General features: G+C 34.5%; 5 protein-coding genes and 1 non-coding gene across 21 annotated transcripts; 4 read left to right on the top strand and 2 right to left on the bottom strand.

The window, feature by feature from the left end:
* The first annotated feature begins 5,749 nt into the window (after nt 1-5,749).
* LOC105062212 (killer cell lectin-like receptor subfamily I member 1) lies at nt 5,750-16,712 on the top strand. 6 transcript variants are annotated; one of them, XM_074357538.1, is made up of 7 exons: nt 5,750-7,368; nt 10,520-10,809; nt 13,652-13,744; nt 13,864-13,962; nt 15,419-15,570; nt 15,910-16,013; nt 16,544-16,712. In XM_074357538.1, exons 2-7 carry the CDS (start codon nt 10,593-10,595, stop codon nt 16,653-16,655), a joined length of 777 nt encoding a protein of 258 aa, XP_074213639.1. In that variant the 5' UTR covers nt 5,750-7,368; nt 10,520-10,592; the 3' UTR covers nt 16,656-16,712. The 6 variants fall into 6 exon arrangements, 5 of the variants coding, with proteins under 5 accessions (XP_074213639.1, XP_074213640.1, XP_074213638.1 ...); XM_074357537.1 differs by lacking the exon at nt 5,750-7,368 and adding an exon at nt 7,426-8,155; XR_012504017.1 differs by lacking the exon at nt 5,750-7,368 and adding an exon at nt 7,431-8,155 and having other exon boundaries at nt 15,907-16,013.
* A 7,806-nt stretch (nt 16,713-24,518) lies between these two features.
* LOC105062210 (NKG2-A/NKG2-B type II integral membrane protein-like) lies at nt 24,519-54,608 on the top strand. The gene is given in 14 exon segments (XM_074357255.1): nt 24,519-26,434; nt 26,801-26,898; nt 26,900-26,921; nt 27,392-27,445; nt 27,974-28,125; nt 29,810-29,910; nt 30,209-30,313; nt 37,420-37,562; nt 38,000-38,098; nt 38,611-38,664; nt 39,234-39,385; nt 41,075-41,175; nt 41,474-50,751; nt 54,452-54,608. Coding segments are annotated over 13 exon segments (1,386 nt in total). The 5' UTR covers nt 24,519-26,247; the 3' UTR covers nt 41,592-50,751; nt 54,452-54,608.
* Nucleotides 54,472-64,784, top strand: KLRK1 (killer cell lectin like receptor K1). 4 transcript variants are annotated; one of them, XM_010946410.3, is made up of 8 exons: nt 54,472-54,608; nt 55,624-55,770; nt 57,446-57,544; nt 60,440-60,532; nt 60,761-60,796; nt 61,165-61,316; nt 61,795-61,898; nt 64,485-64,784. In XM_010946410.3, exons 2-8 carry the CDS (start codon nt 55,728-55,730, stop codon nt 64,600-64,602), a joined length of 645 nt encoding a protein of 214 aa, XP_010944712.1. In that variant the 5' UTR covers nt 54,472-54,608; nt 55,624-55,727; the 3' UTR covers nt 64,603-64,784. The 4 variants fall into 4 exon arrangements, with proteins under 4 accessions (XP_010944712.1, XP_074213960.1, XP_010944713.1 ...); XM_010946411.3 differs by having other exon boundaries at nt 54,473-54,608; nt 55,665-55,770; XM_074357859.1 differs by lacking the exon at nt 57,446-57,544.
* A 4,787-nt stretch (nt 64,785-69,571) lies between these two features.
* LOC123614441 (killer cell lectin-like receptor subfamily B member 1B allele A) lies at nt 69,572-81,517 on the bottom strand. 5 transcript variants are annotated; one of them, XM_045510244.2, is made up of 7 exons: nt 81,380-81,517; nt 79,758-79,859; nt 75,727-75,825; nt 75,157-75,228; nt 74,186-74,337; nt 73,149-73,276; nt 69,572-69,927 (listed from the first exon to the last, which is right to left on the bottom strand). In XM_045510244.2, the coding sequence occupies exons 2-7, from the start codon at nt 79,855-79,857 to the stop codon at nt 69,801-69,803; spliced, it is 678 nt and encodes a 225-aa protein (XP_045366200.1). In that variant the 5' UTR covers nt 79,858-79,859; nt 81,380-81,517; the 3' UTR covers nt 69,572-69,800. The 5 variants fall into 5 exon arrangements, with proteins under 5 accessions (XP_045366200.1, XP_074213957.1, XP_074213956.1 ...); XM_074357856.1 differs by having other exon boundaries at nt 74,186-74,223; XM_074357855.1 differs by having other exon boundaries at nt 79,764-79,859.
* Nucleotides 78,971-79,042, top strand: TRNAA-GGC (transfer RNA alanine (anticodon GGC)). The gene has a single exon. It is a non-coding gene; the product is annotated as a tRNA-Ala (tRNA).
* Nucleotides 81,518-89,319: 7,802 nt separating the features above from the next.
* LOC105062207 (natural killer cells antigen CD94) lies at nt 89,320-93,767 on the bottom strand. 4 transcript variants are annotated; one of them, XR_006721827.2, is made up of 7 exons: nt 93,542-93,767; nt 92,130-92,222; nt 91,922-91,984; nt 91,591-91,742; nt 90,712-90,818; nt 90,432-90,632; nt 89,765-89,903 (listed from the first exon to the last, which is right to left on the bottom strand). XR_006721827.2 is itself a non-coding variant. In XM_045510241.2 (6 exons), the coding sequence occupies exons 1-6, from the start codon at nt 93,546-93,548 to the stop codon at nt 89,783-89,785; spliced, it is 543 nt and encodes a 180-aa protein (XP_045366197.1). In that variant the 5' UTR covers nt 93,549-93,763; the 3' UTR covers nt 89,320-89,782. The 4 variants fall into 4 exon arrangements, 3 of the variants coding, with proteins under 3 accessions (XP_045366197.1, XP_010944711.1, XP_045366198.1); XM_045510241.2 differs by lacking the exon at nt 90,432-90,632 and having other exon boundaries at nt 89,320-89,903; nt 93,542-93,763; XM_010946409.3 differs by lacking the exon at nt 90,432-90,632 and having other exon boundaries at nt 89,320-89,903; nt 90,712-90,815; nt 93,542-93,759.
* Between the last annotated feature and the right edge of the window lie 9,292 nt (nt 93,768-103,059).

The following is a 103,059-nucleotide window of genomic DNA, read 5'->3' as shown; positions in this document are numbered from 1 at the left end:
TCTTCTATTTCTCAAGTTGCTTACAAAAGTCTTCCTGGCAGATTTTCAATATATCAGTTTCACTTACATCTTTAATTCCTTGTTTCTTGTCTTTTGCAGTTTTGCAGTAGAACTGCAGTGATAGTTAAAGAACATCTTCTTTGGGGAACTTGTAAGGAACACAACTTAGATTTAAGGGCGAATCGGGAGAGGACCCCTAGTGGATTTTATATCTAGAAATATATCTCGATATATAGCAAAAGTCTCCATTTTTAAATACATGTTGTAAGTCAGGCTCCTAGGGAAATTGAATCTGAGACAGAGGTTATTATGTCAAAAGTGCTCTTGGGATCAACACTTTGTGGGAAAGAAGAAAAATTGCACTGAACAGAATGAGCTGTGATAAAGTCACAACTGAGATTCAGCCAGCTGCTTGGGGATTTCTGATGCTGGGAAGGTCATTCAGAATAATCCCCCATGAGGGTGAGGACTGGGCCTTTATACCTCTGGTATCACCCAGATACGGGATGCAGGTGGCCCATAGGAAGGGCAGTGATCTTGGGTGAAGCTGATGTCTTTACTGAGGGCAGGGTCTCTGGGCTGAGACCGAAGAACTGTCATGTGTCAGCATTCTTGGCATTTGTGGAAATTAGTACTGTAGTCCTAAAGGGGGAATCAAGCCCAGCACAGCATTCACAAGAGAATAAAGAACTTGAACCTGAAAGGTTGAGTTGGAATTAGGTGGAAATCGATGTCATGGATAAGGACTTTCTGTAGAGAGAAAAGCATCTATAAATGACTAGAAGGAAGAAATTGAATCCAATTCAGCTGAACAGCAGGTAAGCAAAGACTAAAACACATTTAAGAACCATTCGTGACTGCATACTGTTTAGTTATGGTAAGGAGTTTAAATTTTACTGAGTGGGAATCTACCCAAGTGTTTTAAGCAGAAGAATAATTTAATCATATTTGTGTTGTACAAAGATTTCAGAGGCTGTGCCATTGGCCGTGAATGTACTGGCCTTAGTGCTGAAGGCAGTGAGACTAGCAAAAAAAAAACATATTATAGTAATCAAAAAGGGGGAATTTGGGTACATGGTAGCAAATAGAGACATAGTTATGAATTAAATTGGGAGGAACCAAGGTGTAGTCTAGGGTGCCTAGACACTGCCCATTGCATAGAAAGGAATGCTCAGTAACCATTCAATTTCTGAATGAAAGGAGGTGAAAGAAATGGGATTTTTTTCATCCATTTGAATCATGTGTTTAGAATCACAGTCCAGTGACATGGTTGAACAGCCAGCTGGCTGACGGATCCACTCAGGGGAGGACACAGAGAAAGGGAAGATTTGAGGAAGCTCAAAATGGTAAATTTTAGATATAATAATTTTGATATATCTGTGAACTCTCCAGCTGATTATATGCTCTGAAAACAGGACCCAGCTGGTTTATTGAGAAGAGAATGCCCAGATCTTTCTATTTTGTAAACTTCTACCGGTCAGTGCGACATATGTTAATCAACATAGAGCAAATGTAGCTGGAACAAAAATTCTCACAATAAAATTAGTTTAGCAATTAAACTTTATTTTTTACCATCAAGAGAGCATTAAAAATATTTAAAAATGAAATAGAAGCAAATGAGAAAAAAGGCACTTTTGTAAAGTTCTTTCCTCTGGCATATTTAGAATTACGTTGTACCCCAGTGCCTCTCAGTCTGTCTATGGACTAAAGAGAAAGCAAATAAATACACAATCAATTACCAGCATAGGAATTAAGGGCAGTTTTCCCTGTGTCCTGCCAAGGTGTTTCACTGTTTCAGAAACGTCTACGGAAAAGGCAGAAAAAGGAAAGTTGAGAAAGTGTGAGGGACTTACACTGATTTATAGATCAGTAGCGTTAAATCAAAAGACATTCTCTCTTCCATATTTATTTTCTCTAGTCCCAGCCAATGTTATATTAAGCTTTTTATTAAAGAAAATCATAATCGATTCCCCTTAGCACCTTCAAAAATCACTCAGCAGCAATTTACTAAAACAAGAAATGGCACAAAGTAGGAGAGAGCAGTTTCAAATACGTCGTGAGCATATAGACCTCATTTCGTTCGTTTGCACATTTGGAAAGAAGGAGGAAAAAACAACCAATCAGTTGGAAACCAAAAGAAAGACACTATAATCACAATATATCCCTTTCATTTCTTTATGACAAGATGTCAAGATTACACCCAGATATCTGATTTTGCAAGCTACCTGGTAACTGTTTTGCTGACATGGTGCGGAAGTATAATACAATTTATATACAATATAATATAAAAAAAACAAAGTCAGCCAAATATAGCTTACAATTTCCCTTCATTAGTAAAGATTAGTAGAGTAAGACAGTGGCTGAAGAAGGAGATCGATCCCAAAATCTGAACGGCCACCAATACTGAAATTACGTACATAGGTTAGTGGAGACACAGGAGGATGTGTGGTTATACTGCTCTGTGAAAGAAGAAAAGTGAGCAAAAATGTTGTCTTAGAGACCAATGGAATAAATATTTCAAGAATGATGGAGTGATAAATACGGTTAATGCTAAAGAACGTCCATTAAATTTAGCTACAAGAATATTGCTTGTGATCTCGATTTTAGCAGTTTTAATGGGTGGTAGAGAAATAAAAGTTTGATTGCAGTGACTTATAAAGTAAGTAGGCAGTGAGAAAATGGAGAAAGGAAGTCTAAATAACTGTTTTTTTCAAGATGTTCTTCTGAAAGGAGAGATTGGGGCAATAATTTGAGAATGAGATGAGTTTGAGAGAGAGTTGATCTAATAGTCATTCAACATCCCTTCTAGTCAGTAGACTTCCAAACCAATAGGGTCACAGTGGTGTCTTTATTTTTCTACTCGGTAGGTAGTTCAAGATTTAAATAGTTTTAATGCTTTGGTAAGGAGATAAAATCACTGAGGTTGTAAAGTGTATAAACAAACATGGTTATTTTAACTGGAAATAGTAGCTGGCAAGCTAATGTAGATGAGTAAATAAATAAACCTGTAGGCAGATTGGCCAAAGGGAAAAAAAAATCAGAAGTGAAAGAGAAGACATAGCTACATACCCAAATTAAAAAGAGCTAACTTCTGTCCAAAGATAGTTGGCCATAAGTCTAGGATTTTTGTTTTTGTTTTTGTTTTTGTTTTTTTGCACTCTGTATTCTCTTTCAGTAATGGATTATCTACCTTTATGCTGATTCCACACCATCTGTAATGATGTTTCTTCCATTTCTGATGTTAGTAATTTGTGTCTTCTCTTTTTCTTGGTTAGCCCAACTAGAATTTTAGAAATTTTACTGATTTTTTTAAAAAATCAGCTTTTGGTTTCATTGGTTTTTCTCTTTTGCTTTCTGTTTTCAAAAGCTAAAATATTTCTAGGCTTTCAGGTGCTATGAAGAATTGAAAAAAAGAGGAGGTGTGACTTCTACGCTCAGGAAGCACTTAGCAGTGAAATATGACCAATAAAATTGAAAGCGTATAAAAACCGAGTATTTGTATCTCGGAAGAGGAAACAGAAGAACGGCTGTGCGTGTGCGAGCGGCTGCGGGAGTGCGGCGGGGGTGCTGCAGGGGTCCGCGCACGCCGGGGAGGCCCAGCCGGCGCCCGCGCTGCCACGCCCGCGATGGGGATGGACGTGCGGCTCCGCCCCTGACGTCAACAGGGTTGCAGGTGTTCGCCACCATTTGGATGAAACTATGGCCTTTTTGCTCTTAACATATTTCTTGAGAACAGAAATAATACAAAGAAGGTGAGATGAGGAGCTTTTCAGGGGAAGAGAGTGCATAAGAGCCTAGCAGAGAAAGCGAGATTGATTTAAAGATGTTCACAGCGGGCGAGGGTAGGGCTCAGAGGTAAAGTACGTGCTCAGCACGCAGGAGTTCCTGCGCTCCTCTCCCAGTACCTTCATTTAAACAAACAAAACCAAACAAACCTAATTAGCCCCTCCCAAATAAAGATATTCACAAATACGGTTAAAAAGAAGACTACCCTTTCATATGTAACAGCATGCAAAATCTATCCATTTATACATTTGTGCAGGGAAATCTAAAGTTTAAGGATTATGTTGATATGGTCTGTCAAAATTCAATCCACTTTTTATCAGAAATAACATTAATATCCACGAATTAATGCATTTCCATTGATTATACTTACAAGGACAGTAAGACAAATGTAAAATGTGGTGTGATGAAATGGATATGCCAGTTAAAATTTTGAATCTGTGACTGTGAGTTAATGATTAAAAGTGAGTTTACAAATCTTGCAAATATTGAATATCTTATTCCACTGAGGAATAATGTTTTCTTAAAAACTATTTGATTGTTTAATTAAACATGCAAGGTCAACAGGTACTCACATTATGATTATCCCCCTCCTCCCTTTTGTTTTTTCTGGTTGAAGGTGATGTGTTTTAAAAATAACTTGTCTAAATTAACATTTCAATTAAGGAACCAAAGAAGCATACTTTATAAACTTGAAATTTCTATACATAAGGATACAGTTTATGGGAGATTAATATATACACATATATATGCTACTTTACTGAATATTTGTATTTAATTCTATGTTTAATGTTTAGCTCTATTGTTTTGCTTTCTGTTTTTGGGAAGTAGATTTGTCAAAATTCCTTTAGCTTAACATAAGTGAGTGTTACAAAATGAACTACAGATTCTTTGAGAAAGAAAGAAAAAATAGAAGTCTAAATTCCTGAAAATTCTGGCTGGCAAAGTTGTTAAAAAAAAATATGTAGTTTAAAAATCTAGCTAAATTCTAGAAAAATCCTGTGACCCAAGATTGTGAAGATTGATATTTCAATTCTTAGGTGCATGTGAACTTGGGAAGTCTGGGGAAAGTCTAGAATTTTAAAGGACTAATAAAAAAAGTGCAAAAATATAAAAGAATAGAATATGCCATTATAAGTTGAGAATAAAATTGCAAAACATCCTAGTCGCTCATAAATGAGTAGATTTTTGCATACCTTTGAATTATTACATTAGAATCTAGTAATTGGGAGATTTAATTCCTTGAAATAGGTCCAGTTTGAGCTGTATTGATGTCAATAGGATGTAGACTTATTACTGAGAAATACATTTACTTGGTGATGTTTATTTGAAAAAGAAAATCTTAATTATTGGAATATATTTTGTTACAGGACAGAATTTGTAGAACTAAAAATACATATTATATTAATCTAAATGCACAGATTTCAAGTAGCTTTTGCTGGAATTTTCTGTTTGCTGGGTTTTTTTTCCAAGAAATATTTCAGGGATTTTAGCAAGATTTAAATTAGGGTACACAGTTGTCCCTCAGTATCCATGGGGGATTGGTTCTAGGACCCCCCATGGATGCCAAAATCTGTGGATGCACAACTCCCTTATATAAAATGATATCATATTTGCATATAATCTATGCACATCCCCCCTATGCTTTAAATCATCTCTAGATTACTTCTGATACCTGATACACTATAAATGCTATGCAAATAGCTTAAAATACAATGTACACGTTGTGTAAATATTTGCCAGTGTGCACTGCAGCATATTCAAGTTTTGCTTATTGGAACCTTCTGGAATTTTTTTCTCAAATATTTTCTATCTGTGTCTGGTTGAATTTATGGATGTGGAACCTGCAGATGCAGAGGGCCAATTGTATATGAAAATAATGTGAGCACTGATATATTTAATTAGCTTAATTTATACTAATGTATTTAGCAAAGATTCTAACTTAGAGCCTTTATTTTGTTTCGAGGCAGACTCAGGAAACAAGAAGAAACACAGGTTTGTCTTCCATTTTCAAAAGCAGATCTTCTGAACAGAAAAGATGCCAACCTGGAGTCAAAAAGATTTTCAAATCTTTATCTAGAGATTCAAGAACAAAATCAAAGCTTTTGTCAGAGGCTGCCCCCACTTACTTGTTTTCTACATGGCAGGATGGGCCTGCTCTAGTCGTGTGAAGCCTGTTCTTCAGTATTTTAAACTCCATGTTTGAGGAGGATGAATTCCCAAACTCTCAGGATGGGCACCTCAGACTAAACATGTCCACCTGTTAACTACTCTGTACCTCCAGTGCCAACTCAGTTCCCAAGTAAGTGCCAGGATTGTCCTCGACTTTCCCTCCCCTCTCTCCTGTTTCTTCTCCTGAAGTTCATTCATTCATCAGGCCTTGAGAGCTGGTGGGAAGGATACTCCGGAAAGAACATTGAATATTCAGAAGGAAAGAGACGGGTTGAATAGTATCCGGTTCTTGGGCGGCAGGAGTGGGTAGCTTCAAATAGAGTTGTACTTGGCCTTATTGAAGAGGAAGAAAAGCACCTCCGCTGAACATGTGAGCAGATAAGAGGCTTGCATATATAGGGAGAAAGCTGAGAGATGATCAGTCTGATAATCTGGCAGCTTTTATTTTCCTGTAATGTAGGTCATCTTCTGAGAAGAAGAGGGGATGTGGAAGAGTCAGAGATTTGCTAAGTATGGAGAAAGAGTGAGAAAATTAGTTTCAGCGAATGTGAAAGAGGAGTGCTCTGAAACGAGTACCAGGACTCCTAGCTGCATTAAAGCATTTTCAGATTAGAGACAATGAATTTATAATCCAGCAAATCTGACCTGTTGTAAACACACTTGGCTTCTCAGATATTGACAGGGAGAAACAGGTAATTAATACCAAACACAGGAAAATGATTTTGTTGAACAAGTGAGACAAAAAAAAAAATTTCAAGGGAGTTAGTGTTTTGGCAGAAGTGAAACATTACGGAATCAAGGTGGGCATGAAGAAAAGTGAAGGAAGACGCAGTTTGATAGGTTAGATTGAAGACAGGACTGGGGATACCGATAAGATAAAAGCATTTTCATGTTGGAAGAAGACAAACGAGCAAACTAGAAATGTAAGGGTGTTTGTAGAGGTCAGGAAGTCTTACTAAGACATTTTCTGGGGCGAGTGCCTTCTAGGGGGAAGTAATTTGATTGATTGATTGATTGATTTAATGGAGGTACTGAGGTTGAACCCAGAACCTCGTGCATGCTAAGCACGCAGTTTACCACTGAGCTATATCCTCCCCTCTAACAAGACATTTTCAGATGAAACATTTAAGGTATGACAAGGACAAAAGTGTTCCGATGGGAGGGGTTGGCTGAGGCAGAGTGCAACAGTCACTTAGAGATGGCGAGGCAGAGAAATCGAGTGGCCAGCATGTAAGAGGATGGTGCATGTGGACGCTGATGGATCGGAGGGCTGTGGTTCATCGCTGCGAATTATGAGGTACCTGGGAGGACATCAGCGACAATGAGAAGAGGGAAAATGAACTTTAGTGAGACTCAAACACGCGGGAGAGGCTTGAGGAAGATGATAGAAGTACCATGATTCTCAGTTATCAGGTACAAACTAACAACAGAGACAAATTTGAAAATTTATTGTAAGATATTTTCTTTTTCACCCACAAGCTGGTGACCCCTGAAGTCGTTCAAATTGTGCCCCTATTTATTATAATGCACTGGACTGTGTGATACCATGCTACATGCTACAGTAAACAAAGTGTAAACTCCATGCTATGGGTGGTAATGTCAGCTACCACTGAGTAGTTACCAACTACTTAGCTACTATAATTTAACCAGTAAAGTCAAAAATGTAATTTTTTTCCAAAAATGTAAATTTTATTCTGACAAATCTGTATACTTTTCTCTGTATCCCATGGTGTTCTTGTCCCGTGAAACCTGTAATAAATATGAAATCTGGTTCGTTTTTCTTTCCCTTTAAGTCCTCAGACTTGATACAGGGATATTCTTATCAAGCAGTCATTAAATTTAGTATTTTTCTCATACATTTTAAAATTGAGAAGTCTGTAATTTATGAAATGGTTTTCAAAATACCAAAGTTCATGGCATAGTAAAGCAACGTTTTCACTTCCTAGTGGGTATTTTGTGGGGGAGGTAACCTACAAATTAGCAGTCACATGAAAACTTCCTTTGTAGTTTTTCACACATGCTTTGAATAACAAAAGATTATAAGTCATTAAAGTATTAGAGTATTTTTCAACCTAGAATCTTCTCTGATGGTTTATATACCAGATTATATATTCTATGACTTCAATCCCAGCCTACAGCAATTTTATATTGTTTCATAGCTATGATTTTCCCACCAAGTTTATTTTTATTCTTCGTGTCGGTGAGTATGCTTGCTTCTATTTATTTCCTTCTCCCAAGAAGTTAAAAATTATGTGCTTTTTAAAAAGTTAATTTCAACTATCAATTCACAATGTATTGAATGATAGTTTAGGAAAAATAATTTTTGTATAATTCTGGTACATGCTCATTTTGTAAGCAATGGCATGAAGTGTGAACCCATCTATTCCTTTTGTTTTTCCTTTGTCTCAGAAGTTTCCTGTTGTTTTATTTTTCCAACTATGTAGCCTCTTTTTATTAAATAATCTATCATTTTTTCATCATTTTGAAATGTTGGACCCGTAGATGTGTTCATTATTTAATTCTGATGCATTCTGACAAATTACTTTCCTGAAGGGAAAGGTTTAGATTAACTAGAAGTACTTACAAGTAAATGAATGCCTATTTCCCTGCACATCGTCCAACTCAGCGTGGTTGCATTTGGCTTGTCAATGTTTACTGATTCTACAGGTGAAAATGTATATCATTAATACGTTAGTTTGTATTTCTTTGGTTAGTGACAAAATAAAAGTCTTTTAATATGATTGTGATAAAAAATCTTTACATTAGCAATAAAAATGATATTTCTATAGTTCAACCTCTCTCCCTTGTCTGTGTGTGATGAGAAAGTTATAATTATTTACTTATACTTTCTCTTCATCTTTTATTAATTTTGTTTTCTCATGGCTTACAATTAACATTTTGGATTATTTGACATTTGTTCAAGTATATGTTATGAAATTGGTGATCTAAGTCTATGTAATGCTTCAGTTTGAACTAATATTCCATCAGATTCCACCACTCTCAAACTTTTCTTAGAACATACTTATTCAACTATTTATTCTCAAAAACAACAGCCATTTTTCTTCCTCCTCGGGTACAAAGAATAGTTCAATTGTGCCAAATATTTAAACAGCAACATTCTTATGGTACCGATATACACTTAAATTAAATATTTTTGCTGGTGAATAAATGAATAGGTCAAAACCTTCAGAAAACAATTTGAGGACATATAAAAACTTCTTAATTTGAAGATAATTTTATCCCAGTTTTTTGGACATTTACTTTCAGGAAGTAATTATAGACATAGAAAAGTTCCAATGTATAAAAAGTATTTGTTATTCAATATTTTTAAATACTCAAAATTTCACAATTAAGGTAGCTTTTCACACATGGTCTTTAACTTTCGATAAAAATAGGAAGCAATATAAACCTGCCAAATCTGCACCTACGAGGAACCACTGAAATTATACCATATTACAAATCTATTATTTTGCTTTATGTATCAATATTATTTGTTACATTAAACAGTTAATGATGTACTAGGGTACTGATGTATCCTACTTTATTTAACAACTCCCTTAACTGTAAACACTTCTGTTGATAACTTATTCCTTGTTTTTTGTTTTTCTAATTTAACTCCGCAAATAAAGATAAAAAACCAGTGCTGCATAAATTTGAATATTTTAAAAATATTTTGAAAGATAAATTGCTTAAAATAGAATTGATGGCAAAACTCCTGCATATTTTGCATTTTAATAAATGTTGATAATTTGTATTCACAGTCATTTGCCAGTTCAAAAAGTGTCAGTTGTCATCTAGTGTTCTCACAGGTAGAAGTTTTTGTCTTTTAATTTTCATGTCCTTATTAATGACATTGAAGATTTGATAAATGTTTTGAATTTTATACCTTTTTATTTCTTTTGTTCATTTTTGGTGGTTCATTGGCATTGTCATTAATTTAGGTGTCTGTGTGTTTACCTCTGCATGTGTGAGTTTGTGCATGTAAGCAAATGTGATCTGCTTGAGTAGAAGAAGGATGGTAGACTGACAGATTGAAAGATACATGGTTATTTTACAAATGTAGAATTTACCCAGTTCCTGAGAGAGATGAGTTTTTCCACTATTACTAAAGAATCTACAGAATAATGGATTATTTCAGTGATACAATAAACTTTATGTCAACCTGACCTGAAATAAAAATTTTAATGTCAAATTTAAATACTTAATTCTTTGCTTTTGTAAAAAAAAATTCTTTGCTATTGTAGTTATGCTTTAACCATAGTCTACACATTGTCGACATTATTCACCATACAGAGAATGCTAAGAAGGAAAAAAGGATATAGTTCTTAATCTACTCCTTTCAAAAACTGATTCAGAGAGGGAATGAAATATATAATCTTACTAAAGGAGAATAAAATTCTTCTTCTGAATAAGGACTGCAACTTTGGGAGAGAGATTCAGTCTTTCATTTCCTCCCTTTTTTACCCTTTTACTATTGTACCTAAATGTTTACTTGTACATTAAAATGAATGTGTTATTCATTGATCTGATGCAATGATCCCTTAACTCTTTTTCACATTTCTAGTACATTGATATTACACAGAAACACGGAAAGATATCAAGGTTGAGCTGAAGCAATCCAAGTCTTTTCAGGAAAAATGCTAAAGAATAAGCAAAACAAAGGTACTGCAAACAAACAAGAGGTCATCTACACAGAACCGAAATTTTCCAGATCTCCACAGAAGCGAAAAACACCTGAGACAAACCAGAGCAATGTAATATCGGGTGAACAGCAAGTAAACTACATGGAACTGAAATTTCCCAGATCTTCTCACCATCAGCACAGAGAAAGGTTGTTTAGGAAAAAAAGAAAAGGTACAGTATTATATATATTTTTGCTAGATCTTGATTCTTGAGTTTAGAAGATTATTTCTCTCAAAATCATTGTAAAACTGCCAAATGGAGCTCGTTATCTGTCTTCAGACCCCATTTAATTATTTTAGAATATTATTGGGAAATAGTTTGTCTCTTACATAATCCTTTACTATGTTCATTTCCTCTAAAATAGCATTGATCCAAATTCCAACAGCATTGCATACTTGTAGGAACTATTACATAAATTCTGTTTCTTCTTTTGTGTGTTATTTTAAAATTATTAAAAAAATAATTATTGATGTTAGTCTTCAATTCAGTTCAGTCTAACTCAATCCCACAGATATTTTTTTGAATTTGTACTGTGGGCCTGCTCTGGAGATAGTATCTACAAAAATGAAGAAGCAATTACCACCTAGCTTCAAAAAACTAACAGAATTTCTTGGAAAGACAGATGATGGGGGAAAAAAAGAATAATTTGGAGGTAAAGCTTAAAAGACTTCATGATTAATTGGATATTGGAGGTAAAGCTGAGAAATGAGTAGAATATGATAATAAGGCTCTTAGCTTAAGTGGCTGAGTAATTAATCATCGTATCTACCATTAAGAAGCGTCACATTTAATCCTGTAAAAGTCAGATCATACATGGCATTTGAATTGTCCCTTGATTAGTTCTGAGGACAATGTCCATAATGAAATTAGATTTAAAAGGCTGGTCTCCAGGGAGAGGATGGAAAAGGGTGGAAAGACTTAAGTGAGTAGGTAAGATTGCAAATAGAGACGTGTGGGTGAAAAGTCTATCACAGACAAAAGCCATATATGAGACTTGAGTAGAGGAAGACTGAGGAAGGTATGTGTGAATACATGTCCAGAGAGAAGGAGAAAATAAACTATGTCAAATTAAGACCAGTGGTCTCATAAATTATACGTGGAAATGATTTCCTTGGGTTTAGCAGTTGGGGTTTTTGCTTGATTATGGGGCAAGGCATCTGAACTACAACTAGGAGTTAGGGCATTGGAAGGAATTTAGTAATGGGGATAAAATGAGTCCAGAAAACATGTTTACAGTTTTCTCCGAAAAAGTAAATGTCAATAAAAAGTGAAACACTTGAACCAAGAAAGACAGAGAATTATATTAGATCTTGAGAGATCATGTACAGACTAATCTGACAAAGTCTATAAAAAGAAATGATGAAGAAATTGGCAAAAAACAGAAACTTCCCCTTAGTGAATAAATGTTCTAGGGGAGACTGGGTGGCATGGAGGGAATAGGACACGTGAAAGGTTTTGCCTGAGCCATAGAGAAATGCTCATCCTCTGAAGCTAAAAGAAGACAAGGACAATAAGGTAGGAACATATGACTATATATATATACTATATATATATATACTATATATATACACACACAGGTGTGGGGATGGGCAAGTTAAGGAAATTCATGGCCTCAACTTCCTTGGTAAAATAAGAGAAAATTCTTGGGTTTGGATAGATGTTCAGAGAGGCTTGTTTTGTTTTGTTTTGTTTTTTTATTTAAGTATAGTCAATTTACAATGTTGTGTCAATTTCTGCTGTACAGCATAGAGATTCAATTATAATTGATATAATATCCAAAAATTTTGATAATTTTTTAATAATCAAAAAAGGACTTTGGGCAGAAGTTGGACAAAACTCAGAAGAGTGGACGTGTTCATACTTAGCCCCCTCATTGCTTAATCTCTAAACCTGGAAGGAAAGTTTGACTCCTCACTCTCCTCTTGGACACATACATGTCATCATGAAGTGTAATGTGTTCAGTCCAACCTGCTTCTCCTCTCTAGGGTTGCAGTCCATCTGTTTTTGCCAAGATTACTGAAACAGACTCCCCAGATTATCTCATCTTTCACTCTAGGCATCATTCGATTCTTTCTTTATCTTTCAAGCAAAATAATCATGACTTTTTAAAACAAGTTCTTACAAAGATGTCTGCTTGTTCATAAAGTTAAAAAAATAATAATAACCCTATAGTCCCACAGGCGCTCTCTCTATAACCACTCCCTCCTTTGCTCTATAATTCTATGGAGTTAGAGTTCTAGTCTGTGATTTCAGTTCCGTGAATGCACCAAGCTTCCTGACACCTAAGAGCATTTTGAGATGCTGCCTCTCTGAAAGGAAAACATTCTCCCACCAATGCCCCTTTTACTGAAAGACGTTATTAACTCTTACTTTCCTCCAACCTTCAGTACAACCTCATTTTTGGATAGAAGCATGTTCCATTCTCATGTGTAGGGTAAAACTTGATGAACATTCTCCTATTTCGTTATAAAATTTATCACAATTATTTTTTACTATCAACAAAAAGAAAAAATGTATTTTGTTCTTTCCCCCTTGACTAATATATTGCTTGTTTAACTGGCTAACAAATGAATGTTAGTGTTCACATGGAATTTAGGAATTAATATTTTTATTTGCATGATAATACTATTTTCTCTAGGTATATTTCACTTCTAAGTTTACTAGCAGTGAGAATATTTTCTGATTGCTCAGAGTTGATAATTTGTAGAATACTAGGCAAAGGATGCTTAAAGATGCTGGTGACGTTGGTTCAGGTGACATACCCTGGGCCTCAGCAGGATAAGAAAGAAGAGAGGTCAAGAAGGATCTAATAGGAAGGGAATTTGGATACCAGTAAATTAGGGTTCTCAATGATGTGGCTGAGAAACAGTTTTGTTCAGGATAAACACATTCAAGAATTAGAAAATGAATGTTTGCTCTCTAAGAGTGAAACGTAATGGTCTTAAATTTTATATTTGGTGACTTGTGGGAAATGATAACACTTAATCATTATTTCTGTTTTCTTTAATGTTAGACCACCAATCTAGAGCATGGCAAGTGACAGCTGGGAGTCTAGGGGTCTTGTGTGTGGTCTTGATGGCGACATTTGGGATCCTGCTTGCAAATAGTAAGTAATTAAGCAAATAATCTGTTATTACAATCAGTATGTCAGCAACAGAATACATTTCAATGTTTTGCTATCAAGACTGAATTTTTACATTGTTTTAATTATTTTATCCTAAACAGAACTAATTACTACCATGATTTTTGCCGTAGAATTTTTTCACAGAGAAGACGAAAATGGGAAAATCTCACCTATTCCCACTCTATCTTCTCCAAATGGTGGTGAGTATTTACTCTGTTCAGGCCATTTCTAACATTGATTTTTGGGTCTAAGTGTTTGCTTTCCTGACATCCAAAAAGTCTGAGTGAATCATGAAAGACGAATGCCATGTCATTGCATGTTCAGTGTTTTATGAAGGAAATACTCATACTGGGAAAAATAAGAAAGATGATGTAGGAGAATGTGAAAAGTCCTGAAGTCTTAAGCACATAAGTAGGGCTTGTGTTTTAATTATTATTAAGAGAAAAATGTAAATTATATTGAGGAAGGAGCGAGAGAGAGAGGTGAAGGGGGTCAAAAGAATAGAGAAAACAAGCGACAAGCAAGGGAGTTGTGTCTCATCAACCATGCCTTCCCTCCAGCTTTCTCTGCTGGGGTGATTCCTCTAGCATTTATGAAATTACAAGCATATAAATTTTACATTAATTTTTATTATACATCCAGGTGCAACGGCCATAGTATAGAAAATTGTTTGTTTTTAATTCTTTTTTTCACTTATTGCAAGTTTATACGAATCTCCATCATTAATTGAGCACTAAAATAGAGAGAGAGAGAGAGAGGCAGAGAAAAAGGTAGAGTTTCTGCTCTAATTTTTATCTAACGGATGGTACTCCCAGCTCAGGCATCTCTCTTTATGTGTTAATGAAGCCAGTTTACATTTTCCTTCTGCCCAGCTCCAAATGTCTAGAAGGATACAATTTTTTTTCTAATTAAAATTTTAGTTTAACATCTAGGTTTCCAATAAAACAGAGGAAGTCATAAGGGGCCAAAAATGGAGAGAAAGCTTGAAACCAGAGTGGTATCCTGACTGTGAAGTGACCACTATTTGGGGTTATTTTCAATCTTAATAACAATATAGTCTGGACTGAACAGCTGCAAGAGAAATAGAGAATGAGGCCTTTGCTTAACTTGAGCAAGAGAGTTAAAAGTTAGTTTCTTGTGTAAAGCTGGAGGATATCAAGAAAATAATCTCTCTATTAGCTCAAGTTCTAGCTGAGTATAAAGACCTTTCTGTAAAATCTTAGGCAGACACACTTGGAATTTAAGTTACTTTCCCTGTGTGATCTGGGTTGGTATGTTTAAAATCATAATAAAAATTTTAGACAAAGTTGGAATAGTTCATTAATTTTTTTTGTGCTCATAAGATTATCTGTTTTTTAGCCTTTTAAATATGCAAATATAAGTTTAATCATGTCAAAAATGATAATAATCTTATTTGAAATGGATTTTCCTTATAGCAAAATTTTATATTAAATTTTAAGTAGAAAAATATAAAATAGGAGCTAAACATTAAGTATTATTAACTATGATTTGTGTAAAAATTGCCCAGAAGTATTATTAAAAAGTGCATGAAGTTTTGCTTTATATCAAATATCAGTCTGCATAAAAAACTCAAAGATATAGTAATTAATAATAGATATTCATGGTACAAAGTACAAATTTGTTTACATTTTCTAGAATGTTCCTGTGATCTTTGTTCAACCCACTGGATTGGATTTGGAAACAGTTTTTATCATCTTTACAATACACCCAAAAGCTGGGCAGACAGCCATGCTGCCTGTGCAGAGCTGAATGCCCACCTTCTAAAGATAGATACCGATGAAGAGCTGGTAAGGCAGACACGTCTGCTTTTGTGTTATACTATATGTTTGGTTGGAAAGCAGTGGGAGGTAGCGCTGTAATTTGGGAAATCTGAAGGTTCTTAGAAGTGTATGTTTCCTTACTTTGACTCAATTTTCTTAGGGAGAAATTAGAGAACCTTCACTATCTGAACGTTTAATGCTAGAAGAAAACCACATCAACAAATGAGACAATGTCTTGAGAAAAATCTAATGAATACTAAATGAATGTACGCAAGTCCTTGGGAGACCTGCTATCAGTAACCCTTGAGCCAGGAAGAAGTGGATTATAATAGGCCCACAGTTCTAATTTATGATTTTTCCCAGTAGGAAATTCTGTCAATGTTTCAAATGAGAGGATGGGTAGGTCTCAAAATCAATAAAACTGATATGTCCTGGTTATGGGAAGATGGCACCAAAGTAGTCGAAAGCCTGTAAGTACAGTGATTTGATAACTGAACTTTTCTGAGTGTATAAGGAAATGTGTGTGTGTGTGTGTGTGTGTTACTTGTGTGAGGCACATGAAGTGAAACCAAGAAAAAAGAAAGCATTATGTTTTTTGAGGAACAGCCTGTGGGCTATAACAGAGAACGATGCCAGCTCTTTCTAAATAACCTCACCATTAGGATCTTCACATTTTTAACTTTACTGGACTCTTAGGAGAAATTTGTGCATAGTTTTAGGCAACTTTATAAACCTATGATCTTCTATCATATTCTTACCATTTGTCAGTGGATTTATAATTCTGCTTAAACAGTATAGGATTAGGTACTGTCCAATATTTTCTGTTAAATTTAATGTTTTATAATTAAAGACGATCAATCTTCAGGGTGTTTTGTTCTTGTTTTGACTAGTTTTTTGTTGTTGTTGTTGTTATTTCTTATTTTTTTTGTTCTTGCTAATTTTAAGGTTGAGTTAATCTGCATTTGGAACCACACTTGGTTTCTTAATTTTTTTCTTACAGATTAAAATTTCTGAAAATGGAGAACCATAGTTGTGCATATGCAGAAGGAAATTATGTTTTTAGTAATAACTGTTCATCTGAGAAGAGTTATATCTGTGAGTTTAATACATAGGAGCTGTTTTATTAATACATGTTTTTATTGATTCCTAATTAATAAAAATTTACAAAATACTTTGTTTATTTGTTGCTTTTATAAAAGTGTTATAAATTATTATTATTATTATTTTTACTGCTCTCAGAATACTTTAAATTTTGAATTTAAACTGTATTGGGAGGGAGGAAAGTTTACCACCCACAAATTTCTTGCGAGTTTTCTTCTCTCTATCACAGTTCATATTAATATTGATTCATTAAGTAAAGTTAGCAAACATCTTTTATGAACTAAAGTATTTTGCAAAATCATAGTGATACAAAGATAAGAAGATTTTCTGTATTAGTTAGGATTCTGGCATGAAACAAGCATTATGTCAGATGGTTCAAGAGATTTACAGTGGTGAAGACAGGTTTAAGAGAAAAACAAGAAATAAATAAAATTCAAGAAAAGAATGATTAAGAAACTAAAGACTAGCAACAGCGGGAAGCCATTTTCACTGCTTGGAGGTGGAGCATGGAAGCTAGCCAGCAGTGGCTCTGAGCCAGTTTTGCACGTTTCTTCCGAACTCAGCCTTTATTGACTTCTTGTTGGTAATCTGAAATGGACTAAGGTGGCTTTGCATTATGAGAATATGCAAATGCTCTGGCACTTGCCTTCCTTTTTTGTATGCTGCCCATTGACCGATCCACCGGGTAGACAGCAGAAGAGGGAAGCCTGGGGAGCAGAGTAGGAAGAGATGAAAAAGAGATTGGGTGGGAGGGATCACAAATCAAGAATAACCTACAGGTTTTACTTTTTTATTTCCGCAGGTAGCATGCATTGTTGCCTTTCACACTGATAAACATTGTCTCATGTCTAACAAAGGAAAGGCACAAAGATCCTTCAGCCTACATGGAGTGATGGAGTAAGCCCCCGTTTGGAACTTTGTAATACTCCTTATACAAACAGTCCTCCTTACACAAGGGAACTGTGAAATGTAGGGAGGAAGGAGACGATATGCAGAGTCGCTGTCTGTGTAGCTGTAGCTGATTATGAGGCCAAACTTGATCATTATAACGTCCTTCTTAATTACTTACTCCATGTCTATTTTTGCTATTTGGGTTTGTTAACTGGTAACATGACCCAAAGCTTTATTGCCCCTGTATCCAAAACCCTATCTCCATAGTATTACAGGTGTTACTCATTGAATATTATCACTGAAGACGTGGATCCTGGAAAGCTCCTGAATGAATCACCAGTGTTCCAAGCATAGCTCTCTTTATCCTCAACAACCTAATATTACCATGAAAACTGCTATCAGTAACTCTACCCTCTATAGCAAGTCTCTGCTTCCTTGTCCAGTGGAATGGGGTTCAAAAGGCTAGAGAAAAGCCACAAGATGATCATCTTGTCCATTTGTTTATTGAGAATTTCATTTGCAGTAGATTCACTCTATTGCTAATTGGGGCAGTATGCAAATATCTTCACATTCTTTTCTTACTCTAATTAATTTGTGTCATTCTGCCAAGACTCTGATCAACTTGAAATCCACTCGTCACAGTGAAAAACAGATGGACGGTGTGGAGTATTGACCACTGGATTGTCCTTGTTTCACCATTTTCTTACAAGGAAAATGCTAAGTGGAATTTTAATACAGCAGCTGTCCATTTGGAGCTAGTATCTTGGGCACACCTCTCTATAAAGTATTTTTTCTATTCTTTCAAGTAAGTAAGCCAATCTTGTGTCTGACAAGTCATTCCATGATCTTTGACACACTGATTATATAATGAAATCCAGAATTTCCATGATATATCATCTACAAGGTCCAAAATACAAGTAGATATTGTTAGATAGGCTTGTTTATACACTAGAAAACATGACTGTACAGGCACAACTCATTTTATTGTGCTTTGCTCTATTGCACTTTGCAGATACTTCATTTTTTTTTTTTTCAAATTGAAGCTTTGTCACAACATTGCATCGAGCAAGCCTCTTGGCACTGTTTTTCCAACAGCATTTGCTCACTTCATCAGTTTTTGGCAATTCTTGCAATATTTTAAACTTTTTCATTTTTATTATATTTGTTATGATGATCTATGATCAGTGGGATAAAGAGAGAATTCTAAAGGCAGCAAGAGAAAAACAGAGTCATATACAAGTTAAACCCGATGAAGCTATCAGCTAATTTCTCTGAATAATAAAACAAGAGCCTACAATATGGTGCCTACAAGAGACCCACATAGTTTGAAAGTGAGGAAATGGAAAAAGAAATGACAAACTGATGACATGAAAATTTAAATGAAAAGAAAGTGGAATAGCAATACTCATATCAGACAAAAAGGACTTTAAAGTGAAAGCCATAAAGAAAGATAAAAAGGACACTACTTAATGATAAAGGATCATTACAAGAAGAGAATATTACACTCATTAACATATATGCATTCAATATAAAAGCACTTAAATACATAAGTAAAGACTAACAGGTAGAAAGGGAGAAATTGATGGGAATATAATAATAGTAGGAGATTTTCACACCCCACTAATTTCAATGTACAGATCTTCCATACAGAAAATCAATAAGGCAACAAAGATCCTAAATGACACAATAGAACAGCTAAACTTAATTTATATTTTTATGACATCACATCCACCCCCCCCCCCAGAATATACATTCTTTTCAAGTGCATATGGAACATTCTCTAGGATAGGCCACATACTCAGATGCAAAACAAGCCTCAACAAATTTTAGAGGATAGAAATTATTTCAGGCATCTTTTCTGGCCACAATGGGAATAAAACTAGACATCAACCACAGAAAAACAAATGAGAAAACTAATGATTCCATGGAGACTAAACAACATGCTACTAAAAAAAAAAAAAAAAAAAGGATCAATGACAATATCAAAGATGGAATTAAAAAACACCTTGAGACAAAAGACAATGAAAACACAGCCGCATAAAATCTATGGGATGCAGCAAAAGCAGTAACAGAAGGGAAATTCATATCACTACAGATCTTCCTCAAAAAACAAGAACAATCTCAAATAAACAGCCCAGTCTATCACTTAAAAACTTAAAAAAGAAACCAAACAAAACCTAAAGTCAACAGAAGGGAAGAAATAATAAACATCAGGGAGAAAATAAACAAAACAAATTAAAAAATGAAAAAAAATCAATCAACCAAGAGTTGTGTTTTTGAAAGAGTAAACAAAATTGGCAAACCTCTGGCCAGGCTCACCAAGAAGAAAAGAGAGAGGGCACAAATAAACTCAGAAATGAAAGAGGAGAAATTACAACTGATACTACAAAAATACAAAAACCATAAAAGAATACTATAACACAACTAAAAAATTGGACAACCTAGAAGAAATGGAGAAGTTTTAGAAAAATACAGTCCACCAAAACTGAATCAAGAAGAAATAGATAATTTGAACAGACCAATCACTAGAAGTGAAATCGAATCTGTAATAAAGTCCCTGCAAACAAAAGTCCAGGACTGGATGCCTTTACTGGGGAATTCTACCAAACATACAAAGAGCTTATACCAATCCTCAGACTCTTCCAAAAAAATTAAAGAGGAGGAAACACCCTCAGACTCATTCTGTGAAGCCACCATCACCCTGATACCAAAACCAGGCTAAGACACTCCCCAAAAAGAAAATTACAGGCCAGTATCTTTGACGAATATAAATGCAAAAATTCTCAACAAAATGTTAGTAAGCCAAATCCAACACACAAAAAAAGGTCATACACTACAATCAACTCAGATTCATCCCAGGGACACAAGGATGGTTAAACATATACAAATCAATCAATGTGAGACACGACATCAACAAAAGAAAGGCCAAAAACCAAATGATCATCTCAATAGATGCAGAAAAAGCATCAGATAAAATTCAACGTCCATTTACATAAAAACTCTCACCAAAGTGAGTACAGGGAGAACATGTTTCAACATAATAAAAACTATTTATGACACACCCATAGCCAGCATAATACTTGATGGTGAAAAGTGGAAAGCCTTCCACTAAAATCTGTAATGCCTACTCTCACCAATTCTATTCAGCATAGTATTGTAAGTCTTAGTCATAGAAATCAAACAAGAAAAAGAAATAAAAAGGATCCAAATTGGAAGGAAAGAGGTAAAACTGTCATTATATACAGATGACATAATACTATATCTAAAGACTGCACAAAAACTACTAGAGCTGATAAATAAATTGACAAGGTAGCAGATACAAGATTAACATACAGAAATCTGTTGCATTTCTTTACACTAACAAATGGTTCATCACATTAATTAATTTGCATATGTTGAACCCTCCTTGTGTCACATATTTCATGTGACATTTTCATTAGTATTGTGAACATGTTCTCAAATTTTTCAATATTCTTTGAAAAAAAAGTGGGAAAAAATAAACAACCATAGAAGAAAATTAGGTAGAGAATGAACAATTTACAGAGCAGAAAATAAAAGGGGCCAACTCACATACACATATAATTTTATCTGCTCTGTAATCAAAAGAACTACAAATATTCAAAATATTTTGTTTATTTCGGTTCTCATTCTTTTCTTCTTGGTAAGCCTGGCCAGAGGTTTTTGATTTTGTTTATGGTTTCAAACAACCAGTTCTTGGTTTCATTGATCTGCTATTTTTCATCTCTATTTTGTTTGTTTCCCTTCTGATCTTTATTACTTCCTTCCTTCTGCTGACTTTGGGTCCTGTTTGTTTTTCTTCTAATTCTTTTAGGTAGGTTAGCTTGTTTACTTGAGATTTTTCCCTTTTTTTTGAGAAAGGCTTGTATCACTAAGAATTTCCCTCTCAGAACTGCTTTTACTGTGTCCCATAGATTTTATAAGGTTGTCTTTTCATTGTCATTTGTCTTGAGGTATTTTCTGATTTCCTGTTTGATTTCATTGTTGACCCATTGATTTTTTAGTAGCATGTTGTTTAGTCTCCATGTGAACTTTTTTTCTCATTTTTCTTTCTGTGGTTGATTTCTAGTTACATACTGTTTTGGTCAGAAAAGATGCTTGAAATAATTTTTATCCTTTTAAATTTGAGGCTTGTTTTGTGTCCTAGTATGTGGTCTATCCTAGAGAATGTTCCTTATGTGCTTTTAAAAAATGTGTATTCTATGCATGTAGAATGTAGTGTCCTGTAGATATCAGTTGAGTCCAACGAGTCTATCATATTATTATGGATCTCTGTTATCTTATTGATTTTCTGTCTGGAAGATCTGTCCACTGATGTCAGTGAGGTGTTAAAGTCTTCTATTATTATTGTATCCCTGTTAATTTCTCCCTTTATGCCTATTAGTATTGTTTTATATATTTAGGTAATCCTGTATTGGGTGCATATAATTTAACAAGTGTATATTCTCTTCTTGTATTGAGCCCTTTATCATTATATAGTATCCTTCTTTGTCTTTCTTTATGGACTTTGTTTTAAAGTCTATTTTGTCTCATATGAGTATTGTTACCCCTGCTTTCTTGTCATTTCCATTTGTATGAAATATCTTTCTCCATCTCCTCACTTTCAATCTATGTGTCTTTGACCCTAAAGTGGGGCTGTTGCAGGCAGCATATTGTACGTTCTTGTTTATCCAATCTGCCACTCTGTGTCTTTTGATCAGAGCATTTAGTCCACTGAGATTTAAATTATTGATAAGTATATAATCATTGACATTTTAAACCTTGTTTTCTAGTTGATTTTGTTCTTCTTTGCTATTTTCTTCTTCTTGTTTTTAATTTTTCCTTTGTGGTTTGATGGTTTTTTTGTTGTATTATGCTTGAGTTTCTTTCTTTTTGATTTTTGTGAATCTGTGATATGTTTGGATTTGTGGTTACCCTAGTTTTCAAGTATGTTAACCCATAACGATACCTACTTATGATAATCATATAAATTCAAACACATTCTAAAAGACCTACATTTTTTACTCCCCTCCCCCAAATTTTATGATTTTACACCCTATTTTACACCTTCTTGTTTATGCATTTGCTGTTAATTGTAGTTAAAATCACTTTTATAAAATTTTTTTATTGTTTTTCAATCTATATACTGGCTTATTTGAGTGATCTTCTATTTTTCATATATTTGCCTTTCCTATTGTGTTTTACCATCTCCTAAAGATTTTTGCTTCTTCTCTATTTTCAAGAAAAGAAAATTCTTTCTTCTCCTTTGGGAACCTCTATTATGTGTAAGTTGGCGTGTTTTGTATTATCCCATATGTTGCTCATATGTTTTTTTTATTAGTCTTTCTGTCTGCTGTTCTGATTGAGTAATTTTCATTATTCTATCCTCCAGATCATTTATTTGTTCTTCTGCATTATTTAGTCTGCTATTCATTGCCTTTAGCTAGGTTTTTGGCAATTGAGTTGTCTAATTTTGGTTGGTCCTCTTTATAGTTCCTACTTCCTCATTTCAGTGAACTGCATTTCCATTGATAGTTTTTTCTTTTTATGAATTGACATTTTATTTATATTTTGAAAAAATAGTTTCCAAAATTTTAAAATCAAAAGGCCCCACAAACCAGAAGATCTGGATACATATGTTGATTTGCTCACTTCTTTCCCTGGAACCCTAGGACAGGGGCAGCAAAACAACAAAGGCTATGGTGTGCAGAGACACCAGGAACTCTGGGTCACATAAGCCACATCCTAGGTCTATCAGACCTTCTTTCTCTTAGTCCAGGGTGATGGCCATGAGATGCACATGCCCAGAAAGGCTATGAGAATTCAGAAAACCTGTGGATTATTTGCTGGCAATGACCCAGGCCACAGGTAACAGGTTTGCAATTCCTGAGAAATTCTGCATTCCTCACCCTGTAAAACCATGGTTCCTGAACATTTGTGGATGCCTCTTTAGAACCAGCTCAAACTCTTCTTTTTATGAGACTCCCCATTCAACATCAGTTCACTCAGTGTTTCTGTGCCAACTTACTCTTTCCAACAGGCCCCTGACAACTAGACATAATTGGAAGATGTACTCATGAATGATATAGTGAGTAGTTATTAATATTTCAACCTTTGTCATGGTGATATAGTTCAATATTGTTTATGCTTTTTCTTTTCAAGAGATATCATTTTTATTAGAAGAAATCTGCAGATTAAATTTCTTTGAAAAGAATAAAACTGAATGTAAGAAGCAGGGCAGACAAATAGAGATGGTATTTTGAAAATGGTGGACTTTGTGCCAGGTACAGTATGGTTGGGAATATATTAATTCCTAAGAATAATTAGTGACAAATATTCTTAAATACATGTTTAAAAGGAATATAACTTTTAGAACTTTTTCCATGACAATAGAAATGAAATAATATGGATATAAGAAAAAGATGTATGAAATGCCAAGATTTAGCAACCTAGTTTTAAAAGTAAAATGAGATATTCTAAATCTGCATTGTTTGTTATTGAGATGGAAACAAGTTAACTGCCTGAGTGGTTAAATCTCTGTCTCTCCATATCTTGTAGAATATGAAAACAATTTCTCAGAGGCATTTGAGAATGGAAAATCTAAATGACATACTTAGCGGTCCATTTGTCCTTTCAGTTGGAGCCCAGAGTCTCCTATATTCTGGAGGTGTGTGATGAGATAAACTGACTTTAAAATAGCCTAGGTGTTAGAATTTCCTGTTCAAACCTTAAGTGACACATTGATGAGAAATCTACTTTTTCCACTCTTGCTTCACTCTTAGCCATCACAAGGCAGTCTGTGAAGGTCACAGACATTGCTTATTCTTGTCCTAGATTTATGTTTTTAAATTTCTCCTTTTATTACCCAGCTATAGCAGACCTCTTTTATGAAAGTAACCTGAACTCCCCACTAAAGGATGCACGACTTTCTGGCCAACAGAAGGTATGTGTCCCTCTTTTCCTGTCTCTCTACTAGCCCACCTCACTTGGTGGGAAATAACAATTATTAGGTGTGATGCAACTGAGGAACAATTATTATACAACAAAATCAAAGTATAACATTGGTGTTTTTATTTGAATAATTCAGGTCATAAAGCAACCATAAAATATGAAATATGTTGGAAGATTTATTAAAGTATTCAAATTATTGTCTATAGAAAGTCAAGTGCATCTGCACATGCATATTTGGGTTTGTAAATCAATATAATTTTAAGTGAAACCCACAAACATCATGACAAGGAACAGTTTGGGATTTTATAATCACTAGAATGTGGGGTTTTTGTGTAATAATGTGTTAATTTATGTTTTGTTCAATCTTTATAAATAGATTCTTAGAAAGGAGTTCATTGCATAGCGTAGGCCAAATGTAGTTCTTCACACATATACTTAGATTGAGTAAGAGCAGCTTGATTTTTAATAAAAATCAGGATGAGGTAGCTTTCTAAATGCTAATTTAGATTTAATTATAAATAATCAAAGGATTAAAAAAAATTGCAAAAAAAAGTACCATACTAATTAAAGACACTCCTGCTTAATAAGTTATTTCACAGACTCTAACAGATATAAATAAGAAATAGTAACATGGAAGTTGTGAATAAAATAATAATAAAACTAATATTTATTGAGAACTTGTAAGTGTGAGGTTGAATGCTCAGTGTTACATGCATTATACTTACATAATATTACTTCCATTTTAGTAGTAAAATAGATTACTAGATACTAAATAATTTTTTGAAAGGTCACAATTATGTAAGTTTCAAAGCTGGAATTAATTTCCAGATATTTCTGACTACTGAGCCATTGACTGAATTATTTAATTATGTTCTCTGGATTTTTACAAGTAATTTTTAAATAAGTAATTACCATCACTTATACAACTAAAATGACCTTTATGAACTTTGACATCCACAGGATCTTTCTGGAAGTTTGAAACAACAGTGTTCTTCCACAAATGACCTATACTTGTTTATCACTTTATGGGTTCACATCTTAGTCACTGAATCGATTACTTTTTTAAAATAAGTGTTTTTAATCTTTTTGTGTTGTTTTATTTTCAATATTGTTAGGCTATATATAAGTTTAGTGTGTCATGTAACATTTTCCAATATATATAATATTTCTTTAATTTTTAATGTTTTCTCAGAACTCCTCAATCACTGAAAATAAAAGACAATTTGGTAACCCCTTTAATAAGTAAATGTAAGTCACCAAATAGTGTAATTTAGTGCAGGAAATTGCTATATATGCCAACATTACAATTTCCCTACCTTTAGAGTACTCAGTCTTTAACCATTACTGGATTTCAAAATTTTCGTAGATATATTGAGTCTCTTTTTTTCTAATACAGCATTTTAATTTTTAAGACAGGCTTTCTAATGGTATTAAAATATTTCTGTGAAATCTGACTTTAAATTAATGAGGGCATTATTATTCACGAACTCATTTATTCCTCCCTAATTTATTGCTGTTCATTATTCCAACCAATAATATGCTATCAAATGCAAAATTAAAAAGAAAAAGTATTCTACTATGAGACATTTGTTTAAAGCTCTAAGGAATTTAGAACCAGACCTTATGATTCTTCAACTGCAAAGTGAGGACTAATCCTCTTCACCCCACCCATTTTACTGTGCTAGGCACCTCCTCCAACATAAACCATTTAAGGTAAGTACACTTGTCTTAGAGCGCAGTCCTTGACATCACTCAGATGCAGAGATGAATAACCAAGGAGTAACCTATGCAGAACTGAATGTAGCCAAATCCTCAAAGAGGCAGCAAATAAAACATACAGGCACTAAAAGTGCCATTTCAATAACCGAGCAGGAAATAATCTACGCAGAACTAAACCTTCAGAATGCTTCTCAGAATCTCCGAGGGAATGAAAAGAACTACCACCACAAAGGTAAAACATTTCATAGTCGCACAATGGAACTATTCTAGAATATGCAGGTGGGGTGCAGAGGTGTGGAGAAAGAGTGGGGGATAAATTCACATATTTTCTGTTTTGAGGAACAGAACTTGAAGTTGGATAATGTATTCTACAGTGAAATGGGAGGACTGATTTTGTTCTGACATTATAGTAATTTGTAGTCTTTTATCGACAACTCATATAGGGCTGTATTTGCTGGGAATGCAATGGCAGATAGGGATTTGGGGGTCCCAGTTTATATATATGACTCCTTGTGCATGTGGGTTCTCTTGTAAGTAAACTTTCTAAACAACTGTCTCCATCACTCCTTTCTTGGTGTTTCCATTTCTCTCCCTGCAGATTCCCCATCGCACCCAGCGAAGGTCATTTCTGGAATCCTTGGAAGCATCTGCCTTGTCTTGATGGTCACAGTGGTAACAATGATAGTTGTTACTCCTTGTGAGTGAGATTTTGAAAAATTGTAAGGGCACTTTTCACTTTAATGACCATCAGTGCCTCTAAACACTTCATAATATCATGGAATAGACCTCTCATTAAAATGTATGCATTTAGGTTAAATGTGGAATGATTATTCTGAATTTGTCAAAAGTATACAACACAGAATAATTATAAAGAGTACATATACATATATTCTGATTTCATAACTTAAAGACATGCTTTAGGAGAGTGAAAGACCTTACTGAGAAATACAGATTAATTCTTGAGATTGGTTAAAGCAAATACTGGAAGAGATGATGAAGTCTGTTATTTAGGCTTTTGAAATATTTTTTTCCAGCAAATCTTCATTGCTTAATTAATTTTCCTTGGTAAAATCAAATTTATTCCAGGTTTTTCTAATCCTAAACAATAAGCCAAATTTCAAGCTAAGAAACTAAAATTATTATAATTTATTTAGATCAGTATTAATTTGTATCATAATTAATTTTGTAGCTACTGTAACACCAGAGCAGAATAACTCCTCTCCAATAACAAGGCTCCGGAAAGGTACATAATGATATTCAAAGTTCTGATATAAGTACAGTTTCTATTTTGTCTCTATCTTAGGCTGATGAAAATAAGTATAGATTTTGGGGGAGAACATAAATTATAAAATAAGGCAACAAATATTCATAAATAATGATTATAGGAGAGTTGTTTCTCCCTATGTAACAGTGTGATCACGATACTATTGTTGCCAATTGGCTCAATTTCTTCCTGCTGTAACACACAAGTAATTGTGCTTTTCTAAAAAAGTGGTTGCACTTCTTGATTTTTTCAGGACATGTAAAAAACGGGTATTTTTTAAATGGATATTTTTGTGTTTTCTTTATATGGAGACATAAATTAGGGGATGAGAGACTGACTCTTCTCTGTGAGTGTTTGTATGAGTGCGGTTTGTTTTATATGTACCAGCCTTGAGGGTGCATAGCTATGTTATATACATATATGTTTATACCTATGCAAAATGTTAATTAGTTTTTAATTTTTAAAAATTTAAATTGTTTTGAATACTAATTCATAATCTTTATTCAGAATGTTACTGTGGTCTTTGTCCAAAAGAAGGATTTACATATTCCAACAATTGCTATTACATTAGTACTGAAAAAAAACCATGGAAAGAAAGTTTGATGGCCTGTGCATCTAAGAACTCTACCCTGCTTTATATAGATAATGAGGAAGAAATGGTAAGATATTAAATGTTTCAAACACTTTATTTGAGGCTTGATTCAGTCAGTATCATATTGGTAGTATTCATTCACATTTTTGTACGTATTTGTAGTTTTTTAAAGTCTGTTAATATTCCATTGTTTGACTTTATAATATATTCTATGTTTACAACTTTAATGCACATTTAATAATTTCCATTTCTTGCTTTTCATAGGAAATCTTATGCCTCAATAAATGCCTTTTTTCCCTAAAATAAACTTTGCTATTAAATTTTACCATACATCAAGGAAAGTAAATATATGATTGTTTAGACTGATCACAAAATGAATAGAACCATGTAATTACACATCAGATCATGAAAAAGAAGTTTCCTGTCCCCAGCACTCAGCGTCTGTGTATTCTCTCATCACTTCTCCTCCCTCCTTTTTAACCACTGTCCTGACGTTTAGTATTACAGAATCTCTGCTTGTTTGTGAATTTCATATACATGGAATCATACAATATGCATTTTTGTTCCTGTCTCTTCTCACACACACACTATATTTTTGCAGTTCCTCCGTATTATTGCATGTATGTGTAGTTTGTTAATTTCCACTGCTCATTATGTAAACATAACGTTTTAAAATCCGTTCAATCCAGTGTCTCTGGTTGGGGATGGAGCCTCATGCCCTCTGGGATAAAGAGGCTTCTTGGGCTCAGCCCTTTTAGTCATGGGATCCCCTTTGCTGGTCCCGTCTCCACCCCCACCCCCAGCTCTGGTGTCTCTTGGTGGGAGCAGGGGAAGCACTTCCTCTGGCTGCTGCTTCTTAGCAGGTGTCCTGATGGGCCACCTGGTCAGGCTCGCCTGCTGTTGCTGGACAGGGTTTCCCTCAGCACAGAGGAGGAAGGGTCACCTCTGCCTCCTCCGGCAGCTGGGGGAGGGGGCGGGGTGTTGGGAAAAGTTAGTCTAGGTCACTTTCTTCTGTTGGGTGGGGATTATAAAACGCCCCTAATCGTTGTTCCCTCGTTCTGGGTTCCCAAATCATTTCACCTTCTCTTTCCTCCTTTCAGAATTCCCCTTCACTTGGGTCCCTCATTAGTTCCAGTGCTTACAGTTGTACTTAGCAGGGAGTAGCAGAGAGAAATGAGTCGCTGACCTCTTGTTCGGAACACTGGGTTCCACCGGTACAGAAACAGGTCAATTTGGGGTTTATCAAGTCACAGAATATGGTGTGGGACCCAGAAAACCAAACCTTTGGCTTTCATGTCATTTATTATCCTCAATTTCAGTCCCTTAAAATTTCCTTCTAAAACCCAAACTCTGAGAACCATAGTAGAAAAATTTAATGATCTGATCACAGTATCCAAAGAAATGACTGTCACAGTATCTAAAAATTTATTTAAAGCTTTGCTATATTAGTTTTGTCAGCATGGGTAACGAGTAAGTTGTATGAGTCAGCATTTTCCTTATTAACATAAGAAAAACAATGAATCTACTAAGCATAAATGTTTGAGTTAATTTTAAATCAAAAGTATAGAGACTGGTTATTGTTTTTGGTGATATTAAAACTTTCAACTTTAATATATCTTTAGTATTAGGCTGGAATCTAACACTCATTTTATTCAGAAAACAGGATCCTATGAAAGAATATACTACTTGCATTTTAAAAAACAATAAAAGCTTTTATAATAATTATGTGACAATTCTTTATTTTGGCATAGAAATTTTTGAAATCTCTATCAATTATGTCATGGATTGGAGTCTTCCGTCGAGGCCGTGATCATCCGTGGATGTGGACAAATGGTTCAACTTACAAACTAAAGTAAGTTGTTAAAAATAATGCTATCTCATGGAGGAAAAATATTAAAAGAAAAATGTGAAGAATAATATTAAAACATTTGTTTTAGTTGCATTGTAGAAAGAAGAAAGATGTTGAAAGTTAATGAAATGTTGATACAAACATTAAAGAATGGACTACCACAAACTCTTACTAAAATTGTATAGAAAACATCATTACCCATTTTCAAAATATTTTTTATTATAGTTACATGAAAAATATTATTGTTTCATGGAATGCCCTCATATGATATAACAGAATTATGCATTTTTATCCATTACAGGATAACAGACTCATCACCTGATGAACGTAACTGTGCTATGCTAAACCCAAGTGGCGTTAGATCAGACAGCTGTGAATTTCTACATATATATAACTGTAAGCATAAGCTAGAGAATTAACACATGTGAGTTAGGATTTTGCTGGGTAACTGTATCTTTCATGAAATGGAAATAATATTATGTTTGCATAAATTTTAAAAGGAGTTACATGATTTGTTCTCATAATGAAACACTGTTCAAAAAGTATTGGAATATTATATACACTCCAAAAAGTACAGCTATCATTACTTTTATGTTTGGCTTTTTTTGCTCAACAATATGTTTATGGCATTCAACCTTTCTAAAAGATCATTTGTTCTATGAGCTCATTTGCATGAAATACGAAAAACAGGCAAACATGGAGACAGAAAGTAGATTAGTGGTTACCAAGGCTAAGGGGAGGTGAGAAAAGGAAGTGACTATTAATGGGTGAAGTGTTTCTTTTTGTGGTTGATGAATACTTTCTAGATTTTGATAGTGGTGATTGTTGTAAACTGTAAATATATTTAAAATCATTGATTTATACACTTTAAATGGATGGATTTTATGCTATATAAATTACACCTCAATAAAGCTGTTTATAAAAAAAGCTCCTAGAATTATGATTGGGACAGCATTTACTTTTTAAAGTAATTTGTAAAGATGGTCATCTTTATCATATTGACTCTTCTAATCAATAGTATACTTTATCCTTCCTTGAATTAAGTTTGCTTTAATTACTCTCTATTGTGTTTTGTATTTTTCAATATTGAAGTCTTATAGAAATATGGGTATTTCATAGTCGTGCTTTTGTAAATAGCATCTTTTAAAAAAGTTTTAATAATTTTTGCTGCTGTAAACAGAAATACAGTTGAGGTTTCAAGGTTGAGCTTATTTCTAATGGCTTCTCTGATTTTATGTATTAATTCTGTCGTTTCAAATACGTATTCTTCTGGATTTTTTAATATAAATATCTACTGCATCTATAAATAGTTACACATTATGTCTTCTCTCCTGATGCAATTGCTTTCTTTCTTGACTTATTTTTACAGATTAGGGTTTTATTTCCAACATTGAATAGAAGGTACAGTAAAGGTTCTATGTGTATCCTTTCCTATTTCGGGGGAAAATATTTCAGTATTTCATCCTTATGTATGAGGTTTGTTTTAAGGTTTTTTTTCGTCATAACTTTCTCATATGAATCCAATTCTATAGTATTCATATTTTTCTAATAGACTTTATAGCCGGTCAATGATGTTACGTTTTTATTATTTTTCTTTCAATGGGATGAGAAATGTTTTAAATAATGTTTATGAAGTAACTGTTTCTTTCAAATGTAAACCAATCTTGTATTTATGAAATAAATCCACAATAATCATTCTGTATTTTCCTTCTATTAAAAATCGGTGCATATTTCATATTTCAATTAAGATGTTTTCCTTCATCCATGTTTACAAAGAGATTAGACTGAGTTCATTAATATTATGTGACCTGACAGTTTTTGTTATCAAGGCTCTATTGGGAAGCATTCAGCTTTTCCTTCTACTTGGAGAATCTGTGTACAAGTCCTGCTGTATTTTAAAGTGTTATTTTTTACTACTGATGCCATTAAGAGCTTCTGGAACTTTTTTTGGAGGGAGGTTTATACAATGATCCCAGTATCTTTAACACATGTTAGGTTTATTCAGATTTCTAGTTGTACTGCATTTGGTAGTCCGTATTTCCTAGGGATTCTCTGTTTCATGTAGGTATTAAAATATATTCATGTGGCTTTATTCTCTGTTTAACATCTGTGAAAACCATAATGGTATTGTCATGTTTATTATAGATAGAAAAGATTCGTGTCTTCTCAGTTTTTTCTTCAGCCATCATTTATCAATTTTATTAAGTCTTTCAAATGAAAATACATTTGGCCTTTGTCCTCTCTACTGTCATTTTGTTCTTTGTCATCATCTTGTACTGTTTTTCATTTTCTTCCTTCTACTTCATCCAGATCATTTTGATTTAATTTCACCTCAACTGCTTTTTCATTTTTAGTGTCTTATGATGCATACTCAGATTTCTTCTTTCTTTCATTCTTCTTTTTGTTTGTAATATATGCATTTAAGGCAATTAATCTTCCACAAGACAGATTTTTGCTATTCTATTTTCCTTTTAATTCACATAAAAATTGTGAACTTTCATTGTGATTATTTTCTTGGCCCATATATTATTTAGAAATTTATTACTGAATTTAAATTCAGATAAAGATCTTCAAATTTGGGGTTATTGACCTCTATTTGAGATAAAGTATAGTTAGAGAATTTCTGTGAAGCTGGAAATGCTCTAAATCTCTGTTGAATATGGCTAGTGTGAATGAAGAACCAATCTTCATTTTTTATTTCTCTGTAATTAATTACAATTTAAATTTGAATATCCACATTTTAAGTGCTCATGTGCCAAACTTGGCTGGAAGTGAACCACAGTTCAGTGATGCCACAGTTCTATGTATTTTATATTAATATAATTGACCATATGAGTATATAGAGTATTTTTGGAAATTTTGTCTGTGCACCTAAAGATATAATGTGTATTCTATATGAGTACGTGTGGGTGTGTGAGTGTATGTGTGGGTGTGTGAGTGTATGTGTGGGTGTGTGTTGGAGGTGGGTATGTATATATTGATTAATTGCCTAGTTTAAATCTTTCTATAGCTTACTTCCATATCTGCTTGCTTGATAAGCAGTGAGGGAGATTTAAGTCTCCATTTATGATTATTTACTTAGGCACTTTTCTCAAGCCCATGTTGAAATTATTAAGTACATATAAATTAAAAAAAAATTGCTAGTGGTTTGGGTACTCAGTATATCGCTGTGAAACATGCTTATCACTTCTGTTGTGGTCGTTGCCTTACACAGTGATGGTGCCTAACTGTAACAGTGCTCCTGATTTGGGCTGCATAGTATCTTTTTTCATCTTTTTACTTTCCTCTTTATGCTTTTGTTTAAAAAGTGTCTCATCAAAACAGTAGTTATTAATATAACTGTTTTATGTACATAACTTATTAACTAAAATATTTAAAAGCAAAAACGTTCTTAGAATTTAAATGGAAAGTTATTCCATATATATTTAACATAATTTTAAAGTAATTATATGCTTTATATATTTCATTTATATGTAAGTATATATATTTAAATTTAAAGTATAATATAGCTATCATTAATTTGGAATGAATACTACCATTTCTTTGAATTTAAGGTTTTCCTTGTTTCTTGTCCTTCACAATAAATATTTTTAACTTTCCTTTATAAGAAGTTGTTCACTTAATATGCTTTAAATAGTCTTATTAGTGCCCTACATTTTCAGCATAACTTAGACTCAATAAAGTCTAATAAGTTAGTACTTCCATCCCCTTCTCAAACAGTGAAAAGACTTAACGACTCTCTACTTTTTATTTACTGCTTATGTCATATTTGCTCCCTTGAATTCAAATACAAATACATGTATTTAAAATTTGAAACTTTATCATTCGTATTTACCCCTCAATATCTATTTGGATATATCCACATAATTTCTTTTCTTCAACTCTTCTTTCCTTTCTGCACATCCAAGTTTTCACCTAGAATGAGGGTTTCCTGTTTAGAAGATCCTTAAATATTTCCTTTAGTTAGAGTCAGTTGGTAATTAATTTTCTCCATTTAAAAAGATTCCTTGAAAATGAAATCTTTCTACCATCATATTAAAGGGACATTTTCCCTTGTTACTGATTTCCAACGTATCTCTCTCTCACGTCACCAGGTATTGTCATTATTAGACATACTCACAAATACATATATTCATACCATAAATAGTAAATTCAAACTGCTCATTATTTTGAGCTTTCATTGCTTTGAATCATCCGAACATAGATTTTATTCAAGTTAAATGCCAGAAGGGTGAACTCATACTTTTGCATGTAACAAAGGACATGATATATATGTCTTTATTTAATTGAAAACAGCAAAGCGTATGACTATAGAGATAGTAGGTATAAGTACCTCAAGTTTAAAAAGGCAACATTAGTGAATTTTACTTTGTTTGGCATCACTAGTGAACGCTTCACCTGCTCTAATTGTATTATGTGAGCAATAGAGGAGAGTAGATTATTTATTTAATCTATGAAAATATAATAAAATATAATTAATAGGAATAACCACATAGCTAGCCATTAGCTATTGTTATAGAAAGTTCAGATATTAACCTATATTACAAGGACATAACTATGAATTTAAATTCCATTTTTCTAGATTTTAGAAAACTAAAAATTAAGAGTTTGTCTAAATTCAATGTCCTAGATTCCATTACACTGAGATTATACTGAAAGTGAATATTCTTAGGTACAATAGATAAACATTCCCCCTTTTCTTGATACAGATGAGGACTGCTGAAAAAAATGTTAATCTGAGGCAAATTTGATAATTTATTTAATGTTTTATGTCTTGATATTCATGTGTTATTTAACTTGTTTTAAAAGTCTAATTTTTCTGCCCTCCCCATTTTTTTGTGAAGTGCAATTTTTAAAAATTACCATTGTTTTCCCACTACATAAACTTGGGCCGTGTTCTTTACAACAAATATTCCTATTAAAATACAGACAGCAAGTTATGATTGGAGGATCATCAATGAATAATATAAATAGTAGATATTCAATATTTCAATCTCTGCCCTGGTGATATAGTTTGATATTATTTAATGTTTTATCCTTTCCAGAGATATTTATTTTTATCAAGGGAACTCTAAATAACTTCTTTATGAATAAGAAAATTAAAGGTATTTTAAGAAGTAGGGCAGAGAAAGTGAGAAGTACGTTTGGTCATTGATGTCTTTATGGCAGTTACAATAAAGTTAAAAATGTAGCAAGTCTTCAGAATTAGTGACAAGTATCCTTAAATACCTATTGTTAATGGAATTATATCTTAATTTTCCCCAATTTTTTCCTTTATAACAGAAATGACATAATGAGAATATAAGGAAAAGAAATATGTAAAGCAAAAATTTAGCAATCTTGTCTAAAAGTAGAACTTAAACATTGAAGATACTCTTCACAAGCCTTAAGCTTCAGCATTTGTGATTGAGATGGAAGGAGGTTAACAGCACGGTGGTCAAGTCTTTTGTCCCTCGGTGTCTTTTATCTATGGAAACAATTTTTCAGAGGCACTTGCCAAAGGACAAACTAAATGATACAGTACAAGCCGAAAGTCTCCTATGTTCTGGAGACATGTGATGAGGTAGACTGTCTTCAAAACACCCCAGTGTAAGAATTTCCTGTTGAAGTGACACAGAGATGAGAAATCGACTTGTTTCCACTATTGCCTCCCTCCGGGCCTTCACAGGGCAGTCTGTGAAGACCACAGAGATTGTTTGTTTACAAGGGTAACCTGGTCTCCCCCTTGACGATGCAGGACTCCAGACTACGGAAGGTATGTGCTGTTTCTCTCCTTTCTATTCACATGTCTCCTTTAGTGGGAAATAACAAATGCTAGATGTGGTACAACTTAGGGACAATGATCTACAATCAAATCAAAGAGACACTGGTGTCTTTATTTGAATAATTCAATGTAAAAAGTAACAATAAAATATGAAATACATTGGAGGGTTTCTGAAAATATTCAAATTCTTGCCTGGGGAGATTATTCAGGTGCATACACACATACCGTAACTGGGTTTGTAAATCAATGCCATTTAAAGTGAAGTCTCATAAGCATCATGACAAGGAACAGTTAATTTTGGACTTTGTAATCAATATAGATATAATTATATTTATATTTATTTAGCCCAGTCTTTAAAAACAGATTCTTAAAATGGATTCATCAAATTGTGAAGGGCAAATGTAACTCTTCATTCACCTAGATTAAATAAAAGCAGTTGATTTTTAATAAAAATCAGGATGTGGTAGCTTCTGTAAAATGCTCATTTAAATTGAGTTGTAAACAATCAAATGCTTTTGAAAAGCTTGAACAAAAGATTTCCAAAAAAAAACCACACAGATACAGACTCCTAAAAAATTATGTGTTTGTCCAACTGATATGAGTCAGAAATAATAACACGGCAATTATATTAAAATAATAAAATAAGATGGCAAATTTAATATTATATTTTACATGTTTTATATCACATATTTTTATTCTCATTCCAAATTAGTAATCCAGGTTGCTAGACACTAAGTAACTTTTTAAAGATGACGCATTATTAATGTCAAAGCCAGAATTAACCTAGATCTCACTGACTGCAGACCCCATAGACTGAATTCTCTGATTTATTACAGTTGCTTACACAACTAAAGCTACCCTCATGGACTTTGGCAGCCATAGGATCTTTCTAGAAGTTTGCACCAACATTGTTCTTCTATAAATGTTTGACACTGTTAGTTATTATTTTATGGTTTCCTATCTAAGCCATTATTAATTGACAATTACTTGTGTAAAATAAGAATTTTATAATTGTTTGGTTTTTATTAATTGTTAAGTTTGGATAGTTTAATGTGTCATGTAATATTTTAATATATAAAATAGTTGTTTAAAATTTTAATGATTTCTCAGAACTCCAGAATCATCCAAATAAAATGAAAAAATCATTTGATAGCACTTTATTCTCTTTTAATAAATGAATGTAAGTCACTAATAAAAGCAATTTAGTACAAGAAATCACTATGTATGCCAAATCTACTCTTCCCTCATCTTTAGAACACTCACTCTTTAACTATTAATGAATTTTAAAGTTGTCATAAAAATTGATACATCTTTTTTTTTTCTAGTATGGCATTTTCATTTTTTTAACATCTTTATTATGATTGGTTCCTGTACAGTAAACTATACATATTTCAAGTGTACAGTTTGTTGAATTTTGATAGATTAATTTTGATAGATGTTTGATGAATTTTCATTTTAACACAGTTATTTTAACAGTTCTAAAATGTTTCTGTGCAATTTGAGTTTAAATTAATATGGCTATCACTATTCGTGAACTTTATTCCTCACTAATTTTTTAATTTTCATTGTTCCAACTGATAAGTTTGTATCAAACACAATATTATTTTAAAAACTACTTATTCTGTCATGAAACACATTTGAAGTTTAAGGAAATTAAAACCAGACTTTTACATTGTTCAACTGCAAAATGAGTGCTATTACTTACCTCACACAGCACCCAGTTTGACTACACTAGGGTTCTTGTGATTCTATACATCATTTATTAACCACTTAAATACAGTTTTCATAGAACAGCGTCCTCGACATCACACAGCTGCAGAGATGGATAACCAAAGAGAAAACGACTTGGCACCGAATCTGGTGAAGGACTTAAGGAGACAGTGAATGAAAGGTGAAAGCATGAAAATTTCCAGTTCATAGCTGAACAGGAGAATACCTACATGGAATTAAACTTCCAAAATGCTTCCCAGGATCCTCAAGGGAATGACAGTAACTGCCACCACAAACATAAAGCATTTAACTGCTCATATACTTTTTATTTGCGAGGATCGGAGCTTGAGTTTGAAATACAGTATTCCAGTACGAAATTTGAGGACTTATTTTATTCTGGCATTGTTGTAATTTGTAGTCTTTGATCAACAATTCATGAAACATTATCTTGCTGAAAAATGCAATGGTATATTCCTAAAGATGCCAATGGTAGATACGAGTTGGGGGTCCAAGTTTATGTATATGACTCCCTGTGCATGTGGGTTCTCTTGTAGGTAAACTTTCTAAACTACTGCCTCCATCACGTCTATCTCAGTGTTTCCATTTCTCTCCCAGCAGAGTCACCGTCACCTCCAGAGAAGCTCATTGCTGAGATCCTGGGAATCCTCTGCTGTGTCTTGATGTATATCATAGTAAAAATGATAGCTGTTACTCCATGCAAGTACATTTTTGAAAGATTATAATGGAACTTCTCATTTCAATGATAGTCAGTGCCTCTAAAATTTCATTCTATTATGGACTAGAACTCTCATTTTAATATATGCATTTAGGCTAAATGTGGAATGGTTATTCTGAAACTATTCAAAGTATAAATACTTTGTAGAGAATATTTTTTATATATATATACATATACATATATATATATTCTTATTTCATAACTCAAAGACATGCTTTAGGAAACTGAAAAACCTTACTGAGAAATATAAATTAATTCTTGAGATTGGTTAAACCAAATACTGTAAGAAGTGGTGAAGCCTGTTCCTTTAAGATTTTGGGATTATTCCTCCCCTCTAATGTTCATTACTTTATTTATTTTTCTTGGTAAAATTAATTTCATTCTAGATCATTCTAATCCTAAACAACACCACTTTTTAAACTAAGAAATTAAAATAATTATGATTTATTTTGATCAATATTAATTTTTAAAAGATTACTTCAATTTTTTCTAGGCATTATAACACCAGAGCAGAATAATTCCTCTCCAGTAACAAGGCTCCAGAAAGGTACATAATCATAGTCAAAGTTCTGATATTAGCACAATTTGTATTTTTGTCTCTATCTTTGGCTGGACAAAAATAACAATAGATTTTGGAGGGGAATATCATAAATTATAAATTCAGGGAATAAATGTTCATAAATTACAGGAGAGTGTTCTTCATATGCAACAATATGCAGGAATATTCATTAAAAAATGAGTGAATTCATTTAACATACTAATTTAAAAAAGAATTCACCATACCCATTGTCCCCAATTGGTTCAAATTTCCTCCTGCGATAATGTAAGTTATAAATTATTTTACTATTCCAAAAAAAGTGGTGTCCTTTATTGACTTTCAGGATATGTAGAGAATGGATACTTTTGTTTGTAGGTTTGCTTTCTATGGGCACATAAATTAGGGAATGAGAGGCTGACCTTCTCTGTGTGTGTGTATGAGTGTGGTTTGTTTTATATATCCAGCCTTGAGGGTGCATAGCTATGTTGTTTACTTGTATGTTTATACCTGTGCAATGTAAATTAATTTTTAATTTTAAAAATTCAAATTTTGGATAATATTTTATAATTTTTCTTCAGCATATCATTGTGGTCATTGTCCAAAAGAGGGGTTTACGTATTCCAACAATTGCTATTACATTAGTACTGAAAAAAAACCATGGAAAGAAAGTTTGATGGCCTGTGCGTCTAAGAACTCTACCCTGCTTTATATAGATAATGAGGAAGAAATGGTAAGATATTAAATGTTTCAAACACTTTATTTGAGGCTTGATTCAGTCAGTATCATATTGGTAGAATTCATTCATGGTTTTGTACGTATTTGTAGTTTTTTAAAGTCTGTTAATATTCCATTGTTTGACTTTATAATATATTAATTCTATGTTTACAACTTTAATGCACATTTAATAATTTCCATTTCTTGCTTTTCATAGGAAATCTTATGCCTCAATAAATGCCTTTTTTCCCTAAAATAAACTTTGCTATTAAATTTTACCATACATCAAGGAAAGTAAATATATGATTGTTTAGACTGATCACAAAATGAATAGAACCATGTAATTACACATCAGATCATGAAAAAGAAGTTTCCTGTCCCCAGCACCCAGCGTCTGTGTATTCTCTCATCACTTCTCCTCCCTCCTTTTTAACCACTGTCCTGACGTTTAGTATTACAGAATCTCTGCTTGTTTGTGAATTTCATATACATGGAATCATACAATATGCATTTTTGTTCCTGTCTCTTCTCACACACACACTATATTTTTGCAGTTCCTCCGTATTATTGCATGTATGTGTAGTTTGTTAATTTCCACTGCTCATTATGTAAACATAACGTTTTAAAATCCGTTCAATCCAGTGTCTCTGGTTGGGGATGGAGCCTCATGCCCTCTGGGATAAAGAGGCTTCTTGGGCTCAGCCCTTTTAGTCATGGGATCCCCTTTGCTGGTCCCGTCTCCACCCCCACCCCCAGCTCTGGTGTCTCTTGGTGGGAGCAGGGGAAGCACTTCCTCTGGCTGCTGCTTCTTAGCAGGTGTCCTGATGGGCCACCTGGTCAGGCTCGCCTGCTGTTGCTGGACAGGGTTTCCCTCAGCACAGAGGAGGAAGGGTCACCTCTGCCTCCTCCGGCAGCTGGGGGAGGGGGCGGGGTGTTGGGAAAAGTTAGTCTAGGTCACTTTCTTCTGTTGGGTGGGGATTATAAAACGCCCCTAATCGTTGTTCCCTCGTTCTGGGTTCCCAAATCATTTCACCTTCTCTTTCCTCCTTTCAGAATTCCCCTTCACTTGGGTCCCTCATTAGTTCCAGTGCTTACAGTTGTACTTAGCAGGGAGTAGCAGAGAGAAATGAGTCGCTGACCTCTTGTTCGGAACACTGGGTTCCACCGGTACAGAAACAGGTCAATTTGGGGTTTATCAAGTCACAGAATATGGTGTGGGACCCAGAAAACCAAACCTTTGGCTTTCATGTCACTTATTATCCTCAATTTCAATCCTTTAATTTCTTTCTAAAACTTAAATCCTGAGAAATACAGTAGAAAAATTCAATGATTTAATCACAGTATCCGAAGAAATGACTGTCACATTACCAAAAAATTATTTAAAGCTTTGCTATATTAGTTTTGTCAACATGAGTAACAATTAAATTACATGAGTCAGAATTTTTCTTATTAACATAAGAAAAACAATGAAACTGCTAAGCATAGATGTTTGAGTTAATTTTAAATCAAAAGTACAGACATTGGCTAATATTTTTGGTAATATAAAATTTTCAACTTTAATGTATCTTTAGTGTTAGACTAGAATGTAACAGTCTCCATTTTATTCAGAAAACTAAGGATCCTATGAAAGAATATACTACTTGCGTTTTAAAAAACAATAAAAGCTTTTATAATAATTATGTGACAATTCTTTATTTTGGGATAGAAATTTCTGAAATCTCTATCAATTATGTCATGGATTGGAGTCTTCCGTCGAGGCCATGATCATCCGTGGATGTGGACAAATGGTTCAACTTACAAACTAAAGTAAGTTGTTAAAAATAATGCTATCTCATGGAGGAAAAATATTAAAAGAAAAATGTGAAGAATAATATTAAAACATTTGTTTTAGTTGCATTGTAGAAAGAAGAAAGATGTTGAAAGTTAATGAAATGTTGATACAAACATTAAAGAATGGACTACCACAAACTCTTACTAAAATTGTATAGAAAACATCATTACCCATTTTCAAAATATTTTTTATTATAGTTACATGAAAAATATTATTGTTTCATGGAATGCCCTCATATGATATAACAGAATTATGCATTTTTATCCATTACAGGATAACAGACTCATCACCTGATGAACGTAACTGTGCTATGCTAAACCCAAGTGGCGTTAGATCAGACAGCTGTGAATTTCTACATATATATAACTGTAAGCATAAGCTAGAGAATTAACACATGTGAGTTAGGATTTTGCTGGGTAACTGTATCTTTCATGAAATGGAAATAATGTTATGACTGCAGAAATCTTAAAATGAATTGTACTATTTGCTCCAGTGATGAATATTTTTTCGAAACTGTTATTGAAATATGATATACACACACAAAACAGTACAGCTATCATTACTTTTGGTGTCTGGCTTTTTTTGTTCCATGTTATTTTTATGGTATTCAGCCTTTCTGAAAGATCACATGTTGTGTGAGTCCATTTATTTAAAATATCCAGTTGGCAAACCCATGAAGGCAGAAAGTGGTTAATGGTAACCAATGGCCAAGGAGAGGTGTGATTAGAAAATTACTGCTAACTGGTACAAAGTCTCTTTTTGGGGTGATGAAAACTTCTAGAGTTTGTTAGTGTTGGTGGTTCTAAACTCAATGACTATTAAAAAATCACTGAATTTTATACTTTAAGTGGATAAATTTTATGCTGTGTTAATCATACCTCAATAACACTGTCTCAAAGAAAACAACTCCTGGAATTACGTTTGGGACTACATTTAAGTTTTAAAGAAATCTTCAAAGATAGTCATCTGCACAATATTGACTCTTCTAAACAATATTATATTTTTTCCTTCCATGTATTAGGTTTTCTTTAATTTCTCCTTGATACATTTTGTAGTTTTCTATATTCTTAAAGACACATGGGTATTTCACACTCATACTTCTGTAAATGGGGTCCTTCTTTTAAAATTTTTAGTAATTTTTGCTGGTATAGACAATAATACAGTGATGTTTACATGTTGGTCTTATAGACAATGATTTCTGTGATTTTAGGTATTAATTTATCATTTCAAATGTGTATTTTTCTAGATTTTTTATACAAAAAGTTACTGCATATGTAAATAATCACACTTTATTTCTTTCCACGTGCAATCATTTTTTTTTCCTTGACTTACTTTTACTGGTTAGGGTTTCATTTCCAACAATGAATAGAAGGTAAAGTAAGGGTCCTACATGTATCCTTTCCCATTTTAGGGGAAAATATTTCATCCTTAAATAAGAGGGTTGTCTTAAGTTTTTTTTTAATCATATTTTTCTCACATGAAAGCAATCCCATCATACTCTCATTTTTCAGATGAATTTTTAATCAATAGATGTTACATTTGTATTATTTTCCCATCAATTGGAATGATAAATATTTTCTCTCTATAATGATTACAAAGTAAATTACCTTTGTTTCTTTCATATGTTAAATTGATCTTGCATTTCTGAAATAAAATTACAATGATCCTTCTGTATCATCCTTCTTAAAAAAATCAGTGCATACATCATATCTAGATTAAGCTTTTGTTCTTCATCCATGTTCACAAAGCTTTGACTGAGTTTTTATTTATGTTACTTGCTTGATAGGTTGTTATCAAGGCTGTGTTAGGAAGCATTTTTCTTTTTTCCTTTTACCCAGAAACCTTTGTGTAACAGCACTGCTACATTTTTAAGTGTTATTATCCACTACCAATGCCATTTGAGCTTCTAGAACTTCGTTGTAGGAAGATTTACATAATGAACTTAATTTCTTTGCATAGGTGTTAGGTTTACTTAAGTTTCTATTTGTTGTGCAAAGTGTTCATTTTAGGACTTTTTCTATTTTATATAGGTATTAAAATGTATTCATCAATACTGCTTTTTATCTATTTAATATCTGTAAAAACTGTAATGGTATCTCTCTATTTATTTAGACATAAAAGATTTGTTTATTTTCAAGTTTTCCAGCAGGTTTTATCAATTTTATTAAAGGTTTTCAGTGAGAGTACCTTTGGCCCAGCTGTTGCTCTCTGTTGTAATTCCGTTCTTTGTCCTGATTTTGTGTGTTTTCTTCCTTCTACTTCATTTGGATTCAATTTCACTTAACTTTAGCTTTTCTATTTTTAGTTCCTTACAATGCATGCTTGGATTTCTGCTTTGTTTTGTTTGTAAGATATGTATTTAGGGTGGTCAGTACTTCCCAAGACAGACTTTTGGTACTTTAACCATCCCATTTTCTCTTGGCTTGTAACGTTTTGCTTGGAAAACCCCTGACAGCCCTCTGGGGCTTCCCCTGTGAGTTTCTAGCTTCTTTTTCTCCCACTGTTTTTAAGAGTTTTTCCCTTTGTCCTTGATTTTGTTTTTGTTTTTATTTTTGTTTTTTTACAGTTTGATGATAATGTGTCTCGGAGAGGATCTCTTTGATTTTGGTTCATGACATATTAGCTTCATGAATGTGGATATCCAAATCTCTCACCAGACTTGGGCGGCTCTCAGACATGATTTTTAAAAAGTAAGCTCTCTTTCCCCTTCTCTCTCTTCTCCTGGAACCCCAATAATCTGCAAGTTGGTACTTCTGATGACAGCCCGTGTGTCACGCGGGCTTTGTTCACTTTTTTGTTGCTGTCCTTTCTTTTTTCTCCTCTGAATAGATAATTTCAAAGGTCCTGTCTTCTCCTTCACAGATTCTTTCTTCTGCTTGATCCATTCTGGTGTTGATGCCTTCTGTTGTATTTTAATTTATTGTATGCTTCAATTCTGTTTGGCTCTTTTTATGATTTCTATCACTTTGTTAACTTTATTATTTTGTTTATATTGTCTTCCTTACACTGTGGAATTATCTTTCTTTTTTTCGTGTAGCTCACTGAGCTTCCTAAAACAGCTATTTTTAATTTTTTATTGGTTAATTCATAGATTTCCATACCTTTGGGGTTGGTTGCTGGAAAATTATTGTGAGCCTTTGGTGGTGACATTTTTTCATGCTCCTTGAAGTTATATGTTTCTGTCTTTGCATTTCAAGTAGCAGTCACCTTCTCCCTTCTACTAGCTGACAACAGGAGAGAATTACCTTCCACCAAAACTGCTAGTGATTCTGAGGCTTTCTAGGACCTTCTATGGTTGCACCTGCTCCACACTTTGTGCTCCCTCTTGTGGCAGAATTTTAACGTTTGTACACCTTATCTCAGTCTTGCAACGCACCAGGCTGGGTGCTGAAAGCTTTTTCTTTTGTTTTCACAAACATGATGCTAAAGTTCATGTTTGTGGTCTCTTGTTGGCCTTCAGATTCAGACTGGGTTTCTGCATGTGCTCATGAGCCATCTGCCAAAGCTCACCCTCTCTGCTGCAGTTGAGAGTGCCCACAGCAAGACAACCACTGGGTGTGGGTGTTTTGCAGGTGAAGTGTGGTTATTTCTAAGGGTGTCTGTGGACCAGTTGTGACTAAGCGGTTCATGAGCAGACTTCTTGATAGAGTCTTTGGTGCAGTTAATAGGATCTGCGTCCCTTTAATGCCCTTTGAGAGTCCTATTTGCTGCTATCTCACCCTCTTCTCACTCCCAGTTATGCACATAATGATTTAGTCATTTGGATGAGGCAAGAGAGAAATGAGCCTCTTTGGGAGCATCCCATAGAATTGAGAAAGCTAGGTGCTCACTCATATTCTTTTACTTTTCCTCATGAAAGATATCATGGGCTGAGAAGGTCTCTCTTGGCCCTAAGCTGTGTTACCTTGGAGGAAGGGCAATGTAGGTAAAATCAGGTTGCTCCTCTTATCTTCTCTAGTACATCCAATCTTATATTCTTTTGCTCCAGTGCTGTGGTGAAATAATCATATTTCCAAAAAGCCAAATCATAGATACAAATGACAATATAAAGGACTAATTAAATAGGTAACTTTATTTTTCTGGGCAATAAAAGATCATTAGAATTGGAAAGTTACACCCAGACTAGCACAAATCATACAATCAGTGAATGGTGTGCTGGACCAGGCTCACAGCTGATCAAAAGAGATTAGCGTTAAATCTCAGGAATTTTGAGACCAAGTTGTTAAACACAATCATTATTAAAATTCAATTACATAAACAAAATATTGTAAATCATAGTAACAATAAAAATGATAAATACTCAAAATGTTACCTTGTAGTTATTTTGCTACATTCACTATGTGCTTATGAAGTTATGTGCATCCATGATGTCTGAGTTGTGGAAATGCTACACGATAGTGTTCTACGATAAATCTCTTCCCTTTCCAATTCTCCATTCAGTGATATTAGGTTCGTAGATTTAAATTGATTACAGTCAGTGTACTCCCAGAACTCAAATTGGCAAACACTACAAACGAGGTCTTCCCCTCCACCAGAGCACTGGTTAGGAAACATTTACTAACTTACACTGGATACATGTTACACTAGATTCCTACCTGGAACATATAAAGAACTTATGTAAGTTCATAAAATGGCAGCAATGAACTAGGAAAATATGTGAAGAGACAATTCACAGAGAAGTAGACCCAAATAACGGATATTATTATGAAAGTTAAATATAAATAACTCTTATGGAAAGGAAAACTAAAACCTCCTGAGAAAATTTTGCATCCATGATGTTAGAGAAATTGAAAGATTGTAGACTTCAACTTGTGGATATGGTGTGGAAAAATGGAAGCTGTCATGTACTTCTGCTTGGAGTGAAAATAATACAAAAGCTTTGGACAGCAATTTGTCAATACTTGTGAAGTTTTATCCAGTACTCAACAGCTGGTAAGTACATACTCGAGAAGAAACACTCCTGTAAATGTGGTTAAGGAAAGATATTGAAGAATATTTGAGACAGAATTTTGAGTGATAATGAAAAGGAAAAAAATAGGAAGAACCAAAATACTTTTAGAAAAGAAAATAGGTAAAAATATTGTACTATATTCACAGAATAGACTATATTTTATGAGAAAAGTGAATAAAATTGCACAATATTAAATATATCAATATCGAGGAATGTCAAAAATATAAATTTGAGCCAATATAAATAATTCCAAAAATGCGCACTACACATTGTTTTTCTGCTTTTAAAATACATGCAAGACATAGCCATATCTATTAGATATAAATATATAGGTAATAGGGATCCTCTATAGGGAAAAGAGAGAATTAAATTAAGAATGAGCACATAAAAACTTTCCATCTATTCACAATATATTTTATAAGCTTGATAGTGGGTACACTAGTGTTTGTCATATTATTCTTTAAACAAAAATTATATGAATAAGGCAATTTAGACATGTTACAGAATATTTGTATAAACTTAGAGCAAGAGAAGACTTTGTAAGCAACCTGGTAAACGCCTGAGCCAATAAATGAAAGACTAGAAACATTTATCTACATAACATATAACAGTAACACTTCTGTCAAATAAATGCAAATAAATGATGGAAAAACACATAAAACTCATTCCTAATGTTTCATGAGCACTTACAATGTATCATACATTATTTTATGTGCCAAAGATACATCAATGAACAAGACAAACTTCCTGTCATTTCATAGTTTATATTCTGCTAAGAAATATAAAAAGCAAAATAAACAAAGTGGAATTAATGATACGAGTAAAAATAGACGAAAATAAGAAATAAAACATATTAATAGCGTGTAGAGGAAAACAACTCTAGAGGATAACATTTGACAAAATTTGAAAAAAAAAATCCCTCTATTTGGGCAAATAAGATTCATGTCTGTGGGAGAAGAAAGGCCAAAGTTCCTAAATTAGAAATAAATGGGGTTAGTGAGGAAGATTAAAAAGAACTAGAAAGCTAAAGAGACAGGAAGGAAATGAACAATAGGTCAGAGAGAAGAAAAACTGATACGGACTTTTATTGACCAGCACTTGATCACTTCCGAGTGTTAAAAAAACAGAAATAATGTACATATTTTGAACGTGTTTTTCAGATGGTTTGCATTCTTTTGACTGCATCACTGCACTGAGACTAAAAGATACAAACACATGTGTCTTTAATAATCTAAAACTATAGCATCTAATTGCACAGAAATATTTTGCTTTCTGCTTTTTAACCATATTTGGGGGGCTACTACTTGAACACTGTTTCAGTGAAATAATGATTATTTATGTTAACCTTGAGAACACGCCACTTTTTAAAATTTCTTTTTTAACTCATCTTGATATTTCTTATTAAGAGAAAATTCTGTAAACCACAGAGTATTTTTCAAACAATCTGTCTAAAACTAAAGATACTTAGAAAGTGAGCTTTTGTGTTTTGAATCATAAAACAAAGTCCCATAAGGTCTATTTGTATTTTCAATTAGAAATCAATTAAAAGTACCCCCTGGACTTAAACCTCGTTCTGTCTGTATATTAGGGTCATCACCCCTTTCCCTAAGCTGCTTACTCTAGTGTCCTCTGTATAAATGGCACCATTATCATTTCATTCAGTAAAATCTAGAAGGATATACATCTTTCTTAGCCCTTCCCTCTTACCGCTGTCATCTTCACCTCCTGTCAGATTTAATGGCATCATCTATGTCAGTAACCTCCCTAATTAGTGTCATCTTCACCATTCCTAACATCACAGTTTTGGGTAAAAATAAGACTGACTTCTCCTGCCCCTAACTATTGTTCTTGTTCTTTATCCCCATTAATACCAAATTGACTGTCCTCTGAACAGGTGAAATTGTCTGCCCAAAGCATGGAAATATGACCTTGTCAATCCTTGCTTGAAACTCCTCAAAGGGTTTTTTAATTGACTACCTGGTAGTATTCAAGCAACACAGCTTAGATTATGAGCATTTTCTTCTCACTCACACCCACTTTTTGTCATCTCAGTCTGTTCCAGCTTCCATCCATCTCCAGATATTCATAACCTCACCTAATAAATCAACATTATAGGACTGCATACTGGTCTCTTTATTCATTTTATTGACTCTTTCTTCTGTGTCTGTCATTTCCATCTTCAGTTCTTGGTATGTTTTAGCCCCATTCAACTTGATATCTAACACTCCCCCCAAAATCACCCAAACCAGGACATCTTTCCTAACGCGATTTCCTCGTAGCTGATACTGGCAATCCATTGTGAAATTGTCATTTATAGTCCAGTCTTCAAGTATACCCAGTAATCCTATCTTCTATAAATTACATATTAATTTAGAACCATGTGCTTGTATCTATGCCTTAAATAGACTATGGACAATTACATGGTAGGGACCGTGCATTATGCTTTACTGAACTATGTGTATCCATTACCAAACAATATGCTTGATGCACAGAAGTCCTTAACTGATACTAGCTCAAGCAATAAGTAAGAAACAGTCTTCATGGAAATACAATTACTTTACTAGTTTTATATTTATTTGTAATTATTATTTACTAATTATTTATTTATTATATTCTGTTGTGCTTTGTTGTTTTAATCCTGTGAAAATAGTGGAGAAAAAAATTAACGCAGTTTAAAAGGGTCCTGGGAGATTAACTAACTCCATCGAAGGAACATTGTAAACTTATAGTGGTTATTTTCAAACTCTCCAAGAAGGTAATGTAAGAATTGCAGAGTTTAAACTGAATGCATTTTTTTTTCCTATATACACAAATGAATCTACTGGGAATAAATGAAGAAACAATAAATCAATTAGAATTTGACCAACTGATAAGAGGTGCGTTAAAAAAAAATGTGACCTGGGAGACTGGTTCTACCTAGATCTGCAACTAATGAGTCTTTTTCCTTGGAAAAAGTACTATCTTATTCTTAGGTCTATTTCCTTGGGTGCCTGGGATAAGCAATGTCCAAATCTCATGATATCTACAAAATTCTAGTATTCTTTGGTATTTAAAATACTGGAGTGAACACAAAATCCATTTGGATGCAAGATGCAGAAGTTGTAAATAGCATCCTTCTTTTTTTGATGGATGTGGAGATTACTACTGTGGCAGGAAGTGTAACGTTAAACGGCAAACAAGCAACCAAACAAAGAAAAATAGCTCAGATGCTAAGCGAAATCTGAAGTCATCTAACTTGTAAGTCATGCATGTGATTTACTTGGGAGCCGTTTTGAAAAGAGCTACCATTTATGTGGCTGTTTATTCACAGACTCTAAGATAATACCACAAGAGGGGAAAACACTTATGTTTCATTGTATCACATAGATTGATATTAAACAAACAAATGAAAAATGACATCTCCTAGCATGGGCTAAGTTAATCCAATAAAAATATTTCTTTGGGAAAGAAATGATATCTTGGTAGAATTGCTCATTTTTTTTAGAATTACAGAACGTTTCAACTGAGATAGGGTCCAAGAATTATTTATCCATTCACAGCTCAGGAAACTGTGCCAAACAATACTGGTTAGTTGCCAAGACGGTCATCTGTTCCTTTTCCCTTCCACCTGAAATATACACTCAGGATTTATGAAATCTCTGTCTTGTGTTCATTCTATTCCAATATACTGGTTGGCATTATATGTTCCTTGCCCAGTGTGTAATACCTAGCTGAATGTTTTGAATATTTAGGTTCTGAATAAATATTTCTTCAAGTACATTTGAAGATTTTTCCCTCTTTTGTTGATCAGCCTTCCACTTCTGCCTCAACATGCTCGTGTATATCCAGACTCAGCTCTGTTTCTCCCTGTCCCGTTTACTTACATCATTGCTCATGAGAGTTGTAGAGTCCTTTTGTCATGTCTTTTATCAATTCAGACACATTTACAGAAAAGTCAAGACTACAAAGTGTTCACTTGGTCATAGCCAGACATCTTGTGCTTTCGTTTCTAGGCACCAGTCTGGTAAACACCCTCAACCACATTCAGTTTTAGGGTCACAGCTTGAAGCAAATATCCTGCCCAGAGGACGGTTTCTCACCACCAAGTTACACTGTGGCCTCATCACCTCCTCCCCTTATGGTACACAGGAAGAACTTAACACATGCTCAGCCATGTAAGCCAGACTGTATCCTACTGGCCAAGAAGGCCAGTTGATTCAGCCTTGGTGGTTATTCTCACTTAACGAATATAATTTCTAAGTAGTTTGTTGAGGTGCTGGTGGTTATTCTCAAGTACTTGAGCCCAGGCTGTTTGCAAAGCATTGTAAATTTCTTTTTCCAATAGTTTTAGGAGGTCAGATAAATATGTCTATATGAAACGTACTTGGAATCAAATGACTGTTTCTGCATAAATTCATTATATTGGTTTTATACCATTTATTAGAAAGTATGTTTTCTGAAAGCTATTTCATGTCCTTTTGCAATTTCTCATGTGACAGAAGCATTACTACTGTTCAGCAAATCCTCAATAAATGCTCCACCGTGACAGATGCGGTGAGAATATACGCTCAGCATTGAGAAAGAAATTGGAATTTCTTGTACATACTACCTCTTTATACAAGTAAGTTTTTTAAGCTCACCATCCTGACTCATCTTAGAATATACCTCTTTAAGAATCCTTAAAGACGGATGTAAACTTGACTTTTGTGGTGATCGTTTTGTGATATATACAAGTATCAAATCCTTAGGTTACACATTTGAGACTAATATAATATTACATGGCAGTTACACCTCAATTAATTAATTAACTAATTAATTAAAAACTCTTTGCTCCCCCCATTTTCAAAAAAAAAAAAAAGAGAATCCTTTCCACACTCCATCAATTTATTTAGGGAGAGCTTTACATATGACACCATAGCTCCCCATTCTTAACTTCATCATGGTAGCTGTTTCCAGAAACTGTACTTTTAAGTAGATATTTGTGACTTTCCTACAGGACTGTAAGTTCCTCTTAGAACTAAATGAAATGAGCAGAATATTCAGATATTCTGTTTCTACCATATTCACTTCTCTTTTTCTTGGTCTTTTACTTGAGGCACCTAACTGCAGCGAAAACTAAAGCTACTAACATAAAAGTAACTCTTTAAGCAAGTGTGATTTAGATTTCCCCATAGAAAGCCCACATTCATTTCCTTTTATAAACCAAATATTTTTTTAAAAATGTGGTTGCAAGAAAATGTCAGCTTACATTTCATACGTAGAGATCTAATTTTACTATGTAAAATGGACAATGGAAAATGTTGATTATCTGGAAAGAACATTGGTATAAAAATGTAAGAAGATAACGTTATTCTTTTTTTCCTTCAACTTGTTTTGTATTCAGTTATCTCGTTTGCTCTTGAACTTGATTCACACTTTCTTGTCCATTTTCTATCACCTACACTAAAATGTAAACTTCATGATGGTGAGAAATCTTGTCTAGATTGTTTAACATTCTCAAGGTCTAGAAAAGCACCCAGCAGATAGTTGTTACTACAAAAACTGTGTTGAATAAACTTGTTTATTGTTCAAGTTGAAACATATCACTGAATTTGCTTTCCTTCCTTCCTTGATATATCTTTAAGAATTTTGAGTTTGATAACCTTATTTTTCCTTAAAATTGTATGAAGTTTTCCTTTTTTTTTAAATATTATTTTTTGGGGGGAGTAGATTTATTTATTTATTTATTTTTATTTAATGGAGATCCTGGGGATTGAACCCAGGACCTCATGCATGCTAGGCATGTGCTCTACCACTGAGCTTTACCCTCCTCTGCTGATTTTTTTTTTTTATCTTACTTTATATTTTATCTCAATGTAGTGAATAAATGAAAATAAATAAAATGTATACTGAATCAATCTTCTAAATTACACCAATATTTACTTATTTTTTATGCACACTGGGATTGTGTGTTTAAGTTCCTAATTCTTCTGCATAGGGTGTATATATAGTTGAAATCCAAGTTTATGTTTTTAAATTGGCATAAAAATTTCACAGCAGAAATTGCCTAATAATAACTCATTTCCTACTTTTTCTGCAGTGCTGCCTCATTTATTTTTTCATCTATGCATATGACTTTCTTGTCTGTATCTTTTCTCTCTTTCAATTTGCCTGATTTCTCTATGTTACCATGTTATTTTGTTGTAATGAACATAGCTTTAGCAAAGGTCTTAATTCTGGTAGGACAAGCCCCTTACCTTTTCTTCTTTAAAAGTGATAGTTCTACTCTTGGATTTTGCATTAATGAACATAGCATAAGCTGGGATATTAATCAGAATTGAATCTCTAAAATATTGTAGGATAATTGATATCTTTATTAGATCCAATGGTCCTATCAAAATTTAGTTGTTTTTGAAAATATTTCCATAAAATTATACAGTAAGTTCCACATAGATCTTGTCTATTTCTGTTAGATTTATACGTAAATACCTTACAGTGTTTCTGTTGTGGTTGTTAAGTTAGTGGTATATTAAAAATAAATTGTTTCTGTTTATAATTGACCTTAAACATAATAGTTTGTGCAAATTAATGCTACATTCAGTCATATAGTATTACTCCTGTTAACTGGTCATGAAATATTTTTTATCTTTGTAGATAAATATACCATCAGCAAAAAAAATTAAGTCCTTATATTTTTAGTCTTCTATGATGGTCTTAAATGTGCTGCAGAATCTCCACAATAACATCAAAAAGAAGTGGTATTAGTGATCACTTTGCTTTCACGATTTTCTAAAAGACTACTAATGCCTTGATGTTAAAAGTGACGTTTATATAGATACTGGTAAATATGCTGAAGATTGTTTTTATCATTCAAAGCTGTTGAATTCAAAGCTGTTGAAGTAAATATGCATTCCATCTTGGTGCAATCATTTTCTTTTCTATTTCTTTATTGTTTGGAGCAAATTGCCTTTAACAATTTTTCCTCCAAAGGAACATTACTATTACAATCCTCAAATAAATTCAATTTGGTCTTCTATACACTATATAGATGTAGTTCGATTTGGTTTGGTACTGCTGTAGGATTTTGGAATAATTTTCATAAGTAAGATTGACTTTTCCTTTTCTTATCTTAACACATTCTCATCTAATTTAGACATCAAGGTAATTCTCATTGTAGAGAAAAAAATAGCAACTCTTCTTTTTTTCCCTATAGTTTAGAAAAGTTTGTGTAATTTATAATGATTTCTTTCTTAAAATTTACTATTTCTCTGCTGTAAAACTATTTGACTTTTGTGTTACCCATACAGGAAGATTTAAAATAACCTACTGATTTCATTATAATTATTATAGCTTTATCAAACTTCGCAGAATCAACTTTTGCCTATGTTAATTTTATCTCACACATATTGTAAATAGTAAATAGATAGTGTCTATAGAATCGTCCTACTAACTAAAAATTATTGCCTAATTATTGCCTAAGAACATCCTTTATTCAGATTTCTTTACTTTTTTCCTAATGTTCTTTTTCTGTTCCTTTATCCCATCCAGGATAGCATGTTACATTTTGTCACTCTGTCTCTTTAAACTCTTTTTGGCTGTGACAGTTTCCTTATCATTTTTAAATGTAATGGAAATTAGACGCAGCTAAAAATCAGAACATTAGGGCATTAGTTGATTATGTTGCTATTCTGGCAAGAGATTTGGTGCTATTGTTCTGAGCAATAAAGAGAAATCCAAAAAGTAATGTCCCCAAGGAAGAAGGAGGAAAGAGTCCTATTGAAGAGCAGAGACAGATCTGAGGCGCCCATATACACCATAGACACAATCTTATTGGCCATAAATTAATAATGAATTAAAGTAGGCATATGATGATTTATCATGGAATTTTAGTTTTGTATACACTTAATATTTTCATTATTAAAATGTCATGTATGTACACATATATGTATTTATGTGAGCATATACATGTATGTCAAAGTATATATATATGAAAACTCTCTCTCTGTGGTTTCAACTTTTATGACAAAGCATACTTAATTCCACTCAAGCTTACAAAAGCCTATGCATAGGATGACCAAGAAGTTTTTAAATTTTTTTCTGTCTTTTTTCACACAGTACTTACAACCATATTTTATAACAAAATTTTCACTTCTGAAAAAAATTTAGAAAGAGGTTATATAATTCCACCATTTGTTCCTTAAAACTTTGGAGATTTCCGATCACTGATTTCACCATTTTTAAGTGATAAAATGATGTTAGGACCTAACATTTATTCCACTAAAAAAGGAAATTTTCTGTGTAGTGAGAAGGCGGAAGCAGTGTGGTTTGTGCTTTTTCAACAGAAAGAAGAGATAAGAATGACATTTTTTGCTGCACCTTTCTCAGGGATCCAAACTGGTTAGATATCTCTCGTTCAGTTCTAAACTGGGAACTCAGGACATGTCTAATTATCCAGAAGGCTCTTATCCACAAGAATCAGGACCGTCCTTTTCCAATCAGGTGTGTGTCTGTGTGTGTTGGTGTGTATGTGAGTATGTGTTTCTAACCACTATTATTCAAGAAATAAACTCTTGAGGTTTTTAACCTCAGGAAAGTATCTAAAAATATTTACACCATAAAGTGATTCTAATTGTTTAAGTGTTTGAATTCACATTGCAGGCAAAGAATTTTTATTACTTCTAACGTGTACTCTTTTTCACTTTACTCAATGGTAGGTAAATAAGATGTATTTGTTGAAGAATCAAAAATTAGGATGTTGCTGTAGGATGGAACCTTGTCTCTAAACAAAACTAGAAGAACGAATCTTTACATTGAGGATTCGAGAACTGAATTTCAATTTAAATTCTCACACTTAATGAGTTTTCTACTCTTGTGCGAAAGCTTACGTTCTGTAACACACAACCTTACTTGCAAAATAAAACAATTTATTTTCATTGTTTCCAACGATCATGATCAAATATAAAACAGCTTTAACTTTTTAAAAAAATCTATGCACTGTGCATATTTATTAAATAGATTCTTTTCCTGGGAGCTTTGCTAGACAACATTAAGATGTTACTATATAAGCAAATGTGGGATTAATTTTGTTAATTATGATGGTGATGATAACTTATAGTAAATTATGACAATGATATGGACAGAACTTGAATGAAAACATACTAGGAAGAACCATTCAACAAAATTTCATATATCTTACTCAGATTTACCTTGCAAAGAAAGCAATTACCACCAAATAAAATAAGACTTAAAAAAAACCCATATGTGTTAATATTCAATATGAGTGATGGAAAACATTTTTGATTAAATATCTTAAAGTAGGTAAATTAAAAACAACTATTATTTTTTTTTAACATTTTGAAATAATTGTTCACTATTTTACAGCAAGAGAAAGTTTAAAAGTTGATTTTTAACTTTATATGAATTATCATTTCTATTCTTTCCTTTTTTATATATGCATGAGTGAAAATTTTCTGGATTCTCACTTTTCTAATCTAAATTTATCAATTCACCACAGAAGAGGAAACAGAAAAAAAATCCCAGTTTTATTTTATTCAGAAATTCTTTCTAAAAAATGAAGACTTTGGATTCATCTCTGCGGTGGATGAGCAGTCATAATATATGATGGAGTCTATCCGAGATCGCTGGGCTCATCACGGCATCGGTAGGTCCTTGCCGCGGGAATGTAGTTTCGCCTGTTTGCTTAATTTCAAGATACCTAGAATTTGAGACAAGCATATAAGTTATAGTAAAGCAGCTTACTCTGATTCACTCATGTCTGTTTTATGTTAATTCATAGTATATTCATGTTATATTTGAACAAGTTAAATTTAATAATACTGTATCAAGTCGTCAAAAATTTGAAACGTTTCCTCCCTGTTCATTCCATTAACCACCCAAAGTCATGTATCTCACAGCTTGAGGCAGCCTAGAATAATAGCAGCATTAAGATTTGGAGGTAGAATTGAATTTTAATCAAACTTTACCAGTCTCTAGCTTTGAGCCTCTCTGGACTTAAGTTTCCTTTTCTATTAAATAGAGATGTAAAACATGCCACAATTACCTTAGTGGATTTCTGTGACATTCAAATCAAGTGACATATATTTGACAGTGATTCTTAAACTAAAATATTATATATTACTCAGCTGGTAGCATTATATTACATAACCAATATGACTTTGGCCATCTCTAAGATTCAGTTACTTCACCCACAGAATAATACCTACCCTTTTCACACATTTGATGATGAAATTTAAATTAAATTACATATTGTATGTACAAACTAAAACAATGTTTTGGCTTAATTTTAGGTATAAAAGGTATAATTTGTATTAGCTTTTCATTTATAAGAAGCTCTTACATATTCAGTAATGATTATACTATTTCAAAAAGAGAAAAAATGATTTTTCACTTGTTTGTTCAGAGGCAAGATTCTTTACTTGCCTTTATCCTAAAATTTTAGAGCTTACTATTTTATTCTTTATAAATACTTCACTCTAAAGAAAGTTAGACACAGTGGTATTTACTGTTAACCATGTGATTGACATTATTAACACTATATGCATATTATTATCTTTCAGTTTTTAAAATAGCCATACCAGGTTGAGTTAATACTCTGTCTTCCATCCTCCCTCCCCTTCACTCCCCACCTTCCTTCCTTCCTTTCTTTCTTCTTTTCTTTTCTTTTCTTTCTTCTTTTCTTTTCTTTTTCTTTCTTTCTTTCTTTCTTTCTTTCTTTCTTTTCTTTCTTTCTTTCTTTCTTTCTTTCTCTCTCTCTCTCTCTCTCTCTTTCTTTCTTTCTTTCTCTCTCTCTCTCTCTCTCTTTCTTTCTTTCTTTCTTTCTTTCTTTCTTTCTCTCTCTCTCTCTCTCTTTCTTTCTTTCTTTCTTTCTTTCTTTCTTTCTTTCTTTCTTTCTTTCTTCCTTCCTTCCTTCCTTCCTTCCTTCCTTCCATCCTTTCTTCCTTTCTTTCTTTCCTTTCTTCTTCTTTCATTTTGTGAAGTTATTAACTTAGTAAACGTGGCTCTATGAATTAAACATGTGTCTAACTCCCTAGACCCCTGAGAGTTTCTCATGATACAGTGTCTTTATTTCATTGCACATTAAGAATTGACTCATTTTAATCGTACGTAGGATCTTGCTGAAGATATTTTGCCATAGAATAAATATAATTTTATTTATACTACAAAGTATGAAAGTCAAAATAACAAAGTAATAGAAAAATAATTTGATGTTATACTTTAAAAAGGCTATGAATGGAAATGGCTACTTAAGTTTTAAACATTAATGACTCAAGTGGCAGAAAGACCATGACATATTGGCCTGAACTGTTTTTCTCCAGAGATGAGTAAATCTGATAATTATGACCCTGAACTGGTGAAGCATGGTGCTTCTGCCAGGCAGAAAAAGGGAAGACACACAAGCAAACATGGAGAAAACTGTGAGTCCTGTATTCTGCTTGTCTCCTCTCAGTATGCCGAGGTGAATCTTAGAAACTGTGATCAACTTGGTGATAAGCACGCAGTTTCCTTTACCTTCATGAGGAGAGCAGTGTTGAGGTTAACTCTGATATGCTCTTGGAAGATATAATAAAATTTAGCAGAAACTGTTGAGTTTAGGATCTTTTCATGCCCTAAAAATGATGAAATGATCATGACGATGACAGTTGAGACACGCAGTTTCTAAGGGATTGCTCAGCAACTAACCTCAGGGACGAGTAAATAGAAATGGAAAACAGAAGCAAAAAGAAACACAAAATACCCTTCAGCTATGTTCTTAAACAGTCTGAAAGAGATGCCTTGATTGCTATTCACAGAAATGTTTCTGAGTGGTGAACGAGATACGTTCTCTGTCCTTTATCAAGCCTGAATATCATGAAAAATAAAGCCTGAAATAGTTTACACAGAAGGAAAAACAACAGGCTTCTCCCACCTATAAACTTTGATTAAATGTTAAAAAGCAAATTATTAAATAGCATCACTTTACAATGATTAATTATGGGAATGAAAATGTGCCATATGTAATAATCAAAGGGGAAATATTTTATGATCACATGCATAGTGTTGAAAAGGTGTCAGGTCAAAATCAGTATGAATTCCTAATTAAAAAGAGCTTAATTTTAAAAACTTCTAAAATATAAATACTGCCTTTGATATATATATATTTTCAAAAGCTGTCATTATGCTTATTGGTAAATGCTAGCAGCATTTTCATTGTATTTAGGAAAGGACAAGAACTTTTACTGTCGTTACTGTTGGGTCATATTGACTGTTCTGCTGCTGTTAACCAACATGAATAACCAAGAAAAGGAAAAAAATAAATGATATGAAATTAGAATTAAAAGGCAAAATTAATATTATTTGAAAAAATATGGGATTTAAAATATTTTTAAAAATCTTCAAAAGCCTCACCCCCAAATACTATGAACAATAAGGAAATCTAATAATGTGGACTTGATTGAAATCAGATATAAAAATCAATGTCATACTAAATACAAAAACAAGGAAAATGTGACAAAGGAAAAATGCCATATTTATAAAACCAAATATCAGAAAAAATAAACTTTTCAATTGAAAACTCTAGAAATAAATTATTAACTTAAAGTGGTACTGATGAACATAAAGTAAGACATGCATAATGGAAATAGAAATTATTCAAGGATAAAAGCCAACATTTTCAAGATATAAATTATCTCTCTACATATACCTTTACTGTGATTCTATTGAAAAACCAATGTACCATATTTTTTAAGTGACAGGTTCCTGGAGAGCTGAGTTTAAAGTTCTTTAGGCACATATGAAATGTAATGATGGGGAAAATAGTCTGAAAAAGAAATGTAAGACAATATGTGGGCACTATCAAAGACTCCAGTGTATTATAAAACTAAGAAAATTTTACATCTAGTTTACATGGAGGGATGAATTAAATAATATAGGAATAAATGTAAATATAAATTATAATGTATTATTTGCTAAAGGTAGGATTTCATATCAATGAGAACACACTGATTTATTCAGCAAATATGTCAGAAAAATTCAGTGCCCACTTGGGAAGAATTTTTTTTATAAATTTAAGTTCCTACATCATTTATTACACACACAAACACACACACCAAATAAACCAAAGAAAGAAGGAAATCATATAATATTATGAAGGAGCATGGGCATAACTTAAGTTTATAAACTCAGAATAATGAAGGCATTTTTATTCAGATCACAAGCCATAAGCCATAAGAACCATATGCCGTAAAGGAAAGTTTGATCAAGTCAACCATTATCCATTTTAGCACCCCAAAATTACCATAAATAAAATTAAAACAGAAATAGTACCTGAGACATGTATTTGCAAAACATATGGAAAGAAATGAACTAATATTCTTAACCTGAAAAGTAAGAAACAAATCAGCTATTTAATATAAACAGGAGTCTCAGAGAAGTAAAATAAAAACAGTATTTAACCACAATGAAAGATGTTTAATCTTATTCATAACAGGAAAAACAAAGTTCAAATTTTTAAAACAATATTTCTTATCAGATTTACACATTTAAAAAATGTGAGTAATATGTAGTGTGGATGAAGTTGTGAGAAAACAGGCTTTTAAATTTATTTTTGGTTCTATATAAATGGGTAGAGCTTCCTTGGACTAGAACTTTCAATCATTTCAAAAATTTAAAACGCAAATGCCAGCTGGCCCAGCAGCTGCCCTTTAGGAAATTTCCCCTAGGGAGGTACTAAAAATTATGCACAATTGTGTATGAAATGTTAGTCATACCATTGTACCTAATAACAAAAATTAAGAAACAATTTAAATACGTATTGTAAAAATTAAAAATCTGCCAAGAATTAGTTTTTGCCTATTTACCAGTGAAACACAGTGTAAACAGATATTCATAAAAATTTGATAATTTTGTAAGACATGATATGGAATAATCACTAGCATATTTTCTTAAATGGAAATATTACCGAATATTTTGTTTGTTTCTTAAATATGTGTTTTAAAAAGGGAGTTGGAGGGAACTGTCCATATTTCTTATTGTACCTTTATGGAAAATTTTAAGTTTTAAAAATGAGAACTGTGATTTATTCTAAGGGAGGACTAGGGAATTTAAAGAGAGGAGTAGAAAGGGATATTACATTTTTATACTCTTATTTTTTAATAACTTACAAAGTACTTTTTTTACCTTTCCTGAGAAAAATAATTAAGGAGAAGCACGAATATCACGCTTCCCTCCCATAAACAAACACTTCTAGCTTTTGTATTAAACATGAAGCTACCAGAACCCTTTATCTTTTTTCCTCATCTTTCTCATTCCTTTTTTTTTTTTTTCTTTGACAGCATCTCCATTTTCCCTTGCCAGATCCGTTGCTGTAGCCATGGTGATCCGTTTCCTTGTAACGGTAATGCTAGGCAGTGCCATGATCATAAATTGTAAGTGGTAACAGAAAAGTAAATAGCAGCATTGTTCATCTAACAATCGTAATGCATTACTTTGATTCGTATTCAGAAGCGCAGAAATATAAGCCAGCAATATTGAATTTATTTTTCATTGAGCTTACATTTTTGCTATTAGTTTAGAAATTTGTCAGCCCACTTTTGCGTGGACTTACCACTTACGAACAACACAAACCCTGTAAATAACTATGATTATTTTAACAGCATTATTCAACCAAGGAACTCCGGATTCTCTGACAGGTAAGTGAAAATTTTCTAATATTTTGAAGCACAAACTACTGCATTGGTACATGCTGGGTACAGGCATGTATACAACGGCATTAACAAAAGACTGAAGGTGATTAGTTGTTATCCATAATTCATTGTAGATTTATTGACTTATTTATAAAGAGGAAGTACTTGTGGAAAGCAAAGGACACAGTTTTGGCATCTCTCTCTCTATATACATATACTTATATATAAATGTGTAGAGATATGTCATTGGGAATGGTCATGAGTTAGTTATCTGGAATTTTGGGGTTGGAATAAAAAAAATATTTAACCTGTCTAGATAAAATCTTCTATAATGTTGAGACATGCAGAATTAATGATATAGTCTATCTTTCTAGGAAGTTACTGTGGTCCATGTCCAAAAAACTGGATATGTTACAGAAATAACTGCTACCAATTTTCTAATGAGAGCAAAAGCTGGTACCAGAGCCAAGCTTCTTGTATGAATCAAAATTCCAGTCTCTTGAAGATATATAGCAGAGAGGACCAGGTTGAGTATTTGATTTTTTTTTAATTTAAAAAAAGATTAAAAATTTTTTTTATTGAAGTGTAGTTGATTTACAATGTGTTAGTTTCTGGTGTACAGAAGGGTGATTCAGTTATACATATATTATTTTTCATATTCTTTTATGTTATGGTTTATTACAAGACATTAATACAGTTCCCTGTGTTATAATGTAGGACCTTTTTGTTTATCTGTTTTATACATAGTAGTTTTTATCTGCTAATTCTAAACTCCCAATGTATCCCTCCCCCACCCATTTCTCCTTTGGTAACCATAAATTTGTTTTCCATCGATGAGTTTGTTTCTGTTCTGTAGATAAGCTCATTTGTGTCACTTTTTAGATGCCACAAGTAAGTCATATCACAAGTTATTTGTCTTTCTCTTTCTGACTTAGAATGAGAATTTCTAGGTCCATCCATGTTGCTGCAAAGTAAACATTGATTTTATTTGTGGTTTCAAACAGGACTTCTTTAAATTGGTGAAGTCGTATCATTGGCTGGGACTAGTACAAATTCCAGCGAATGGTTCCTGGCAGTGGGAAGATGGTTCCATTCTCTCGGCTAATCAGTAAGTTTCTGTGCCAGGAGGTCTCTGTTTGTGGATTTGTCCCTCAGTTGCCCCTATGATCACTCAACTATCACATTTTCCTTCATGCAATGCCAGGACATCCCCATATTCTAACAGATTCAACAAAAAACCTCTTAAGGCCTAAATTTAGGAACTAGTGGAGCGGAGCAGCCAATATCAATAATAATGAGTAACATTATGTTGATGGATGTTTGGATAGTTCCCAGTTGTTGACTATTATTACAAATAAAGCTACTTGCAATGAGCACTTATATGGAAGTCTTTGTAGGAACACAGGCTTTCCTTTCTCTTACATAAATATCTAGGAGTGGAATGGTTGAACCATATGACGGATGTATGTTAAGCTTTTTAAGAAACTCTCAAACTGTTATCCAAAGAGGTTGTGCAGTTTTACATTCCTATTAGCAGTGTGGGAGCGTTCCAGTGGCTCTACATCCTAGTCAACACTTGTTATAGTCAGTCTCTTAAATATTAGTCATTATCATAGGTGTGTAGTGGTATCTCCTTGTGGTTTTAACTTGTGTTTTTCTAGTGGCTAATGATACTGGACATCTTTTTTTGTGCCTATTTACCATTTATTTAAAATTTTCTGTTTATTGATTTCATTTTTATTTTTATTTACTATCTCCTTACTCAGGGTGGACTTTTCTTTTCCTAGTCTCTTCTGGTGAAAGCTGACATAGTGATTTGAGACCTTTCCTTTTTTCTAACAGAAGCATCCATGCTATTAATATTTGAAATGATTTGGCAACATCCCCACGTATTTTGAGATACTGTGTTTTCATTTTAATTTAGTTCAAAATAGTTTCTAAATTCCTTTTTGCATTAGTTTGAACTATCAATTACTCAGAACTGTGTTATTTAGTTTCTAACATTTGGGGATTTTCCAGAGATCTTCCTGTTACTAATTCTAATTTCATTCCATTTTGATCACAAAACATATTTATTATGAATTGGCTCCTTTTAAATTTATTTAGATAAGTTTTATGGACAAGACTTGGTCTATCTTTGGAAATATTCTATGTGCACTTGAACAGAATGTGTATTACATCATTTTGAGGTAGAGTGTTCTATAATTTCAATTAAGTCAAGTTGGTTGAGAGTGTTGCTTAAGTCATGTATCTCCTTTCTGATTTTCTGTTTTATCCATTATTGAGAGAGTTATTGAAATCTTAGATTATAATTATGGATTTATGTATTCTGCTTCCAGTTTAAATAGTTTTTGCCTAATGTATCTTGAAGTTCTATTATTAGGTGCATAAATATTTAGGATTGATAAATTTATGGCTCTGTCATTAGGCAATGAGTTCTGTCTCCCTAATGATATTTTGTGCTATGAAATCCTACTTTGTTTAATATATATATTACTACTCCAGTTGATTAGTGTTAATATGGCACATAATTTTGCATTCTCTTATTTTTAACCTATGTGTATCTTTATACTATATCTTTATATGTTTTGTAGACAGAATATAGTTGGACTGATTTTTCATAATCTGACAGTCTCTGCACTTTTAAATTGGAAGTTTAAAACATTTACATTTAGTGTGATTATATGGTTAAGTTTAAGTGTATTTTCTTGCTATTTATCTTTTATTTGTCTAATTTGCTATTAATTCTTATTTTCCTTTTTTGGACTTTTAAGAATATTTTAATTTATTGTAAAATGTTATCTATTTTCTTGGCTTACTAGGTATTACTATTTGTTTCATTTCAAAGTTTGCTCTGAATTTTATTACACATATCTTTAACTGATCAATTGCTATTATGTCACTCATGTATAGTATAGGATTCCTGTAAAAGTATTCTCTCATTTCTCTCTTCCCACACTTTGTACTATTTTTTCCAGCTTTATCAAGATGTGACTGACATATAACATTGTGTACATTTAAGGTGTATAATGGATGATTTGATATACATATATATTATGTAATGATTACCACAAAAAAAGGTTATTTAACACAACCATCACCTCACATGACTACAGATTTTTTTCTTGAGAATGTTTAGGATTTACTCTCTTAGCAACTTTCAGGTACATATATTGTTAACTATAGTCACCATGCTGTTTATTAGATATATTATTAGATAATATAGACAATATTAGATATATATTATTAACTCTCTTGTATATATATTTGTTTATTTTAGAACTTTCCTCTTAATATCTGTATTTATTGCTATAAACCTCCCTCTTAAAACTGCTGCTGCATGCTCTAAATTTTCGTATGTTCTGTTTTTATTTTCATTTGTCTCAAGACACTTTTGATGTTCTTTTTCATTTCTTCTTTGACTTCATATATGAAGAGATTCCAGACTTTCTAAATCAACAAATTTCCAATCTATAAAAAAATAGCAACACATAATTTATAATAGAATGCATTTTTTACTTTTATTAGCTGACTTGGCTATATTTTGCATACCTATGAATTAAGAAAGGGCAGGCATGGTCTTAGAATCTCCTGAAATGGTATTACTTCAGTACCTCTATTTAAATATTGTTTCATTTTTATATGTATGCATTAGTAAAGTTGTGAATATAATCTGTCCTTCTCTCCAATCTAGGCTAACAATGGTTAAAATGCAGAACGGAACATGTGCAGTCTATGGCTCAAATTTTAAAGCTTATACAGAAAATTGCCTAAATCCAAACACATACATCTGCATGCAGAGGAGTGTATAAAAGCTTATAATTTATAAAATATAAAGAATCAAAAGAAATTCTCTGAGTGTTCTCCTCGAAGAAAACTTGGAAGAAAATGCCTCCAATAGTTATGTTAATTTTCATATACATTTAATAAATTATTGTTGAATTAAGTTTTAAATTGTAATTTTATTAAATATGCACAACTATTAAACTAACAAGGCTTTTAGATTTTTTTCAAACTTGAAACTTTTGAAAATAATATAAAATTAAAGCTTGGAGAAGGGTATATGGTGGTTCATTAAATTTGATGTATTTGAGAATTTTCAAAGTAAAAGTTGAAAGATCAACAAAGACACCCTCAACATCTCAAAACGCCACTACTAATTTAATATCGCACATGACGTGTTCGGCAGAAATGGAATTACTCTGTGTAATAAGACTATGGCCCTGACTACTACAAAGCACAGGAAACAAAAAGTCAAATTTGTAGAGGACCTATAAGGCTTCTAGGAAGAAAAAAAGGCATCTAAGTTGAAACGTGTAGAATGACTAAAATGTCTGGGCACAACATTAGGGTAACAGAATTCTTGGCAAGGGAAATAATATTTGCAAATGTGGAGAAGTTGGAAGAGTCTGTGACTCTAAAGAAAGCAGGTTTGGGGGAAACAGAATGATGGAGAAGATGAGGAGGATAAGAAATGGTGGAGAGAGGAGCAGAGGCTAAATGATGTGGGGCTTTCTCCACTCTATTAATAATTTTGGATTTTATTTTAAGTGCAGTTGCCTTCTGTGTTTTGGGGAAAGGCATGAAGAAGTGGCTTGAACAGCATTGTAGATGGAAATTAGTATCAAATGCCATGAAGAATATTATTTCTTTTTTACATAGTCAATCAAGGGCTAAGGAATGTGTTGGTCCATATTAGATTTTAAATTATTGTGTAAATACATAGTATGCACTGACCCACCCCCCAAGAATGAACAAAATTTAACATTTTGTTACATTTGCTTGAAGATTTTATTATTAAATGTTTAAGTCATAAAAAATATACAAAAAATCCTGTACATTTGCTTTGGGGAAAAAAAGCAATTTAAACTGGGCTATGCTTCTGTTTCTGGAACTAAAGGGAAGATACTAGGTCCACTGAAAGTAACAAAAAAAGTTTTATAATTTTGTTCTATAAAATATTATGGCTTAGAGAAAACATTGTTAAACCAACAATGGTAAAAACTCTGTAGAATCTCAGAATTCAGTGAAAATGAAAATCCTAAGAGAAAAGCAGCCACAGAAACTAGCTTTCATCCTGAAGGTTTGTAATAAACTTGGGGAACCTTAGCTTCTGCTGGTTGTCATGGAGTCCTGGAAACAGTCCTGGACCAGAGGTCACCTAACCTAAAAGTTCTCTAAAACTGGGAACTTCAAAGGCTACAATCTCATATAAGGAAAAATAAATAAATCCTACACTTCAGGAAATGTAATAAGGACCCTTGCTAGTGAAACAAACCAGAATATGTCACCCCAAAAGAGGCCTCTTTGACATAAAAACTATTCTAAGCTAAAGATAATTAAGAAGAAGCTTGAAGCCATTATTTCAAATATATCTGCACCCCCTGTTCATTGCATCATTATTCACAAAACCAAGACATGGATACAATCTAAGTGTCCATCAACCATCAGCAGATAAATAGATAAAGAAAATGTTATATGTAAACCATGGAATATTATTCAGCTATAAAAAAGGAAATAAATCTTGCCATTTGCAACAACATGAATGAACCTGGAGGGCATTATGCTAAGGGAAATAAGCCAGACACAGACAAAACTATATGATCTCTATTATATGTGACATCTGAAAAAGATGAATTCATAGAAACAGAGAATAGAATCATGGTTGCCAAGGGCCAAGGGGAGGGGAGATGGGAAGATGTTGGTCACAAGGTGCAAACTTCCAATTATAAGGTGAATAAATTCTGGAGACTTACTGTACAGCGTAGTGACTGTAGCAGTTAACAATACTGGACGGTATATTTGAAAGCTGCTGAGAAAGTAAATCTGAAATGTTCTCACCATCACAACAAACAAGTGGAGATTATGTGAGGTGACGGATGTGTTCACTAACCTTATCGTGGTATGCTAATTTCATAAATATATGTGTATAAATCATCATATTATACACTTTAATTTACACACTGTTATATGTCAACCATATCTCAATAAACCTGTTGGGGGAAAACCTATAGGTGGTTTCCTTTTGTCACCTAAAACAAAAAACACAGAAACAGCAAACACAGGAAAAGATCACACCACCTCCTTCTGCCTAAAGGCAAGATATAAACTCTCCTTTACTATAGACGGACCCTTATCAGCCCAGCGACAGCACCAGAGGAATCTGCAAACCTTACTCCATTACTTTCCTCCCATATATTTCCCTTCCCACACTTTGCTACCCTGGGAAGCTTAGAACTGTTTTTAACCCTGTCAGTTCTCTACAAATGTATTGTTTTTTGTGAAGATGCTATATAACCTGGACTTCAAAGTCCCCACTTCCTTTCAGGTTTCTCCCACGTGATGTGCACCATATGTGTTAATAAACTTTCTCTCCTTATTAATCTTTTCATTAGAATGAACCCACCTGAAAAACCTAAGATGAACAGAGGTCAAGTTTTGGCTCTGCTGCACTAGTCTTGACCTCTGATCAGAAGGAGGAGAAAGTAAAAACTCCACACTGAGCATTTGTAATTATATATGAGCTCTCTTCTTCGTTCATAGTCCAAAGTCTGCCTGACAGCAAAGTCCAAAAGTATTGCATTCAAAATTTATTTAAAGTAGTTCAAGGTGAATACAAGCCTGCCCATTAACAATACAAATATTTCACCCCTCAAAAAAGTAGCTTCACTTTTTAATAGAATGTTGACAAATAGCCTTCCAAATTTCTTAGACATAAAGACATATATCGAGGAGAAAGGATGGGGAAGGATGTGAGAGAGAGAGGGCAAATACAATATTTTAACATTCAGTTAGTCTGGATAAAGGATATAGAGTAATATTTTGTACTATTTTTCCAGGCTTTTTGTAAATGTGACATTATGTCAGAATAAAAAGCTAAAATAAGCAAACAAAAAATCCTGGAGCCATCCTTAAATACTCTCTTTCTCTTCCACGCTGCATCTAATACATCAGTAAATCTGACCAGTATACGTAGACACATATGTCAGAGGCATCATTTCTTATTACCTCCACTACTGTCAGACCTGCTGCTGTCAACAAATTGCCGAAGTTTGATTTTCCTTAAATACTTTCATTTTACCTTATTCCTTGACAGATATTTCCTACTGGATAGAGCCTATTATTTTGGTAGTTCTTTTTGTTTGTCGTTTCGAAGTGAGACACCGTCAAGGTCTGCCTTCCATGATTTCTAGGAAGCTAACTGCTTGGGGTCTCGCTTCTCTGTGTCTCTCTCTCTGACTACTGTTGCTATTTTCTCTTCGTCTTTGTTGTCAGCGTTTTGACTATGACATGCTTTGGGAAAAGTGATGGTGTGAAGACCTTCACATCTCCAGGATTGTCACTGTAGTCCACGTGACCACTAAAGGCTTTTCAGTTTCTCTTTCTCCAGCCACAGGCTCTCTGTCTTGGCCAAGCTTTGATCCAAAAAAACAGTAACAAAGTGGCAGGGCACTGACTTGGGCTCCCAGCTCTGGAATTTAAGCTGGGTTCGTGATCATTCCGTAAATCTCTGATGCCTTAAACATGCATGTTGAAAACTTCTTAAAGAATCCTTTTTTGTTTGTTTGCTTTGACTTTTTTTATTCACTGCATTTTATCTGGAAGCAGAAACTGCCTGCTGAGTCTCTGCTTTATGTTACCAACATTTTATCTCCATGAAGATTTCTTAGAACGACTACTTTAATTTTTGTTAAATCTGTGCTATTATTTTTTGTATGAACTAGAAATTTTATTTTGCTGTATTTCTTTCAGAGGGGCTGTGCTCCTGAGGTAGCTCATACTTCTTGTCTGTGGCCCCATGTCATCTGGTAGTTTTATCTACCCTGTTTGTGATTGTGTACGGATTTGAATTCCCTGTTCAAGTCTATCTTATAATAGATATAAACCTTGGGTGAGTTTAAAGATTGAGAATACCCTGAAGAAGTCAAAATCTTTCTCACAATTCTCAAAGCTCTGTGTTTTCCAGTTTCTTTTTCCCCCTTTAAGATTGTATTAGATCATTTTCCTATTCCAGCTCAGGGATCCAACCACCCTGACCTTCCTTCTACCTGCTGTTTGTTTTTCTCTCTGAGGCACTCTTTTCTCATGGATCCCTTCCCTCTTTTGTTGATAAAATTATTCATTTGTCCATAAATGTATCAGGAAGGTCTTCCCTAACTTCTCAGGCTAGATCAAATTCTTTGTCACAATTAGGTAACTATCTTTCCCCCGTTTCTAAGAACATATTTTATTTGTATTATGTCTTCATCAGTGTGATTACTTTATTAATGTCTGTCTTCCCCTTTAGTGTGAAAGTTCCTTGAAAGCAGACAACAGCTCTTTGATTTGTACAACTGGGTGTCTCCAGCACTGAAAGCTCAGTGCCTGGCCAATGGCAGGAAATTCATCCTTGTTTTTGAATGAAGTAAATTCTGTTTACTCCCCTCCAGTGAAGATTATCCCTTTTCACACTCTGTACCTTTTGTGACTAACAAAGTTTTAACATCTCTTATCTATCTCCACTTGAAAACCATTGTTTTCTATCTTATCAAAAATGTAATTTTTCTTCAAAATTCATTTTATCAGGTGGTTTTATCTTCTTACCCTAACCATCCATTCCTCTCATAAATGACCATTATGAGGCAAAGAAATACTGGTGTTTTTTATAAACCTAAACAGAAGCTTGAAACTAATAACAAAATTTATTTTGAAAGTACTGGAAGACCTGAACTTCTGAAAACTTGATTTATTTAATACCACTCTCCCAGTAATGGAAGGATTTACTTAATACTCCCATCTCAATAATGCTCCATCACATTCTTTATTTTCTTTGTATTATCCAATGTAACTAGTATGTTATTAATCATATTTATCCTGTTACATATTATGAATTAAAGTTAAAGAATAACATATGGACTTCAATGTTTAATGACATCTACTTTTAGCTAAATAAATATTTCATGTAGTTGAAGTCGTCACACTAGGAAATTCCAGGTGTTCTTTTTCTTTTTTTCTTTCTGATGTATTTTGCCTAGCCTGGATACATGGTCTTCTTACAGATACAATAGCCACGACTTTGGCAATCTTCAGTAATTATCTGGCCATATTTTATGTGTACACATTTATTATGAGCATTCTCATATCCAGGAACTGGAAGCCTAAAAGAGAAAATACTTTCCATTAAATGTTGAAATTGCTTTATTGTATTTTTAAACTCCATCATATTTTGACATACTTATAAAAAAGCACAAGTGTTGTTTTCTTAGTTCTCTAACAATCAGTGAATATGTAAGTGTTATCTAAAATCGAATATCAAATCTAGAATTGTGATGCTAATGATGCCTTTAATTCTGGCTCTCATCTTTGTGGACTCAGGCAATTTCAGAGTATCTTGCGTCTTCACTGTATTGCCTTTATATATTGATGTTTTGATAAGCGCATTCTACTGTACATACAGTACAAAAATTATTGTTAATCATTAATAACAATTCATTGTCTTGTGGAAAATCTTACTTTGCTCCAGTGTAAGGATCAGACTCCTGTATACTAGTAAGTCTAGGAAATCATGTCAGAAGAGCAAAATATCTGACTATGTCGATGAGTAATGAGAGCAACTTGAAAAGATCTAATGAAATATGTGACATAATTCCTGAAGAAGAGCATGCCTTTAATATATGAAGTGCTGAAATTAGAAGTGAATATTCTAGAACTTAAAATTCTAGGTAAATCTGAAGTTTTCATCTGAACAAAAATCATGTTAGAAAATCACGTCTGTTAAGTGTGGGTATACTGGGAGAAATCTTGCCTGTTTTCTTCATAAGATTTCACAGTAGAAATCATATTTTTAAATTAGGTTCTTCTATTTAAATTTTTATTTGACATTAATTTACTGTTAAGATTTGGAGTAGGAAGCAACAGAAGAAGAGGGATGTAAGAGAATGCCTTTTTTGAGTTCTTATGTGCCACCCACTTTCCACGTGCTTAAATTCATCAGTTCGTGTATTTTTCACAACCTCCCTATGAAGTGGGTTCTATCACTCATCACATTTTATAGATGAAGGAACAGAAACCGAAACATAGAATGTTTGAATAACAAGACTAAGATGATCCAGGCGGCAGAACCAAGACATAAATCCAAGAGGTTTAGCTTCAGAATCTGTGCTGTCAGTTACTCACTGTATTAACCTGTGGAACTTAAAACTGGGAAACCATCGGCGTTAAACCGGCTTTCACATACAGAGTGATCCACCCGATCACACTGGGACTCATACGGAATCAGAGAGGGATGTGCTTGTAGGAGATGAAGTGAAATACAATGAAAAGGCCAACAAATAGCAATTTGGGTTAGAAGAAGAAAATATCAACAAAGCACAGACATAAGTGAGAAACATGGACCTGAATGATAAATGGTAAACACGGTGAATCAAGCACCTTGTAAATAACAGAATGGGACGTTTCACCTGTTTTATACACTACGAACACTTTTTGTAATATTTTTGGGTGTGTGTATGTGTGCGTTATATATACAGGTGTTCGAAATGAATGTTTAAATTGGAATGGGAGATTGAAAAGACATGATCTTGAAAAACAGCGCGTCAAGGCGGCATCTTAAAATTTCCATTTCAAAATCCATTCTATTCTGCTGTACAATTATCACTAAGTTTCATAAGTGTGTTCACTGCACAACAAAGTACAGAACGGAGTAGATATGTGGGCACCTGATACAGGGATATTTGTTGTATGGTGCATCAGAATTATTGCGTTGTTTTAAATCTTCCACCATCACTGCATCTATATAATCTGATGATAAGATAGTTAACTGCATATAAAAGTAATGGTAGATAATTATCACATTTCCAGGGGAACTTTAGAAGAATGTTTGGCTTTTTCAAACTTACTAGTAGAAGAATTTTATTGTTAATATTTGAACCACTTATTTTGGCAAATTTTATCACTAACAGTCAGAAGCTTTTTCTTTTCCCCACTTCATTCGATTGTTTGATCATTCGATTTCATGATGTATGAGGAAGTCCAGAGAATAAATTTCTATGCCACGGTCAAAATATTAGTGACACTGAGTTGAGGTGTATCATCCTAGCGCAGTGGATTTAATACTATGCTATATATTATAATTTCATGGAATTTGTTTCTAGAATGCCATCTTATACCTCCCACTTCCAGATAGTCTAGTAAAATCATCTGAATTGAAGCTTAGAAATCTTTTTTGAAAGTTATGTAGTAGGTTGAGCAGAGTCTCCCTAAAATTCATGTCCACCGAGAACCTTAAAATGTGACCTCATTTGGAAATAGATTCTTTGTAGATGTAATTAAGGTTAGAATCATGATGAAACCATATTGGACTGTGCCCTGAATCCAATGAGAATATCCTTATAAGACAGCAATGGGCACACAGAAATGCAGAGAAGTAGTGGAATTTGGAGGTATATACAATCATCCTTTTGTACCCGGAGTAACAGGTGGGAGAAGCAAGGAGGACCCTGAGGATATCAAGATCCGCAGATGCTCAAATCTCTTATGTAAAATGGCCTCGGACAGCCAGCCCTCCACGTCTGCATGGTTGCTTGAATCTGAGGATTCAGGACCTGCAGACACGCAAGGCTGACCATCTTTGAATGATGCCAGGGACTGCCGGCTCGCATCTCTGTGGCCTCTGGCACGTTAAGAGTATCTTGTATTTTCACAGTGGCTTACCGTATTTCCTTTATACATTAGCATTTTGATAAACAAGTGCTACAGTATACACAGCGCAAGAAAATTGCTTTTAATCATCAGTAACAATTAATTTTCTCCCTGGAAACATTAAGCTTGCTCCTTCAAGAGAAAGGATCTTCCAGAAAGAACCAACTCTACCTGGATCTTAATTTCAAACTTCTGCTCTCCTGAACTGCGAGAAAATAAATTTCCGGAGTTTTAAGCCACCCTGTTTGCGGAGGTTTGTTAATGACAGTAAACTAACGCGAAGTCCACTGGGCGAGTCCAAGAGAAGTAGTACACTTGAAGAAAATTTCATTATGTGCACATCTTGGAGTCAAACTATATTGAAATTAAAATGACAGACCTGATATGTATCACTTCATAATCTTCTGCAAGTTTACGTATTCAATCACCTTTTAACAACATGCAGAATGATAATGTCTCAATAAGCAATCTGAGTGAGTCATCAAAGTAAAACTTTTAGTTTAGTACAGTAACTATTTTACTCCCTTCTTTCTGTCTTTTTCCTGTCTTTTCCTGGTATGAGCTATTATGGATACACTTGTTACCAAATCTAACACCTGTCCACCTCCTCACTAAATATTTAGATTTGGAAGAAAATAATAATATTCTTACTGAAATTTTAAAACAGCAAGAGACTTACTTGTCCAGGGTAAGATCTGTGCCATCTCGCCAAACCCATTTCAGTTTTTGGTTGTCGTAGTATAAACTGATGAAAAACTTATCTTTCTGCAGATCACATTGCATCTTTGACAGTTTTATTATGAAATTCTGCAGAGAGTGAGAGGAAAATAAGTCAGAAAGTAGAACTTCCCCTGAAAAAGAGGAATATAATGGTTTAAATTTGCACATTTCATTTATAAACTTCCCTTTGGACTCTCTGTTCCATTGTATTGAGACTCTGGAGAGATTAATCCTAAATTCTTCAGCCACAGGCTGGATGTCCATAGCTAATGACTCATTTATTCACTGAGCAATTATTTTTTAGTACTCATTAAATTCGAGGGACTTTCTTAGGTTTTGGATTGTCAAAGTGAGTGAAAGGTATTCAAGCTGTAGTCACTCAGGTTAGGCACTGCAGAAACAGAACAGTATTCACTGAGCTTATGTAGTAAGTAGTGACACGTGCTACGGGAGAAGAAATACAGTGTCAGAGGAGCAGAATTAGCAGGGGATTCTTAACAGATTTTAGTATACCAAGAATGTTTCCCAAGGGCATCATCTACTCAGATAAAATCTTAAAAATGAGGATGTATTAGCCGAGAGAATATAGTTTGTGGTGAGAGGTGAAGGAGATAGAATTTGTCATGGGTAAATGGCATCAGGGCATAAAAGAGCATGGGGGACCGTGATGAATTTAAGAGCTTCAACACCGCTGGAGACCACGGCACACTTTCTCTAGAACAGTGTGATGGAGAGTGCTTAACAGCAAAGGAGGCCAGAGAAATAGGTAGAAACCAGATTGCAAGTGACCTTGTCTACATGTTATTTGTACTTGACCCCAAGTGCTGAGGAAAGCCACCCAGGTGTTATGAGGTACACAATCAAATTTAGAAAATTGCAAAGATTTCTGTGGCTGCAGTAGAGAAGAGAGTTGAGGAGAATGTAAAACTTGAGTGATTTCTGTCGTTCTTAACATTTTCCGATACTGAAATTTACAAAACAAAATCTTGTCTTTACCAGCTCTTCTTCAGTATTCAATTTAACAAATCTTGACCCTGAAAGGAAGCAATGATGGTGACATTGTTTCCAAGGAAGCAGAGTTCTTGAGAAATGGTAGCAGTTTTCTCCATACTGGTGCCAGTTGTTGGGACAAGTAGGATATTTGCAAACTATCAAAAAATTAGAATATAACTGAATGACTTCCATCAGTGCAAATCACATCCCTAGGTTCACATAGCAAATCTGCTGTCCATAAACAAGAACATCATTTGATTTTTACATTATAGACTATGTGCACTCAAATGTAGTGTTAGATTTCTTTTATTTTTTTCTTTTCCTTGCAACATTGTATTTATTTTTTAACATTTTTTATTGATTTATAATCATTTTACAATGTTGTGTCAAATTCCAGTGTAGAGCACAATTTTTCAGTTATACATGAACATATATATATTCATTGTCACATTTTTTTCTCTGTTAGATTTATCTTAAATCAAGAACTCACCTCATTGAAAACATTTTAGTCTTCAAGACTCATATGTTGCATACTGGGAAACAGTTTCTTTTAAATTGCAAAGTTAGAAATGTATCAGGAACCATATCCAATATATCTACCTATTAAAATTGTCAATACAATGTTCTTGTTTTCACAATGAAAACTAAATATGTATATATATATATTTTTTAAGTTGTATACTTTAAAAATTAGACAATAATAAATTTTTAAATGAAACGTAATAGATATCCAAAAAAGGATGATGCTTTTTGTCAAAATACTTCATTTAACCTTAGGTCATCATTTTATAGTACCGTCATTTTAAGTATATAAGTAATACATATAAGACTATAAGAAAAATAGTCTTTGACATACAAGGAGATTTGATGTATATATACTTAAATGTATCCAGTTATATGTATCAAGGAAAATAGTTAATTATCTCTTCTCTCTTGCAAATCAAATTATGACTTAGTGACTCGTCCAAAATTACCTGATTTATTTGCTTCCTGGTTGGAGGAGATATTTCCTGGACATCCTTCTAGTTGAAATGGCTTCTTATTCACTGAAGAGAATTCAGAAAGGTTTTAAGCTCAAAAAGAAAAAAATAATTGAACACATTCCTACATGTAAGACACTGTACTGAATTTGCAAATACAGAAATGATTAATGAAACATCAGTTGCTTCAAAGAACTCAAATGTAATAGAGTTATAATCATAAAAATCAAATTACAATACATGAACAATAAATTTGTATGGCAATTGATCGTAGAAGGAGATATTGTTCTGATAACAAGGTAAGAAAGTTTTTCATAGAAAATAAATTTTAAAGGCATTTCTGGTAAAGAAAATGAGAACGAATAGTAAGGCATTAAATAAGATTCATGATATGCTTAAAAATGAACAATATTTTGATGTGTCTCCAACAAATTATCTTCAGTTCTGTGCAGAGAATGTTACACTTTGTAAGGAATTGAATTGATCAGAACAATGTATTCTCTTCAACAGATTTCACTAAGTGAGTAAAAGAAAAGCAGACTTCTCTTTTACATTGTGACTTACTCTCAATGGCTAAGTATCCAACAGAAAAAAGAAGTCCCAGGCAGATGATCCACAGAAACACTGCAACGAATTTCCATGAAGAAGATGGAGCAGGATGATCTATAGAAAGAGATGAAAAACCCGTGGCGTCAGCTTCTAAATGCTTATTCAGAGTTCTCCTTCTGTTTCAGGTGTAGCAAACTATGCAACAATACAGCTCGCATCCTAAAAACAGAGAAAGGGAAGGTAATCTACAAAATCATAGCTCATTTTGAGGGAACGAGGCAGCTGAATTCAACGAGCGATCAGGTGCAGGGAGGGCACAGCTTAGTGGCAGGGTCCATGCTTAGCATGCACAAGGTCCTGGGTTCAATTCCTAGAACCTCTGTTTAAATAAGCAAGTAAATAAGCCTAATTACCACCCCCATTAAAAAAAAAAACATTAAAAAGCGATCAGGCAAAGTGAATTGTAAAGAGCTGGTAAGCCCTGCTTTGCTGGAAAGACAGAACACAAACTCTACCTCACCTTTGGCAAAGCGTTGGAGGAAAAGTAGCGGTCGTAAAGCAGTGAAGAATTTCAGCAGATCTTCAAGGCTAAGAGCAGGCCATCGCGAGACTTTAGAATCTCCTGTAGCCCTAGTCCAATGGTAGTTCACTCTCGATTGCCAGTTATTCCCTGTTGGCCCCCCCGGAAGCCTGAGAGACCGCCTTTCTGCGGTGTGAAGCGGGGCCGCAGTTTGCGCAGGCGCAGAGCTAGATCTGCTGGGGGCCGCCCCTGCCCTGAGCCCTGTCTAAGCGCAAGGAGATAAGTGCGGTCCTTGAGGGACAAACATAGAGCCTGTCTGATGCGGCGGGTGTCCTGACCTCAGGACCCCAATAAAAACAAGCTACCGTTGGGGCAGGAAGTACGAAATGCTCCACCATTACCACCACCTGCCGCCTCACCCATTCCAGGGAGAGTTCAGCTGTTACTGGGGGGAAATGAAGAAATCTAGCCTGGTACACCACGTGCTGAGAATAGGTAGAAGCCACCTGCTTCTAGAGAAGGAGCAGAAAACCAGCTTCTGCCCAGGGTCCCGAAATGTTCCAAGGACCTACCCTGGGGGAGAGAGGAGAGGAAGCTGCCTTACACACAAGATCCACCAGTACCGGGCAGATGCCACAGAGGAGGGGACAGAAAATCTGCCCCCCTGAGCAATAGACTCTACACTGAGCAAGATACATTTGAAAAAGATAAAACACTGAAAATGGGATCAGGAAATGGATCAGCTGACATGTATAGGCAGGGAATTTGAAGTAACAATGACTGATAGGTTAAAGCATGTAGTGGGGAGGATGGACATGGGATAAATGTATGGGGCGCTTCAGCAGAGATGCGGAATTTATAAGAAGCACAAAATGGAAAGAACATAGTATGAATGAAAAACGTGGAATCAGAGATGAGTAACTCCCTCCATGGACTTGTCAGTACAGCCGATGCAGCAGATAAAAGACTGTCACTACGATCATACAGATGATTTTTAACTCTCAATCCTTCCACACCTCTATTTCAAAGTTTGTCAGTACATATAAATCTTTTTAAACTCCTTAAACTTGAATTTCTTGAGTTTGCATTCTTCTGAGTCTTCAACATTACCCAAATCTACGTGTCAAAGTGGAATCAGTGAAAAAGAGTGGTCTTGTGGCCAACCTGTGTTCCTCTCGTTGAGTTCCACATCTTTCATGTCAGCCATCAGATCTGTGCCAAACATTTAGGTAATCATGATGGAGAGTGTCAGAGAGCGCAGCATCAGGAGCTCAGTGTGGGCTTCAGGTTTAAGATTCCAGTTGACATCTCAGACACAATTTAGACGAGGATACTGTGTAGTTAGTGTGGGATTCAAGGGACAGATCCAAGAAGGATATACATTTTGAGTCATTAGCATGGATATTCACAGCCAAAAGACTGGGTAAGTCACTAGGGAGTAAATGTAAAAATGAAAGATAAGAGGATAGGCTGAATCTCCTACCGTCTACAGTCACTCCAATATGTGAAGAATAAGGAAAGGAAACATTTTTTATCATGTAAAAACAAGAGCTACAGAGTAAACCTGCACTTTGTTTAAAAAACTGGAAGTTTATTTAAATAATACATGATACTATTTTAACGTCTTTCTGTATGCACTCAAATAATTATGTGTCTGTAACCATGATTTAAAAGACACAAGTCCAAATTTTACTTATGTTTGGGAAAATTAATATCTCATGTTTTTTTCTTCTTTTTGGTAAAGTATAATTTTGGGTATTAATTATGTAGCAGTTTAGAATAATAATACCTTTAAGAATCTACTCTTTCCCAGTTTTTTTATGGACATGAACACATCACCACATATCGAATAACTGTTGGCCTTTACCTGATAAGCAGTGAAAGCTACAGGCCAGAACTGCCTTCAACTAATGCTTAAAGAAACACTTATTTTCACAATGTGAAGGGAAACATTTGCCATCACATATGTTAATCCCTAGGTATAAGTGCCTGAGTGAGATCTATATCAAGGAATGTATTTTAAGAAATTTAGTTAAAATTAGAAAAAGCAGAAAAACATCGAGCTCCTTATTGAAAAGTTAGTTGAGAGTCTTCTGAAGAGAAAAGGCCTTGGGCTTCTCAGCTGAAGACTGATCTCCAGTAATTACAGACTTTGCGTCTGGAAGATGCCAGTTAACCACCACGACCCTCTGTTTATGTTTGTATACTTGGCATAAAACCAAAACTCACCCTGTGGAGTTCTTTTGTTACTGATTTCCGTGTATGAAACCACTTTATAAACAGTAAAAAACCAAGAAGTATTGTCAGGTAAAACATAAATTTAAAAGACAGGATGATGACTAAGTCATTCTGTTCTGACATACGGGAAAACAAGAACAGTGGTGAGCTATGTTACTTTACACACACATGCACACACACACACATAATAATATCGTACATAACGTCTTCCCATACAAATCGAGTGGAAACTACATTGGTAAGATGCACATACGCAGGTAAGATGAATTGTTCATCAGAAATAAAAAAGGAAAACTATTTCTGAACACATAAAAGGCAGAGTGTGTAAGGTGTAAAACGGCTTTTTAAAAACTGTTAAAACATATTCAGCAAAATTTAAAGATACTTCTTCATGAATCACACATAGTAAATGTGTATATTATAAATAACATTATAATAATTAACAATCTGAAAAACTGGGAAGTTACCAATTGAGGTCTTAGTTAAAAATACATCTGGGGTGGGGGTATAGCTCAGTGGTAGAGCACATGCTTGGCATGCATGAGGTCCTGGGTTCAATCCCCAGGACCTCCAATTTAAAAAAGAAAAAAAAAAGAAAAAAACAGTAATACATTTTAGCCAAAGTCATGAATATCCATTTCATATAAGACAAAATAGAACTAATAAATTAATACATAGCACACTTCTAGGCATTCCACGTATTGATTTAAAACATCCAAGGAATGCAAATTAGCAACAGTGAAAATACAAAGAAAAGAAAATTTCAAACAACAGGAAGAAAGTCAAACTCCACATAATCAAATATACCAGAGAAGTGAGGTCACTGGAGTGTGTATGTCAGGACAGAAACATGACACTTGAAAAAGATACATTTTGAACACACTGTGCTAGCAAATATATAAATCAAGAAAAAATCATCCCCACGTCATGGCGACTGTGTTAGAATAATGAAATGATCTGTACATTTTCTCACTCCCCTATTTCCCAAGTATTCTATTGTATAGTATTGGTATCTTAAAATGACAGAAAATGGTAAACAACATATTTCGATCCCCAAATACTTCACTCATTCTAAAAACATTGATTTAATGTTTACAGCATAGTTAAACTTATGCACCCACATAGGGAAAAAAGTCAGTCTTCCCGCAAAAATGCTTATTCTCCATGTTTAGTAAAAAGATACACATTTAAATTACATGTGTGCACCTGTGTGCCTGTGAGCATGATAATGCATACTTTCACATATTTTTAAGTACAATTTAAGGTAAGACGTAGAAAGCTTAGATACCTTGACCTTTTTTTTTAGACGTTTCAAGTCTTCGCCTTCTCTGTGGCTGAGATGAATCTTGAAGCCGTAATTCAGAATAGGTTACACCTACTTCACTCATTACTGAGGGGCAGAGACACACACACACACAAATGAATAGAAAAATATGTTTTTGATTCATGTAAATCGTGGAATCAATAAGTCAAATTGGTGTTGAATAAAATAGTGCTGCGAATGAACTTGAATAACTAGTGATTAGAATGTAATTACAAACACAAAAATATTTTTAAAATAAAAAATACGATTTTTTTAAACATTACTTAATGAGTTGGTATGGTGTATGACTTTTGGTCACTTTAATACTGTCTATTCACAATTGCAAATCTATAAATATCATTTACTGTGGAAAAAAAATGCCAAAGATGATCTGATGACTTTACTGAATTCTGTGGACTGAAATTTATCTTTACAGCCTGGCATTCACATTCCTCCACAACTTCACCTGCTCCTGCTCTCTTTTCAGTCTATTTCCATTTCCTTTACATCTATTTCCATTTCCCCCATAATCCCATTGATACACCTGTTCTTTTTCAACATAACTTAAGCACTTCTCCAACCTCAATGTTTCGCTCGAGTTCTTCCTTGTCTGGTATATTTTTCCTACTATATTTGCTGTCATAATTTTAGTTTATTCAATCTGTAAATCAGATTCCACCACCTTTGATGATACTTCCAGGTTTTTCAATAATAATTCACTTCTTCTAATTTTTCTCATTATTCTTTATTTGTCACCGTTCTGTATCTATTTCCTCTTATCTTGCTTTCATTAATGTCGTCCCACTATATTATAAGATTCTTGATATGTCTTATTAATTTCTGTTACTGCTGTCATAGTTTATTAGATTTCTATATGAAGCATAAAACAGTTAAATGTACCTTCAAAACTAATGTTTTGTGTACTAAATAAATGTAAATTTGGGAAAAATTTGGAAGAAGATTTTTCCTGATTAAAACATTTAAAAAAATTAGAGAGGAATCCAAGTAAGTTTTTTTTTTTTTCACTCTCTTGCGTGAAGATAATATACCCAAGTTATTCATAGTCACAAAACACATCCTATGAAAAGGTTAATTATGCTTTATCACGGTTGAAGTTTTTTCCTCATTTTTTCTTTAAACCTCTATTTTACACCACTTAACAGTTTCTAGGTATCATAAAGTGTCATATCACATAATAACAGTGATGATAATGAAATTACTTACACTAAATAATAATAATTAGAATAGCTTCTTTAAGACTATAGCCTCTCATCTGAGTTTCCTCCCATCATCTCTCCATTATTCAATCCCTTCTCCCTTCTTTTCCTCTCTGTCCTCTTTCCCCTCTCTGTCACCCATACTTTTATTCCCTTTTCTACCAAATGATGTACATAGACGTGTAAATATGTTGACACAGTGACTGAAAATTATATATATAATTATATAAAATTATATGTATTTAATTTGGAAGAAAATAAATATACCTGCCTGTGGATATATCATTTTGTCTTTGGATCTGTAACTTTAGATTCCTTCAATCTAAATTTCCTCAAAATTCTAAAAAACACATGTTGAGAAGTAGAAGAAGTCTGGGAAATTACAAATACCTGATTTTTAGAAGAAAACGTCTGAACTTGCGCAGAGTACGTACGTGTGTCCCGGGAGGAAGAAGATCTTAATGCTTATCGCCAGAGCTTGAATTTAAGAATTTTGAGGGTCCTTCGTGTGGACCAAGAGCCCTGAAAATAAGCCAAGAAAAGAAATACACAGGCTGAATACACTTGTCTGTCCTATAAAAGACTCTGATAGGTGAGTGCAAATGTCAAGATTAAGAGTGGATGCAACCACACAGGAAACTCTTTTACTGATGCTCCGCTTAGCTCTGTATCATCTCCAGATTCGGCATTTCATCAGTCTTACTTCAGTTACGCAAGGTACCAATTTGCACTAATGGCCAGTTGTACCCAAGCCTTGCATTGGCACAGACGTAATTGAATACCTCATTGATTATTAAGAAAGTAGCTTCAGATATTTTAAATTATTTCCAATGTGCTTTATTGCATTGCACATTTAATGGCTTTTCTTTAGAGACACTTCTGAGATGCCGCTTATGAACTCGTCCAGCTCTAGACGAGGGAGCCAATTCATGGGTTAGGATATTCCCAATGTGCAGATGAAAAATGGAGGTTCTGATAATAAAATTATTTACTCAAAGCCTCAAATATACTCAAGACTCAGGCAAGAATTCAAATTCAGCTTTGTCTAAGCTTCTAGACCTTAAAATCTCCACTACTTTACCACTGTCACCAATAACATTACTTTTTGGAGACATGCCTTCTCTTAATATTAGTAAGTGTTGTATTCCAGTGATTTCTAGCTGCGTATTTATCTAATTTCAACCTTTTAGATGCTCCACATCACTAATTATTTGACAAATGCAAATCAAAGCTACAATGAGGTATCACCTCACACCGGTCAGAATGGCCATCATCAAAAAGTCCACAATAATATATATTTCTATGTATAACTAAATCACGGTGCGGTATACCAGGAACTAATACAATATTGTAAGTCAACTACACTTCAGCATCTATTAAAAAGCCCCTGATTTGAGAACACCACCTTTATCAGAATCTAAATTCCTATATTTGTTGAGACTATTTCTGGCCTTTTTATTCTCTTCTAGCTTGCCCACTACACTGTTTTAACTGGAGGCTTTGGAAGTGTGTGTTAGTAATTAGTAGGTCTAAGATTTCTTCATAGCTATACTTTTGCAGTCACATTCTATGCATTTATTTTTCCATACGACCTTCGGTGTCAACTTGCTCAGATCCAGGAGTTACTGGATTTTTATTGATACCACTTCAAATTTATAAATTAACTTAAGAAAAGGACCTAACCCAAATCAGGAGGCAGCTTTACATTTTTAAAGTCTATTTTTTGTCTTTCAGAAGTGTTTTACATTTTTTCATAGGATTTTGAATATTCCTTAAATTTATTCCCAAATATTTCATCTAATTGATCGTTATTATAAACAGGGTCATCCTTTGGGTCTTTAACTAGTTTTATTCATGTAAATGAGTGCTATTTATTTTTGTGTATTGATTTCACAACTTGCTTACTTACTGAACTTATTACTGAGTTAGGTTTAACATTGATTCTCTCATTCAGGTATATCCTATCAGGTCATGTGCAAATACAGAGCTTTTTAAATCTTCCTATTCATTGTTTTTCTAGCTTAGTTATATGGCTAACACCACCGGAACAACGTTAATGAAGAGTGTAAATAATTGGCATCTGTGCCACTTTCCTGACTTCAAGGGAATGCCTCAAGGATTTTTCTACAAAATAAAGTGCTGGCTTTAGAATGCGTGTGTGCACGCGCACGCACACACACACACACACACACACACACGTATATGTATGTACTTTATCCCATTAAGAAAGTATCCTTGCATTTTTGCTTTTTTCAAGAGTTTTATGTATTCAATTTTTATAGATGTTTCAGGTGCATTTGGAAGGAACATATATTTTTCCAGTATCAGTGTATAGTGGTCAATATGTATACAAAACATCTACCATACTGACTATATTATTTATATCATCTACAATATAACTTATTTTTGTCCAAACTTGCTGTCTTATACTGAAAATTGCCTGTTAGAGTCACCTTTTATTACTGTGCGGTCATGTATTTCTTCCTGCGCCCCCTATAATTTTTATATTATATAGTCACTGTTATTTACTGGATAGATGCAGAACTATTCAATCTTCATGGTAGTATTTGGCTTTTAACATTGTAAAGTATCTTTCTTTGTCTCACTTAATTCTCTTTAAGCATATATCTTCTTCACGTAGTATCAGAATCGTCCTCCTCACTTAGAATCCCTGTTTTTTGTTTTTGTTTTTGTTTTTTGCTTGCTTTTGCCTTGAAAATCTTTGTGCATCACTTTACTTTCAGCATTCTGTGACTTTCCTGAGTTCAATCAACCTCTGCTTTACTTCAATCTTTTCTTTCCATTTCTGTCTTTTTATGACGGTGTGAGGGCCTCTAATTTAATTTGCAGCATCATATTACAGTTTCCTTCAGCTTTATGGCTATTTCCCATTTGAGGTGGATGAATTTTTGTAGGTAGAAAACATTTTATTCACATTCTTGACTTGTTAAAGCAGTCTTGCATAGACGTGATCTGTTTCTTTCTATTCCTATTTATGTATTTAATGGGCAAGGTCCCTGGATAGAGAGCTCCCTCTTCTGTCAGCTCTGCCCTCTGCTTTGCAGTTTTCCTTTCATGGACGGTATTGATATAGAAATGGGGAGAGCAAAGGCGTGACTGTTTCCTCTTTCATTTCTCCAGAATCCGCAAACCCTCCAAATTATTCCTTTGCTTTCACACTTACATCTCAAAGAGGTACCGCCCTATTTTTGTTATCTGCTTCTCCAAAGGAAGAAAGATGCTCTCCCAAGTTTCTCACATCTTGTCTTACATTTCAAAACCATTTTCAGAGATAGGAACTACCAAGTCCCAACCTATGTTATGTATTTTGGAATTTATTGTTTCAGTCTTATCTTTGTAGGTTGATAATCTTGGTACTTCATCTGTGTTCTCTTTTTGATTTTTTATAGAATATTTTAAGGACTAATTTCACTAGCCTAACCATAGGCTTCAGTAGCAGCTGGAGCAAAAGCTCTGTTAAGAGTTTTTTTCTCTGCTTATAGATAATTTGAAGGTGTGGCGCTCTGTGTCTCTGGAGATACCGAAGGGGCATGGATCTTTGTGGTTTCATTTGTTTTCCTTATAGATTCTATGGATTTGGGGGAGGGTTGGGGGGACATTTGGAATCAAGCAACCATCTCTGCAGTATGAAACAGGGTGTTTATTTATTAAAGTACTCTTTCTTTTAGATACTTAACTCTAAAATCTATTTCCTACCCTTCACCAGTAAAAGCCTGTATATTTCATTAAGTTTTCAATGAAAAAGCATTCTAAAATGTTAACCTGAGGTTACTGTGTTCTCCATGTGTACTTTTGCTTTCTTGAAGCCACATGGTTATTTATTTAGTGTTTTAACAAACAGCCGTAACTTACAGTAGCTGAAAAAAGTGCTGGACCAAGTAAAAATTTTACTGGATCAAGAAAAAACCAAGAGCATCACATTAGATTTTACAACATAGTTTCATATTTCTAGAGTAGCTAGAAGCTTCTCTAAAGCAATGGTTCAGAAAGCCTGGGCAGGTAATCGGAAAACGTTGGAAGTCCCAGTTAGTACCACGTGGAGATGTTTTATGGCATTGCTTACAATGGCAAGTACTCTCAATCCTGAGATGGATCCAGTCCCAATTTCTTCCACTAACGCATGGTAACATTTTGTACATTTACAACCCAGTGAAATTGCATTTGATGGCAATCCAAATCTAATTTAGATAGACATTATCAACAGAATTAGTATTTCTGTGTTGTATCACTGAAGGCTGGAAATATAAATGATAAATATATAAATGATTATTTAATTTATACTTCTAAGAAAACAAATGAGCAGAATAATGGCAGCAAGCTGCCAAAATAAGAAGCCCTTGATCCTACTTTCAGCTGTAAACATGCCGATTCGACAACAATTCGTGGATAAATTCCCTTTGTGAGAAATTCAGAGACTAGTTGAGGAATACTGCATCCTAGATGAGTGCAAAACTATCCACTTTGAAGCCAGTGGGGAAAATTGAGACACTGTTTTGCTATAATTTCTAGCACCAGCACAGTGTCAAAAATCAAGGGAAAGCTCCCAGCTCTCAGCTTTCTCTAGGGATGGAAGAGGAGGACTTACTGGAAATGCCCCACCTTCTCCAGGGCTACCCAGAGGACTGGCTTCTCTCTAGCCTGTTTCAGAGCGCTAATAGCATAATTTAGCCACTTGGGCCAATGAGATCAGTGACAGTGGGGCAGGCTGGCAGTCACCATAGCCCACAGCCCTTCCCCTCAGCTTAGCACAGAGTAAGTAAACAAAAATCTCCAACTCCCAGCTTCTCCCTAGGAAAGAGAAAAGGTGGGCTTCCTGTCCCCTGCCCCAACTTTTCCAGGAGCTACCCAGAGGGCCTGCTTCTGTCTAGCCTGTCTTGGACCCAGTAGTCTGACTGCAAAGATGGTCGTGTAGGATTAAATCTTGCCATTTGCAACAACACGGGTAAACCTTGAGGGCATTAAGCTTAGTGAAATAAGCCAGTCACAGAAGCATAAATGCTGCGTGAGTCCATGTATATGAGGTGTCTAAAGCAGTCACATGCACAGAAGCAGAGAATAGAATGTTGGTTGCCAAGTCTGGGTTGGGGGTGGTTACGGAGTTGCTAATCAGTGGGCACAAAGTCTCAACCGTGCAAGACAAATAAACCCTAGAGTTCCGTTGTAGAATTATATAAGTATTTACATCTATTGTCCTGAATTTTTCACTCAGTGTAATTGTTTCCAACAGAGGTAGAAAAAAAGCATTTGATAAAAACACACCTACTCTTGATGGTTTTCCGCAAGCTACATTAAGTATAACATTTTTTAAAATGAACATTATGCTCTAAGATTAAGATCAAGACATGGGTGTCTACTCTGACCACGTGTACTCAACTTTATATTGAATGGATCTTGCCACTGTGATCAGGCAGGACAAAGAAATAAAGGCATTTTGCTTTGAAAAGAAACAATAAAGGTATGGCAAAATCACCTACACCGAAAATCTAATGGAATGGATACAAATGCTGCTAGAATCAACAATTTCATACAAAATCAGTTGTATGTATATTCTTGCAATGAAAAACCAAAAATTGAAATTAAAAATATAATTTATAATAGAATGAAAAACAGTGGAATACTTGGGGGGAAATCTCATAAAAATATTTTAAAAATCTGCATATTAAAAACTATAAACATTACTGAGAAAAACTTAAGAATAATGAATACAAAACATATACTTTGTTCAAGGGCTGGAAGATTCTCAGCAATAAAATCATGTGACTCATGTAACAACATAAATGAATATGAAAACAATTACACTGACTGAAAGATTCAGGACAACAGATGTAGATACTAATAATTCTATTTATATAAAACTGTAGAAAACATAAATCTATAATAACAGAATGCCATACAGCAGTCACCTTTGGGGGAAGGGGCAGAGGAAGGTATTCTAAAGGCGCAAAAGGAAACTTTTTGGGTGATATATGCGCTTCATACTAATTGAGATGATGGTCTTACAAAGTACATATAGCAATTCATCTAGGAAGCTGACTATGAGAGTCCAGACTTTGGCCCCAAGTGGTTTATGCCCCTCCCACGTGCAAAATATACTCCTTCAAAACCTCATTCCATCACACCATCAGCTCAAAGTCTAGAAGTCTGTCAGGTCCAGGAACGGATGCGGATGATACTTGCCAGGTCTAGCTTCTTAAACTTAGCTTCGTGAGCACATCTATTCTCAATTTGAAGACATGTGAAACTAACAATACTAGAGTTTCTCCCCTTAGGCACCCAGCATCCAAAGGAAGATAAACTTTGTAGACATTCTTGTTCAAAATATTTGTGTGGGGTATGAGGGAATGAGAGACACAAAAGAGGAGTCACTGGTTTATAGTAATTCTGAAATTAAGCTGAGCAAATGTTGGGACTTACTTGATTGGGACTCAGTGCTGCTCTTACCGAATAGTGATTCTCCATAATTCTTGGATCCACTCTCCAGGATCTTGGTTCTCTCCTCTGAATAATCCTTTCTTTTTAATGAAAGGTAGCACTTGTTTGTGACTTCATAATTTTTTTAGCATGCTTCCTACTTGCAAATAATTGAGGGAGCCAAAATTCTCATCTACGCACGTTTGTATGTATATATGTGTGTATGTATGTATGCATACATGCATTTTTACTGTCGCTACCATTTTCAATTCTAGTTGGCCTTGGTTCTACTGATATAATTATTTTAAAAATGTTTTGGGGTCCCCTATGAATCTTACCATGGTTCACTCCATTCACAAACCCCACAACTCATAAATCTCTTTGAGCTTTTCTACATAAAGCTTCTGTGAGATGGCAAAGCAAAAATGCCTTTAAGCTTCCTAGAAGCCTTATTGTTTAACCAAGATAATCTATAAAGTATACTCTTTATAGATTCTTGGTTTAACTGAATAGAGGCTCTACTTGTTTAAATTTTCTAAATTTAGCACAATTTGCTATGCACCGAAACACAACATGTATTACATACATTCAAGGTAACAGATAACACAAAGTAACAAGATGAAATTAAGAGAGAACAAACTGACTTTTAGCAATATCATTTTGTCTTTTTTGTGTGTTTTTTGCACATTTCTTCACCTTCTTCTCTTTGTTCCGTATCTAACATTGAGATAGTCCCTCAGCTAACTCCTTCCATATACATCAGCCCATTTCATACCAAAAAAAAAAAAAAAAAATGAGAGCAAAAGAAAAATAAGAACCTCTTCCCAGAGAATATATCGGGAATTTCATGTCAGAGGGGAAAAATATTTTGTGTGAAACCTTTATATAAAAAAATCTTTCCTATGCCAAGGGCTACAAAGATATTCTCAGGATGAAAGAAAGCAGCATGCAGGTAAGGGTGGGAGGAAGAATAATAAAAATGAAATGGATCAGATGGTCCTGGGTTGAATTTGACTAATATGATGGGGCCAGTTGTGAGAAGGACACTCTGCCATGGGTAACCAGTGTCCCTCATTCAGGCCAGCATTTTCCATCATAAATACCCTGAAATGATATGGGAGCCAAAAAAAAAAAAAATCTGAGCTATAATTGGGGGGCAACAGGAATTTTCTTCCCTCAGTGACGACAATTTTGACATAGATTACTCTCTGAAATTAAGCATCATCTGTCATATTTAACACCTTCTGTTTCCTCATTGCTTTTGAAATCTGTGAGGTTGGGAAAGTCCCATCCAGGTCACAGGTATCAGAACTCATTGTGTTCCCACCCCTTCTTTGACCCACTCAGAAAACCACCAATAAAATGGGCTGCTCCCTAAGTCCCCCATTCTGGCCTAAAAAAGGGTAATTGTTTAGTATTTGATGCATACATTTTAGGAAAAGACTTTTTGGGACTGATTAGAGATTAAACACTTTAAAGCACATGGAACAGCAGCTTTTTTTTCTTTCCTTCCCCTACTGGATAAGCATAAGGCAAGACAGATCTGTGCAGTGAAGAAATAAGTATTGTAAGTTTGTGTGATCAGGGCTTAGATTCCCTTTCCCCTCCCACAATATGAAAGCAATCATTTGAGAATCACATACTGGGCCAAAGACTTCAAATTTTTCTGCAGAACTCCGTAGCAGCAAGAGAAGACCCACTAATGTGTTCCCCTCTGAAGTCAAGTGATGCATATGAGGATGCTGATTTAGGGTCCTTACAGCTCTACGTTCAAACACATGGAGATATCCAGAAAGAATTAACAAAGAACATTAAACTGATTTTCACTTCCAGAAAAAAAATGAGGATAGGACTTCCCAATTTAGTATGCCATACAAAGGATTGAAATGGTGTTGATATGCATTATTTGGCATGAATTAAGTTTTATTTAAATTTTTAAGAGATTTTACAAGAACCTATTCATAAAACTATAACATTCAATATTTAACATATACATTAAACATTTATGAAATTCTTTATCTTGACTCTTTACAATTTCAGGGATAGGCACACAAGTTTCATCAATTTTAAAACACATAGTAAAACCAAAAATTCTAACTATGTATGGTGATGGATGTCAATGAGACAGTGTCTAGTTATTGTTAAGTTGTACACCTGAAACTAATATAATGTTGTGTGTCAATTACATCTTGATAAAAAAAAACTTTTTAAACAAGTGTTTTCAAATATGTGAAAAATGTATGAAAAGACACAGTTTTGAAACACTTTACAGATTCCAGAAGTAGGTAAGTAGTAATAATATGTTACTTATCTAAGTAATACTGGATCTTTATTGCCAACCCCATCTGTCCCATGAAACAACTAAATAAGCCATTGCTTACAGATGTAACGATATTTACTTCTGCAGTTTTCATCCAAAACACTGTAGCTTGGGTTATAGATTATGCAGCTTTTTGGATTTACAGGGTGGGATAATAGAAATCTGTAATGAAGAAGAAATTTTTAATGTATGGGAAAAGGAAATGAGAATGTTCTAGAATGATTTTTTGTTGTTGTTAAATGATAGAACTTTTAAAAGCATTTGAATGAGATTACCATATTCAGTCATTATCTTTTTTTTCCCATTCAAGTTAGTTTTCACGATTTCAGAGTATAATGTTACACTCAGTTATTGCCTCAGTAATCAGTAGCATTGAGGTTGCAGGTTTTTTTTGTTTTTGCTGTGGTTTCTAATGGTTTTGATATTTTATAGACTTTGATTTTGTTTAAAGGTGTATTAGCTAGGCTAGGAAAAATATCAGAGCATAAAATGTGTCATTGTATGATGCTGTCAATTCCATGTTTATGAATGAGAATTAGATTGGACGGTTACAAATATACATAAAATAAGCCCAGAATATTTGAAACATGGGAGGATGCTGAGAATATTGGGCTCCACCGAATTAAGAAAAATAATGGATATGTTGTTTTTTCCTGGGCTGCTTCTGTATGTGTGAGAATGTGTACTTACATGTACATGTCCAAGTGCTGGTAGCCGGGCAGGAAAAAAGGCATATATCAAAATCTCTTCTAGAGTCACAAGTACACTAACTTCACATTCCTTGGGCGTACACTTGGGTGTTATGGATGGGGCTAAAGTTGTTATTCGGTTTCATCAATTCTCTTTTCTGTATTTTCATGCCTTGAGCAGGGTATCTTAGTCATAGTGTTCCTGGATATTAATATTCTCTGGTCAGATCTAGGATAAACTCAGAAAGAACAGAGAAAAGGTTTGACTGCCAGAAACTTACAGATCTTTGGAGAGGGTGGAATTATCCTCCCACAGCCAGGCACGATGTTCTTCACTGTAAGAGAGTCCGATCCAGTAAAGGTACGAACTGGGGCTCAGAAAGTGCTGCTTGGAAACAGAGACAAACACATTAATCTACTTTAAATCCACTCTAGGGATAATGTCGTTTTAAGAAGCTCTGTGCCCAGTATCAGATTCAGCTTTTCAATTATACAAACTAAAATCGGTTTTAACTTCTAATTTAAAAGGTGTTGTCAGTCACATGCCTCATATTTCTCATTCATTGAACCCATTCATTTATGGAGGAAAAAAATACCACAAAATCTCACTACTTGAAGGAATGAAAAATGCTACCAAGAGAGGTAGAGTTCATAGTTCACTTCCTTCACAGGGAATCGACAATCAAATCTGATCCCAAATCAACAGTATCTTGAGAGATAAATCTTAGTGCAACATCTGCAGGCAACTAGAGAAAATGTTCACTTTTTCTTAAGAATTGAGTAATTGTTTTATAATACTTTTCACATTCATTCCACATTATAACCAAGAATAACAACAGCTATATAATTACAAATGAATTATAAATTCAGTTAAAGAACTAAAAATTCAAAGTTCTTTGAATAAAAATAATGACCTATTATTGCTTCCTTGAATTCTCCCTGAAAAGTTTCTTGTGCTTTATCTATCACATCCCTGTAATTTAAATCTTGGAGAAATGTTGTGTCGATTTTGTGACTACTTTTAAGTATAAGAACTTTAGTTCAAATATAACCATTCATTTACTATCTGATTAAAGACTTGAATCAAAGTATTCAGCTTACTTAGATAATATATGTTCCTAGGTCAAAGAAAATGTAGAAAATCAGAATTAAATACATGCCAGTTCATTTCTGCTTTGCATCTGAAGTAGGCTGGAATTATGAGAAGCACAAAAATTGCTACTGTCTTTCCATGTTTTTAATTCATTAGAAATGAAGTAACAGTTGCACTGGTACCCAACCCACTTTTCTTGGCAAGAACAGCAGTCAGATCCTAAGGAAAAAAAAAAATAAAACATGACTTATGCATTGGAGATTCATTTTTTTTTTCAGTGTTATTTACTCATTAAAAAAACATTTGTTATTTATTTATTTATTTTTCTACAAATATTCTTTGAGAATTTAGTACACACATCACATTTCAGGGGATATTAATGTCAGATATGACCCTACCTTCCTGGAGATCTATGGAGGGTCCTGGAGAGAATGTTGGCTGATCATTTTGTTTAGCAAATGCTGTAAGAAATGAGTAGAAATTGATCTCATCAAACAAAAGTTTATGAAATAACAAAACACTATACATTAGTAAAATAAAAGCATTATTATAAAGTAGTTTCATCATAGTTTCTATCTTTATATAGCCTTGCCCAGAAAAACTTACAATGTTTCAACAAAACTCCCAAAGCAGCCATCAACAAAAGGCATAGTACTCCTAAGATCCCTGAAATCAACCTCCATGGAGTGGTCTGAAAAGCTGTAAAGAAAGGAAGATGGGTAATAATTTGAATAACAAACCCAGGAGCTGAAGTTCTTAAAAGCAGAAACCAGTAAGAGAATCCAAAAAGTTCTTTGGTTGGATGACCCTCTCACTTTGCCCATGAAACGTGGGGAAATGAAGACATCCCACTCAGAAGTCCACCGAATACCAACATTTTTATATGATGTATTTTGTTCTTCAGTGAGATTATCCACACCTTTTCTCCTCCATCAGCTCCGTCTCAATAAAATATATTTACCATTTATTCTCTAGTTTGACGGAGAAGCTTAGATATCTGTAGTAAGAAGAGCTTCACGGGCACTAAGTTCTATTTTATCAGCTTATATAGCAAATTCTTACTTTCACAACAACAACAAAATCACAAGATGGAGAGTATGATTCCCATGAGGTAGAGGAGAAAATTTAGGATCCATTGATAATGCTGCTTTCTCAAGGTATGAAAGCTATTAAGTGTCCAGGTCAGAAATCAAATGAAAGTTTGTCCAGTTGTTCAGAGTATCTCATTCAACATATTCTGTCATTGTCACAATAATACTACGTGGGACTGTGCCCTTCTGCTAATCTCAATGTATTCACTGCTTTGAGAAATACCAGGCTTTGTAGAAGCTGTACCCAGAGCAGAAGACACAGGCATACGCCGGTCCTGGTAGGATGAGACATTTCCCAACCAACGTACGGGACCTTGGGGACCTGGGTTCATGTCACAGCACGCTGAATTATGATACATAAGCAACCATTATTTACAGAAACCATTTTTTACATTTATTACATTTTCTCATACCAAACATTACTTGCTTATAGGCATTTCTGCCCAAACAATTTAATATCAGAAGATTCTGCATTAACATTACCACACTCCCAAAGAGTGCTGTCATTAACAACAGTCCACTGTGTCAAACTGTGAATCTGGGTGGTTTAGAGATGTCACAACACAAATGATACACTTAAAAAAAAAAAAACACTGTTAAACATCGTGTTGTTAACATTTAGCATTCTATATTTATTTCCATGCTGGAATTCTGCTGTTTATATTTTCTCCTGGCAAATTCAGATTCCCATCAGAGCCATCCCGTTCAGAACCCACTCTATAAACCTGTTGGAAAATCTGCACTAATGTTCCTGAGTTACAGAATGAAGAATTAGAAAAATGAAATTAAAGTAGAAAGTGTTGATACAGGGGAAGCCTAAAAAGACCCGCTTTTTAGCGTTGCCTGAACTCTTTCTTAAAGCATTGCCATGAGATGTCGTTCCTGGTTATTTTAATTTTTTAATTTTATGACTTGGGCTGCACGTACCTGCCATGTGGAATGTTGTCCCGATGTCGCGATGCGGGTTAAGGCGCGACCTGCGTCTGTTCGGGAAGTGCGGTGTCACATCGCGGAGCTGAGCGGGAGCCCAAGGGACCTACAAGCGGTGAGTGAAGAAATTGAGGAGAAAAGCTGTGTGTTTCAGTGTGCCTGTACCATCTGTTGATGAGACACGGATGTGTAGTACGAGCAAGAAGCAGTAAAATCACTATCTTCTAAAACTTTTCTGGAACCGCAACACAGGAAGTCCTCACCCACCTTGCGCAATGCCAACCCTTTGACAGGCACAAAAGAAGGCGAGAGGGAGGTTACACTTCACAGTTTGAACATCAAAGTCATCTTTAACAATTACTTGGAAAACAAGGGGAAATAGGACTAAACCAACGGCAAATTTACTTAGTATAGTAAAATTCCACACAGAAGTTTCCTTTTTTAATAATGAGAAAAGTTTATTATTTCCCTTGGGCCAGTTAAACACAGTTTAAAGCACATGGCATATATTAGCTCATTTACTCCTGAAAATGACTTAATAATGAAGATATATAAATATACCAGTTTCACCGATGCAAAAACTAAGGTAAAGCTACGTACTAGACCAAGGTCTGGTCAAGGTCACTTCAGTTTGAAACCTGGGTAGTCTTTCTCTAGGGCACACACGTGGTACATTTCAAGTCAAGCCTTTTTCTCTGTGTCTGTATGTTTGTTGATTTTCATTTATTTTCTTTAGTGCAGAGTGGTTGGAATTTTCCATCTCTCATTCTGGGCTTCTGAATCCTGTCTTATTAACCCAGGGATGGAAAGCAAAGATTAAAAAAAAGGTAGAACCAGAGGGACTTCCCATGACTGTCCCATGAGTGCACACGCCCACATGTACACACAAACACACACACACACACACACCTGTGCTCTGCAACTCCTTCAGCTGGTCTGAGCCCACACTCGATGCCCCATTCACATTAGCCTTAAAAGTTTCTTTCAATACTTGACTCTCCAGTGGTCCACTCCCTTAGAGTCCTTTGACATGAACACAGCTGCCCGATTATCTTAATTTTTGCTAATATGTTAATTATTGTAATCATTTATTGTGTTATCTCAATCAGATAATATACTGATAATTCAAGTCACACATTTTGTCCTCAGAAGAGTGACCTTAATAGTGGGTATTTCAAATGTGGGGCAGATATGCAGAATAAGAGTCGGGAACAGAGATTGTATCAATGATGAAGTGTCTGAAAATACAATTTACTGTTCATCCGCACACAAAATAGACTCCCAAGTTTTGTTGTTATTAATATTATTTTTAAGCATTACAGTATTACCATAGATGAACCTTTTTGCAAAATACAGTCTTTCCAACCCAAAAAAGAAGAAGGAGAAAAACAAAAAAGCAAAGATTGTAATTTGTTTTCTCAGTTTCCGTGAAGTTAAAAGTTTTCTATCTTTTTAATTTGCATTGTGGGACATTGGGCAGCTTTCACTGAATCACCTAAACAGCTACAATATAAATCCTCACTGGAGAACGTAAACATGAACATTCTTCATCAAGAAAAAAGAAGAAAAAAGAAAATTCTCCATCCAGATTTTATGCAAATCCAAGTTGAGAGAAGTGACTTGTAAATAATCCTATGCCTTCCTGAAATCTATTTTTTTCAGTTTTAAAGTTGTACACTACTGAACTAGCAAAAGCTACCTAATTTTGCTCATTTTTGATGAAAATTGTCTTAATAGGAGTTTAGGATTTTATCTCTAGCTTCAGTTTTGAGATGATACAAATTTTTGGCAGAATATATTAAAAGGATTATTATTATACTTCCAACACTAACAGCCCATCTTCTTTTGGAAATTATTCTAAGTTTTCAGAACCATGCTTAGAGACTTAACATCTCTCTCTCTCTCTTTCTCTCTGTCTCTCTCACTCACTCTTTCTCTCTCCCTCTTTCTCTCAGTTTATTGACTTAGAAGTAAAAATCCATCAAAGATGCACTCAGTCTGGGAACTCTAGGCTCAAGTCACAAATTAGATAACTGAATACACACGTGCACACACACACAAGAGATAATAGACAGAAAGGCAGATAATGACTTCCTCTAATTCTGTCTGAATTGTCAACCCCGGTTGATTGGTTCCTTTCTGTACAAAGGCATTTGAACTGTTTTTGTTCCAGTTTCCCTGCTACTTATCTCTGCTTGGAGCAAAAGTTACCATTTCCTCACCCATACCCCTCAGAACATTTGTAAACTGTGGCCTGTCAATGTCTGTAACTGTGTGTCTGCAGGGTTTCCCCCCTTAGAACTGCTGCAAGCCATCCTGCCGTCCCCCCCCATCAGGGTCCAGCAGTACTGGGGATTCTCAGCTGAATGAACCTCAACCAAAGAATTTCAGGATTTGATCTAGTCCAGCAGCCTTGACTTGAATGTGATGCAGTTTTGAACTTTATTCCCATTTCCTAGAAACACTCAACAGTGTGACGCTCCATTCTCCTCCTCTAGTATCTGGATTAAGAAGGTGACCTTTATTTTGTTCTGCCTCCCCCTTCCTGTGTTAACACTCCCTTTTCTGCATTTATCTGCACATCTCTCAAATAAACATTCACTCAGACCTCTATCAGGACCTGGTGCAGAGAGAACCCGGACTGAAATTCCACTGCGATGTACAGCATCACTTATACAAGATGCATCCAGAAGCTGCATCTCTCTTTGCAGCATCTCCTCTCCCTTAGTGTCCACTGCAGGCAACTGCAATTTTTCTCCTCTGTCATTTACGACTGCCTTTGCTCAAAGCAAGTGATGACTGCAGTACCTAAAAGATCATTCAAATCTGAACAAACTGCTGGGGAAAATAAACTAACGTCCATTTAAGGTATGAACAGTGAGGCTTTTTTCACTGCCTAGTAATCCAGATACTAAAATGTTGCAGAATATAGCAATAGTATACATTCCATTGATCCCAAATGAGAAACTTATTTTGATCTCACTGCTTGGAAAATATGTTCATTCTCTTAATGGGAAGAAAATTGCCAGCACAAGGCTGCAAATTCCTTTTATGGGGAAGGGAGGAAAAAAGAAGGATCCTGACCTGGTAATGTTTCCTTGTAAACACGTATTAATGACAAACTTACTAGCAAGCACTGGTAGGTTTTGCTTGTCAAGCTCCTTATCATGAACTACTTTTAGCAGGATGTGTTGGGGTGTCTAAAACTGTTTACGGTCAAAACAAAACAAAGCAAAAAAGATGGAACTGGAACCTATGAGTTTATAAAGCGTAGCTTCCTAGAAAATGTCTCATAAACTATATAACCATCTGAGTACAAGATGGAGATGCATCATAGCCAAAGCATCTCGTTTTGTGTAAGTGATGAAGCCACAGCATCATTTGGAGACCTCATATGTTAATCTGTTAGTCTGGACTACAGTGCATCCCAAGACAGAAAGGAAGGACCTGGAAAGCTGCATTGAAAGCCTGGATTTCTCACCCTTGGTCTGTACCACATTGAAATTGCTAGTAAAGCTTACCACTGGGTAATATCTCCGATGATGCTAGTGAGTCTGACTTAACAATCCTCTGTGTTACCTTCTTGAGGATTTGGTACATTTTGTCCACATAGATAAGGAGAAATATGCACACTATTATATGTATCTATTCAAACACGCTCTGCTGCTTTTTTTTTTTTCCAATATCATGGTCATTTCTCTTTCTGCAACAAGCAGATGTGGTTCAGAGCAAGATGAGAGTCTGAGAACAGGAATTAAGAGAATGAGGACTAAGGAACAGGAGGGTGAACAGTACACTTTGTTTTCTGCCACTGCAGTTGTTGCCTGGATTTGGAACCCAGTCTTTTTCTCTGGACACCAATCAAGTAATAAGGAAACCCAAGGACCAGGATAGGCATTTATCATCTCTGTCTCTTTTGAACAAAAAGTGGCCCACTAATGCACTTTAATGTTTGGTGTTACTGATACTCCCTCTAAATGGATTTTACTTTTGTTAAAATAAATGTTTATTTATAAAATAATAATGCTTATTATAAAAGGATCGATTATGCTTTAAAGTATTAACAAACTGAAACAAATTGGAACCAAAGCCATTCTGATAATCTCCTGACGTAACCACTCAAATGGAGAATCCTACTATGTTACAGTTTATTGTTGAGAACAGCCAGAATCTAACAAAATCTTACATCACATCAGTTTTCTATAACTTAGAGGGTTATAAAATAGCTTGAAGACAGTGAAAGGCACATACATATTTTTAAAAAATAAATTTGTTAACAAATGTGTTTATTTTTGTCACCTGAAGATGTAAAACTGACATGTAGGACACTGGGAAGTTGCGTTGTATGTGCTCATGAGTTCCTCTAATCTGATAAACTGATTCTGCATAATAGACAGTTTCTAATTATTCACCTAGAAATTGTCTCTCTGTAATAAAAGTTAGTTACTTTGGCTAAAAGTTGTAATTAATGTGGGCAGTTGCAACTCTAGGGGAAACAATGACGGAAAACTGTAACAGTAGCTGGACTTAAATGTTCCTAAATCAGAGGTGTTCAAACACACTGAGTCCCTGAGCCTCGTTACACTCTTGTACATGGTCTCCTGTGGTGGCTGCTTGTAGGGTTATTTCCAGTCACTTCTGATATCAAAACTTCATTGTCGATTTCCGTCTGTGGCATCGCTACTGATGATGATAAAGGTTCACAGGAGCTGGAAGTCACACACCCCTGGAGAAGAGATTATTTCCCATCAGTGCAGAAAACACCAACATGGACTCTATTTGCTAAAAGAACTGTTGGAATGAATGTTTCTGATATTTTGCACGCTTACTGTACCACGTAACAGAAGGGGGAAAGGCTCTGTTATCATCTGTGTATTTTTTGCAACTTATTGGTGATAAGTATGAGTGTTGAGCCTGAGAATTTTCTTAGTAATTTGCATTCATGCACGTATGCATTTATGTAACAAACACCAACAGACTTACTCTGTGCCATGCACTCTTCTAAGTACTTTATAAATAATAATGCTGGATAACTGTACCGATCTAAGACATACCCTTCTATTCTCCCAATGGCTCTTTGATTTAAAACAGAATCACTTTGCTGTACGCCTGAAACAAAGTAACTCAACTATACTTCAATTAAAAAAAAAAGACAATATATGTTCAAATAAAGAAATTGCTATGAAAAACAAAACCAAACCAAACCAAAAAAAAAAAAAAAAAAAAAAAAGAACAGGTGGGACAAAAAAAAACCCCCAGAAATTGCTATGACCTCTTTTGTGTGACAAATTGAATTTCTGCTAACCCAGTTCCAAGAGGGCAGAAAAAGTGGATGTGGGAGGAAACTTAATGTGAAGTTTATTAAATTCTGACTCTAAAAGAGTGCCTGCCTAGGCTTTATCCATCTCTGTCTGGACTTTCAGAAAAAGCATCATGAGAACAAGGGTTTCACCTGTCTTGTTTATTTTTATATCTACAACTCCTAGGACCATTCCCTAGCCAACTTTTAAAATAATTGCTTTTTTCACTCATGAATGTATGCATATATAAATGGAATCAGGCAACAAGGAGATTCGTAAAAAAATTGAATGTCTCTTAACAACTGAGATCAGATTCAACAACAAGCGCTCAGCAGCATGAAAATTGTGGCTTCCGGGGGAATAATCAGATGAGAATAAGGCACAGAGAATCTAGAAAAATGGCACAGAGCTAAATGAGATGACCAAGTAAAGGCAGATTATTGAGTATCTGCAACCAATTTCTTTTTTTGTTTTTAAACTCCTGACGAGAGCTCACTTTAATGCAGTTGACAAGGAAATTTAGTTGTTAATTGATCCTGAGCCGATGATTTTTCTCGCACCTTCCTCAACCTGCTAAATGCGAGATGTCAAAAATCAGCAGCTTCAAGGATCTGATTCTTCTTCCTGTTGGGCTGGTAAACTTGACTAGGTCATAGAACCCTTTTACGATTCATTTCCATCGTCTGTAAAGGTAAAATTCAGTTAAACAGTTTATCAGAAATATGTTTTGAGAAAGGCTTAATGTATAAACAAAGAAAGTATTTAATACCTAGTGAGTGCTCAGAAACCTCAGGAAACATTATCTATCTACTCTCAGAACAGAGGTTATTAATTACAGTAAGCTTGGAGGGTAGTAATCTTTACTGGAGATGACGTCCGGATTCCGACATGACCCGAACCTCTCGGTCAGTCCCAGCCACCAGCTCAGTGCGCTCTGTGTGTAGAGCTGAACTGCAGAGCACAGAATATTTCCAACCGCAGACTTGCTGCTGCTTGAAATAACACTTAACACCTGCTCAAGCCTCCATGCGACCAAGCAGTCTTGGGGAGGAGGTGAGTGAACGCTGGGCAGAGGGGGTAGCATGTCTGCTGAAAACCAAAAAACAAAAACAACAACCAAGTTGCTGCTACAAAAGATAGTAGATTTGAAACAGTTCATGTGGTCAAGGAACAGAAGATAAGGCTCCAGGAGGAGAGGAGGAGACCAAAAGTGAGGTTTACAAGCCTGGATGTGGTGATCGGTACCGCTCTACCTGTTACTATCTGTGTCATGATCGTTCGGACAATCATGACCACAGGAAATGGCACTAAATTCAGAATCATAACAGCATTTACCCAGTAAGAGCAGAGGAAGGAAGAAGAAAGAGCCAAACACAAAGAAAAATAACTCATAAAGTCTCACCGAGACTGTAAACACCAGAGTTGTGTTTGACACGAGACCTTTTTTTTTTTTTTAACGTGAATTTTCTTCTGATAGAGTGCTTAGAGGTAAATATTTTGTATCCATGGAGGTAATGAATGAGCAAGGACACAAAAGGACAACCCTCACCCTGCTAAGGGGGCAGGTATTAAAGAACACTGTACAAGCATTACTGGGGGTCCTGCTTGTATAAAACTTTGTAAAAGGATTTGCTTCTCCCTGAGTTCCTCCTGAACCATTACCGTGACAAAACAGTGATTAGAAGAGAGTTTCCAAGACGCCCACTTCGCATGAGGGGAAAAGAAAGCTAGAATATGGCAAAAATGGCACAGAGCTAAATGACTGTATTGTATTTAAATGTCAGTTTTAGAAGGAACACAAGCTAAAGTTAAAACTTATTTTACAAATAATAGTAAGGTGTTTTTAAAAATAAGAAAATGTTATTCTAATCCAGGTTAACACGAGACTTTGCTAAGTGTGATTAAACAGGTGACACCAATAGAGCCAAAAGAGAGCGAGAATTCAAGCAGAATACATCAGAGATTGTTCTTTTATATACAACATTTTCTCGCCAATTTTTAAAGAGTCAGAAATGAAAACTAAATGGTATGTAAGATACAGATACAGTCCCTCATTTTGTATCCAAAGTCTTTGGGGATAAATGTATTTTAAGATTCACCATTTTGTACTTTATATGTGCATATACATATATAAATTAACAGTACCAGTGGAATTTGGTGGTTTACCCTATAACCAAGCACATCAGTATTTCCTCAGCAAAATGCATAAAACAAACAAACAAACAAACAAAATGATAATTAGCTTAGTTCAGGTTTTGGAACTAAACTAATAAAAACATTTTGCTTTATATATATTTTGGTTTCAGGATTGTGGATAAGCGGTTGGAGACTTGTGTCTCCCATGTCACTATACGGATTACATTATACTCAATTCTTTCTTCAAAAACTTTTTTTCTAAAATCCCTTCCCTTCTTACTGGACCCTTCTACACACGGTTCCATATTGAAAATGTGTCTGAGTGACCTTACCCACACATGACACTGAAGAGGCTGACATATAGACTGGGCAAGTTCAATGAATCTCTGGACAGAATACTGTGTTAACCAGTCATACTTCTGATCGCGGAGAAGCATCTCTTCCGAAATACCGTGCCCCTGTGTCCTTAGTAGGCCTGGTTTCTTCCACCCTGTGCCAGTCACTATCCTTTTTGTCCTCCTCACCTCCCCCTGCTCTGCTCCTGTCTCAGGTGCTGATTTCTGCAAACTGCATCCCACAGTTTCCACAGCCAACCAGATTGCATTTCAGTTCAGTCAACGGGAGCAACTGGCTTGACATTTGGAAGGTGAGAAATGGCGAGATGCCTGGTGTTTTTGCTTTTCTCTCTCTGCTTCAGGCTACATCTCCTGCTGTCGTGGCTACACACACTGGATGAATTCAACTCCTGCCAAACAGCGACTGCCTCCCCTTCCCAGCTCCCACCAGGCACCACCCAGTGTGGTCCCAGTTCCCACAGCTGGCTCTGGGGAGCCCCCCAACTCCCTCGGCTCCTCCAGCCCTAGGAATGGTGCTGCTGTCTGTTTTGCTCGTCTCTGGGTTGTCTTCCTTCTCCTGTTTGTCTTTTCAGGCTGTCTGACTGTTTTGCAAATACCTTCCTCTATTCAATACCCTCCATTTAATGACCTGGCATGGGCTTTGTCTGCCTGCCTGGACTCACCATTTCCCCAGCCTCCTTCAAATAAGGTCCAAACTATCCACCACATCCTTGCTTCCCTGACTGGTCCTCTAGGCTCATTTCCTATCCCTCTTTGCCTCATTGACTCTGCTCCGGTCACGATGCCTTCTTGCTGTTCCTCAAACAAACCAGGCAGGCTTGCATCTCAGAGCCTTTGCACTGTTTGCACAGCTCCACCTGCAAATATTTCAGAGTTTCCCTCCTTCATTTCACTCAGGCCTTTCTCGAATGTCACCTCCTTCGGGGATGACTGCTTCTCTGAGCACCCTTTATAAATATGTATGTACATCACTCCATATGATCTACAGTATTTCCTACAATAGATAATAAAAGTCAAAAGTTCCTTCATAGGATCAACAGCTGAAATTTAAAATCTGCAATGACACAATATTTTAAATTCATTGGTATATGTGAACTTAAAGTGTATTTTTATTTGATGTTTGTAACTGTATGTAGAATGTACTATTTTCATTATTTCATGCTAAGATTTAGAAAGATTATAAATGTTAAAGGAATTAAATATTTAGATTTTTATAAATATGATGAGCAGAATAGTGACAATGCAACCATCAGAGTCCTTGAGTCTCAAATCAATGTGAATACGAGATAAAACCAGGAAGATTGAAACTAGAAGAGATTATAGGTTATTGTTGTAGGCAGTTAACCTGTCTGGTTGTCTAGTTTTGATTCTTGCCTCGAACCAAAGACTGTATGTGTCCCATCAGAGGCTAGAAGTTTGAGAAGACGTTTATGGGGCTAACAAGAAGGTTTCCACAGGGCCACATCTGTTTCTTGCCTCATCCAGCTTCTCATGTCTACCAGAGTTCCTCTGTCCTGTGGCTGGACCACCCCAATTTCTGCTCCCACAGTGATATTGCCTTCTCTTCCAGACTCAGATCTCCCTCTGCCTCCCTAACGCAGGAGCCAGGACACTCCCAGGTTGCTCCCTGCCCCATGTGGGCCCCTCTGAGCCCACAAGATGCACTTGGCCTTAGTTTGTCCCACTCTCGCAGGCATACAAGGTGTCCCGGTGTGGCTTTCAC

The sequence above is a fragment of the Camelus bactrianus genome, chromosome 34, assembly GCF_048773025.1.
Source record: "Camelus bactrianus isolate YW-2024 breed Bactrian camel chromosome 34, ASM4877302v1, whole genome shotgun sequence".
NCBI classification, from domain to species: Eukaryota; Metazoa; Chordata; class Mammalia; order Artiodactyla; family Camelidae; genus Camelus; species Camelus bactrianus.
This window is presented reverse-complemented; position numbering and strand designations above follow the sequence as displayed.

Bases quoted from the DNA above. Each gene is read 5' to 3' on its own strand.
- LOC105062212 (XM_074357538.1), top strand. From the start codon at position 10,593: ATGCTAAAGAATAAGCAAAACAAAGGTACTGCAAACAAACAAGAGGTC. The intron at 15,571-15,909 runs GTAAGGCAGACA...TTTTCCCAGTAG, and splicing joins TAGATACCGATGAAGAGCTG to GAAATTCTGTCAATGTTTCA. The intron at 16,014-16,543 runs GTAAGTACAGTG...TTTTTCTTACAG, and splicing joins ACCAAAGTAGTCGAAAGCCT to ATTAAAATTTCTGAAAATGG.
- KLRK1 (XM_010946410.3), top strand. From the start codon at position 55,728: ATGATGGAGTCTATCCGAGATCGCTGGGCTCATCACGGCATCG. The intron at 57,545-60,439 runs GTGAGTCCTGTA...TTTCTTTGACAG, and splicing joins AAGCAAACATGGAGAAAACT to CATCTCCATTTTCCCTTGCC. The intron at 61,317-61,794 runs GTTGAGTATTTG...GGTTTCAAACAG, and splicing joins TATATAGCAGAGAGGACCAG to GACTTCTTTAAATTGGTGAA.
- LOC123614441 (XM_045510244.2), bottom strand. From the start codon at position 79,857: ATGAGTGAAGTAGGTGTAACCTATTCTGAATTACGGCTTCAAGATTCA. The intron at 75,826-79,757 runs GTATCTAAGCTT...CTCTTTCTATAG, and splicing joins GTCTAAAAAAAAAGGTCAAG to ATCATCCTGCTCCATCTTCT. The intron at 74,338-75,156 runs GTAATTTTGGAC...ATTTTTTGATAG, and splicing joins CCAGGAAGCAAATAAATCAG to TTTGCAAATATCCTACTTGT.
- LOC105062207 (XM_045510241.2), bottom strand. The intron at 91,985-92,129 runs GTAAGTTTTTCT...CATTTCTTACAG, and splicing joins GGGAGTTTTGTTGAAACATT to CATTTGCTAAACAAAATGAT. The intron at 90,819-91,590 runs GCATGTATTTAA...TCTGTTTCCAAG, and splicing joins TGCAAAGCAGAAATGAACTG to CAGCACTTTCTGAGCCCCAG.